General features: G+C 41.6%; 2 protein-coding genes across 5 annotated transcripts; one reads left to right on the top strand and one right to left on the bottom strand.

Moving 5' to 3' along the window:
* Nucleotides 1-5,339: 5,339 nt before the first annotated feature.
* LOC133376598 (TGF-beta receptor type-2-like) lies at nucleotides 5,340-57,197 on the top strand. 4 transcript variants are annotated; one of them, XM_061609022.1, is made up of 8 exons: nucleotides 5,340-5,483; nucleotides 38,477-38,627; nucleotides 39,283-39,485; nucleotides 48,756-49,567; nucleotides 51,659-51,800; nucleotides 53,747-53,874; nucleotides 55,004-55,064; nucleotides 56,572-56,683. In XM_061609022.1, the coding sequence occupies exons 1-8, from the start codon at nucleotides 5,432-5,434 to the stop codon at nucleotides 56,589-56,591; spliced, it is 1,569 nt and encodes a 522-aa protein (XP_061465006.1). In that variant the 5' UTR covers nucleotides 5,340-5,431; the 3' UTR covers nucleotides 56,592-56,683. The 4 variants fall into 4 exon arrangements, with proteins under 4 accessions (XP_061465006.1, XP_061465007.1, XP_061465009.1 ...); XM_061609023.1 differs by having other exon boundaries at nucleotides 56,532-56,644; XM_061609025.1 differs by lacking the exon at nucleotides 55,004-55,064 and having other exon boundaries at nucleotides 5,342-5,483; nucleotides 56,532-56,683.
* Nucleotides 57,198-61,262: 4,065 nt separating this feature from the next.
* OSBPL11 (oxysterol binding protein like 11) lies at nucleotides 61,263-131,573 on the bottom strand. Its single transcript, XM_061609019.1, has 13 exons — nucleotides 130,654-131,573; nucleotides 99,211-99,279; nucleotides 96,314-96,489; nucleotides 91,902-91,981; nucleotides 90,057-90,236; nucleotides 86,281-86,482; nucleotides 82,598-82,743; nucleotides 76,196-76,336; nucleotides 74,635-75,124; nucleotides 70,679-70,865; nucleotides 68,353-68,535; nucleotides 64,892-65,045; nucleotides 61,263-62,946 (listed from the first exon to the last, which is right to left on the bottom strand). Exons 1-13 carry the CDS (start codon nucleotides 130,833-130,835, stop codon nucleotides 62,869-62,871), a joined length of 2,268 nt encoding a protein of 755 aa, XP_061465003.1. The 5' UTR covers nucleotides 130,836-131,573; the 3' UTR covers nucleotides 61,263-62,868.
* Between the last annotated feature and the right edge of the window lie 2,488 nt (nucleotides 131,574-134,061).

The following is a 134,061-nucleotide window of genomic DNA, read 5'->3' as shown; positions in this document are numbered from 1 at the left end:
GCCGTAAACCGTGAGTGCAAAGAAACTCAGGAGAATATGAACACTGGGTGAAGTGAAATGAATCCTTATTGCTCAAAGCCATAGGCTACCACAATTCATCACATGTAAGAGAGGGGAAAATAATATTAAAATACAAGTCATATTTCAACAGTATACAGTAAAGGGACAACAGCACTAAATTTCAAATAAAATTTCCTCTCCCGAGCGAAAGATACACTGACCTACCCCATAACTAGTGGATAAGTATTACAGCCATAATGGCACTGGGGCACAACCCACTTGCCCCACAAGGTTTTTTTGGTAACTAGCTCTTAGTTTCCCCGCAGCTAGAGCAAATTTTGCCACCTGGGTAGTTATAAATGTATTGTTGCCTGCTAGCAGAATACATATCTGCTCCAGGAAAGAACACAGGGTGAAAACTGAGTATATAAATGCAGTGAGACACACCTGGGCAACATAAAATAAAAGTTTTATACAAGGATGTCTATGGCAAGAAAATTGGAGAAAAAATGATAAGGCTTTGCATTAAGCACATTGAGAAAACCAAAAATGAATCTCATTTAGAACTACCCTGTGTTTTCCTAACACTTTTGTTAAGAGTATCAAAGCAGCAAGAAATGAATACTTGCCCCGCTAGACAAATCTGGTCTCTCTTGCGGTGGGATGAGGAGCTGTTTACCACAGCAGTGAATAGAGAAGATTAAAGGTGGACAAAGTGCAGCAGCACAGGGAAAGGATCGTGCTCAGAGACCAGAAGCTTTTCTCCATCACAGAGCTTGATCCCTGCTTTTTCTCTGAATGCAAAACATTCTGGGTACAGTAGGGATGGGTGAGGATTTCAGTTCAGTTTGCATTTCAAGCAGAATTTATTAAATTCACAATTTATGAAACAGTGAGAACCGAAACACAGCCATACTTCAAAATTTACATTTATTAGGATTTTGGGATGTAGTTCGCCAACTAAACAACATTTACAAAAATGCATATTTTAGGGGCAAGTGTGCATAAAAATGAATACATGAATGAAAATAACATGCGAAAAGGCATGAAATGATGAGAAATGGCTTGCAAAAATGTGTACTTTTGTCAAAACTGCCTACAAAAATGTGCTTATTTGGAGAAATTTGCACTAAAATGGTGGAGAATGTTCATGAGGATTTTTTAAAAAAAATTAGTTGATCACTGCAAAAAGGTAGAGAACTGAATTTAACACTGGAAACTGAGAGAACCAAACCTGACAGATCTTTCCACCCCTAGGGTACAGTCACTGGTACCCCAGACCCTGTTTTTAGTGGTCCTGTTAGTAAGCTTATAAAACTTACTAGCCTGCAAAAACAAAAAACAAAAACACCTCACCTGCTTTTCCCTCCTAAGAAGAGCTCCTCTTGTGAGTTCAAAACAAGCTAGTAAATCTTATAGGCTAGGCTTGAAAATGCAGCAGACTGGTGGAGGAGGCAAGGAGGGCTGCCTGCAGCTTCCAACAGCCCACTTGATTTCTCTGTGTGTCTGGCACAGAAGTGCAGCAGACTTACAGAGGAGGCACAGATGGCTCCATTCCTCTATGGCCAGTCCATTGTATTTCCACTTCCTGTGGCTCGGACAGAAGCTCTTTGTCAACCCACAAGCTTGTCTTGAGGGAATTCCATATTCCCTGCATGGAATGCTTGTTCACCAATGTCAGCCATGTGAATAGTGCCTATCCATCTGGAACTAGGGGCACGAAATGTGGCCAGAGCCCTGACAGCTTCTTTTTTTTAGAAATAAACTTTTTTTAAATTTCCCATGTTTATTTCCCACCATTCCTCCAAGGAGGCCAGTTTAGTTGTCATGGGCATACCTGATTATATCCTCACAACAACCCTATGAGGTATGTTTGGATGAGAGTTGGTGCCTTGCACAAAAGCTGGCTATAAAAGGATTTGAACCTAGGTCTCTCCAATCAAAGTCCAACATTCTGCACACAGATTTTGGAAATAAGCACATTTCCCAACCATACCCTGTGTTATTGCTTTAATATCTATATAACTGGAGTGGCTTTTGTGTTAGCAAGAATGCAGAAATAAAGCACTGATCCCCATAGACCAGCCTTTCCCAACCTTTGGGTCCCTAGATGTTGCTGGATTACAACTCCCATTAGTCCAAGCCAGCATGGCCAATGGTCAGGAATTATGGGAACTGTAGTCTAGCTACATCTGAGGACCCAAAGGTTGGGAAAGGCTGCCATAGACAGTGCATTGCAGGGATATTCCTCCAGATGTTGCTGAACTACAACTCCCATCATCTCTGACCACTAAATGTGCTGGCTGGGTCTGATGGGAATTGAAGTCCAGCCAAATCTGGAAGGCACCACATTGGCTACCCCTGGTGTATTTGCACATGGTTGAATCAGCACCACCACCTGTGTTGTATTATATGGTGTAGCTGCTTCTCAGAACTGTGAACATGTATCCCTTCAATTTTGTTGACCTATATACAATCATCTTCCTGCCCCCCAGCCTCAGATTAGCACCATAGAATGAAATTGAAGATGGCCTTTAGGAAACGTTTTTGGTGGCTTGAGTTTGCCCCTAAGACAAGTGCTAGAACATAGTCTTACACTAAAATTATGAACATATCAGCACATATAAGCCCAATACCATTTGTCTCTGTTGCCTTCCAAATGTCTTGGTGCAAAGCTCATTGTGATTTGTCACTGCAACAGTGATGTAAACTCCACCGTATCAACGAAAGCTGAGCTATCCAGCCTTTGCTATTTTCTGTTTCCAGCTGTCTTTGTTTCTTTGGCCTTCTCCAGGATGGAGCTGGAGGCTCCCTATAATTCGGCTCAGTCAGGTTTTGTTGCATGCAAAAAGTTCATTTGAATCACTACCAGATTGTGTTTACCTCAGGATTTGTCCTTTTTTCCTTTCCTTTTTTTAAGTTTGACAAAACGCTGTTTCTGGCAAATTGACATGTTTCTATGCTTTGGCACAGTATTTTAAAGACAGGTAGCATATGATCCCATCTTGCTGCCACACATAACGACCTGATAATGGGCTTCTGCACCAGCTGTAGCTTCCAGGCCAGTTTCAAGGGCAGCCTCACATAGAGCTCATTGCAATGGCACAATTGGGAGCTTGCTGATTTATTTATAAAAATATTTATATACCACTACCAACTCATATACAATCTCAAGGTGATGTACAACAATATTTACAATAAAACACCATAAAACAATACAAACTAATCCTTAAAAACGAATGTCTTATCAAGAGAATTTAAACTACTGCATAGGCCTGTCAGCATAAAAGGATATTTAAGAGATATGTGAAAGTCAATAACAAGGATGCCTGTTGAATCTTTCCTGGAATAATATTTCACAGCATGGAACGTAAATGCCCGACTTCTAGTTGAATGTAAGAGGGAACAACTAGTAGCGCTCCTCTGGACGATCTCTGCAATCAAGCTGGGATATAAGGGCTCAGGTGGTCCTTGCGGTATCCTGGACTCACGTTCTTCAGGGCCTTGTATATTAACACAAGAGCCTTGAATCTGACCTGTTAGCATATGGGTAGCAAGTACAGATGATTTAGCCAAAGCGTTATGTGCTGTTGGCCATCTGGCTGCCCTGGGCTCCTTCTGGGAGGAAGGGCGGGATTTAAACTAATTAATTAAATAAATAAATATTCTCCCATGAGCAGTCTAGCCCCTGCATTCTGCACCAGCTGGAGCTTCCAGACCAGGCCCAAGGGCAGCCCCACATAGAGCACATTACAGTAATGCATTTTCCAATTACCAATGCATAGACAAAAGTGGCCAGATTATCCCTCTTCAGATATGGCCATAGCTAGCATACCACATGAAGCTGGTAAAAAGCACTCCTAACCACAGAGCTTCAAATTATATAGATGCATCCAGGAGTACCCCCAAGCTACAAACCTGCTTCTTTAGAGAGAGTGCAACCCCATTCAGAACAAGCAACTGGCCATGTTGCAGATACAGGAGCCATCTACCCACAGAGCCTCCGTCTTGCCAGTTTAGTGGCCCTCATCCAGTCCACCACTGCATTCAGGCGCTGGTTCAGGGCTTGCACAGCCACTCCTGATTCAGATGTTATGGAGAAATAAATGACACTGTACTTCAAAAATAAAATTAAAAAATCACTGCAATCAGGTTATCCAGATCCAGAAATGGCATAGCTGACAAACCAGTCAGAGCTTGGTACAAGTACTCCTCACCACTGAGGCCACCTGGGCCTGAAGTGATAAGCGTAGAATAAAGGAGCACCCCAAAACTGCACACCTGTTTCCTAATGGGGTGTGCTATCCCATCCAGAACAGGTTGTCTTCCTAGTTGCTGAACATGGGAACCACCTAATCACAGCATCTCCATCTTATTGGGATTCAGCCTTAGTTTACTGATCCTCTCATGCAGCCCATCACTGCTTGCAGACACTAGTCCAGCACTTGCACAGCTTCTCTCAATTCAGAGGGAATGGAGAGACAGAACTGGGTGTCCTCAGCATATTGGTAACACTGCAGTCCTTGCAGGACCCCACACCACAACTGCCCTGGAGCAGAGCAGAAGTCCTTCAATGGTAGTAGAAGCCCTGCAGGTAGGAGCAGAGCCACTACAAACACGGTACCTCCCACTCTCAACCCACAGAGCGGCTACAGGAGGAGACCATGTCCAGGGGAGCAAAAGATCCCCAGGAGCTCAAAGGAAAATCAACAAAGCAACACTCCCTGCATCTCAACCAGGGTGACCAAGGTTGTTTCAGCACCGTACCCAGGCCTGAAGCCAGAATGAAATGTTAAACATTGTGTGCTTTTATTTTATTTTTTAATCTTTTGACTATTTTTTTAATCCTTTCAAAAATATGATGAAGGTAATGACAACAGGCTTAAAGCAAAGAATGCACAGATGTTTTCCTGAATGTCAGATTTTGGTATTTGTCAAAGCTTAACATCAATTTATAGTACTTTCTAAAGAAAAGTGATAAGATGGGGAAATAGTCGCTACTGGACTCCTTCATTCTCTTTCCAAAAAAAGGATTTGTACATCTAATCTTAGCAGACCTGTTAACATTAGAGACAGAAATTAGGTGCTCTTCAAACAGTTATAGCCAGTACAGGGTTTTTCCTCTCTTTCTCTGTATTTCTTTTTAAGCGGCTTAGCTTTGCCATCATTCTATCATGTTGTGCTCTCAGTGCCAACTTTTCCCTCTCCATCCTCCCCCTCCCATATTTGTGTGTTGAGAGAGTCAAACTTAGCCTGCTCATAAACTGCAGTTCCTGGGCGGACCCCACACACACACAGCTGGATTTGAAACAGCTGGATCTGCCTCCCCTTCAATTTTAGACAGGAGCCCCACAAGCTCGGGACTGGCTGGCGGAGGATGAACCGATCAACACTCTGAAGTTGGGATTCAGTTGCTGGCAAGATCCAGAAAATGGGTTACTGGAGAAGACTCACTCTGATTCTGCTACTGCTGTTGTTGCTCTGTGAGTAAAGACAAAGTCTTCTGCTTCGGCTGTGCAAAGCAAGAGGCTGTTTATTTTCCTTCTCTCAGCTCCATTCTCCTATGCTTGTGACTAGAAAGATAAGAAATGTCTGATAATTTGGTATAAACGTTAGCTGCAATGCTTGCTTGAAAATCCAATCTGTGTTTCTTTCTAACAAACGGTAAATGTTTGCCCTCTGTAGCCAGTCTTCTTGAAGCTGCAAACAAACATTACAGTATTTGCTGTAACCAAATGTGGGTCAGTGTTAGATGAGGATGCATTAGTAGTTTTCACATTATATTGAAGCTTATTAAAATCATCTGGTAGTCATGGTTGAATAGTGTGATTGCAGCATGTTTAGGGGTACTGAGGTGGTTGCAGCAATACTCTTGTCACTCTTGCATAGACCCATGCACACAGATTTAAGTGCAGAACTAATTAAACATAAACTAATTAAGTATGGTGGGGAGGGAAAGAAGGATTTCTGCAACTTCATCTAGCTACTTGGCAAGGCAGTCCAACTATCACATAACCAAAGAATTCTTTGTTGCACACACTCTGTTTATGTTTCTAGTACGGTCTGTTAATATTGAAGATACAGCTTCCATGCTTGGGTTTGATAGTATGCCCCACCATGCTGTGAAGGCTCTTGTTTAAATCTTCATCCCCATTTTTTTAACAGGAAGATACATCTATATAGATGCTATATATATACACAATCAAAGATGCTATATATACACAAGTCAAAAGAAGTATATACACTTCTCTTATAGATGTGGTGCATACAGCGTGTCACATCTGCAAACATGTCTTTATATGGAATTTGTTTATTGTACAGCTACACAACATTTGCAGTAAAACTGCATTCTGTGTAATTGTACAAAGCCATAAGAATACCTCCCGACAGAGGATTTCTCAACTGTCCGTTACGGCAATTCAGTGTGCCTGAATCCTGGAGGATAAAGCTGTGTTCTACTTTTCCTGTCGGAGGCTGTGTGCCTCTGGATAGCAGTTGCTGGGGATCACAAGGTGGGGGAGAGTGCTGTTGCACTCAGGTCCTGCTTGTGGGCTTCCCACAGGCAGCTAGGAAGGCATTTGGTCCGGTCCAGCTGGGCTCTTTTTATGCTCTTGTGTTCACCTGCAAGCTATGCACGTAGAACTCTGCCAATCGCAGGCTTCTTTTAACATGCATTGGGGCCAGAGTAGTCGGGAGTCTGGCATTGAGGTAATTCTGGGTAGGGGACGTTACAGTGGTGGGAGGTTGATTAGCCATCACAAGGGAAGGGATATAACACATCTTCGTGCTTGCTTCCCTTCTGACCCCCCTCCCAACCCACGGGATACTGGCAGGCATCCAGGGAACTGCCTGGATTTTACTGTTCTGCTGATGAATGCAAGGTCAGTGGCTAATAAAACCACTTTAATCCAGGATTTAATCCTGGATGAGTGCACTAACATTGTGTGTATTATTGAAACCTAGCTAAATGACCAGGGCAGAGTGGGACTTTCCCAGCTCTGCCCCCAGGTTTTGTGGCATTCCAGCAGCCCAGATCCAGGGGACAAGGAGGTGGGGTTGCAATTGTCTGTAGGGAATCTATCTCCCCTGTCAGGTATCCTGTCCCTAACTCCTCTGGCTTTGAGTGTGTGTGCCTGGTGTTGGCTCAGGGTGACAGAGTTGGGACTCTGTTGGTGTACCATCCACGCTGCTGCCCAGCAGTCTCCCTCCCTGAGCTGGTGGAGCTGGTCTCGGCGTTGGTGTTGCAGTTTCCCAGGCTGATAGTCCTGGGTGATTTCAACATACATGCTGAGGTTAATCTCATAGGTCCAGCTCAGGACCTCTTGGCTGCCATGACAACCATGGGGCTGTCCTTAATATCTTCTGGATCAACTCATGTGGCAGGACACACGCTTGACCTTGTGTTCTGTTTGGGACAGGGAGCCGGTGATCTGAGGGTGGAGGGGTTCTTGGTGACTCCGTTGTCATGGTCAGATCATCGCCTGATTAGGTTTAGACTTTGTGCCCCTGATAACCCCCGCAGGAGTGATGGGCCGATTAAGATGGTCCACCCCCAGAGACTTATGGATCCTCATGGTTTCCTGAGCACTCTAGGGGATGTTCCCAGCATGGCTGGCTCTACTGCTGAAGCCCTGGTCAGCGAAGGCCAATAATACACCTTGGTTTACTCAAACCTTGGGCCAGATGAAATGGCAGGGACGACGGCTAGAACAATGATGGAGAAAAACTCAATCTGTCTTTGACCGAACACTGGTTAGAGCTCATTTTTGAGCCTACCATGTGGTGGTGATGGTGGCGAAAAAAGCTTACTTCTCTGCCACCGTTGTGTCTGCTCAGTGCTGTCCGGCGATGCTTTTTTGGGTGGTCTGGATCTTTTGGGACCTGGCCCAACAGCAGACTCTGAACCATCAGTTGCTCGCTGTGAAATGTTTGTGAGGCACTTTGCAGATAAAATTGCTCGCATTCGGATTGACCTGGACTCGTTAATTACAGTTGTGCCAGATGTCCCTGTTGCTCCCTCTGGTCATTTTTCCATGGATACTTTTCAGCTTGTAAAGCCTGAGGATGTGGACAGGATTCTTGGAGAATCGAGGGCCACTACTTGTTCCCTTCACCCTTGCCCATCCTGGTTAATCAAATCTGCCAGAGGGGGAGTGGCTGACTGGTTGGCATATTTAATTAACACCTCCCTAAGGGAAGGCTCTATGCCAACATTGTTGAAGGAGGCTGCAATTAGACTTTGGTTAAAAAAGCCTTCATTAGATCCTGCGGATCTTAATAACGTCCGGCCAGTCTCTAATCTCCCCTTTCTTGGCAAGGTGATCGAAAGGGTGGTGGTGGCTCAACTCCAAATTTTCCTGGATTAATCAGATTATCTAGACCCTTTTCAATCAGGCTTCAGGCCTGGTCATGGGACAGAGACTGCCCTGGTCACCCTGCTTGATGACCTATGTCGGGCATCGGACAGGGGAAGTGCATCCCTGTTGGTGCTGGTGGACCTCTCGGTGGCCTTTGATCATGGTATCCTTCTGAGCCATCTTGCTGGGATGGGTCTAGGAGGCACTGTTCTATAGTGACTCCTTTCCTACCTAATGGACAGGACCCAGAAAGTGGTGCTGGGAGACTACTGCTTGACCCCCTGGCCGTTGGCCTACGGGGTACTTCAGGGTTCCATTCTGTCTCCCATGCTCTTTAACATTTATATGAAACCACTGGGAGAAGTCATACGGAGATTTGGAGTGCAATGTTATCAATATGCTGATGACACTCAACTCTGTCTCTCCCTTCCATCTGATGGCAAGATGGGACTGCTCGTCCTAAACCGGTGCCTGGAGACTGTGAAGGGCTGGATGTGGGCGAACAAACTGAAACTTAATCCAAACAAGACGGAAGTGTTGCTGGCCAAGGGGAAAACTGCCTCAGGGATAGGGTTGCAACCTGTTCTGGATGGGGTTGCACTCCCCTTGAAAGAGCAGGTCCACAGTCTGGGAGTTCTTCTGGATCCTTCCCTGCTGCTAGAATATCAGGTGGCTGTGGTAGCCAGGGGTGCTTTTGGCCATCTCAAAATGGTCTACCAGCTGCGTTCGTTCCTGGAAGCAGCTGACTTGGCCACAGTGACACATGCATTGGTGACATCGAGGCTTGATTACTGTAACACACTCTATGTGGGGCTGCCTTTGAAAATGGTTCGGAAATTGCAGTTGGTTCAAAATGCAGCAGCCAGAATGTTAACTGGAGCACGGCGCAGGGAGCATATCACCCCTGTGCTTTATTGACTCCACTGGCTCCCAATTCAAAGTGCTGGTTTTGACCTTTAAAGCCCTAAATGGCCTTGGACCAGTGTACTTAAGGGACCACTTACATCCATATGTACCTAGCTGGATTTAAGATCATCTACCTCTGGTCTCCTCTGTGTGCCTGGAATGAAAGAAGTTAGACTGACAGGCATGCAGGAGAGAGCCTTTTCAATTGTGGCTCCCAGACTTTGGAATTCCCTGCCCCAAGAAGCCCACTTTGCTCCCTCCCTGATGGTCTTCTGGAAACTTGTAAAAACTATTTTGTTCCGGAGAGCCTTTGGTTGGGACTGATGGGTCAACCTGACACTGTTTTAAGTGTTTTATCTTTTATTTTTCTTTTAAGTTATTTTATTCTCACTTTCTTATATGTGTATGCACATATATTCATGTATGTATGTTTGTATGTGTATGCATAATGCATTTTATGCATTTTAATTTACTGTAATGTTTTGTGTTTTTATTGTGTATTTTATTATATATGTGTGCGATTGCCCTGAGTGCCCTATTGTAGGGTAGAAGGGTGGGATAGAAATATTTTTAATAAATAAATATGCTGCAGTTTCCCACTTGTATGAAGCTGTTAGATACAGAATCAGACCACCAATCCATCTGGTGCAATTGCAACCTTCACCAACCTGGCACCCTCCAGATGTCTTGTACGACAACTTTGGACCACAATGGTTGGCTGGGGCTGATGGAAGTTGTAGTACAAAACATATGGAGGGCTACAACTGACAGTGGCTCCACAAATTTATAAACAGAGGTCTTTCCCAGACTTATTAGGTGTGGTAACATTATCGCAGGACCCCAAAGTGGTCTAGGGCCCCACTCAGCAGAACAGTTGCCAAATGCAGCGGGGCTGGATGACTACATTAAGAAGTAATCTTTATATTCTTTAGATCACTGTTCTTCAACCTTGGGTCCCCAGATGTTGCTGGACTACAACTCCTTGGCCGTTAGCTAAGCTCGCTGGGGTTGATGGGAGTTGTAGTTCAACAACAACTGGGGACCCAAGGTTGAAGAATAGTGCTATGGATAATATGCATTATTATCTAAAGAAGGGACCCATATGGCCATTGCATCCAAAATCTTCCATTACCTAACTCAACGCTTCTTACTTTGAGACTGAATTTTCTGCATAACTGAACTACAGCTCTTCCCGGTTTGGGGGGGTGTGGTTCCTGCTTGCCCCAGCCAAATAGCATGCTAAAGGATAAGAACTGGAAGCAGCAAGAGTTTCCTTCATTCCTAATTCCTTTAAGGGAATGTCTGAACCAAAACATCCGCTGTTGCCAGTTTGGTACTAAACCAGAAGTGCAGGAAGTACTACGCAAAGCAAAGCAAAATACAATAGGAAAGATAACTATATTTCATGTTGTGTTGCGCAATACTCTGCCTGTGTGAACAACACCAACCTCTGAAAATTCCTCAGTTCCTCCAGTGTATTGTATGGAATAACTGCACAGATCCCATATAGTTAGTGAGGATTAGAGGCTGCAAATCAGGACATTTGAGCTCAGATTAACAGATTGGGCATGAACTAGCCAAAGCGAAGAACTTTGAAGTCTCATTAATTTCAGTAGAAGGCCCTCCTTAACATCCGGAATCAATGAATGTCTACACAGAAGTAAATTCAACTGAATTGAGTGGGTATATTATACATGAATACACATACACTCTAAATATACCTTGTATCAGTGGCTTAAAAAAACAATTAGTAATTTTTACAGCACTTCTAAAGTGTTTTATAATCATCTTACTCACACCCACAACAACCTGCCTAATAAGACACTGTGCTTTCCATTTCTGAGATGCGAGAACTAAAGCAGAGAACTAATCTGTTCATAGAGATTAGAATGCACATCTTTAAGATTTCAGTCCAGAATGCTAGCTACAGGCTAACAAGGTATAGATATGTCTGAAATTCCTTGGATTTAGGTAAACTGCTTGATTTCAGAAAGAAAGAAAATGTATCCATTAAGTGGGTAATAAGTTTGGCTTTCTTCAGGCTGGACATATGGAACAAGCAATCACAGTTAGATCAATGAAACTTTCAGAACTTTTAATTTCTGTCTTTAATTTGCAAATAGGCATCTTTCCAGGGTTGCTGGAAAATTCTGTAGAATATTCTGACCAGATGTACAGGAAGATCATTTTGGGGTTGCTTTCCATCCTCCAGCACACATTCAATTATTAGTAGTATTATTTCTCTTTCTTTCAAGATACTGTTTTCAAAGTGAGTGATCTAGTCCTTCCTAAAGAAATGGCAGGATTAGTTAGGGCTGAGTAAGATTAAAGGCATTTTCAGAGCAAGGGGTCTGAGTGGGCCAGGGACAGGCAAGAATGAAGCTCCATCACTTATGTCACAGCAGAGACTAGGATGTCATCTTCTGGGGTGCTATTTGCCAATATATTCCAAATAAGTAAGATTTTCTCAGAGAGAAACCCACCAAATAAACCAAGGTATATTTGTATGTATGGCTAAGAGCTAAACTACCATTTTGGTTGTTGAAAAATTCCAAGGTTCCTTTATTATGATAAATGAAAACGTAAGAAAATAGTGAACAAGGTTTTGAGTCCTTCAGATCTTTTCATCAGGCTGTATGTTAAAACAGAGGGGAAAGGGGCTTGAGAAAAAAGTTGGCTTGGTACTGAAGCCATAATGTCAGCATTTGTCAAAATTTAATTTTTTTTTAGTAGTCTTACAAGGGGCAAGCCTATGGAAGTTACAAGGTGTGCCTGCACTTCAGAACTTACCATTACACCACTGGGTTTGAGAGTGTTAGACATACTGGATCCAGTTTATTTAAGAACATAAGAAGAGCCCTGCTAGGTCAGGCCAGTGGCCCATCTGATTCAGCATCCTGTTCTCACAGTGGCCAACCCAATGCCTGTGGGAAACCCACAGGCAGAATCTGAGTCCAACAGCAATCTGCACACCTGTGATTCCCAGCAACTGGTATTCAGAAATATACTGCCTCTGACAGCAGAGGTATAACATAGTCATTGAGACTAGTGGCCATTGATACCTTTATCCTCCATGAATTTGCCTAACCCCTTTTAAAGGCATCCAAGTTGGTGTCCATCCTTGCTTCTTGTGGGAGTGAATTCCACAGTTGAACTATGCGCTGTGTGAAGAAGTACTTCTTTTTCCTCCTCTGAATCTTCCAACATTCAGCTTCATTGGATGGCCCTGAGTTTTAGCATTAGGAGAGAGGGAGAAAACTTTTCTCTATCCATTTTCTCCACACCATATATAATCTTATACACCTCTATCGTGTCCCCCCTTCCTGACCTTTTCTCTAAACTAAAATGCCTCAAATTTGACATGTGCAATCTGCATGGGGACTGTGCCAATCCCTGTACAGATTGCTACTGGTCAAAATGGACTTACAGGGTAAGGGTCAGGGAAAAAACCTCATAAACTGCTACAATTAAGGTCTCCACCAAATCTACTTCCATACCCTGTGCTAGTTGATATTTCTTGCCTGAGATACTTCCTAGTCCCACATCCTGTCTGCTGCTGCTGTTTGTCACTGGGGGAAGAAGCCAACAGCAAGTATCTGCATGTTTCCTGAGGCAAACGATGGCTGTTATTCCATTGGGAATCTACTGTACTGCTTTCCTTGATGATGAACCTAAAGTATCTCAGCGCCCTGGACATGGCCACACATCTTTGCCGCCCTGGGCTCCTACGGGGAGAAAGGGCGGGATATAAATCTAATAAATAAATAAATAAATAAATAAATAATAAAATTAATCCTCACTCTCTCCACTTGAGTTTTAAGTTCCTTTTTCTATCTTTCCTTTTCCCACTTACCATTATGTGTTTCAGTCTCTGGTTGCACAACAAATGTAAGTTGCTTCTGTTCACCATCCCACTTTTAGAGAAAGAAAAACTGTTGTGTTTCTTTTCAAGACTAGATAACAGTTTTGGTTGTTGTTGCTCCCACCATTTTAACAAGAGACACATGATAGATATGAGATCTTTGAACCATGCTTCTTGCAAAAAAAAAAAAGTAAGGCAACATTTGCTGACTGATAAGCAATTATATGTCTTAAGAATACACCACGTTAAAATCACATTTAGTGCTTTTCATACTTGCTTTCAAACCTCCCAGACGTTTATTACTATAGTTTACATACATCTTGCTTGTATTATGTTGGCAAATTATATAAGGAATGTCTAGCTGAATCAAAGCTCCAATCATTTTCCATAACACTACAATAGGAACCACCAAATGTGTGCCTACAATCATTTAACTTTAATGCATTGAAACTGGATGTAGTGTTTTCTGCCAGCGTTGCAGCATCTATCAAGTTTGGCTAAGTCAAATGCCCCAGTTGAGAATAAAAGAATTTCTTGACTTTTGCTAGTTGGATAAATATCCTATGAATATTTACTAAGGTTATGTAAACTTTAATTAATTGTTGCAATTAATAAATGAAAGCTTTATTTGTAGATTAATATTTGCATATCCTTCCTCCCAATTAATGGATAATTTTAACAACAAGCAAAAAAAGTTCAGGATTGTTGAAAGGTCCACAAATGGGCAAACATGACAGTCCCTTCCTTCCTGCAGAGTTTGATGAAAAAGAAAGTTAATGATGGCTTTTAATTCCAGTTTGTATTCAAAGTCAGTACATAGTTTGCCTTTCAGAGTGAGACTAGTATGACTTCCATCTAAGAGTAAGAACTGCCCTCAAGTCAATTTAACAATGATAAGCTGAAATAAATATCAATGTTTTTCAAACTTGGAATTGTTTTACAATATTACTGATGAGCTTGGAAGCTGCTATTTTTGGAGCCACTTTTGCTCTGGAGTATTACTCTAATGTTTCATATTCTTCATATCAAAAAGAAGACTATAGAGCTGTATCCCAGTGCCAGCAAAACAACAACATAACAAAAGAGCTGCTGATAACCAACATAACAAAGGGCTGGATAGTTTTAATATATATTTGTATTCCAGATGCCTTTTGAGGCTATATGAACTCTTGAACAAGCAGATTTTGTATTAACAATTCAGTGTGCGTCATGCCAATGTAATTCTGTAAGCCTCTGAATTTATAAAAATTCAGGTTGACGATTCCATTTGGAATTACAAAGATAATACAAAATTTGTTGGCTTATGACTCAAAATACATTGGATCTATAAATAAATATTGAGAATAACATCTATTTGACTTGGTTACCTACAGTTGCTGTTTCTTGTTTAGCTGACACCCATATTTTGACATTAGGATAACAATGTTTTAAACACAGTCTTTCCTTTTAGCAATGCTTAGAACATTTATTACTTATTAAATTCTAAGTTATCTTACTCTTAAGATAAGCTTCTCTTTTGCTCATGATTTTTTGGCTTGTATACAAAGTACCACTAAATCAGGGTCTCATCAGTGCAAGGATTTCCACTTGCACAAAGGGACTTCCCACCCATGTGCCCCCTATATTGTTGTTGTTGTTATCATCATCATTGTCATTTATTAGATTTGTTAGTTACTTGTTACCCGAAGGTCTCCAAGCAACTTACAACATTGTTAAAAACAACAATAAATATATCATGCCAATAAATATATCAACAATAAAACAACAACCACCTCCATGTATTTGTTCTAGGGGTTCCCCCAACCTTCTGGAGCAGATTTGGGGAGGGGTTGGGGCACGCAAAGGGGTAGGAGAGGGGGAAAATCCCATTGTGCAAGCAGAAATCCTTCCACTGACAGGATGCATTAGCAGGACACCACGCAAAGAGAGTAACGTCATTGACAATATGTTAATTACACAACATGTAATTAACTCATTAGCTACAAGTTAAACTCTTCAGGTTAATGATAAAACCCACAAACTTTAATTTAAAATTTTTTTTCGTTTAACTTGTTGCTGATTTTATTGTAATTTTATTGTAATATTGTATTTTAATCTTGTTTTGTTCACCGCCCAGAGAGCTATTCACTATGGGCGGTTTAAAAATGAAATAAATAAATAAATAAATAAATAAATAAAATTGACCTGGAAAATAAAATATACTGGTTTTGATTGGTTGATTCTGTCACATGAAGAAGATGTGGTGCACATTCCTATCAAACAAACCAAGGCAAATAAATGTTTCTGAGGTCAGTAATAACAGCTGAAAGATTGAAAATGTGGTTATTATTTTTTAAATGCCCATTTCCTTCTAGTTTAAATACTGCAAACTGTCACAGTTTAATTGCACTTTGCAGTGCCCTATTTCTTTGATTTAAAGATCTCCACATGGTTTCAACATAGTAAGATTTGTTATGCTATAACCTTTTGCATCCAAGTATGTTTTCTGACATAGCTCCTATAGGCACATAGATATGGAAACATTTTCATGTGGCTGTTTTACATACAATTATGTGTAGTCTGGGATAGCTGCATATTGCAGAATCCCTCTTTAAGCAAGTCACGTGGATGAGTCATCCAGACACTGCATTTTCTTGCCTGAACTGTGGTTGCTTGGTAGGCCACGTGAGTGCTGTCAGGTGTTTGGGTTCATTTTACATGTTAAATTAATCTTTTTGTTCCATAACTTTTTTGTTGTTTGCTGTTGGCAATACTCACTTGTTTTTTAGAAAGAAGACAATTAGAAGATTTTTGATAGCACGCGACTCTTTCTCTTGGGCTACAATTCTAAGGGGGAGGGAAAGGGAGGACTGAAGGCAGACAAACCACCACATCAAAATGCCCTGCTGGCCCCACACTGACAGGGCAGAAGTGAGGGCAGAAGAACACTTTGGCACTCTCCCATCCTTCTTGCACTAAAAACTATTTCCATCCCATCAGGAACAGCTCCTAGGCTGGCATAATTCTCTCCAGGTTGTAGGGTCATGTCAGGGGACTGAAAAGGATTAGATCCGATCCAAGCCTTCCACTGGCATAAGCCAACTCTGCACTAGCACACTCCCTTTCTGGAGCTACTGACATAGCAACATGGGAAGCTGCTTTACCCCAAGCCAGACCATTGGTCCATCTAGCTCAGTATTGTCTACGTGGGCTGGCAGTGGCTCTCTGGGGTTTCAAGACGGGTCTCTCCCAGCCCTACCTACCTACAACGTAATGCTATATCCCAAAGGTTTAAGGAGGTTTAGTTATGGCATAGTAGTGGTAGAAAGCACATGAAGACCAATGGAAAGAGACTATGGTTCAGCAGCAGAGCCCATGCAAAGCTTTGCATACAGAAGGTCCCAATTTCAGTTTCTGGCATCTCCAGCTACAAGGGATCAGGATTTTTGTTGGAAACTCAGGAAAGCCACTGCCAGTCAGAGTACACAGTGCCAGGCTAGATGTTCAAACAATCTGACTGGTTTAAGGCAGCTTCCTATGTTCTATGGTTCTACTTTGAAATTAGAAATTCACAGCCAAAAAATGAGTGATTGGTTTTAATTAATTAAGCAGTTTTGCCCTCAACTCCCACAGCTGACTGCTTCTTTGCCCTTGATGCCCCCTTAGGTTTGCAGCAAGTCATAGTGCAGCAATCCTGTCAGTTTTGATACTCTAGACCAGCTTTTCCCAACCTGGTTCCCTCAGGATGTTGGACTACAACTCCCATCATTCCTGACCACTAGCAATGCTGGCTGGGGGTGATGGCAGGTGGGAGATCAATAACCAGGCACCTGGTTGGCCACTGTGAGAACAGGATGCTGGACTAGATGGGCCACTGGCCTGATCCAGCAGGCTCTTCTTATGTTCTTAACATCTGCAGACTCAAGGTTAGGAAAAGCTGCTCTAGGCCTATTTATTCCCTCTCATCCCCCTGTCTCACTAATTCCTTCTTGCCTCATTTCTCTGAATCCTCTGCCCATTTCATTAAGACGCCCATACCTCTATCTACCAATCCCTTAGGATTTGTGTGGGTTTTAATCCCAGCCCACCTTTTAATATCCTTGCAAACCTGGACTCCAAGCATCCTAACTGCTCCCTTTCAGCAGTTAGAATTTTTATAAGCATTCTATGCTATGACACCGGTTCAACAAATTAATATCAATGTCTTTGCTGCCTACAAGCATAATACAATACAGATTCAATATAGATTGAAATCCTCACAAAGTCTGTGGGATTGGTCATCCGATTAGAGTTTTAAAGAAAATGATGAAAACTCTTTGTGCTGTTCACATTACAACTGTAAGTCATGGAAAAGGAGGGATATTAGCTAAGAGTTTGCAAACCCAACCACTGTAACATGTAAGGAGGGGCAAACAGAGGGCCAAGAAATATGAGCCCATTAATTAATTATAAAGCAACTTTGAAAAAATACAGTTCAGTTTTCCGAGAGATTAAAACAGTATCCGTTGGCAACTTTATCAGATGCAAGGAGATGTTTGCTGGTACTACTTGATTAAGAAAAAGGGGGACCTCAAGCTTTAAACCCCTGTTCTTGCTCCTCGTTATTTATAGCCCTTTGAAAGCCGCAGATTCATCAACACAATAAAATAACAAAAAATGCTGAAAAATGCTTAGCTTAGTGAACCACAGAAGTTTGTCACTGAGCTGTAGCAGTTTCTTCCCTCTGACATCTCTTTGTTGGCTCATCAAAGTCCTTCTGCCAGATGGTAAATAGAATGCCTGCCAGAAAATTTTCAAAAGCTCCCCAGGAAGTTCATCTAAATCACCAGTAAACCATTTGCACTTAAAACAGAGCACAAACCCCAGTTGCTCAAATGTGACACAGATAACATTTCTGCCATGTATATGGTTCCAAGGATAACACTAGATTTCTTTACAGTGCCCTTTCTAATTCCTTCCCATCCACTTAGATGGATCTACAACTCCTACAGGGAAAAGAAACCATAGACAACATGAGACTCAAGAACAACTGTACATGCCCTGGTCTCATCTCGCCTAGACTACTATAATGCACTCTACGTGGGGTTAACGGTCCGGAAGCTGCAACTGGTACAGAATGCGGCGGCTTGCCTGATTAAGGGTAGCTGCCAGCAAGACCACATCACTCCAGTGCTGAAGGAGTTGCACTGGTTACCAGTTGCTTTCCGGGCCCAATTCAAGGTGTTGGTTTTGACCTTTAAAACCCTGCACAGTTTTGGCCCAGTCTATCTGGAAGAGCACCCCCAGCATCATCAATGTTGCCGCCCAACAAGATCAGCCTCAAAAGACCTTCTCTCTGTCCCACCAGTTAAAACAGCTAGACTGGTGAGAACTAGGGAGAGGGCTTTTTCAATCATGGCACCCACTCTGTGGAATTCCCTCCCAAATGACATCCGCCATGCCCCCTCCATGATGAGCTTCCGCCAGATCTTGAAAACCTGGCTCTTCAGGCAGGCTTTTGGGGCGGGTTAGGTTTTAGTGTTATTGCTGGAATTTTAAGGTTTTAATGTGAATTATATGTTTTATGTTGTACGTCGCCCAGAGTGGCTGGTAAACCAGCCAGATGGGCGACTAACAAATTTAATAAATAAATAAACTGTCACATGAGATTCTTACAGTGCAATCCTATTGGTGTCTACTCGGAATTAGTCCCATTGAGTACACTTAGGACTGCAGACTTAGGATGCTAAATTTTGGGCCCAGTGTTAAATTATTTGCTTTTGATGCATTTGTGTGGAATTGCTGAATACAGAATCTTGACTGTAATCTGCCCTAACCCCTTTCCTGTCAAATAGGAGCTTTTTTGAGCCATAGTTCTACTTAGGAATATGATTCAAGTCAACAGGGAAAGTTGCACATTTCCCTCTGGATTAGTTATGCTACAGCAAGGATGAGGAACTGGTTGAACTACAACTCCATTCCAGACTTTTGGCCAAGCTGGCTGGGACTGGTGGGAGTTGGAGTCCAAGAACATCTGGAGAGCCACAGGTTCTCCATCCCTGTGCTACAAGGCTCACAATGTCCTAAATAAGCAGCAAACTCTTGAAGAGGGCTCCTACTTCAGACAACTTTAATCTCGTTCCATCTCTAAGAGGTGATAAGATGCAATAAGGAATATATATAGCTGGATGGTTGTGACTGCACAAGGAATAACAGAATTCAGATTGCTAAGATGCTTCTTTAAAAATCCAGAGAGTCTTAACTTTCATTTATTTATAGTCTTCATTGAAGAGAACCAAAAAAACCCCATGTTAATAATTATATTAAAGGGTCACATAACAACTATTAAATATATTAATAAATGACTCAAGTTGAATGATGACAAGACGTAGTCATCACCAGTCTCAAGAATCACAACCAAACATGGCTTTCACTCTAGTATTTCTTCTCCTGTGTCACTTTGATATCCTCCCATCAGAACAGTGGTGGGGAACTCATATTTTTCTAAATAGTCTACAATAGCACCTACATTCCAAAGACGGTCCTTTTCCATTACATGTTTACCATCTATGTAGCATTAGACCCAGTGGAGGCTGTCCATTGGGGCAATTGGGGCAGTGCTCCACCAACCTCAGTCTGTCCTCACCCAAACACCACCTGTCTGCATTCTTACTCACAACCAGTCTAGGGGGTGGCAGTGCCTATCAACCTCCTGCTCTTGAGTCTCAGTTTTGCCCTTGTAGAACTCAGCAACCTTGCTTTTAACCAAGCAAAATGAACAACATTACATTATTGTGCACAGCCACCATAAACAAGCTTTAAACCTTTAGATTGCAGTCCTGAGCGCATTTACTAGGAACAAAGCCTCATTGAATGCAGTGGGACTTCTGAGTAAGCATGCATAGGATTGCACTACCAACTGCTTTATCAGCTATCAAATTGTTTCAAGGAGAAATAAGGGCATGTATTCTTTCCTTCATGAAACCACTGTGGAAAGAGATTGTTACTATAAGGAAAATTAGTTTCAAAATTTACACATCAGTTCTGTCAGAGCCCAAAGCACTCTGGTACTCCAGCAAAGTCGGAGCTCTGATTTATATGCATTCAGTCTGATGCTGAATCCAGTTCTGATCTTCAAGACTTGTCTTGATCTTGAGTACTTTGCTCATGGATTAAACTTTGGGAAACTCACACCCAATAAAAACCTGCATATCCTTCTTGGACTATAGCACACATGCAGAAGAAACATCATCCAGATCTATAGAACCCAAATAATTCACCCTTTTTCTGATCATATACAGATTTTTCCTGAGACATCATTTTACACGATATCCTCCACCTGCAGTCTGAAATGGCACGGTCCATTGTACCAGCTCTATTGTATGACAGTCTCATTATGTTTCAGGTACAGATCCAGCTTGGGAAGTATAAACAGGTGACATGATCAGTGAAGGGAACTGGGTATGTAAGGACCAGGGATTTTAAGAGCCCAGCTGGCTTATTCTAATGAACCAGAGCCAAGGCTATTAACTGATCTGTTAATTCATATGCTGCATTGTTTTGATGCATTCGTCTCTAGTACAGAGAGAGGTCTAGTTCAGGTTCTGTAAAATCCTTCACATTGCTCATCCTCATTGAGGAAACAAGGCCCCACAACCCAGTCCAACCACATGAATAGCATGAGCATAGCATGTTAAACACAAAACAAAAAGGTTTCCATCATTTATTTATTTAACAAAATGTATATACCACTTGAATGCAAAGACTTCTAAGTGGTCTATAAAAATATTAAAATTATCAACAAAATGGTTATATACATGTGATTAAAACATGTTTAAAACAATTAGAACAGCTACTAACTAAAAAGATTAAAACAGATCAACATGTTTGTCTGGAAAGTTTTGCCTACACAAAAATGTTTTAAGCAGGTTCCAAAAGGAATACAGTGAAGGAGCCTACTTGATGTCAGTAGCGAATTATCACCAAAAGAGATGGCTGTCCATGTGGATGCACATTGTTTTCTCCATGCCAGTTTGATGACAGCGACAAGAAGCGTGTTGAATTTTACGTCTCCCAAATAGACCAAAATTATCTGAGTAAGAGAGCCTACATAATAGTTGCTATCAGACAGCAGCATCAAGTGGAACCTCATTCATTCATTGGCGATCACTCGTGGCCGAGTAAGATTGTCTTCCAAGATAAGGTCTTTAACAGTGGGTCCGTAAGTGACTGTGGAGGCCAATTCTGGATCCACACAGCCTCCCACAGTGAAGACATAGGTTTCCAGATGGAAGATGGTCACAATGAGGATTTGTTTGAACCTATACCAATATCAGACACTGTTTTGCTTGCATAGCTGTCTTTTTCCCAAGTCACATCTTCTGATGCTGTGGTGGCTCCCTTTATTCTGTTCTCTTCCCACTAAATTGGCAGTCACCTCTGCCTCTTCACCATTGCTTGCACCAAATAGAATACTGAAGTTTATTGGATTAGACACTGGTGCTTTCTGTTGCCAATGAATGCAATGCAGTGTGTATGTGGCCGGAATAACTGGGCTGTTTTCAAAGATAGGAAGATGCCTGATGTATTACGAGATGGCTGTGTGCTTCACCCCTACCCAATTATATTTATAATAACATGACTATGTAAATAGGAACACTTAAACATTGTGCAGAACAAGCTTTAATGTACTGGGCTGTATACCTAAGATCAGCTAATACAGATTAACGACCTGTGGAGACGCTAGCCACCATTTTGTAGTCAATGGGTAGCAAAAGTGGGGAAAAGGAATGGATTGTTCCCCCACCAATTTCAATTTATATTTATCTTTTAAATATGGATTCTATGTGCTGCTATTCAATGACATGAGTTCTGATTAAGGCACTTAAAGCTTCCTGTTGAGCGTCTGTGGTTATTTATGCTGAATCTGATTAGGTTTTGGAAAGAACTCCACCCTTTCTCCACAAGCTATAAATAAGGCTGTAATGAAATCCAATTAAGGCTGTTATTAATGTTCACTAATAGGCGAAACAAACAACCTTGCGGTTTAAGAATGTACCTATAGCTAATAGATATTTCTATCAAATTTAAAAAGCAGGGAAATGGGACAGCTACAGTGAATGCACCAGGGGTGCAGGAGACCTGACCTCCTCTCTGACATATTGTACTGCCCTACAAATTGGTCAAAATGCAAACACAGTTTGGGTTGGTCTTTCACAGTCCAATCCACTTCCTGTGTAGCTTGGAAGAATTTGGTAACATGTGCCTCTGAGCGTATGATGAATGGTGGCAACGCCTGCCATCTCCAATGATGAAGAATTACATTTTTGTATGTTTGTTGGTGTTCTTCTTACTTTGCATCTTTCCTGTGTTACTACTGTTTCTACAGAGAATCTAACCTAGAAAAATATATTTTTCTCATTATTCATCCAAGAAATCTGTGTCAAATTTACTTTTATTAATTTCAAAGCCTTTTTATTGGTCAGTGTCATATGATGGTATAGACAGCCTTTTGTATTTCAAACTGGAGGTTATGTTCTATTTCTATTTTGGGTGCATTAACAGTTGAATCAACTGTTCAATAAGGAAACTGGTCAATATAGGAATCAAATTTATTATATAATTGGTAGCAGAAGATGGAGAAGTTCCATATTTTCTGTGAAAACAAGACCAGGAGCAGACTGCGGTACAGATCATGCACTGGTCGTATCGAAAATCAGAGTAAAGCTAAAGAAGAGCAACAAAGCAATCATAATGCCAAAATACAATTTAAATAGCATCCCAGAAGAATATAAAGATCAAATAAGGAACAGGGTTGAGGCTTTAAACTTAGGTCACAGAGAACCAGAAGAACTATGGAGTGAAGTCAGAGACATTATCAGGGAAGAATGCAAAAAGACAATACCTCTTGTTAAAAAGAGAGAAAGATCTCAATGGATGACTGAAGAAACTCTTAAAATGGTGAAAGAGAGAAGGAAAGCAAAAGCAAAAGGCAATAGAAACACGGTCAGAACCCTAAATGCAACAGTACAGCGACTAGTACGTATAGTTATTGTATAGAAATAGAAGAGGACAACAAAAAGGGAAGAACAAGAGCCCTATTTCAAAAGATTAGAGAAATTAAAGGGAAATTTAAACCATGAGTAGGGATGTTGAATAATCAACAGGGGAACACACTGACTGACCGAGATGAAATAAAAGGAAGATGGAAGCAATACACTGAAGAACTCTATAAAAGAGATGCATGGATGACAGATTCATTCATGGAGGAACCATATGATGAAGAACCAGAAATTTTAGAATGTGAGGTGAAATCTGGTCTTAAAATACTTGGAAGAAAAAAATCACCAGGAACAGATGGCATACCAACAGAGTTGCTACAAGTTACTGAGACTGAATCTGTCCAAATTTTGACAAAAAATTGTCAACAAATATGGAAAACTAAACAATGGCCCACTGACTGGAAGCCGTCAATATACACCCCAATGCCAAAGAAAGGGCATCCCAAGGAATGCTGTAATTATTGAACTATTGCCTTAATATCCCATGCAAGTAAAGTAATGCTCAATATTCTACAACAAAGGCTCTTACCATATATGGAGTGAGAAATGCCAGATGTCCAAGATGGATTTAGAAAGGGAAGAGGCACCAAAGATCATATCGCAAACATACGTTGTATAATGGAACAGACCAAGGAATTTCAGAAGAAAATCACCCTGTGCTTTATTGATTACAGCAAAGCCTTTGATTGTGTAGATCATGAAAAACTATGGAATGCTTTAAAAGAAATGGGGGTGCCACAGCATCTGATTGTCCTGATGTGGAACCTATACTCTGGACAAGAGGCTACAGTAAGGACAGAAAATGGAGATATCAATTGGTTCCCAATCTGAAAGGGTATGAGACAGGGATGTATTTTATCAGCCTATTTGTTTAATCTATATGCAGAACATATCATACGGAAAGCGGGATTGGACCAAGATGAAGGAGGCGTGAAAAATGGAGGGAGAAATATCAATAATTTAGGATATGCAGACGATACCATACTAGTAGCTGAAACCAGTAATGATTTGAAACGAATGCTGATGAAAGTTAAAGAGGACAGCACAAAAGCAGGACTACAGCTGAACGTCAAAAAGAATAAAGTAATGACAACAGAAGAGTTATGTAACTTTAGAGTTGACAATGAGGCCACTGAACTTGTCAATGATTATCAATACCTCGGCACAGACATTAACCAAAATGGAGACAATAGTCAAGAAATCAGAAGAAGGCTAGGACTGGGGAGGGCAGCTATGACAGAACTAGAAAAAGTCCTCAAATGCAAAGATGTATCACTGAACACTAAAGTCAGGATCATTCAGACCATGGTATTCCTGATCTCTATGTATGGATGTGAAAGTTGGACAGTGAAAAAAGCGGATATGAGAAAAGTCAACTCATTTGAAATGTGGTGTTGGAGGAGAGCTTTGCGCATACCATGTACCGTGAAAAAGACAAATAATTGGGTTTTGGAACAAATTAAACCAGAACTGTCACTAAAAGCTAAAATGATGAAACTGAGGTTATCATACTTTGGACACATAATGAGAAGACATGATTCACTAGGAAAGACAATAATGCTGGGAAAAACAGAAGGAAGTAGAAAAAGTGGAAGACCAAACAAGAGATGGATTGATTCCATAAAGGAAGACCTGAGCTGACAAGATCTGAACAGGGTGGTTCATGACAGATGCTATTGGAGGTCACTGATTCATAGGGTCGCCATAAGTCGTAATCAACTTGAAGGCACATAACAACAACAACAGTTGAATCTCAAACTCCAGTTTGATGTAAAATCAGGCTGATTATAATATGTTACTACTTAAGCAATGAATCTAGCTGTTGGAAAAAATAAACTTGGCCTGCCCAAGATGCATGTTTTCAGCCTGCTATGCTTAAACTACTTCACTTAAAGAAAGGTGGGCATGGTCAATTAAAAACATAGAGTACACCTAGAATTTTGGTTGAATATATTTTACCTCCCACTGTTTTATCTTGTGCAAACTGAGACACTCCTCATGTCCATTGGAAACTATTCTGCAGAATAGTCAGTGCCATTATTTCACAATTGTTTTTGGAGTTGTTTTAGTGTTGCAAAGTGCTGCTGTACTTCACATATTCACAGAAACAGAACCAAAAGAAAATGATTTAATATAGGAAACATCACTAAAATTGCAAAGTAACGTATTTAAAGTGACTATCTGAACTATATCAACTGTCTTAATATTGTTGCTTCCTCCCTGCTAAACAAGATCAGCACAATACTTGTCTTGTTTCTGTTATTTGGGCTGATTGCAGGTGTTGCCACCTAGAGCTGCCCCTAGGCACCGGGAAGTGGGGCAGTTGCCCCTGGCCCCGTGCTTTGGGGGCCCTGCGCTTGGTGGCCGCAACAGCAAGCCACGGGGGGAGAGAGCCGCCTCCGCGAAGATCATAGTTGTCGCCGCAGCAGACTTCCTTCTGCTGCAGTGAAGAAACGGCTCACTGCAGCGTGCTCCTGACGGCCACAGTAGCAAGCTGCGAGGAGATATAGCCATGTGAAGAACAAAGCCTCAGTTGGTGGGCGAAGTAGTGGCTCAGAAAAGGAGGAAGTCGCCGCCGCTGTCCCCCCAGAGCAAAATGAATAGGGGGGAAATCCAAGGAGCAGAGGCAGCACAAACAGCCCCACAATCCCCAAAAATAAAGCAGGACAAAAAAGAACAGGAACAAGTGGGGGGGATTTAACAACTGCCCCAACCAGCCCAAAACTATCTCAAAAGAAAATTCAAAGGGAAAAAAGGAGGGGAAAACAACTCGAAGCAGAAGCAAAACCAAACCAACCCCCCAGTCACAACACACGCTCTCACAGCAACAGAAGTTAAACAGTAAACTGTAAGGAAAACGGAAAATGCAAGGTGAAGGAAGAAGGGGGGGGGGAACTGGACACAAAACCAAACAACCCCCCTGTTGACACACTCGCACACACAACTTTCACAAGTTAAACACTAAAACCTTCACAGTATGCACTGAGATAACAGCCTCGGACGAAGGCAAGAATGAATAAGAAATGGATATGGAACAGGTTGACTAGAGGCCTATTCTCTGAAGTGAAGGTAATCATATTTGTATTTAATAGGTTGTTAGTCTCACATGTAAATATTATAATTACATATATTCGTAAATAAAATCTCTCTCTCTCTCTCTCTCTCTCTCTCAATATATATATAGAGAGAGATAAAGAATGTGGGGGCCCCCAACTATGCTTTTGCCCTGGGCCCCACACATGCTAAGGGCGAGCCTGTTGCCACCACTCACCATAAGCTCAAAGGCACATGTTACCAAATTCTTCCAAGCTACACAGGAAGTGGATTGGACTGTGAAACACCAACCCAAAATGTGTTTGCATTTTTACAAATTTGTAGGGCAGTATCTCAGAGAGGAGGTAATTCACTATAGCTGCCAAATTTTCCTGTTTTTTAAAGTATGATACAAATATCTGTTGGCTACAGGTACATTCTTAAACTGCAAGGTTTTTTTAACCTGTTAGTGAATTTCTCTGCCTTTTAATCCAGGAGATAAGAAATGTGATCCTGTGCAAGTTTGACTGATCATTTGCATGCTTATTGAGTTCAGTGGGATTTACTCCATTACAGTCATGCTTGGGACAGGTGAAACTGACCACAGGGGGATGGGGAGGGGAGAGGAGGAAGAGCAGGGGTAGGGGAGGAAGGGGAGAGAGGAGGAGGGGGATTGGAGGTGGAGGGCAGGTTTGATTATTTGCATGTTTTTTGAGTTCAGTCAGGGGCGCCACTACGCAGGTGCAGGGAGTGCGGACCGCACCCGGGTGACACCGAGAGGGGGGTGACACCCAGAGCCGCCCCTAGCTCTCCTTTTGCTGGCGGTGCCCACTACCAAGGCCGGTTTTAAAGGGCAGCCAGGGCACTGGCCCGAAGGCCCCAGAGCTACAGGAGCCCCTGAGGGGCCCTCCACTCCCCTTCCACAATCCGCGCACCGCCCCGCACCCCTGCACGGCCCCCCTACCTGTCTACAGTAGTCTTTACCATTGCCCTTAAATAAGATGGCACCCGCAGTTTCCCTAAGGTACTGAAGCCACTGCCACCATCTTAGTTGATGGCAGAGATGTGCATGTACGCACGCGCACTCACATCCACCCACCCACCCACCGGGGGGCCAGGGCAAGCTGATGCCCAAAGGCCCCCGCATGCCTGGAGCCGGCCCTGGGTGACACCATGAGTTATCGCACCGGGTGACACCAACCCTAGTGACAGTGAGATTTACTCCTGTGAAATCATGCTTAGGATAGGTAAAACTAACCTGGGGAAAGGGCAGGAAGGGGAGGGAGAAGGGAGGGAGGGAGAGGGAGAGGAGGGGGAGAGATTGGGCAGTTGGGCACTGCACAGAGGGGAAGCCCCTTTCCTTTCCAAAAGGAAAACATTGAGAACAGTATCATTGTTTTTCAGCATTTCCCCCACCAGACCTTTATTCCACTTTAGACAGTCATGGCTTCCCCCAAAGTATCCTGGGAAGTGTAGTTAGTGAAGGATGCTGAGAGTTGCCTGGAGATGCCCTAATTCCCTTACAGAGCTACAATTCCCAGAAAACCAGCTCACTGCTAAACCACTGTGGTCAGTGGAGCTCTGTCAGCGGAATAGGAGTCTTCTCTCAGCATCCTTCACAAACTACACTTCCCAGGATTCTTTGAGGGAAGCCATGACTGTCTCAAGTGAAATCAAAGTCTGGTGTGGGTGCAGCCCTCTGATTAGTCAAGCAGCCCAGCAGCTGTGAGTCTGACTTTTAGAATACTGGCAATTTATTCTTACTGAGCGTTGACTTTAATGCTAAATTCCTTAAATTAATTAAAAACCAGCCAGGCATTTTTTAAACTTTTAAACTGCAGAAGAGGAAGGTCAGAGTATGGGGCAAGGTCAGTAATAGGATTACAGGTACTCTGTGAACATGGCTGATTTTTAATTAATTTCAATAGATTATGAGAACTCTGACAGAAAAAAAGTCCAAAAGGAGTCTGAGTTTTTCCTCTCTCTTTTAACACTTTGACTATTTATTCTCTCTGACTGTTTTGTGTATCACCATGAAAACGTAGAGTGTTGTTAAACAGGCATTTCTGAGTTCAGGACTATAAGTTTTGTAAGGTTTTGTTTTGAAATGAGCTTATGGGAAGCATCAGAATGGCATGGGGTATTTTATTTTCAATTTAACATTGCAGAATGAGAAAAATCCATGCTGGATATAGTATACATACTGCCACTCTCGTGGCTGTATAATGAACTGTTTCAGTTCAGTATCTATACCAGTAATTCCAAAACCATTTCCCAGGAGAGGTTAGTATACTGTGAGAGGATGGCCTGCAGGCCTCAAGAGAGAAATAGTTAAACATTTCTTCCTGTGAACCCAAAGTTTCCACCCAGAAAAGAGGCTGGAATAGTGCATTATGAGTTCCTGGCCAAGGAGTAGGTTCCTCCTAACATTATGTCTGTAATATTCTCCATATGAGGGCAGGACCAGTCCTACCTGACTGAAAATGGGCAGAGCCTGCCATTAGACAGAGTGAGGTCCCCTCCTTAGGTAGCATATTTTGGATGTAATGAAAGGGCAGCAAATTGTTAGTTATTTAATTTGTTCTTATATTTTTACTGGAGAGGCACTTGTGGGATTTGGAGGGAAGGTTTAGGTGCCAAAATAACCTGGCTGGCCTTGGATGCTAATATGCACCTTGATTTGGTGAAGGGAGCACCATCTACTGCAGCATAATGTCTTGTGCCAGCCCTGGAGAACAGTGTAGGTTTATTAATTTTTCTGAAAACAACTGCTGAAAGAAAATCGATTACTGCAGCCTTTCCCAACCTTTGGGTCCCCAGATGTTGCTGGACTATAGTTCACCTAATTCCTGTCCACTGGCCATGCTGGCTGGGGCTGATGGGAGTTGTAGTCAAGCAACACCCGGGGACATTAAGTTTGGGAAAGGCTGGACTAGTGAATGTGCCTTCATGAAGTATGATTTGTGTTTAGTTATCTGAATACTTTCAATGATATTCAAGGGATCTGAATAATTTAATATCAACAGGAGTGATGTTTTCTTACTGATACATTGAGAATACAAAATGGAATTAAGTGTCAAGTTTCTTCAGTGTCCGTTAGCTAATCTTTGAAGCACTGTGTAACTTCCTTCTTTAGCAATTTTAATCTGCAATCCTTTTTAATCATGATCACTTGAAAAAAGTTGGAGAACGTCCTAGATGGTTTCAGTGGAACTGACATTTTTATGCTTTCCTATGTAAAATAAATAACTCCCTGAAAATGGAAAACTACAACAGCAGGGAGAGGCTACAAACCTTCCCCCCGGTATGCTAGTTTGCTATTTGCAGAGAGTTCTTTACTTAGGGGAGGATTTGAAATATATATTCTTAGCCTACAGTAAAGAATAGTCTAGTCCCTCTCTTCCAGCTCATACTTGCAGGTGCAGTAGATTCAGTCTCATCTGACACTTTTGATCTTTCAAAAACAGGCCACAGTACAAGCTACTTGAAAGGTGTTCAGAAATACAGTTACATCATTGATGTTAAGAAGTGTTCCCCCATCTGACTAAAACAAATTCACTGTGATGAAAACCCTGGTAACAGCCTAAGAGATGTTAGGCTGATGAGAATACATTCCCTTGAGCTATGGACTCTCATAGACCTGTCGACTCCTTCAGCACTAGGATATAAGTTCTGTGCTTTGACTTCAAGTGGGAAGATTTTGCATTGCTGTTTCAGTTACTTTTAGTTTCTCAAACAGGAACATTAAGAAGAAATGTGCTGACTGGAAATTATTGGATACACATGGAAGAATCAACAACACTGGAGCTTAAGCCATCCCAGAAGCATATTTCTTAAAGGGAGATGCCTTGCCTATGTGTCATTAGACACAGCTGTCAGATAAATTGAAGACAGACCAATATGGAAGCAGGGACAACATGTGGCTTAGGAACACTCTACGGAAAATTTCGGCTTCATCAAATCTTGGTCTTACCCTTATCTCTTACTGCCAATTGTGTCTTAGTGCCAGGAGACACTGTCAAAATCCATATGATAATTATATGCAATTAGGTAATTTTAGACTCTGGACTTAAAGTCTTACAGCCCCGCCCCCTTTAGATGGCAATCTGTATTCACTTACTTCAAAATGTGGTAAGCCAGCTCTTCTGCCCCAAAGTCCTGCCCTGACTGCACCACTGTGTACAGAATACACCATGTTGTGAAAAGACCCGATAGTGTTAAACAATATATAAGAACATGAGAGCAGTCCCCTGGATCAGGCCTATGGTCCATCTTGGCCAGCATCCTGTTCTTACAGTGGCCAACCAGATGCCCATCGTAAGCCCACAAGCAGGACCTGAGTACAAGAGGACTCTCCCCTACTGCGGTTTCCAGCAACTGATATTTGGAAGCATACTGTCTCCAACTATGGAGGGACAGCATACCCATCATGGCTAGTAGCCATTGATAGGCATACCCTCCATGGTCTAATCCCCTTTTAAAGCCATCCAAGTTGGTGGCCATTAATACCTCCTGCGTGAACAAATTCTATAGTTTAATTATGTGCTCTGTGAAGAAATACTTTATTTTGTCAGTCCTGAATCTTCCAACATTCAGCTTCACTAGGTGTCCACGAGTTCTGGTATTATGAGAGAGGGAGAAAACATTTTCTGTATCCACTTTCTCCATGCCATGCATAATTTTCTACACTTTTGTCATGTCACCTCTTACTTGCCTTTTCTGTTAACAACCCCCCCAATGCTACAACCTTTCCTCATAGGAGAGTCACTCCATCCCCTTGATTTTTTATATAAATTCAGGGAGTAAGCAAATATTTCATCTGGCCACAACTGTACTTTGCCAGCAACCTACAAATAGAAATACAGCTACTATCTCCTCATGTGTAGAACTTACTCCACATTAACTTTTTTTCCCTATGGTTGCATTTCTGTGTATATCATTGTGTGCAGGAACTGGCAGCATGAACTGGCCCTTAGTATTTACATATGAATCTCTAGTGTCCATCATGGGAGCATTAAAAAAATGAAGCCAATGCATTGGCAAATAAGATATAAATCAGGGGATTCACTTTTCCCACTTAAGGGGCCCCATAGAAAAGTCCATTAATGGGAGATAACCCCAAATCAAACCAGGAACACATCCAAGTATTGAGTATTGTTATTATTATTATTATTTGATTTATATCCCGTCCTTCCTCCCAGCATTAAAACAAAACAACGTTAAAAACATTTTTTAAAAAGCTTTAAAAACATATTTTAAAAAGGGTTAAAAACATTACTAAAAAACATAGTAACAAGCAATTCTAACACAGACTGTGTGTGTAATTTTTAAAAATGAGACATATACAGCATAATGTTGGTTCTGAGCTGTATACTCTCTTCCACCCAAAAAATCATCACCAGCTGAGCCATCAAGATGAGTCCCAGATGTTTACTAGCTTTCCCATGTCATCATCTGCAATTTGCAACTGACTTTTAATTGCTTAACATCCTAATTAGTGAAAATATTTCCTTCTCTTTCAGTCTCTTTCCTTCCTTTTGTCTTTCACTTTCTCTCTCCTCTCCCTCACCACTCCTTTCTTTTTAAACGATGCTGGTACCATCTCAGCTCAGGATAAGATGCACTTGAGGGTCACAGCTGATGAAGTGAAAACTAAAGTGCTAGGGATTAGTTTTCAAGACAATTACAAATATCTCCCTCAGAAGTCTCCAAATCGCCAGGGCATCAGACAAAATAGTTATGTGGAAGGACACCATCAAGGACTTGCTGTTCTGTTTCCCTCTCTTTTGGATTGCATCCGGGGGCTTTAACAGATGATTCCCCAGTCCTGGCAAAGCATAGGGCAGCACTAGATTTGAAGAGATACCACCCTTCCTATAAAACCTAACACCAGAACTATTTTTATCATTTTGGCGCTGGTGGCAACAGAGAATGCTGAATCAATATTTATGGAAGATCTAGCCCAGGCACATGATGCAACAACCTTGCTGAAAATAAGCTAGTTTAGAACTTGTGTCTATGCGTGGATGGGAGACTCCCATGGAATGGTTCCTTGAGTTCTATAATGGGAATAAAAGTGGGGTATAAATGTAATAAAGAATTATTTAACATTCTTTAATTGCAACGGCAAATTAGGGTTGGAACTTTAACTTGAAGGTGGGAAATACTAATCAGCCTTCCCCAACCTGATGCTCTCGAGATGTTTTGCACTACAGGTCCCACCATCCCTGACCATTGGCCATGCTGCTGGGAGTTGTAGTCCGAAACATCTTGAGGTAACCATGTCGGGAAGGCTGGTATAAACCACTTATGAATCCAAATGTAACATTATCACTAAGTTACAAAAGTTTTCAGTGAGAGGTTCTTGCAAACTTGGTTTATCGTGTGATTCCACTATCTGTTTTGGAGGCAAGTTTTTGCATAGGAGACCAACTTCTTTAGTAAAAATCAGAGCAAGAAACTTGCTAAAACTATGATTAGAACTTTGTGTCCCTGGACTATTAGCTTGTAGTTTAACTGCCACATCACTCATCTTTATCCCTAATTAAACCCAGATGACTGCTTTCAATGTTAATACTCAGATAATTTAATAAAGCTGCACAGGCAGTAAAGTAACAATAAGCTTCTCCAAGAAGCTTTCCAGATGTTCCAGAGGCAAATGCAAAGCATCTAAATAAAAAGTTGGGAAAGCAAAACTTGGAACAAACTGTAAAATAATTAAATATGAGAATGAGCTCTCCAAGAATAAATTGAAGACATAAGAGTGGTGGTAGCCAACAATGATACTGCTAGTCAACATTATTGCAAACTCACACACACACAAATCTGAATTCAGCAATCAGAGGATTATTTCAAACACTGTCTCTTTTGTAATGCAAAATATTATTTTATGCATCAGGAAATGGAATGGGAGATTCATTGCTGGTTGCCAGAAGCAGAGGAGTTCTCAGAACAATAACAGGTCAAATCTGAATATTCTTTGGAAGAACAGCATGATAATCAGAACCAGAGATTTGGGCCTGGTTTTTAGCTTCTGAAAGAGCACCCACTGACTCTCTCCTATTGAATTCATTATTGACTCTTACTGGTATATGAAAGTGTTCTGCCTTATTCCAATTATTCTCAAACTGTTGAGCCTTGCTGTTGAGCCTATAAGCTTCTAGTAGGAAGTGCTAGGAACCTTGATAGTAGCAGGATTTCACTTTTGGACGATAAGTTATCACATCCAAAAGTGTACTTGGAGGTTGCTTTATACAATTATGAGATATCACCCTCTCCCTACCATATAGGGATATAAAGGATATATATAGGGATATATAGGCTTCCCCCAGGCACCTGGTTGGCCACTGTGAGAACAGGATGCTGGACTAGATGGGCCACTGGCCTGATCCAGCAGGCTCTTCTTATGTTCTTATGTTCTTAAATCAAATAATAAATAAATATAGGTCTTATTGTGTGCCTCTATCAACTCAAAAACGTCAGTGGAAGTAACTGACCAGCTCCTACATTATTGCCTGGTCACTATACACCCCTTGCTCCAACCACAACTTCAACCCAACTGGGCTCACAGTTGTACTTTACCAACATCACTGTATGAAGCATTTTCCTAAAGTCTCAGCACTGGACCACATTCATCCTCCTCTTTTAAATCATTAGCAAATGCCCTAATTCACACCCCAAAGCTACTGTTTTTATTCATCAAGCTCCTTCAGCTAGGTTTCTGTAGGTATCCTATCTCCATACATTTCTTATTAATGCTTCAAAATGTCCTGAAAGTTAGCTCAGGTGAAGCAGATAAATACACTGGCTCCTTGCCCTATTATATATTACTTTACTATTCCCATTTGATCCTTATTAACAGGAACCTGTTTTAAAGTTTTTTAATTGTGTTTTAAATTGTTTTTAAAAGATGTGTTTTTAAATTTGTATATTTGTTTTAATGTTTTTAGTTACTGTAAACTGCCCAGAGAGCTTCAGCTATGGGGCGGTATATAAATACAATAAATAAATAAATAAATAAACCTGTAAAATTCTCATTGCTTGTATCTTACTATTTTCCTACCTCTAGATCCTCTTTTACCTTTAGAACATTCTACTTTTAGGTTTAATTGGCTATCTTGAGGGACAGATGCTTTGTTTTTCAACTGTCCTCTTTGCCAAGGATAGTATGTCTCTTTGTTGATCTTTTGTTGGGACCATAGCAAGAAAGGAGGCTTCATATTAACAACCCCCCTCCAGCAACTATTAGCACCTGGGGGAAAAGCCAGTGGGAGCTCCCCCTGTCCCCAGGGACTAACAACAGCTGGGTTGAAGGAATACATTTTTCATTGGGAAGGTGGTGGAGGAGAAAAGGATTAAACATCCCTAAATACTGCAATCCAAACAATTATCAAGCCCGCTTGCATCTGCTATTAATTAAAAAACAGCACTCTGGATATATGGTTTGTAATATGTATGGTGTTGCATCTAGTTTTGCTTTTAGATTGTAATGCACCCCCTGAATCTCTCTGTCACTGCATTGTGGGAAGGCTTCTCTTCGTTTTCCCCCAAGAGTTCACCCAACAACACAAATGCATTTTCCCACCCACATTTGGTTTGGTTTGATCCAAGTCATTGTACTTCATAAGAGACCAATTAATAACAGCAAATATAAATAGCCCAACATAGATGGACAATAACAGGGGAGGTGCCAGCAACACCAGCCTTGAAAAGTCAGTCCATGGAAGGTAGCCTTCCACCAAATCTTACTAAGCCATCAATGCACACAAACCTCTGTTGGTCGTTTCTGGCGTCCTGAAAGAGAAAGAGAAGAAAGGAAAAGTACCAGTTCTCTTCTAGTTCATAATGGCTTTCCTGCCTGGTCATTTGGAAGTGGTTTGACTCACCTAAGGCAACCAGAGGAATTATCTTTTGTGTGGAGGTCACCTGATATAAAAATATTTATAAAAATAAATAAATACATATATTTTGAGGGCCTGCATATACATATATAATACATGGACTTTTTTTGTGCCACCATGATTATCTCTGTCTCCATACTTCTGGCTTTAATTTATTATTATCATTTCAAAAATAATTTTTAAAAATATGAGCTACTTGAGACCTTAAAGTCACTCCTTAATTTAAGAGTCATCCAAAAAAGTTTCCCCATTATCACCTCAATCTCTGAGAAAGTTTACATAAAAAACAGAGGATCTTAGCCCATGTCCATCCCATATTCTGTCTTGATCCTTGAGGCAATCATGTTGCCTTAATTTGTTATTCTGCTGTTTTTGATCTCCTCCAGCTCTGGGCTATGCCAGATAGAAGTTTGGTCAACACAAATGTTTGTGTGAGAGAAGGCCTATCTATCTATCTATCTATCTATCTATCTATCTATCTATCTATCTATCTATCTATCTATCTATCTATCTATCTATCTATCTATCTATCTATCTATCTATCTATCTATCTATCTATCTTTGCCTACCTTTTACCCAAAGGTCCCAAGGCGAGTCATAACAGTTTTAAAATACATCATTAAAAACAGCTAAAACAACAATCACATCACACAAAAAATAGGGTGGGTCCTAAAAATATCTCTCTCAGGTGTCAAAAGCCAGGGTAAAGAGGTGCATCTTCAACATTCGCCAAAAACTGTACAGTGAAGTTGCCAGCTGCCCCTTGGTGGGGAGAGAGTAACACAACTTAGGGGCTACTACAAAGAATACCCTCTCCTGGGCTGCCACCCGCCAAGCTTCTGAAGGTGGCAAAACTACTAAAAGGGATCTGCTGATCTCAACACCCAAGAGGGTCTGTAGGGAAGGATGCGGTCCTTCAGATATTTGGGACTTGTCATTTAGGGCTTTAAATGCTAATGGGAGCACCTTGAATTGAGCCCGGAAACAAACTGGCAACCAATGCAGGTGCTTTAAAACAGGGGTTATACAAGTTCTAAAGGAAACCCCAGCCAGTAATCTGGTTGCTGCATTTTGAATCAGTTGAAGTTTCTGAGTCGTCTTCAAGGGCGGCCCCATGTAGAGTGCATTGCAATAATCTAATATGGAAGTTACCAGTGAATGGAGTAATGTGGCTAAATCATCACTACCCAAAAGGAGCCAAAGCTGGTGAACCATTCAGAGCTGGAAAAAGGTAGTCCTGAGGCCACCTGAGTCTCCAGTGACAATGTTGTATCCAGGAATACCTCCAAGCTACTCCTTCCAAGGAAAAGCAATCCCCATCCTAGACAGGCTGCCTCCCCACCTCCCAGACATGAGGACTCTGGACATATAACACCTCTGTCTTTCCAGGATTAAGCCTCAGTTTATTGGCCCACATCCAGCCTATCACTGCTTCCAACACCAGTTCAACACCTCAGCTGCCTCTCCTGGTTCAGATGGAATAGAGCTGGGTGTCATCTGCATATTGATGGCACCAAATCTCCTTATGACAGCTCCCAGTGGCTTCATATAGATCAGCCTTTCCCAACCTTTGGGTCCTCAACGTTGTTGAACTACAACTCCCATCAGCCCCAGCCAGCATGACCAATGGCCAGGAATGATGGGAATTGTAGTCCAGCAACATCTGGGGACCCAAAGGTTAGAAAAAGCTGATATAGATGTTAAATAGCTTGGGTGTCCCTGCATAACACCACAGGACAGTTCCCATGGTGCTGTACAATAGCCTTCCATAATTACTTTTTGGAAGCAGCTCTGGAGGTATGAGCGGAACCACTGAAGCACACTGCCCCCATCCCTACCTCCCTGAGACACTCCAGAAGGATACTATGGTCAACAGTATCAAAAGCTGCTGGAATAGATTCAAGTAATCAGTTTCCTCTAAGCATGCTTGAAGCTGGACTGCTACCTTCTTCTCAAGCACCTTGACCCAAAAGGGGATAGTTGCCACTGGGCGATAGTTGTTCCAACACTTCTGGGTCCAGGGAGGTCCTCTTAAGGAGGGAATCTACCACCATCTCCTTCAAATCAGATGGCTCCTTCTCCTCCTCCTCCTCCAGTGAAGCATTAATCACTTCCTGGTCCCACCCAGTCAATCCCTTACGGCTAGCTCTAAGAAGCCAAGATGGGCAAGGATCAAGGGGGCAGGAAGGCAGCCACACTTCTTCAAGCAGTTTATCCACATCCTCAGTCCGCAATAATCAAAACTGATCCAATACAGATGGAACAGACAGACAGTGCTCTGAACTCCTCTGTTGGACTTGCTTTAATTGTGGCATTCACCTCTGACCAGATCTGAGTGATTTTGTCCCTAAAGTGCCTTGCAAAGTTGTTGCTACAGCAAGCCTCCAATGGTGTCAGAGTGACGTCTTTGCTTGATCCTATTCCTGCTCATGTTAAAAGGCAATCTGAAGAGCAATAAGCACATGAAATGGCCCAGAGCAGTCCTTAGGCCACAGCATCATATATACAATATTGTTATTCTTGGTCCATGTATCTTAGAAGAAAAATGCTCCAAGGGTGTAGAACTTACCAGGTTCAGTTTCCTTTGAAAGGAGGTCAGTGGAGGCTTATGGTGTTTTGTAATTTCTGAGTTCATTTACAAATATACAGGCTGAACATAGGTGAAGAGATAGCTGAAATGCTACAAAAGGCAGCCTAAGTCCACATCAGATCTCCAGAGAGAGACTGCCAACCCCAAATGCTGTTGGCTTACAGAGCCCCAGAACACACCTCTCTGTCTGTCTCACTTAGCTCTCAGTCTCTGACTCAAACTACATTTCCTATTATCTTTACACACACAACATCTAGATTACATCACCAAGGGGAAGGAGGTCTGCTTTCGCCCCATTCATAAAGATTGTCTAACAATTACTTTCCATCAAAACACATCACCTGAATATTCTGGACTATTAACAGTCCCTCTGTCAAGTCCAAAACTGGCAGGTATTGCCTTAAGACAACCCACAATGATAGTCCTGTTTTCAAAAAAAATTTAGCAATACCCATTACAATATATTGCCCTTCCAGTACTCAGAGAATGTAATATTCCTGCAACAGAAGTGCAGCCTTGAGGGAAGATGTTGATTGTGTGCTATAAATATGTGGGCTATTTATTAAAGCAAGAGTATTCAGAAGCACCCAGAAAGCTTATTACTGCACATGTTGATGAGCATACCTTTGCATGTTACCATGACAGTACCGGCATATGTAAAGGAAAAACACAGAATGAATGAAATGAATGCCCTTTCAATAAGGCCTACAAGGAAACTGAGTATTTTCAGTGTGTGCCACCGCCAAAAGAGCCCTCTTATGTGATTCCATTCAAAGAAGCTCTTTTGTTTGATTTCTTTTTACTCACAGCATGCAATGGCCAAGCAGGACGGAATGTGAAGAGTAATGTCTGCAAGTGGTGTGATAATACCTACCCAGTCTGTGAAGATCATGTGTGTTACAGCAACTGTGACTTGAGCTCCTATTGTGAAAAGCCAGAGGAAATCTGTGTGTCTATATGGTAAGCTGTGGGGATGGACCAAAACTCTTGAATGACATCATCATCATCTTATTACCCACCCTTCACCTCAAGGTCCCAGGGCCAATTACAACAATTTAAAATACAACCTTAAAACAGTTTAAAACAACTTATAATCACAAAAAAGGGTGTCAGAGGCCAGGGTAAAGAGGAGCATCTAAAATGGTCAATAAGCCATTCTGTTGCCCATTATTCCGCTAATGGGCAATAAAAGAAACCAACAATGAAATCCAATGCACCAATAATATGGGTATAAGGAAACATATATGTTATACTTAGTAAGGGTCAATAAACAACAATAATAAAGACTGATAATAAATCAGTCTTAAATACAGATGACCAAAACTGGACACAGTGACTGTGTGCACACCATACATTTAAAGCACATGACTTCCCCCAAAGAATCCTGGAATCTGTAGTTTACCTCACAGAGCTACAGTTCCTAGCACCTTTAACAAGCAACAGGTCCCAGGATTCTTTGGGGGAAATGTATGGTGTGCACGCAGTCACTGTGTCCAGTTTTGGTCATCTGTGTTCAAGACTGATTTATTATCTGTTTACAGACAAATACATAAATGTTGCCTTACAGGATTCTGCCTTTACAATTATTTTTTAAAAAATCAACTGTGCATTTCAGGAAGCAAGACAACGAGAGCATTCGAGTGAGCACTCTCTGTCACAACCCACAGCTCCCTGTGGAAAATGTCATGGTTCCCAAGTATAACACATCCCATTGTATTATGGTCCGTCAGCATAATGAGGATGGCATATTTTACATCTGTGGCTGTGTGAATGAACAGGAATGCAATGACAAACTTATATTTGAAAATCATACTAATGGTAAGTATTCTTCCTGGTTGGCGGCATGCATATGAATGATTTAAAAGTTTTCAGCCTTCAGTCCATCAAGATGCATCAAACATACATGTACCCTGCTAGAAGAACTTATACTCTCCTATACACACACACACACCCATCTGTTTGGGTGAATAGTGAACGTGGATATCTAGTAATATGTTTCACAGGTAAATATGATTGGCTTTTAATATTGCTCCCTCCCTTTACCTATTTATTTCACAAAGATCTTCAAGTTCTCCTAAGAAAGACCCAGGTTTAATTTCTAGTGTCTCCAGTGAAAAGGATATATACACAGCTGTTCTAGAGGGACAATTTAGCACCATGCAACAATTGCTGTTCTGCTTTAAGTTGGAAGTGGAACAGAACTCTGCTTCCATGCTTCTAACTCTCTATAGACAAGAGCAGTCCTCCTTTAACCACCTCCAACTGTTGGAGGTGGTGATTTTATTGGGACCTCTCTCTGTCAGTGTGTAATACTTCCTCCCCCATGCATTCCCAAACATTATTCCCCTCACTGCAATGGAGGGGGGAATGATATAAAGGCAATGTTGTTTGGGAAAGGAAGGGTTAAAGTTATAGTTGATTCCTAGAGAGGTGGGGTAGTTCATAGAGAAGGAAATGGCTAGAGCACAACCAAGGAAATAGCTAGACTGAGCAATCTAATCAGCCAGAATAGTAGCATTTACACCTGGGGAAATTGTGCAGCTATTCCACTGAATTTTGTAAAGTCAGACTTTCTGAGCTCTGGAAGTGAAAAATAAAGGAAACCGAACAGGCAAAACATGAGAGGAGGATGTTGTGTTCATAATGTTATGCAGATTGCCAATAAAAAGTGAGTGAACAAAGTAACTATTCTACAGTGAAGGTCCAGTGCAGAAGTAGCCTAAGTTGCAAGGGAGAGAAAGATCTCTGCCTGAGACCTTTTTGAGAGCTGACCGTTAAAGTAAACCAGTGTAGCCAATATGGTACCCTCTATACATTATTAGACTCCAATTCCCATCAGCCCCAGCCAGCACAGCTGATGGCCAGGGAAGATGGGAGTTCTAGCCCAACAATGTTTGGAAAGTACCACATTGGCTACCCATGGTGGATTGATGGTTTGACTCTAAATACATATGTTCAAATAAATATTATTTGTAATTTGTTCATCCTCCTTAGACCTGCGAGCGAAGCCATAGCTTTCAGTGTTGACCTTATCAGATATTAGTTTTCAAGGAATGGGATCTGTTTCCTGTTATACTGTCTAAAAACAGAGATGGCACAACCACAACTCCCCACCTCCCAAACATTCCACTTAAAGTTTGTCTGTCAGGCAAATCCATAAAAACAATAAAACACCAGGATGGGTCATATGTGGGAAGACAAAAAATGCAGCAGTGAGTTGTCTCTTCCCAACCCTCATTGAGGGTCTGCTCAGTTTAGACCAAACTACGTTAAAGTTTGAAGTGGATTTTGAGCTTCAGTAGTGAAAGTGAAACTCAAGCCTACCGAATCTGATCTCCTGTGTAATATCAACATCATCTGCTTTAAAAATAAAATTGCCCCATTAGTCACGTTGTCAGCTTCAGAATCTATAACTGCTGAATTATAAGTGATGCTTCAGAAAATTCTACCGGCATGATTGAAATACTATTTTAATGCAAATATCTTTGATGTCATATTACAGATAAAATCAAGGTTAGAATTGTTGCATCTTAATTGCACAGAAGAACAAGGCAAACATCAACCAAAACAGCAAACCACATTTGGGAGCAAGAGAGCTAAAAATTCCAGTTGAACATGGAGAAACTTGGCATTCTATAGCTGCTGTCACTGCAAATAGTTGTTCCAGTTCACCTTGGCCTGGTTTGCACATAATGCTAAGCCAAATCACAGCTAAGCGTGAAGCATTCAAGTACCCATAATAATAATAATAATAAAATCACAGCCACTTCACTCCTCCCTCAGGCCTCCTGCTGCCAAGCTTCTTGGAGCTAAGCAATAGTTGACTTAACTTTATGTCCAAACTGTGCTCGGGGTTTGTCTGGGGCAGAAACCACAAGGCTGTGTTTGGACATAGCGTTAAGCCAAACAATAGCTTAGCTTACAGCAGCAAGGCAGCAGAAGAACCAGAGGTAGAGTGAAGCAGATGCAATTTATACTGTGAACACTCACATATTGGCATGTTCACACTTAGCCATGGTTTGGCTTAACACGATGTGCACACACGGCCAGGGACTGTTTTCTTAACAGGGACTATGTGAACATTCAACTTCCTGGGTAAAGCCATTGTCCATCTGGCCCAGTATTTTCTTTTCAACAGAGACCAAGTAATATTTTTTAAAAAAAGAACTGTCTGACAGATAAAGAGTACTAAGAGCATGCACCAGTCCATCTTGACCACTCCCGGCTTTTGTAAGTATTGTGTGAGGACAGTCCTCAACTTCAGTTATCAGTAAGTTACACTGCTGGTCATTATCACATTTCATGCCAGCCAAGAATCAAAGGTCAAATGGACAGTGGAGAAACTGCAACAAAAATAAATGCTGATAGATATGGTGTGTATGAAGTGTTGCTTCAGGCTCTCTAGATTTAGTAGTACTCAAAGTCACTCACATTCTCTCTGCTTCCCTGGAACATTTAAAGCAGCAGTACAATCATCTTTGGTATTCGGGAAGTAACCCATCATAATAAACATGTGCCAGTTCCCCTCCTACACTCTTTTGAGAGCAGACCATGATCATGGGAAGGTGAACAAGGCTGAATTATATTGACAATATACATAGTAAGATAATATATTCCTAGATTCAAAAGATATCCATTGTGAAATATTTAGATGCCCACACATTTCTTGTGCCATCTGACCTTGATTTTTTGCAGAACCAATTTATTTCTGATAGAGACAGCAGTGGGAGGCACAGAGAAATATGAGGCGATGGTTTTCCTTTTCTTTACATTTCAGCATTTGTTTTCATAGAAAACAAATGCCTGACTGACAATGCTTCAGGCTCACTTAATGATCATTGCTACAAGCTGATGACTTTGCAACCCAGGGGGCAGCATACTTAAGCAGCTGATGGGAGTTATGTACACAGTCATTACTTAAGGGCTCACACATAAGAGAAGTCCTGGAAAATCCTCTGAAAACATTCTGCTTTCAGTTGGATTTCACAGCCTTCTGCGATGCAGTCATACCCATCAGGTAAACCCATTAGAGAAGCAGGAGATAGCCAGGCCTCGCGCTTTCCAAAACAAACTTAAATTATATCATTTGAGGTTGATCCTGTGGTTTGAACTCAGTGCCTATTTTAGAAACATTCACAGCTTAGCAAAAGTTAGCTGTGGCAGATTTTTTATTTTTATTTTTTGCGAACTGCCAAGTAAAACAACCGTGTGCTTCGAGTTTCTTTTTCTAGTATCTGAATTGTAGACTGCACCCACTGAGGTCATACAGCAAAGTCTTTTGCTTAGGGGATGGTTCTTGAACTTCTCTCCTTCAGTATTATACTTGGCCAAGAATCCTCTCAACATTCTTATTTAAATTTCAAGAGTAGCAGTGGGGAACGACACCTATCTCTTTGCAGTGGAAAGGGAGATCATATCTTGCCTGCATTGAAAACAACTCCACTGGCTTCCAGTAAGATTCCAAGTTCAACTGAAAAGGCCAGTATTAACCCTTAAAGCCACACAGTTTAGCACCTATTGCCTGACAGGTCACCATCTCCCATATCAATCTGTCCATCATTGTCTGAGGCCTTCCTCAAGTTGCTCCTGCCATTTGAAGTGTAGCGGGTGGTGACCGGAAATAGAGCCTTTTAAACAGTGGCTCCTCAGTTTTGAGATCCCTTCTCCCCTAAGCAGGCCCACATTGCACCCTCATTACTCTCATCCGGCAGCCAGGCAAAAACATTTGTTTTCCTGACTTCGAAGAACTATTAGCTCTCTTTTTTTTATTTAGAGCACTTTAAATTTTTACTGTTTATTTGAATGAACCGTTGCCATTTTAGTTCAATGTGTTAGTTTGTAAGCTTCATTAGTTTTTTGTTTTTAAAAGTTGTACTTTTATTTCTTACTACTACGTTACCTGTCCTAGGAACATACATTTATGTTGAAGGTGTGTGATATAAATTATGTAAATAAACAAACTTCATAGGAACATAGGAAGTAGCCTTATACTGAGCCAGACCATTGGTCCATCTAAGCTCAGTGTTGTCTACACTGACTGGCAGCAGCTCTCCAGGATTTCAGGCAGGGAGTCTGCCATCCCTGCCTAGACATACCAGGCAGTGAACCTGGGATCTTCTGCATGCAAAACAGATTCCTCTACCACTGAGCTGCAGCCCTTTAAAAGGATAGACTCAGGGGCATTGCTAAGTATTTAAAGGACTCAGGGCACAAATATGTACATATGTACCAAAGCATAGGTAGAAGATGGATACTTTTTCTTTTGTATTTGGTTCCACCTCAAGCCTCCATCCAGGAAAACCTGGGACCCCAGTTTGGACATATGTATAATAATCTTGGTATATGGTTAAATAACAGTATTTATTCATATTAACTATCAATAGCAGCATTAACAAGAGAGTGGTAAGATAGACCAAACTCACAAAATTATCTCCGCATTCAGAACTATTCACCTCCTCCCAAGGTCTAGATGTACCTATGGAAGTCTTAGGGCCTTACTCATGGTTAATGCAAGGTTGCAGTCAGTAGAGTGGGGTCCATTGTGTGTTTCATGGAGATGCAAAAATATTGCAACTTACACTCAGCAGTTAATTTAGTTGCATCGGAAATATTCCAGTTAATGGTGGGAGGAGATTAACATTACAACCAGCAGATGGTAGCAAAGAGGCTCCTATAGCTCCTTTAGTCTCGGCAGCATCAGCCAATCAGAGGTGCAAAAAATCATAGTTGTTAGTGTGGTTCAGTGTGGTATAGTGGTTAAGGTGTTGGACTGTGACCTGGGAGACCAGGATTCGAATCCCCACACAGCCATGAAGCGCAGCAAAGCTTGAGATGGTTTTTCCTTTTCGCATTATAATTGGATTGGGTTGATACAGATTTAAAGGGGAATATTGCGTTATAGCTTCTGCTTGCCTGCAACATCATGTGAACCATGCATATTACAAAGGGATGCAAGTAGCACCACACACACACTAAATCGCCATGTGGATGAGCCTTTGGAGCTTGGACCCTCTGGGCCACTCTAACAGCACACTCGGACGGAGCACTTTTCTTTCCTTAGAATAATCCAATAATGAATAACAGGCCTAGAGCAAAGGAGTTACCAGCATTTTCCATCCTTGTTCTCTTGGGTTTCCATGTGTTTGATGTAGGAGCTGAGTTTTTGTAAAGATTGCTAATTTTAGTCAGCAAAAAGATTTGGTTCAGTCATCTTTAGTGCATATGAAGGTGCTTTATAATGAATCAGACTGTTGATCTGATGTCGGTATAGTAGCATATCTCAAAGGCCTCAGGCACATACTTTACTGATGAGCTTTGGCTCCTTCCCGGATCAGATTTCCTGACAAGGTCTGAATACAGACAACCAACTTACCAAACAGTAAAAGTTGAGGAAGTTTGCCTGTTTCTTTTTTTTTTTTTTTTCAATAATTTTTATTCAGATTTTCATAAAACATACAAGACAAAATCATAAAACATTCAAAGACAAAAAACAAAATCAAAAATAGTTAAACAAAAAGAAAAAAAGAAAAAAAAAAACAAAAATAAAAAATAAAGAGTAAAATATTGACTTCCCATTTGTCAAAGATCAAATCAGTTATAAGTCTATAATATATAACAATCCTGTCTCTTAAGTCATATTATAAAATCACTTTCCTCCAGTAGTTATCTTACTTAATCATCAAATCTCATAAACATTACTTTATTCTTTCCACAAAAAGTCAAAGAGAGGTTTCAATTCTTTAAGAAATATATCTATCAATTTTTTTTTCCAGATAAGCATATCGATTAATCCATCTCATTACTAATTATGATAATCTTATTGTCATAACCATAGTCAAAATAAACATTTCAATTAATCCATCACATCAGAATCTGTTAGGTTCAATAATTTCAGTAGCCATTGTTCTATTATCTCTATTAGTTCCATTTTCCATCTTCCATCTTCAGTAGTCTTGTTAAGTCCAGTAATTTCAATATCCAATCTTCCATTATCAGTATTCCATAATAATCTTGCTGTCAAAGCCATAGTCATATAGTAAGAGTCTGATGGGGATTACCTCTATCCCAAATATTTTCTTGCCATCCATTCTGAATAGGTTGCTGAAATACTGCTGTAAAATCATATCTCTGTTCTTTTTTTCAAAATACACTGGGTCATCTCTTAAAAGTTTTTCCATTGTCACATGGCTGCAGTTAATTCCATAGATTTTCTCTATATTGGACTCCATCACATCATTCCAGTCCAGAAGATTATCCATGCCATTGATAACTTTATCTCTAGAATCTTCATTCATTTCTTCAGAGATAACATTGAGTTCCAAACAATAGATTTTATTTCTAAAGTCCATAGACTCCAAATCTTGTTCCTGTTCCACGTTGGTTCCAATCTCCGGGATCTCCTCTCTCACAGGGACCCCTATTCCAGTCTCCAGGGTCACCTCTCTCACAGGGACCCCTGTTCCAATCTCTGGGGTCTCCTCTCTCACAGGGACCCCTTCCAGGGTCACCTCTCTCACAGGGACCCTTATATCTTTAATCTCCTGCTTCATTTTACTCAATTCAATTTTCATTATCTCAATCTCATCCATTATTTTCTGAAACATAGTTATTTCCAGATTTTCAGCCACTTTCTTAATTGCCATTTTAAAAGAAAAATATAGGAAAACCACTTCTTATTTCAGCAACAATTGGGTTAATACTCCAAACTTGGTGACATCACAGTATAAACAGAGCAGACAGCCTTATCTCTCCAATAGTTAAGTAAACAAAATGCAGTTCCCAGGATCGAAACAATTAATGGCAATCGTCAAGAAACAGATTCGTCAAAATAAAATAGACCAAAAAGAGAGTAGTCTCAAAACAGTATAATATTTTTCAAAATAAAAATCTGGAATAGAAATCCCTCTTCTGTGTGTATCTTTAGAATGCAAATCCAGGACAGCTTTTTGCAACAAAAACAGAGATAAGCTATTAATTAGTGCGTAGCAGAGAGAAGTTACGGCTCCCCAGTGAGATGTCAAAAACTGATCAATCTGGCAAATCTCTTTTAAACAGCAACAATTTAAGTCAAGTAAAAGAAAAATATAGAAAGAAGGGTGCTTGCCTGTTAGTGCGTTCTCTCTTAGAAGATAAGGTGAACGTTCGCTTTATCAGATAGAGCTTGCTGTTAAAAATCCGTCCCACCTTCGTCGGCTGGACCTCGTCCCATAAATTAATGAGATCTGGTCGTCCCAACAAAAATAAGTTTGCCTGTTTCTTAAAAGATTGCTAAAGTGCAGCAATAGATATGACTGTGGCGGTCTAGGTAGTATTCTCTGGGTGCTGCTGCTCTACCTTATGTTACTGATTTGCTATGGAGTGAAGACCTATTCCTCCATGCATTCCTGCAGTGTTTTGTTATTACTTCCTGCCTCCTTTAGGGAACTAGAGCATATTGAAAGGATTTAGAGTGACCAAAACAAAATTGTAGCAGCAAAGACAGAGGTTTATGTTCTTTCTAACTCAGGACTAATTTTACGTGAAAAAAATGTTTTTGAGGGAATCTGTAAACATGTAAAAGCGCAACACATTTCCATGCAAAGCAATGGAGTGCAATGCTTCTGCATGTAGTGGAGTACTGGATTTGGGCTGGGAGGGGGTTTGAGAGGGCAGTGTTACTAGATTGACCTTTACTACTGTGACCTAAGGAGCCGTTTGCATGGGAAATATTTACCTGGAAATCTAGTCTCAGCCCCATCTCTAACATGCAATATTAGTGCAGCTGAGCAAGTTTGGAAGCAAGGCAAGGAAAACTTGGCAGACTATTCTGCCCCTTCTTTTTTGACCTTCCAAGCTCCCAACTAAACTAACTCGATCAATAACAACAATAACAGAAGATATACAGGTAGAAAGCCAGCAGAGATTTGGGGGCTAACCATTATATTCTGTACAGAATATCACCTACACGACTATCTTGGACAGAAGTCATGGGGTTTTTTTGGTGCAATGAATGCCTGGCCCTCAGGGAAGAAGCTCTTTCCCTTGAGGAGGTGGCTGACCTGGAGAGGTTGGTAGCAGTGCCCCATTCCCAGGGTGGCAGTTTTCCTGATGCTATGGAGAAAAAGGGGTTTTGGGGAAGAACACTCTGGGGAAGAGGGAAATGATCCCTTAGAAGATCTCTTGTTGTTAAACTGACTATCAGAAATACTTCAGGTAACTGAAAATACAAGTCTTTCAACACATAAACAACACTTAAAATGGAAACCTAAAATCATAACCATAAAAACTGAAAACAGTGGAGAAAAACCAGGGAACATAAGCTGTTTCTTAAAGACTATTCAAGTTATGAAACTCCATAGCTCAGGGAAATATATTCCCCACTCAGTGCTAGCTGCCACAGAATTCTAATGCAGACGACTGGTTAATGTGAAAAAGCCTTACTGCTTGATAAGGCCCCAAACCTTAGAGTCAGAGTGGCATAGTGGTTAGAGTGCTGGATGAGGATCTGGGAGACCACGGTTAAAATCCCCATCCAGCCATGAAGCTTACTGGGCGACCTTGGGCAAGGCACTGTGTCTCAGCTTAACCTACCTCACAGGATTGTTGTGAAAACAAAATGGAGAGAGAAAGAACCATACACGCCACCTTGAACTCCTTGGAGGAAAGGTGGGATGTTGATGTAATACTAAATAAATAATAAGTAAACCATTACCACATATTGGAATGCATGACCAAAAATAAACAAATCACACTATATATTAAGGAAAACATACAACCTAGCAAAGCCATGGTGCAAAGCTTGGAAAGTGGGTCAGCCGACTTGGACGCTGGATACAGAAGGTACATCTAGCTTAGTATTGCCTGCACTGATTGGCAGCTGCTCCCCAGGGTTTCAGGCAGGGTTTTTTCCCAGCCTTACCTGGAGACATCAGGGACTGAACTTGGGACCTTCTGCATGCAAGGTTGATGGTCTACCACTAGGCTATGGTCCTTCCTCACATGTTATTAGTATTGTGCATTCATCATTAAGAACAGGCGTTCTTGTTAACTAATCAGCAGATGCAGGAATGTTCTTGCTGCACATTATTTTTTGCTCTCCTTTCACCATAGGATATTCTATGTTACAAAGCAAAGAAATAATTCCTGTGGCAGCCATCAGCCTGTTGCCCCCACTGCTAGTTGCCATCATGGTAACAGCGACATTCTACCTCTGTCGAACCCATAGACAGAGCAGGAGATCCAAGGAATGGCCTCAGAAACAAACCCAGCGCCACACACTGCCTGAACCAAGCAGAGCCACTAGTTATGATGAGATGCTGTCTGTCAAGATAGACCACCACTCCACCATGAGCACAGCCTGCGCCAACAACATCAACCATAACACTGAACTGTTGCCTATTGAACTAGATGAGAGAGTCGGGAAAGGGCAGTTTGCTGAAGTCTGGAGAGCAAAACTTAAGCATGTCTCTTCGGGCCAATATGAGACGGTGGCAGTGAAGATTTTCCCTTGTGAGGAATATGCTTCCTGGAAAAATGAAAGCCAGATCTTCAACGATGCCAATCTTAAGCACGGCGGCATCCTTCAGTTCCTCACAGCAGAGCAGAGACACTCTGGGCTCCAGAAAGAATACTGGCTCATTACAGCCTACTACAGTCAGGGAAACCTCAAGGATTATTTGGCCAGGAATGTTCTGAGCTGGAGGGACTTGCAAAAGATGGCTGGTTCTCTAGTGAGTGGTGTGGCTCACTTGCACAGCGACTACAGTGCCTGTGGCAGTCCAAAGATCCCTATCGCCCACCGGGATATCAAGAGCACAAACATCTTGATTAAGAATGAACAGGAATGTGTGCTGTGCGATTTTGGAATTGCTCTGAGGCTGGATCCATCCTTAACTGTGGAAGATCTTGCTAATAGCGGGCAGGTGAGTGCTGTAGAACAGAACCAGCAGAGCAATCCATTCTGCTTGATGGAAAGTAGAAAGGCCTTTGCCCCCTTCGTATGTCGTCCATGGAAAGAGGGCTCTGTGCACAGAAAGAGCAACACTATGTCACTGGCACAACCCTAAACATGTGGCTGCCCAGTTCCACCCGGCTCCCAGCCACCATGTGTTGAACATGAACATTTGCACAAGGGAAGCCTAACCATATAGGTTTCCTTACAATTTAGAACCCTGCATGACTGGAATTCCACATGACATGGAGACCTGCTACATCTGTAGAGCTCGATACTCACAGCTTGCCCTGTGCAGATATCCATGTTCAACATGTGGATTTTAGGGGTTAGGAACCATGTGACATCTGCAGTGGTGCCAGAGGTGCTGTCTACTGCCTCTTTTATGGATGGAGGCCCCTTTGACATGAATTACATGTGAAGGAGAATTCTTTGGAATGTCAGATCTAATCCTCAATAGCTGATAGCATGCAGGATGAAAAAGCTCTGAGAAGACAACACCACTACCTTATTTATTTCTGTATTCAATTAATTTTTACTCCATCTTTCTTCATATAGCATATAAGGAGGCTTATACGCTATATTCTCCCTCCACTGTCATAGCCAGTAAGCCTCTGAATACCTGTTGCTGGAAGTCACAAGTAGGAAGAACACTGTTGCACTCAGTCTTGCTTGCAGGCTTCCCACAGGCATCCAGTTGGCCACTGGGAGAACAGGATGCTGGACTAGATGGGCCTTTGGCCTGATCCAGCAGGTATCTTCTTATTTTCTTATATAGTATATTTTAAATCTCGACAGCCAAAATTTAAGGCCTTCTTTTTCCCCATCCATTCACTGCAAGTGTTTGGCATATTCCATTTGCAAATATGCAACCATTATTGAAGAGATCCCTGTGCTTGTTGGTACAATAGTAGCTCAGGATCACCTTTGTTGCTGAATGTGTTTCTCAATGACATACAGGCTGTAAGCACACTAATCGCCTACAGCAAAGCGTTTCCATTAACCACACCTGGAAGAGGAACGGGTTGATCTGCTGATCAGTTGTGAAATCACTTTGAAGCAGAAAAAAAGGCACTCCAGCTGATCTCACCAGGTTTTGCAGTAAAAAGGCGTGGGGCTTGACTAGTGTTGTGTGCCCCCATTCTCAGACGAGAGAGGTGGAGATGCCTCTTGAACCGGCAGAACAGTTACTGTGTTTCTACCCATAGATATCGTGCTCAGGTGCTAGAAGGGATATGTAGCCATGTCTCTCTTATCTTTGACATTTATTTATTAATCAAAAACTGGAGCTACTTAACTTTTGCTTCCCCAGCCCTTTTTTGCATTCAAGATGACCTCCCCTCCTGCAAAACTCACATTTCCCCTCATGGTTGAAAAATAGCAGGAAGAGGAATGATCTGAGCAGAAAACTACCCATTGGTGCGTTAAAGCAGCACTTTCCTCCATTCAGAGTCACAGCCACCCAAGGCACCTTCTGGTTAAAACTAGGTAAAGGTGTCCCTGCACTTGTAGTGCGAGTCGTTGCCGACTCTTAGGGTGACGTCTTGCAACGTTTTACTAGGCAGACCGTATATATGGGGTGGGATTGCCAGGTCCTTCCCCGGCCTTTCTTTACCCCCCAGCATATGCCGGGTACTCATTTTACCGACCACGGATGGATGGAAGGCTAAGTGGACCTCGACCCCTTTTACCGGAGATTCGACTTCCTCCTTCCATTGGAATCGAACTCCGGCTGTGAGCAGAGCTTCGGCTGCGTTACCACAAATGGAAAAAGAAGGAAAGAAGCACTTAGTTGTGGCTCACATCCCAAAATTAACATTAAGTTGATTGAAGAGTGGTAATTGTAAAGAAATCCGAATTGTCACAATCAAACTCTCTGTTTCAAGTGTATGCTAAAAACATTCTTGGCTACCATATACTTGGACAAAATCCTGGAGAGAAAGGGATGGAACAGCTCTTTAAATATAAAATGTCCAATCTGCATAAGATTTTATCATGCACTGCAGTCTCTTTTTAACCTGGAAGTAACAAAGCTTCTAATGTCTACTCAATTTATGGTCAGGTGGGTACTGCCAGATATATGGCTCCTGAAGTTTTGGAATCCAGAGTGAATCTTGAAGATCTGGAGTCTTTCAAACAAATGGATGTTTATTCCATGGCTCTGGTTTTATGGGAGATAGCTTCCAGGTGCAACGCTATAGGAGGTAAGAATATATCAGTAGTATCTATTGCCTTTCAAGTCCTGCTTTACAGGTCCACTGCGTGAAGCAAACCAGACTGTTCCAACAACAAGCTACCAGTCATGCAGGGTTCTAAATTGCCAGCTAATCTGTAACCCTCCGATGTTGCAGAACTAAAACTCCCATAATCCTAGATCATCGGCCATATGGGTCAGGGCTGATGGGAGCTACAATTCAGCAACATCTGAAGGACCACAGATTAGCCATTATTGGAAGAATACATTTCCCAGATAGAAGGAGCACTTCTGCAAAAATGGCTTTTGGGTAGTAAGGCTGGGAAAGGCCCTGACTCAAGGACTCAAAAGGCCATCCTGCCCATAGCCAAGGAACATAGGAAGTTGCTTTATACTGAGTTAGACCATTGGCCGATCTAGCTCAATATTATTTACACTGAGTGGTAGTGGCTGTTCAGGATTTCAGACAGGGTTCTCTTCCAGCCCTACTGGGAGATGCCGGAAATTGAACCTGGGACCTTCTGCATGCAAAGCAGATGCTCTCCAACTGAGCTATGGCCTTTTCCCAGTAATCCTGAGATAGACAGATAAATGGTCTGTTTCACTATGATGGAGCTTCATACGACTCCCAGAGAGATTGTACTGCCTTTCTGCTAGGAACTAACTGAATCATTTCATTATATTAAAATAGGCATTGCTAAGAGGCTGCTTCTTAACTTGGGACAACGCTAAAGCACAAGAAAAGACCAAGCTGCTTTGGGGAAGCATTTGGAATGCCAGTGGGCACTAAAGGAGCTGGCATTTCATCAGCAATTTTAACAAAAAATCCATTAACAGGGATAATTTCTTGCTTAAACATTTTTATATTCTTCACACAGTCAGGCTTTGAAATTGCCAGCCTGCCTCACTATTCTGAAGTGTTTTTGGTTGATGCCTATTCTTAACTCTCATTAGATATGATCCCAGATATTAATATGTGGAGTAGCCTACAAGAGCAATGCATGCAAAATCTATGCAGGATGGCTGTGGGGTGTTGTGTGCTGCAGATGCTACACAGCACTAGTGTAATACAGACCTTAGTTACTACAAATGAGTAACCCAGAATCAACAAATGTAAAAATTAGCAGCCTCTACGGTGTCCCACATGGCTCATCATCAAGGGAAGGGATTAAGTACCAGGAAAGTCTCTCTCATTTGCACACATACCTCCACATCTACATAGCAAACTCGGTTTGGGTGCATGCACTACTACATTAAACAGCTTACAGGTTTTAAAACAAACTGTCTAGGCAACAACCAACCAATATTGCACTGCCAATATTTAATGAAGCAAACTTTTCTGAAACACACTAAAACCTTGACAAACTCATCTTAAAATATGTAGCCTGAATCAAAAGATGCCCACTGTTCACAAACTGTCTGCCAAGCAATTATCACTGAACAACCCTTCACCAGGGAGAGCTGTAGTTCAAAGCAAAGTATCTTAAATTAATGCATGGCAACCAACCTTCTTCACAAGACACTGTGAACATGCAGCATTCCTTTGAGAGAAAGCAAAGATCTCTTGGAAACTGATCTGATGGAAAAGCTTGGGCAGTGATTTTGAGACTGGAAATTGCTCAGAATCTGAGCCACCTGGTTGACGTCAGAGGCTGCATTCAAAAGGAAGGGCAGCTACTAATACATCTGGTTCCAACTTGGCTGCTGAAAGGTGTGTGGACTGTCCATCACACCTTTGTGATACTACAGCTTTGGTCCATAGCTGTTTATTTGTTGTCTTTTCCCCGCACTCCTTGCCAGCCTTATTTCATAGCTAATCTTCACTACAGGTAATTTTATTATCTGTTTCCTATGATTGTGCTAGGTGACACCACAGTACCACCCCAAAAGACACACAGTAAATATGCATCTAGATTGCTCGCATATCTGACCTACATCAACATTACTTTCTTGTAGAGGTCAAGAATTATGAACTACCATTTGGATCAAAAGTCCGGGAGCAACCCTGCATGGAGATTATGAGAGACATTGTCCTGCATGGTCGAGGGCGTCCAGAGATTCCAAGTAACTGGCTGGTCCATCAGGTAAGTACAAAAAAAAATGGAAAACTGTATCCTTAATCAGAACCAGGCAAACATTAAACTGACAATGGAAATATGAATGAATATTTTTTTTACAGTTTTATCTAACGCTCAGGAACACACATACACTTACTCTACTATTCAATTTTTTAATAGGATTAAGGATTGAATAGTGGTTTTGTGTGTTTATGTATGGTAGAGCTCCTGCTCTCTTCACTAACCCTCAACAATCCACCCATATTCACTCTCTAGAGCAGCCTTTCCCAAACAGTGTGCCTCCAGATGATGTTGGACCACAACTCCCATGTTTCATGACCATTGGCAATGCTGGCCGAGGCTGATAGGAGTTGTGGTCCAACATCTGGAGTCACACAGGTTGGGAAAGGCTGCTCTAGAGCTTCTCCTTCTCACTCTGGGCAACCCATGCACCCCCTTTGCTTTCTTTTCAGTCGCCAAAGGAGAGGAGTGAGGAGTGGGGGTGGGGCAGGGAAGAGACTTCTGGTTCCACTTTTGCTTGCCTCTCTTTCTTCCTCTACCATCCCCCCCCCCTTTCAAAATGGGTGACATTAGGGCTTGGGTAATGAGTGGACAGATCAAATCTCCCCCGTGTGGGGAGGATGAGTGAGAGGGAGCTACTTTGCAACTGAGCCCTGGGGAAGACGTGGTCAGGGAGAGGTGCACAGAGGTTGGAGGAGGGACTCTGGAGCCTTTCCAAAAGCACTGCATTTGTGTCTTTTTCCCTCTGGGAGGGAAGTTCCCGCCCCCTCCCAATATCATCGTAGAAAGTGAGCAAAAGTTAAGCCCTGTTATCTCCCTGTGCCGTGGTGAACCACATGTGGTCAGAGCTGCTGCAGGCCAAACATCCCAAAGTAGCTGCCACCAGTGTAGTAGTTGGCATCATCAGCCTGGAGAAAATTTTGGAAGGCTCATGGTGATTCTGGAACTTGTGGGATAGATTGAGGGTGGAGGTGGTTGCTGAAAGCAACAACCTGGTCATTTTACACAATCTCACTCAGCTGGATCCTGGCCTGTCCCCACTGGAGGTTAAAACAAAACCAGTTGCTGAGGAGCCCCGTGTCCTCTGAGGTGGTGGTGGTTTGATTGTACAGCCTCTCTCTTCTCTGATTACTAGACCAATTGGATATGTTTACTCAGAAGTAAGCCTTTCCTGGCTCAATGGAGCATACACCCAAGTAAGTATCCAGAAGATAATAATAGCAGGCTCCCAATGCCCCCTGCTCCATCTCAGGCAACTGTTTCTCCCCCTCTGTTTTGCCTCCTTCCCCTAATTGTCATCATGCTGTAGGTCATAAGTCTAGCACCATCTGTCGGCAGCCAAGCAACCTACAGCATAACAACTGAGTATTGTGGATATACAATGAATTCTTAAAACTGTCTGGACATTAGCTTCTGCACAGCGGGAGACATGCCCAAGCTTCTTTGCAAAATTTTCAAATTACACATTTGCCACTTGGGGAGGGGGTTCATCAACGTCATTCCACAGCACTCTCAGAATTCAAAATGTGCCCACTGGTCCAGAAATGGTGGCGAGCCCTGTTCTAGGAGGTACCTGATGTCAGACAAACCCATCACAGGAATGATACATCATGGTTGATAGGAAAAACGAAAGGGCGAACTATGGAGAATCCAAGGACTACTTGAAAATAAAACAGAAGCAGGAAAAGTGCACTTTTTGAAAACAGGAGTTCTTTAGGACTCCAGGGATGCCTGTTGATTGGCGTCCAAACAACTCACTGAAATCACAGGTCTGTCTTCACTCATTGGCTAAAAACACTGAAAGGTGGGAGCAACCAGACCGGCTCATTTCACAGAAAAAGCTTAGAAAGGTACCTGCACATTTTGCTTTACAACTTTCTAGGAGGGCTAGAGACTTATTTATTTTTAAGTGAAAGCTCAGAGTCCAGGGCCTCTTCTTGGGGTTCCATTGAAGGACTTAAGAGGTGTCATGGACTCCCACAGACACCTGGTTGGTGACACTCTCTGCTTCCTAAGCATATGTATCTTTGTTTTTGCCATTTGAGAAGTAGGAAAAAACAACAGTTGAAAACAGAAATCATATTTTGTAATAAACAGAAGTAAGTATATTTGAATAAGAACAGCCTCATACAATGACAGCCCTCTCACGAATACTGCTCTCCTCCTGTCAGCCATTGCCCTGGGAGAAGGGTTATTTTTCTTCTTTCTCCTTCCATTTCATTTACAGCCATGCTGTGCTCCATGTAAATACCACCCAAGCCAATACCGGTTATATTGGGCTGGTGAAGCACCACCAGCTTCACTCATCTGATTGGCTTCCGTGTTGGCTGCACAGGAAGTATCTTCACAAATCACCAATATATGACTTTCAGTTTTTCCAGTAAATCATCAATATATTTATGTGGACAATAGTGTGAATCGCAGTTCATTTTTTTGGAGCTACATGGAATATGATGCCCCTTAATGAGGGAAAAGGAAATCTCACACAAGGCCGAAAATCATGTTACTGAGCCAATAACGTATGTTGAATATTCTTCATATTACTTTGCAATTCCCTGTAAAGTGGACAATAACTGCAGTGAGACAGAATTAAGGAATGCCAGGAAGCATCATAACCCTACAACTTCCTTATTTTGATGCCCAGTGTGTTTCTTTCCCCCTAGATTCAGATTGCTGACTTCCCGTGTTCCTTGTTGATTTCAGGGAATGCATTTCCTGTGTGACACTATCACAGAATGCTGGGACCATGACCCTGAAGCTAGACTCACAGCACACTGTGTGGCAGAGAGGTTTAATCTGATGGCACAGACAGATTGCAATGACATCCTCAACAACAACAGCAGCCACAACAGCAGCCTTGACAATGAGGCAAGCAAAACGGGTTGCCCGACAGATGAGAATCAAGAAAGTGTCAGGAATATCCAATGACTGGAGAAGAAAATAAAAGCATCCCTGGGCAGACCACTCAGAAAAAAATATACCCTCCCATTTTGTTCATGAATGAATAAAACTTATTTATAAGACCTTTTTATTTACTAGGCAAAAGGCAGAGCCACTACATTAATGTTATGTTCAGCACATGATATACTTATATTAAATATATAACACAAAAACCATTTATTTTTATTTTTAAAGATTCACAATCAACACACATTTAAAATTTCCCTCCCTTCAGTGTCCATTCTTTATGAGGGGGCAAGGGAACACCGTCTGACCTTAGCCTGTTATTAGATCGCACAAATCACTGGAACAATTCAGTTTTAATCAGATAAGCACTCCACTTGCTCTCACTTGTTTTTTTAAAAATAAAATTTACAATTTACTTACAATGTTTTGAAAAATTGTTATATCTTTCCAAGTATTAAAGAAACCATAATTAATACCATGTTGGCTAAGGTCTGACAGCTCTTCCTCCAAACTTCCCTATCCAATTTCCACTATTTTCATCTCAGCTAAAGCCCATGTTTTGTCTAACCAGAGAAAGTAATTTATTTATTCTTTAAGCAGTTTTTTCTACATATCTAGATCATCTGTTGGACTCCCAAGGAATGCAATGTGGGCTTCTGAAAAGGAACTAGGACTTTTCAGCACCCCGCCCTTTCCACTGAATTATCTTATGCTTCCTGAAAAGCTACTTGTGAATGTCATGACACTCTTTGGAGCAGCATCTGAGACAGTACCAGGTGTTGGCATCCAGATCAGTTAGATTTATGCACAGGCATGGGGGCTCTGTGGAACCTGAGCTAAGAATGCATTCCTAGACATATCTGGGAACTTAAGTCATACTGAAACCGATATGACTTACTTGAAGTATATATGTTGAAGATCACAGTGAAAGACATGGGCTCTTATTATATAGCCACGACAGTGGCTGTATACTATAGCCAGCGTGGATTTTTCACATTCCGCAATGTTAAATTGAAAATACCCCCCAAGCCATTCTGATGCTTCCCATAAGCTCATTTCAAAACAAAACCATACAAATCTTATAGTCCTGAACTCAGAAACGCTTGCTTAACAACACTCTCAATTTCCATGGCAATACATAAAACAGTCAGAGAGAATCAAGAGTTCAAAGTCTAAAAAGAGGAGGGGGGGAAACCCAGACCCCTTTTGGACTTTTTTCTCTCAGAGTTCTCATAATCTGTTGAAATTCATTAAACATCAGCCATGTTCACAGAGTACCTGTAATCCTAATACTGACGTTGCCCCATACTCTGACCTTCATCTGCTGCAGTTTAAAAGTTAAAAAAATGCCTGGCTGATTTTTAATTAATTTAAGAAATTTTGGCTGGCAGTCTATGATAACGCAGGCATGCTCAGTAAGAACCAGCTGTCAGTGTTCTAAAAGCCAGACTCACAGCTGCTTGGCTTGCCTAATCAGGGGGCCACACCCACATCAGACTTTGATTTCACATGAGACAGTCATGGCTTCCCTCAGAGAATCCTGGGAAGTGTCGTTTGTGAAGGGTGTTGAGAGGAGACTCCTGTTCCACTGAGAGTGCTTCAGTTTAACAGTTAGCCACTCTGATTGAAGGTCTGTGAGGCGTCTCCTAGCAACTCACATCACCCTTCACTAACTACACTTCACAGGATTCTTTGAGAGAAGTCATGACTGTCCAAAGTGAAATAAAGGCCTGGTGTGGATGTGGCCAGGAGAGCTTTGGTTTAAATTTGGGTGGAAGGCTACATGTGCCTGCTGTAGAATAAAAAGGTGGGGGAAACGCTGAAAAACAATGATACTGTTCACAATGTTTTTCCTTTTGGAAAGGGGCTTCCGTTCTGCCCAGTGCCCACCCACCCAATCTCCTCCCCTCCCTGCCCCTCCCCCAGGTCAGTGTTGGACTATGACCTGGGAGACCAGGGTTCGAATCCCCACACAGCCATGAAGCTCCCTGGGTGACCTTGGGCCAGTCACTACCTCTCAGCCTCAGAGGAAGGCAATGGTAAAACCACCTCTGAATACAGTTTACCATGAAAACCCTATTCATAGGGTCAACATAAGTCGGGACTGACTTGAAGGCAGTCCATTTCCATTTTCAAACATGATATGCACAGAAATAAATCCCATTGAACTCAAAAAGTATGCGAACGATCAAACCCATCCTCCCTTCTCCTCCGTCCTATCCCCTCCCTCTTGCCCATTCCCTTGCCCCTCCTTCCCCATCCCCATCCCCTTCCAATACCCTCCTTCCCCTCCTCCCCTTCCTCCCTCCCATGGTCAGTTTTACCTATCTTAAGCATGATTGCATGGAAGTAAATACAATTGAACTCTATAAGCATGCAAATGATCAAACCTGCCCTCCCCTCCCCCTTCCTTTGCCCCCCTCCAATACGCTCCTTCCTCCTCCCCTTCCTCCCCCATGGTCAGTTTTTCCTATGTTAAGCATGATTGCATAGGAGTAAATCCCATTGAAAATAAGCATGCAAATGATCAGACCTGCTTTTCCCCTCCTTCCCCTCTCCTCTCCCTTCCCCTCTCCTCCCCTCTTCCTTCTTCCTCCTCCCTTGCCCACTCCAGCCCTCCCCCCTCCCCCCTGGTCAGTTTTACCTATCCTAAGCATGATTACAGGGGAGTAAATCGTACTGAACTCAATAAGCATGCAAATGATCAATCCATTCTCAGCAAACTTGCACAGGATCCCATTTCTTACTTCCCGGATTAAAAAGCAGGGAAATTCACTAATAGGCAAAAACCTTGCGGTTTAAGAACATAGCTATAAGCCCACAGATATTTCTGTCAAGCTTTAAAAAGCAGGGAAATTAGGCAGCTAGAGTGAATGCACCAGGGGAGCAGGAGACCTGACCTCCTCTCTGAGATATTGTACTGCCTTACAAATTGGTCAAAATGCAAACACAATTTGGGTTGGTCTTCCACAGTCCAATCCACTGTAACATGTGCCTCTGAGCATATTGTGAGTGGTGGCAACACCTGCAATCAGCCCAAATAATAGAAAGACGACATGTACTGTGCTGATCTTGTTTTAGCAGGGAGGAAGCAACATTATTAAGACAGTTGATATAGTTCAGATGGTCACTTTAAATATGTCTGATTTACTTCGCAATTTTAGTGAAGTTTCCCATAGGAAATCATTTTCTTTTGTTTCTATTTCTGTGAATATGTGAAGTATAGCAACACTTTGCAAAATTTACACTAAAAAAACTCCAAACAAAATTGTGAAATAATGGCACTGACTTCTGCAGAATAGTCTCCAGTGGACATGAGGAGTGTCTCAATTTGCACAAGATAAAATAGTGGAAGGTGAAATATATTCTAGCAAAATGCTAGGTGTGCTCTATGTTTTTAATTGACCGTGCCCACCTTGCCTTAAATAAAGTGGTTTAAACACAACAGGCTCAAAACATGCATCCTTTTTTCCCCAACAGCTAGAGTCATTGCTGAAGTAGCAACATATTGTAATCCGTCTGATTTTACATCAAACTACAATTTCAGATTCAACTAGTAATGCACCCAAAATAGAAATAGAACATAACCTCCAATTTGAAACACAAAAGGTTGTCTTCACCATCATATATTGACCAATAAAAAGGCTTTGAAATTAATAAAAATAAATTTGACACAGATTTCTAGGATGAATACCGAGGGAAATAAAATTTTCTAGTTTAGATTCTCTGTAGAAACATTAGTAACACAGGAAAGAAGCAAAGTAAGAAGAACACTAACAAACATACAAAAATATAATTCTCTATCTTTGGAGATGGCAGGTGTTGCCACCACTCACCATAAGCTCAGAGGCACGTTACCAAATTCTTCCAAGCTACACAGCAAGTGGATTGGACTGTGAAAGACCAACCCAAATGGTGTTTGCATTTTGACCAATTTGTAGGGCAGTACAATATCTCAGAGAGGTCAGGTCTCCTGCTCCCCTGGTGCATTCACTATAGCTGCCTAATTTCCCTATTTTTTAAAGTTTGATAGAAATATCTGTGGGCTATAGCTACCCTTTTAAACTGCAAGGTTTTTTGCCTATTAGTGAATAGAAATATGGCATTCTATAGCAGCAGTTACTGACTCATTTCTATTTCCCTCATCTGGCAAACCTCATTGAAAGTCAGATTATTTTGAATGGGCTGCTCTCCACCAATACTGTACAAGTTCATGGAAGTAGATAGCTCACTTACAATGCCATAGTACCCCTTCATCTTACTAGCAAAGCTGTGCAAGCTATCTATGAAGAAAAAACTGACTAAGCATTTTTGCATTCTACATGGGAGTGTGTGTGAAAGTGGGTAGGGAGGAGGGAAAGAGATCAGAGATTGTCAGGATTCTTAAAAACCACTAGATCCAGTTGCAAAACCAGATTCCACAATTTGAGGCATATACAGTCAACATTGAGTACCTCATTGCTATGAACACAGACAAAAACAAACAGTTTCTTTTGGTAGCTTTATTTCCTTTCTTCCTCATTTCTCACACATGGAATTGTACACTAGTTGCATTAAGATTTCAGTGCATTTCACAGCAAAAAAAAAAGTACAAGAGAATCTCAACATGTGTGCATAAAACCTCACAATCCTCTCGACACAGTTTTCAGAAAAATGTGTATGGTTATGTAACCACTCTTGGGTGCGTTCGGATAACCTTTTCCCTCAATATGGAAGAAAAAACTAAACAAACGTGACCAGCTCACACACAGTTCGTAAGTTTTCATGATGGTAGGGAGAGGCCCCACTATTGACACAAACCAGATGATAACAGATAATGGTATATACACTGATTGAAAGACTACATCAGAAGAAACAGAGTAAGGCACCACTCTTAGAAAGATTAAGGTAGATTGTAGTAACAAGAACGAAAGCCATAAATCAGTACTATTTTTAATTGCCAGCAATTCTTAGACTTCAATAAAATATTGGTATCATAAAAAATGAGGAACATTTTCACCTGAACATGGTGGTTTCCTGATATCGGACTGCAATTGGTTATGTATGCAGTTCCATAGCAAAAAACAAGCCTTTTCAGGTATTATAGCAAAACGAAAGTGACAGTCTTTGTAGTTAATGGGCTCACAAAGATGTTTGACTTTGAACTTACATAGAAGACAAATGAAATTACTTGCCTGGACAACCTATAACACTGACTTTGTCTCAGAGATGATCCATGGGGAAAGGAGAGTGAGGGCAATGAGCTGAAGGGAAAAATTTAAAAGGTCACATCAGTCAGGTCTGAACTTCAGTCTTGACATCTTCATGGTATTTACAGCAGTTTGCTAGGAAATGAAGCTGGGGGGGATCTGTAGCTGAGAATTGTTCTGAATTTTACACTTCTGTCCCCATCCTTCCTCTCTACAACTCTTCTACATATAGGAGATATAATTCTAATCTACTTTAGGAGGTTTTTTTTTTAAAAAAAGGTGTGGTTTACATGAATCCCTCATTCTTCCATAGTCATGCACACATTGCCTTTGAAGAATAATAAAAAAAGAAGTGTCAAGTCCTGATCCAGACAGTTCATAACACTGATTCCAAGGTCAACTTATAAAAGAACTCCTTCTTCAAGGTTTTCAGTGAATAATTCAGAGCTGCAAAAGGCGTTTATATGGGCACTGAGTAGTTCAGAAATGAGTGGAAACTGAAACACAGATTGGGAAAAACTGTTCAGATATTACTCCAGAAGTAAATCCACTTGGACAGAACAGCATAGCAGCTCTGAATGCTACTGTTTCTAGATTTTTTTAAAAAAAATCTTAGGCAGCTTTTACAATAGGGTGTGCTTAGAAAGAATACAATGCACAGTTCAGTTAAAATCTTCAGCGCCATATAAAATGTTCTTTGAAAGGGGGAAAAGACATACCTGGCAAACTTCTCTCTATATTTTGATTTTCTGCAACTTTAAAGTGCCCGAGTAGTTTACTCCTTTATGCTTACATAATTTTGTGCAATGGTATAAAAATCCCAAAGGACTCTTAGTGAGATACAGCATTTTGGAAGTTCTAGGGATTAGAACAAAAGAGAAGAGTAATTTTGAAGAAATGCCATCTAGTTTGTCTCTGTTGGTTGATTTTGTATGGCAAGCATTCTTTTCCAAAGAGGGTTATAATAAACCCAGCCATCTCCCTGCAATTCAAATAGAAAACAAATTACTCAGTTGAAGAATAATTTTTCATGTAAATTCAATGGCTAGTGCTATCCAGAGACTGAACGTAACCAAAGGATATGAAACAACTGCATGATTGTTCTCACTATCTATAGCTTAAATAAACCATAGCTGCCTGAATTTGGATGTCATTGGGAAAATGATGAATTTAAAACTGAATGCTGAAGGTCTCCTTCTTACTGGTGCAAAAGAGCAGAGGCGAAGGGGGCTACGCAAGTCTGAGGCTCATCATGGCTTTCACAGAAGGAACCACAGCTTTCTGATATATCTGGGAACATAGGAAGGTATCTTATACCATGTCAGACTATTGGTCCATCTAGCTCAGCTTCATGGCTGTGTGGCGATTCAAACCCTGGTTTCCCAGGTTGTAGTCTGACACTCTAACCACTATGCCACACTGGCTCTTGGCTCAGTATTGCTCAAAATGACTGGCAGTGGCTCTCCAGGATTTCAGATAAGAATATTCTCAGTTCTACCTGGAGATGCCAAAGACTGAACTGGGGATGTTCTGCATGCAAATCAAGCCCTCTGACACTGAACTATGGCTGAACTGAGCCAATATGTAATCTACCTCTTACAGACTTACCTTGCTCACCGTAACACAGAAGAAAGCCTACATTTGGTGTCGGTTTTGGACCTTCTCTCTCATTCATTTATTTATTATTTGATTTATATCCTGCCCTTCCTCCCAGCCAGAGCCCAGTACTCTCTTGGTACTAGAGTTTGTATTCCATAGTGTCTAATAGTGCAAGTCAGGAGAGCCTTAGCTCAAATCTCAATCACAAACTCCATGACTAGCTTTAGGCAAGCCACAGTCTCTCAGGCTTGCTCCCACCACACCCTGCCTTCAGCAATATGGGGATAATAACACTTACTGGACAAAATTGTTCCCAAGTAAATCAATATAAAGCCAAAGCTTCATATTGGGGAAGGGTCATGGCTCGGGGGTAGAGCATCTGCTCTGCATGCAGATGGCCCCTGGTTCAATCCCCGGCATCTCCAGGTAGGGCTGGGAGAGGCTCCTGCCTGAAACCCTGGAGAGCTGCTGCCAGCAAGTGTAAACAATACTGACCTGGATAGACCAATGGCAGCTTCCTATATCTCTAAAGCTACATTTTCAAGTCATTCCAGAGGAAAGCTAATCTGGTAGCTTGTGAAATTAGCTTAAGCATATAGGGAAAGAATGAGTGAAGAGTATTAATATTTATTCTAACTATTCTATGGAGTACAGCATTAATCATTATTCTATAAAGTACAGAAAAAGTTGTTCCAACAGAAGGTAAGAACATAAGAACATAAGAAGAGCCTGCTGGATCAGGCCAGTGGCCCATCTAGTCCAGCATCCTGTTCTCACAGTGGCCAACCAGGTGCCTGGGGGAAGCTCGCAAGCAGGACCCAAGTGCAAGAACACTCTCCCCTCCTGAGGCTTCCTGGCAACTGGTTTTCAGAAGCATGCTGCCTCTGACTAGGGTGGCAGAGCACAGCCATCACGGCTAGTAGCCACTGATAGCCCTGTCCTCCATGAATTTGTCTAATCTTCTTTTAAAGCTGTCCAAGCTGGTGGCCATTACTGCATCTTGTGGGAGCAAATTCCATAGTTTCACTATGCGCTGAGTAAAGTACTTCCTTTTGTCTGTCCTGAATCTTCCACCATTTATCTTCAACCATTTTTTGTCTATATATAGACGGTACAAAATAATTCAAAGTAGTAAAATGAGGAATATTTTTATTTGTACAGAGGTTACTTCTGGAAGACAATCCCCTCACCCTGATATTTTGCTGTGGGACTCAAGACATTTGTAGAGTGCTAAGTAAGCCTGTTCTGGGGCAAGTATACAGCAACAGCCCCTATAATGGGCTAAAGTTCTAGCATTTTAAATATTCAACTTATGTTTCGTTACTTACATCTTTGACAAAGTATTTAGTGTGCCACGGTGTGCCTGTCTCAGCCCGGAGTCGTTCTTCATTCCTCTGCCGTTCCTCAAGTGATTTCTTATGTTCTGTAGCCTTATCAATGTCCCCTTCCCTCAGGGACTCTGTCACATGTTGCCACAACTTCCTGAATTAAAAAGGTGTAACTGATTTTAAGCTCTCTCAGCAGGTCAGTTCAATGAAAATACTCATGGCTACTTCACAGCTATAAACTTGTAAAAAGGGGAATAAAAGGCAATAAGGATGTGCCACCACATCCCAGAAGTGCTTTCCCTCCAGACAAATTACGAAGAGCTTTCAATGCAATTTAGAGTGCAGCTGTTTACCCAACGAAAGACAAAAGACGTATGGCAGGGATGGGGAAGCTTCAGCCCTCCAGCTCCCGTCATTTCCTGGCCAGTGGCAGTGCCTGCTGGGGCTCATGGGAGTTGATGTTTGACAATATCTGGAGGGCCACAGGTTCCCCCGCCCTAATGTATGGGATCTCAACCCAATTCCTAAATGCCCAAGTTTCCAATGTGAATTTGTTGCAGTATAAAGGCTGGGTAATCCTAGAGTCAGCAAATGGATACACACCTGGAAATGATTTCTCTATTATTACTGTTGTACCCAAGGTACGCAATAGATCAAAGAGTGGAGGTGAAGCCAAAAGTCAGATAAATGTGGGCTGGGCCATGTATATTCTGCAACCAAGATAATTAAACATTCTCCACTATGTTAATGCAAATTGCCTCTCAGAAACAGTGTAATTGTATTACCTATATAAATTATGAAAATCAAGCAAGTGACACACATTTGCGTATTACTTTATTTGGCTGTCATTAAGCATGGGACGTAGAAGACCCATGTACAGAACTGCAGTCCTCCCCCTCCCCAGGCACAGGAAAGACTTTTCAACTTTTTTTCTGGCACCTGTGAATTTTTACCAGGCACTGCTTACTTGCTTTCAAAAATCCCTTTGAAGTTCTAAAGTTTAGGAACTGCCTTAAAAAAAAAACACTACCAAATTTTAAACCCAGAGTATGATATAACGACACATTATGAAACCACCTTGCTAAAGCTGAGACATCTAAGGTCTGGTCTGTGCCTGGAAGGGAGAACTGCATATACACCATTTTAAGTTTCATGATGGAAGAAGAGTACGATGTAAACATACTACAAATAAGTCAATTCCTCTAGATGCAGAAATGTGTCCAGTACCAAGTTCTGTACTTGCAAACTGTGATCCTGGAATTCACACATCCTTGAATGTAGAATTGGAATGTTAACTCATCTATTGGCCCTCTAAATAATTAAGGAAGACTCTCCTCCCTCAATACCTTTAATTAGCTCATATTTTGAGTGCTGAAATGAGTATGGTGAAGTTCACTAAGGTGAATTCAAGGCAAGAAATATAGTAAAATACACCCAGGTAGTTTAAAAATAAAAATAAAACTGTGCAACATCACAGTTTAAAGCAAACCCATCTAGGAACCCATTTCTCTATCTCAGATTCCTCCAGTGAAGGGGAAAAACTTAAATGCTAGATAGATAGGAAGAACAGAAAGAAAAAGATCCTTTTTGCCATATCCAGCTTGAATTCATTCAATTCACTAACCAGATTCCTCCTTAATCAAGCTTTGCAAAATAGGTTCAAACACCACATAGCATTAACCCTGGTTAGGTTAACACAGAAGTCACCATGACCAGTTACAGCAGGAACAGCCAACATGGTGTCCTCCAGATGTTGCTGGATTCCAATTCCTATCATGTCATTGGCTAGGGTTGATGGAAGTTGGGATCCAACACCTGGACAGCACCATGCTGGCTACCCGAGTTATAGCCATCAGGGGAAGTGAGAGGGAATTTGTGCACAGAAGCAGCAGAGGCACAGCGGAGAGAGAATCCTTCAGCACACTCATTCTCTCTTGCCCATGTTGCTAAAAAAGGAACCGTGTGGCTGTTAAAAAAACCCAGTGGAATCTTAGGCTGCATAATTCTGCAATGATCAGGCCACATATGGAGCCCTGTGTCCTTCCTTGTCGCTTGAGGCTCAAGTAGCCTCGGTGGCACGGAATGCGTTTTACCATCTTCGTTTAGTAGCCCAACTACGCTCTTATCTGGACAGTGATGATCTCGCTTCAGTTGTTCATGCTCTGGTAACTTCTAGATTGGATTACTGTAATGCGCTCTACGTAGGGCTGCCCTTGAAGACAGTCCGGAAACTTCAGCTAGTGCAAAACGCGGCAGCCAGGCTGTTGACAAGGACCAATCGGTCCGCGCATATAACACCTGTCCTGGCCCGTTTGCACTGGCTACCTATTTGTTTCCGAGCCAGATTCAAGGTGCTGGTGTTGACCTATAAAGCCTTACACGGTGTGGGACCGCAATATCTTGTGGAACGCCTCTCCCGCTATGAACCTACCCATCCGCTTTGTTCAGAATCTAAGGCCCTCCTCCAGGTACCAACCCATCTAGATGCCCGGAGGACTGTTACTAGATCTAGGGCCTTTTCTGTAGTGGCCCCCGAATTGTGGAACAGCCTACCTGAAGAGATCCGCCTGGCGCCTACAGTACTTTCCTTTAGGCGCCAGGTTAAGACCTGGCTATGCTCCCAGGCATTTTAATGTTTTGATCTTTATGTTTAATGTTTTAGCTTAAATTTTGCTGATACTTGTTATTGATTTTATTGTAACGTTGTATTTTAACTCTGTTTGTACACCGCCCAGAGAGCTATTAGCTATGGGCGGTTTATAAATGAAATAAATAAATAAATAAATAATTTTAAGAAGGCCACTGAGAAACTGGAGTGTGCCCACAAGCAGAATGGTGGGGGTATGGAACCTTATCATATGAGCAAAGCCTAGAGAAGATTAAAGGAAGGCATGATAGCTGTCTTTAAACATCTAAAGGGCTGTCACCCACAGAAGATAGTGCAGACTGCTCTGGAGAGCAGGACTAGAACCAATGGGTAGAAATTTCAGGGCATCAGATTTTACCTAAATATTAGGACAAGCTTCCTAATGGTAAGAGCTGACTGCTTGTGGAATAGTTTGTCTTGGGAGATTATGGGCTCCCATTTGCCAGATGACTGTCCATCAGGGATGCTGTAGTTGCATCCTGCTTTGCAGATCCTTCAATGGACAGGAGATTGGGGTGGATTACCGCCAAATCCTTATGATTCTTTGTATTCAGGGATTAGGGCTGTGTCTGCATTGCGTCTTTATCCCCACCACTGTCCTCAGCAGTCTGTGGCAGAACTATTTCATTTTTGTCATGGTTAACAAGTCTTCTAATTCATTCTTTAAAAGACCCTCTTATGCCAATTTCTTCCTGCCATAGGTTTTTGTTACACATTAAAAACACACTCTGGCATCAACAAACAAAAATGAATTGTAGGCCTTTAAGTGTATCCATAAGTGGTCATTATGGAAACACAAAATAGTTTCTCTTACCTGGACTCAAATGGCCCTTGTTTCTCAATGGGTCGAACTTGTTTTCTTATGACAGGCAGTTTTGTCAAGTCCATGCATTTTGTCTCTCCATTGTTGTAGGTGAATTCAAGGATACTATTCCATTCACCTTGCACTCTACAGACCACAGTGTTCGTAGCATTCTGCTTCACCTCACCAGTAATGCTAAAAAAAACCAAAATAGCACTTAGACAGGAAAATGTGAGAGTAGATAGATTAGTCCACTCTCTGCATTCACATAGGGTCACAATTCTCGCTGTGTTATTCAGGGGGATACATGCAGTTTCTAGTACAGCAAGATTTGGATGCTTGTGACCGTATTTGCAAGTGTGTTTTAAAAAAACTACATTTCTAATGTTTTAGTGTGCTGCTAGTTCAAAACTGTTTTCAAAAGAGATAGTCAAGACGAAGAGTAACTTAGGAGCTCTTAAGAACTCTTATAGCCATATTACTTTTTAAAAAATCATTGTTTTCTATTATTGGTAGATCAACAAGATTTTATTTATTTATTATTTTATTTATACCCCGCCCTTCCTTCCAGCAGGACCCCAGGGCGGCATGCCATGCCATGGAGGGTTCATAAAGAGAAACACTCTTAAGTATGTGACCTGCTGATTAATATTAAAAGCACAGCAAACAAAAAGGTTTAACTGGAACTGGTTGTATGCCAAATCTAGCATACCAATAAAGCAGCATTTTGCCTACCATTCAATGCTAGAAGAGTTTCCGGTTCTCTCCTTTTATGATTTCTAAGAAAGGAATGCATGAGACTGGATAGATGTTCCTCTACATCAAGGGTTGTTAACCTGTGGCCCTCCAGATGTTGTTGGACTCCAGCTCCCATCCGCCCCAGCCAGCATGGCCAATGATCAGGCATAAAGGGAGCTGCAGCCCAGTAACATCTTGAAAGCCCACTGGTTAGCCACTGCCACCCCACACGGTCATTAGAGAGAAGTATTGCAAACTTTGAATTATGCAAAAGTATGCAATTTTTCTGACATCCTTTTAGAAAACCCAATACTGACAACCTGGTGTTATCTACATGTTTTGGACTACCACTCCCACGAGCCCCAGCCAGCACCTAAATATATAATGAGGTCTATATATTATGCTCCATTTTAGGAAAAACTCCCTGAAACCATATGTTATACTAAGGCATTTTAACTTATGCAAGTGAGAATTGTACTATGGAAGCCAACTTCTACCTCAGTATTTCAGTTGTTGACAATGCAATCTCACTCAATAAAGAGCAGATATTTAATAGTGTCCCTGAAAAATCTATAGTAGCATTATTGTCATTACAATATTAACCAGCAGCAGAGTCACTATGTCAATATTTCCTTTCTTTCTTATTCTTAAAGCCACATAAAAACTCTGATAAGCGCTAATCCAAAATCTCACTGGAAATTCAAACTACAACTGTATCCATATGGTCCCGAATAGCAAAAGCAAGTGATTTTATGTTTATTTATTTGAAATATTTATAGGCCACCTTTCAAGACCAAATACCTTCTCAAAACAGCTAGCATAGAAGCATAAAATAAGGGAGGACAATTTGCTTATTTACCACTGCTTCCCTGCCAGCGACAGGGATCAATAAACCTTTTGCAAATCTTTAACTGGCCATGTCAAGGTGGTTTTAGATTCTGAAAAATTGCAAAAGTGTGTGCCTAATTAAGCGAACTGCTGCAGCAATGTCACAGTAGAAGTGGGGAGACCCAGGTCCTAACCTCCATTCAGCCATGAGGCCTACTGAGTAACCTTTGGACCATTCATTTTCTCTCAGCGTAATCGATCTCAGAGGGTTGTTATGAGGATAAAAAAGGAGTCAGGAGACAATTATGTTTCCCTGAACTCCTTGGAGGAAAGATGGAACAAAAATGTAAAACTACAATCCCCCACGCTGTACAGTATTACTCTGATAATGTGATGTTCTGAGAGGAAAGTTACACAGTGCCATTTGCGCTCCTCTGTAAATGGAATTTGCTGTTGACTAGAAGCCAAAGATTCTTTTCATATTACCAAAGTGTTTTTTTAAAAACCTTGAAAGTGACATTCCAACCAGAATCAGAAGCATTTTACAAAATGTTTCCTTCCTTCTTTTGGCGTATCATTTCCAGGTTTTCAAGAGAAACAAAGATGTGAAGTGACTTGCTTTGATTAGTGCCAGCAGCAGCACACACTACACAGACTTCTGTTTTTTGCATTCAGCATGGGTAAGGAAAAAGACAGAATCCCCATTAAAAAGTTGTTTGCAATTAATTTTGCACTATGCTGCACAAAAGGCCTGCAAACTATAAATACTTACCGGTGAAGCTTGCCACCATAGAATGGTTTGGTATGAAAAGTAATACTTGCAGAATATCCAGTTTTAGCACAATTAACATTGACTTTTCCTCCCAGTTCTACCCAAGGAACAGTCAGAATTGACCGAGCATATGCACAAGGCAGTGTAAATGTGTATTCCTCTCCATGTTCCAAGAGACTTAAAATACCTATGAGACAGAGAGATTCATATCAACTCCACAAAAACAGAAACAAATAATTCACATTCCCCATGCTTATATTAGGGGATGCAGAGAGCCAGGAAATTTTTGATTAAGACCAACCTTATCTTTTAATATCATCAAGGTGGTGACATTAGTCAAATCCTTTCAAGGTGCTACCATCCCATTCCCAAGAAGCAATATGTATTTCTGTTACGATAATTACCACCATTAATTGTTAAAAGAGAAAACGTTTCCTAAGTTTTCCCTGTGAGAGACAAAATTAATTTGCTTCACTTCCACCTGATTGTTTTACACAAGAGGCCAAATTAGTTTAGCGTAATGAAACCTATGACACTCCCCCCACCACAATTTCTCTTTTCTGAACTCACTGGTATCTATGTCTCATTGGACAGCTAATGTGTCACTGCCAAGGCACAACCCAGATCAATGCAATCATATGGTTGCTTATTACAAAAATATTCAGTGCAGGATCAATAACATCACCTCTCATAGGCAATTATGCTGAAACAAGAGTTTCAGAAAGAGGGCTTTGGGTGCCTGAAATTCTGTGATAAAGATTTGAAATTAACTTAAATGTACAATACAAAAGAAACAGAGAAGACTGGATGCAATGCATACTAGGACCAGGCATAAGTATCATATAGATACAGAGCCACCCTCTGGAGACTAAAACCACAACACTTTATTAATTTCAAGTGTTACAAGTTTACTTAATCTTGTCAATAAGCTTGGCTGTTCTCGAGACAGATGGTGTCCCCTGTAAGCGTTGAAAAGACTGTTGCCTTCTTCCATGACTGAGAGACCAGAGAGAGGCTACCCTTGGAAGGAATATCTAATCTTGCAGCCGGTTGCATCAGCTCCTGACTGGATTGGGGGCATAAAAGCTTGGCTGCTCTTGGATGGTGGGGATGGCACTAAAGGGTAGCATCGCTTGGGGAGTCCTGACAGTAAGGGCACTAACCCCCTTCTATTTGATTTCAACCAGGAAGCAGCTGGTTGGTAGGGAGGGCATATCTGTGTGTCCTGCAGAGAATGAGATGACAGGAAAAAGTTGTCAGATAACCTCAGGAGGAGAGCCTGTAATTGGCAGAAGGCTGGCCTTCTTTGGGTGTGAGGCAGAGTGGGAGTGCATGCTCTTTTTTGTGGCAAGGACTGGATGGGTATTGTGTGCTCTTGGTAAAACTATTCATAACCTGTCAGATACCTTCTGGGATAATGGATAGGTTGTAGTAGATTTTTGTTATTAGGCTGTTGTTGTTCACATAATGTGTTTGAGAAGAGCTGTTTGGAGAGGGAGGAGCATGGGTGATGCTGCCTCAGTCTCAGCCGTCATGGCTAGGGGGGACATGGCCATGGGGAAGTGATGTCATAATGGAATGTGAGGGAGAGGCCATTCATGCCTTGTTTCTTGCTCCCATCTCTCCCATGGCTGGGTTCCTTACTGCTCAACTGCTGCACCCACTGGCCTGTGTGTGGTGCTAACACTAGATAGGATTGATTGATTGATTGATTGATTTATGAGATTTGTTAGATGCCCATCTGGCAGAGGTTAATCTGCCACTCTGGGCGACTTACAACCAAGTACATTCCATATAGACAATCAAAATTCTAAAAATTAGAGATTAAAAATTAAAAGCTTTAACTATAAATTTCTACAAAACACTGTCTATGATTGGATATTAGTAATGGTGAGAAATGTCTGAAAGAGAAAGGGAAATAGAACAAAATCACATCACCATCTTTTCACAAATCAGTTACAAACACAGAATACAAAAGGATAATAAATTAAAGGGTACATAATAAGACCTCAATCATTCCTGATTTGATCATGGAAGAGGGTTCCAATCTAAATGTGTATGAGACCTGGGTGGGTGAGCAGGCAGGAGTTCAACTGTCCCAACTATGCCTGCCCAGATAATTGGTGCAGCATCAGCACAGGCTGCAGGGATGGGTAGGGGTATGGCTGTGGTTCACAGGACTTCCATAATCAGAAAACCCCTCTGCCTTGGAGCTGGCTATGAGGGCCTGCATTTGGTCTTTGGCCAGGGAGACAGTAAACTAGAGTTGCTGCGGGTGTACCCATCCACCCTGTTGCCAGCAGTTTCTCTGACCAAGTTGGCAGAGGCAGTCTTGGGGGAACTCAGAGCCCTGGGTGATTTCAGCACCTATGCTGAGGCTGCCCAAAACTGTAAACAGACCAATTCACATTCAATTTAGCCTTTGCTCCAGTTGGAGGACTTGGTGATGTGGAAATAAGGAGTGGCTATCACCCCATTGTCATGATCTGTTGAAGCAGACTTATGGTTCAGATCCTTCACTCCAGGGGTGATTGACTGATTTAACTGATCCACCTCCAGAGACTAATGGAATCCAATGGATTCCTGAATGCCCTGGATTTCTTTAGGCATCTGGATAGGGGAGATGCCACTTTTTAAGCACTATGGAACAGTGACATGCCTGTCTCTAGACACGGTCACCCCCACACACAATGTCTGCTGCAACATCATGGGATCACTTTCAGCTGTTTGCAACAATGTGGCCAATCACATGTTCCCTTGGCCTTTGCCCCTCTTGGCCTATTAAGGGTAGCTGAGGTAGTATGACTGAATGGCTGACCCAGAAGCTACAGCTGATGCAAAATGCAGGAGCTCAACTGTTCACTGAGGCAGAATATCACCATCGTATTATGCCACTGCTGAAAGTATTACGCTGGCTGCCAATTAACTACTGAGCTATGTTCAAGGTGCTGGTACCAGAGTACAAAGCCCTACACAGCTTGGGACCAGGATACCTAAAAGACTATCTCAACCTTATATACCTAACTGATCATTGTGCTCTGCAAAAGAAGGCATCCTCCAGATACCACCCCATTAGGAGGTCCATCCCACACAATGCCGGAATCAGGGCTCTTGTTGCATATCAGACAGGCGCTGTCTCCATTGTCTTTTCAGCACCTGTTGAAGACTCTCCTTTTTCATCAAGTCTTCCAAGTGGAGATTTTTGTCTCAATAGGTATTTGTATTGAATCTGATGGTTTTATTTGTTTCTACAGTATGGTGAAATCACTTTGAGAGGCTTCATAGGAAGCAATTCATAAATTAAATAAATCATCATCATCTCTGTAATCCCGAAGGCAAAAAGCCCGCTCTTCTCTAAAATAAAACGTTATACTATCAGGATGTATGAAGAAAATACTTTTTTAGACAGCTGCAACTGCCATGAATATTCTGCTTATTCTTTCACAACCCACAGCAGCCTTTATTATACCAAAGTCAGAGATAGAGGTGATGTCTGAAAAGGAAGTGGAGAAAGGTGTTTGCATACACTCAAGGCATGCATAAAGCATGGGCTCTCCCTCCTTGAGGACATATTCTTACCCCCCATATCAAAGCAAGCCTTTGCAAAAACATACATTTATCAAGCCTTCTAATTAACTCAGAGGTAGACAAAATATGGATTGCATGGGTTGTCCAATTTTTTTTTTATTTAGCTCAGTAGTTCAGGACACTCTCCAGAACCTGTTTCTATTATTCATAATATTATTATTATTATTACTACTCTAAAAAGCTAAGATTTTAGACAGACAAAGACTCATGCTTTATCTCCAAGGTGGCTAATAGTATTCAACAGGCTTGTCCCATCCCTGGGATTAAAATGAATGGTTTTACATTGACTTCCAAATAGATATGACTTGCATCTTTAATTAATTTATAAGAAAAATATAAAGTGGCTAATTGCAGCTTTCCCCACTTACCTTCCCCGATCATAGTCACACCTATTGACATTCCCAGAAATTTACTTTTCGTCCAGACATGAGCATTAACACACATCTTCCTTTCTACACATTCAGCATAAAACCCTGAGACTGGAGGATGATGGGACACTTGTTCCGCTACAAATCTGACCGTGTAACAGTCCGACTCTGCTTGGTCCTGTGACTCTTCTGAGACAGTCACTTGTTCAGACAGGGAATGGGATGAAGAGTTACTACTTGTGTCAGATGGTACTCGGCTCTTCCACGAGCAGTGAAACGTTTCCCCAATGATCGGATTGTATGGTTTTTTCACAATTGCCCCTTTACGACCTTCATGAAAGGAAGTGAGGTAATATTCAACAAAGCGAATCATCCTCTCCTCAGGGCTAGTGCCATTTGAAATTGCAATGAAGAGATCTGGATGGGACATGAAGTCGGCATACATTTCCAGCAAAGAGCGTTTCTCCAAAATAAAAGTGGGAAGTACTACCTTAAAAGAAAAAGACATTAAGTACATGGAGCAATGATGGGACAAGTGTATAATGCTTTTCTAACCAAAAGGGCACAGCCTTAACTAGCGCCAAGAGGAGAAAGACTTTTTATAAAAGGCCGTCATGGTTAGATGACAGTTCTACATTTGCTTCTTTTAATTTTTTATAGAACATTCTCCTTCATAATACTTGCGCTCACAGAGAAGATAACAAGATAATGGGTTGGAACCCTAATGGAAGCTTGGAAAGCTGCTATAGAGCTAGCTAGCTCTGAAGCCCCCTAAATAGGTCATGGTTGTGCAAAGTGAAACACACAGATGTTGTCTGCTAGGCATATGTGTGTTGTGGTTCATAAATTAATTGAAACAATTAGTTAAAATGGCATACAAATCCAATTTAATGCTTCTGTTTATATAAAGAACAGAAATACGTCAGAGTACATGTACAAAGAAACCATGCAAATCTCTCTCTCACATGACCTTAGGTGTTCCAACAGCGTTCACTAAATGGGGGGGATGGGAAGGAATACACTAACTCCACTCTCTCCTCCCCCCCAAATTCCTGTCACCCTCATGAGTTGGAGGGTGACTGAAGCTAGCAGCCTTTTATACTCATGGAGGCTCACCATGTGTTTTAGAGGGTCTACATGATATAAAATAATCTAAAATGTGCAGGGAGCCGCCACAAGCACAGGAGGGTTCCCACTTCAATTCATGGAGGTTGACAGGAATAATAACCTGGAGGTGAAGTTAGCATGCTTGCACCACTCTCCCCTTTTGCATATTTAGTGAATCAAGTATCAGAACACCTGAAGAGGACTTTATTCTCTCTAGCATACACACACAAAATATGAGCAGATTCCTTAATTCTTAAATAAAAGTTTCTGAGAGTAATTCAAGCAGCTCATATCAGCCCAATTAGCAGGCATGTATCTAAGATCAGGCTAGAGAATCTGTTTTTTTGCATCATTATTAGTGTGACGGTTAAAATCCAGATGTGCCTGAGTCAGCCTTCAGCAACAGAAGCACTTCCCTCTCAATTTCAAAATGATTAATGTTTTAGTCACTTACTCTTGTTAAATCCATGCCAAGTTTGAGCTGAGACAGGAGATGCAAGATAACACTACGCTGTTCTTCCACAGCTCCAAGGTCATCCTCTTTATGATCACATGTATCCTCTACCTCCTCATCTGTGTTTATTTCCTCTGGTTCCTAGTGCAAATTCCAAAAACCAATGACACTTCAGATAATTTAGCATCCTAAAGTGCCTTGGCTTTATAACCCAGTTCCTCTTCCTCCCAAGCATGACAGTTCAGTTATCCTCCCAAACCACACACGATCAGTCATTTCTCAAGCAATGTAATTTGCTGAAGTGAGACCAAACAAGTTACTTAACAGTTAAGGCTGTAAGCTTTAACTGACTGTGCAGTCCTAAGAATGTCTATTCAGAAAGCATGTATAGGACTGCAGCTTAAATTTTAATTCAATCCAGCATCCCAACTAATTTGTCGGGCTTAGACTGAAGGGTATGCCACTATTGAGCCTACAAAGGTACACTTGCTCCTTTCTCCCTTTGGAAGTGTTATAAAAAACAAAATTTTAAAAGATGACATTTCTTTTTATTTTGTGTAAAAAAATAGTCCATATGTACCGCTTCACTTCTAGCAATAAGAGACACAAGCAAATAAAGCTGACAGTCCTGAGTTTAAATCAATGTCAAAGTATCTCTTCAACTTCTGCACTACTGGTAGGATTTCAATACGTTCCATTTTTGTGACTCTAGGATGTTATTGAAATAGGAAATATTTTAAATTCTTGATTTCCACACTGGTAAAAAATTAAAAGACGGTCTTCCCTTTAGCAATGAATAGTAGCCTTTGCTTATTGAAAATAAATCAGAACACTAAAATACTATATTTAGTATCTAGTATCTAACAATCTCGAACAGTCACTCAAGGTTTTGATAAAACCTGTTTTAAAACAGCTTCACCGGAGGTCAGTTTTTTTCTGGGCCCAATGCAAGGTGTTCACATTAGCATTTAAAGCCCAAATATCTGAAAGATCACTTCCTTCCCTACACACTCTCTTGGGTGCTCAGATCAGCAGAGGGGGCTCTTTTGGTAGCTCTGCCACCCACGGAAGCTCAGGGGGAAAGTGGCTCAGCAGAGGGCATTCTCTGTGACAGCCTCTAAATTGCGGAACTCACTCCCCATCAGTATACAATTTTCAGACAATGCTGAAGATGTACCTCTTTACCCTGGCCTCTGACATCTGAGATACATATTTTAGGACCCACCCTATGATGTGCTTCTACCAGAGCTTGGATTGGGCTGATGGGAGTTGTAGTTCAAAAAAAGTAACTTTTCCAAGCTCTGGCTTCTACATTGTTTTAAACTTTTTAATTATTATTTTAGAATGGTTGTGACCTGCCCTGGTACCTTTGGGTAAAGGACAGGTAATAAATTTAAATTCTAATACTAATAAGGTTTATTTGATCTATTAATTAAAAGCTGGATGATTAATCAACTGTAGTTTAACATTAGTTGATAGACTGGCTTAATATATAAATATAATCATATGTTATATGTCCAAGCTGGATTTAGAAAAGGAAGAGGTACCATGGATCATATCACAAACATACTTTGCTTAATGGAACGGACCAAGGAATTTCAGAAGGAAATCACCCTGTGCTTTATAGTTTACAGCAAAGCCTTTGATTGTGTAGATCATGAAAAACTATGGAATGCTTTGAAAGAAATGGGGGTGCCACAGCATCTGATTGTCCTGATGCACAACCTATAGTCTGGACAAGAGGCTATTGTAAGGACAGAATATGGAGAAACCAATTGGTTCCCAATCGGAAAGGGTGTGAGACAGGGGTGTATTTTATCACCCTATTTGTTTAATCCGTATGCAGATCATACGGAAAGCGGGATTGGACCAAGGTGAAGGAGGTGTGAAAATTGGAGGGAGAAATTACAATAATTTAAGATACGCAGACGATACCATACTACTAGTAGAAACCAGTAATGATTTGAAACAAATGCTGTTGAAAGTTAAAGAGGAAAGCACAAAAGTAGGACTACAGCTGAACGTCAAGAAGACTAAAATAATGAGAACAGAAGATTATGTAATTTTAAAGTTGACAATGAAGACACTGAACGTCAAGGATTATCAATACTTTGGCACAGTCATTAACCAAAATGGAGACAATAGTCAAGAAATCAGAAGAAGGCTAAGACTGGGGAGGGCAGCTATGAGAGAACTAGAAAAGTTCCTCAAATGCAAAGATGTATCATTGAACACTAAAGTGAGGATCATTCAGACCATGGTATTCCTGATCTCTATCTATGGATGTGAAAGTTGGACAGTGAAAAAGGCGGATAAGAGAAAAATCAACTCATTTGAAATGTGGTGTTGGAGGAGAGCTTTGCAGATACCATGGACCACGAAAAAGACAAATAATTGGGTGTCAGAACAAATTAAATCAGAATTATCATTAGAAGCTAAAATGATGAAACTGAGGTTATCATACTTTGGACACATAATGTGAAGCCATGATTCACTAGAAAAGACAATAATGCTGGGAAAAACAGAAGGGAGCAGAAAAAGAGGAAGACCAAACAGGAGATGGATTGATTCCATCAAGGAAGCCACAGACCTGAACTTACAAGATCTGAACAGGGTGGTTCATGACAGATGCTATTGGAGGTCGCTGATTCATAGGGTCGCCATAAGTTGTGATTGACTTGAAGGCACATAACAACCACCACCATAGATTGCCTGTAATGGACCAGTATTCATATATTTACAGTACTTGTTGTAGATCACCAATTTTCTGAAGTGAGTGAGGCAAAATCACAGGGCGGGAAATCTAAACTCACTTTAATAAAAATGAAGCATAAACTATAATACAAGTAGCAGCATATGCTCTGTTTAAGAGGCTCAATTTTTCCTATGTAGAATGATGGCTTCAAATATTACAGATGGATGAACGGCTCAGAAGTAGGATTCAGAATTCTGTTTGCATCTGTGATTTTGCTCGTCTTTAGTAGTACATGTCTTTACAAAAGAAATCACTCTCAGCTTCTGAACAGGCTTCATGCATCTAGTTCCAACAATGCAGCAGAGCAGAAACTAGCACAACTCTGGTATTAATGAACATCTTGTAGAGTTATTTGGCATTACAGTTAAAGTGCCAAAAGAAGCACTCCTTATTGAGGAGTCATTTGCTAACAGACCTGGCCTGACGATAAAGTTTACCAGCTCACAGAAAAAGAAAAGAAAAAAGAGTGACCTACGTGTATCACAGGATACCTGAGCAGCAAGGTTACTCTCCCTGAAGTAACTGCCAACTACAAAACTGCTATAGGCCAAGCATAGCAAGGGAGTTTAATAAGATGACCTGGCTTGACAGAGCTCCAATGGCAGACAGGGAATGATATATTCAGTATAATTGGAAGAGGCAGGCTAAAAACAAAGACAGATAAACCAAGCCAAGTATTTATTTTAAACTGACTTCAATACTGTATTTTAAATTGCTGCCATCCACCTGGGACCCTGTGGTTAAGGATGGGTTATAAAACAAATAATTAGCAACAACAAATGTCACAAAGAGGAGTCCTATGTCACCAAGACTTGGCCACTATGTTACCTTCTAAAATGAACAATCTTACAGTGTTATTTTGAATGAAGCAGCAGCACAGGGTCAAGACTAAGGATGTTCAAGCAGTCAAGCCACCAAGTTTCCCTCCATGACCCACAAAACTTTGTCTGAGATATTAATATAGACTGGTTGTGGAGTAGAATAGGTGCTAATGCTTATTGTTAACATGTCCTGTTTGAAGTACCCTTTCAAAACTATATGCCGGACAGACATTCTGCTTTGATAGGTCCTGGGAAACATAAAAGAACTTTTCTATTTCTGTTCCCTGCTTTCTTTACAGGTTCCAAGCAGTACTTGATGCCCAGATTCTAACTCTATTTCTGGGTACAACATTTCTCAACTGGCAGGCCAGGGACTACCAGTGGGTCTCAGTCCACTTTCAGGTGAGCCTCACCGACACAGCCCACACAGTGCCCCTGGCTTTTTGGTTGGCCTGATGACAGCATCAGCAACACCCCATCTGCTGAGGAAAGATGACTGGGGGAGGAGCAGAGAGGGAAGTCTCCCTCCTCTGAAAGGAAAGGGTCAGAGGAAGTGTTGAAGGAAACAAAGACAAAAATTAATCACCATCACCTGGAAACAGAAAGAAAGGAGATGAAAGCTATTACAGGAGAAAGAACTGAACATAAAAGGAGCAGGAAGGATTTGGGTGGATAAGGAACAAGTTAAGTATGATAGAAGAAAGAGCAGGAGATGTGTAAAATACTTTGATGGGATGGCGGTGGCGGCAGCAAGGAATATAAAATAAAAACCCTTGTCCACTCAGAGCCTCTGGATCAGCAAATTATGCCTAACATGGGGAGGCTGAGTTACGATACCTCCAGAACCAGTGTGTGCCTTGTGGAACTCCTTACCATAAGCAAAATGCTGTGGCAAAAAATTAAGAAATTTCCAAAGTGGGATTAGATAGTAGAGAATTGCCAGCTGATTATGCCAAACTCCACCTCTACCTTCTACTATTTTTTGACTGGCTCTGCCCCTGCACAATGTGCCTAAGTACCATTTTCAGCCCTCTCAAGTGGGCCCTGGGGAAAGAAAGTTTGAGAACCCCTGGGCTACATGATGTAATGTTCCTGTAACACAGACTAACTAGACACCTGGTTGGTTTTGTTTAGCACTTTCTCCTGTAGCATGTGGCTTTGGCTTACCTTCTTGTGACTTATTTGGCCAGCAAGTACTGTTTCATGGCACACCTGCTCCCCTCACACCATACTGCAGTCTGATGGGTAGTGGTAGTCCATGGGGAAGCCGCTGAGTGGCAAATTGTCCTTTTCTCTAGCAGACTCTTTAGTATCTACAACTGAACTGCTAACCTAGGCATTTGAAGCCAGCAATGTCAGAAAGGGAGCTGTGAGAACAGCCACGTTCATACTGCTGCTGTTATTATGGAAACTCAAGAGCTCTGAAACACGGGTTGCTCATTCCAGCAACCAGCACACTAAGAAAAAGGGGATACATGAATGAAATGGGTTATGAAACTGACTCTTTATGACTGACGAGGCAGATGTGGGATTAGATTTCATTTTAAGTTGTCTAGTTGCATCTTACTAAAACAGGTGTTTATTTATTTATTTACTTGTATTTTGATTCCTTCCCATCCTTGAAGCTCCCTATTTATGGCACAGTATATTCTGTATTCTATCCTGCAACATATGCTCATCAGTTAGGAATGCTTGAGTGTGTGGAGATTTCTGCCTCAGTGAACAATGGGTTGGGCATCAGGTCTCGTGAAGAACAATTCAGTAGCTCTTCCAGGTGCCTATAAAGCTGTCCAAATGCTGTGAGCAACAGGGTGCGTAGTAGGGATTTGTCATCTCCTAGAGCAAAGCATGGCAGTAACCAGGGAGAAGCAAAGAAAAGCTGTAAACAGCAATAATCAGAACAGAAATGGCAAGCGGCAGAGGGGAGCCTCTCTTTCCTTGCAGTAGCACCCTGGAAAGACAACAGCTGCTGAGTTTTCAACAAGTTCACCAACACTCCTAACCCCCTGTGATTCCACTTACATAACTCAAGTTTCTTGTTTGAACAGCCTGATTCAAGAGGAAGCTACAATGAAATGCCAGGCTTTAGCTTCCAATTCCTTTAAAAAGGTTAAGGAATGCACACTCTTTATATTAAGCTTAAATCAATTTGACTGTCATGATATTTCTCCATTTTTAATAAGAGAAGTAAAAAAAATGATAGCATCCATTCTTACAATTTTTATTCATGAGGTTGCTTTTGAAAGTCATTGCTATGACAAAAATTGTCATGTTAAAAAGAACTGCCCCTATTATTGAAAAACTTTCATAATACCCTTTCAACTGAAAATATTTTTAATATGAAATGTGTAGTTCTACTGTGAGATCTCCCAACTTATCACCCCTTTTAAGCACTAAGTTTTAAGAATGATTTCTATAAATGAAGTGCAACAAGTTCCTAGTAAAAACATTCAATTTCCTTATTTTATCTTGACTGATTTTGACACCTATACCTGAAACATTCCTCATTGTTTAATCTAAATATTGCTTTGTAACCATATTTCATTGTGGGATAATTATAATTTATACTCAGTTATTACATTCATTAATGCTTGCTCTTCCATGTTTCCTCCTTCACTTGATAATGTAAGAAGGAAATATGCTGCGAGATAGGAAGAGAGATCTACATTGATACTGTGTTACCTTTTTTTGTATAAGACTCAAATAAAAAAACAGAAACTCTGGTTTTTCTCAATAATGCCCAAATTGTTGCTTACTATAGGCCATTCCTTAAGTATAGAGGAGGGGGGGAAAACACACACAACTGAGGCTTCTGTGTTACCTTACCCTGATTAGCTGACTGGAACTTGAAATTGACTGCTCCTCTTTGATCGATGATGGCTTGTTTTGATCTGGGGAAAAATTCTGATCTGCTCCATTTTTGAAGTGGTTTGGTAGAGAGATCTTGGGTTCCAACCAACTGATAGTTGTCCCTGAAGCAAAAGAGAGTTTGCGTTGGAACTTGCTCATATTCTAGAAACGTAGTTTTGTTTTAAAAGGCTATTGTCATTAAACAGCTTTACCCCCTCCCCCTAAAAACTCTAAAAAGCAACTAAACTTGCTCAGCAGCAACAAAAAACAAAGGTGGGTGCCAGAGAACACCACCTCCTCTGATCATTAGAATGAGACCTGTGATTGGGCAATGATGACACATGCAGAACTTGCTCTGGAGGAGGAGATGGTGTTATGAAAGGTGTAATCAGACACCAGATAAAGAACCCAATAAGACTGGATTGTTACGTAATCCCTTTGGACAGGTTGGGGCATCAACATTCTAGCAATACCACTAAGGAAAAACAATTGCAAACTGCAATTTACTTCTAGGAAGTAAAGCTAAAACTAAGAAGACATGTTTTGCCAATGGTTTTTTTTTGGGGGGGGGAGGAATACTTGTTTTTGCATAGCTGAAGAAGCAGTGTGCTCTGTTGAATAAATAATAGTTGCTTGAAAATAAAAGCTGCAGCATTTGGAAAACTGTCACCCATTCATTTAATGATTCTGGTGTCTTGAATTACCCCCCAACTAGTCTATCGGAATGGATACAATTCCTCATCAATAATGAAAATGTTCCATTCTGTTCTCAAAGGCTAGTGTGTGTAGACTCTAATAATGCCCTATTAAAAGAAACTCATACACAAACTTGAATAAAAGAACAGTCAAGCTGGACATAAACATTACTGATAACTTGGCATCTTCTTTCTACTACGGTGCTGAACTGAATTAAGCTATTACACTATACAAGAATCCTGGGTAAGTTCAGGAACAGCAGTTATTTAGGCTGACTGAACCTTCCTCCTCAGATATGGTCTGAAGGCACAGAAGGCCACTTGCTGATGCTAAGCAGGTTTGGGTCCACTCAGTTCTTGGATGCAGACTACTCGGGAATTCCATCTACATCATTTTGAGTTCCATGATGGAAGAAAAGAAATATATACATATATGAAAAATCAACCGTCTGCATTTTAGTGAAGTGGGAATATAAGAACTCCAAAGTACTGAAGGCATTTAAATATTTTTTCTCTTCTATATATAAATTATCTGGCATTACATTTCATTACCTAAGGATTACTGCTCAGTAAGAACCAAGCACTGGTTTAAATTCTTCTACTTGCACAAAAAGCAAACAAAAGTAAGAACTACTTAATATACAGAGCTCAAACATGCATTCAAGGGCATACAGTAAATACAAATTAAGTGAAACAGTGGCCAGCACACACATCATGGCAAACCATGGTAAATGGTTCAATAGTTAATGGTTTACCATGAACACGGCATTACATTACATCTAAACCAGGGATTATGATTTGTTTTGCTCCAACAAACCATGATAGGTAATTACATCAGTAATTAATTACCGATCGTACTTTGCTGGAAGTGTAACAAACCATTGCCTCTGGTTTGGATGCAATGCTAAATGAGGGATCATAGTTTTCTCCTACCAAAGCAGGAAAGAATGAAGAAGTCGCAATTTGCTCGTGAATGGTAAGCTATGGTTTATGCCTTACCATGACATGCAATAGTGGTCCATATCAGTAAAACATTTACATGAAAATGAGCAACCATGGAGAACAGGAGAAGTTTCCTGTGCTGATATTGAGCATCTATATTTTTTGAAAAGCCTAGTACTTGTGAGCGATGGGAAGAGTCCCTCTTCACTTATGACAAAAAGCAGATTTTCATCATTTTCAAGTTATGTTATATATGAACTATTTGAGGTTTTCTCCACAGAAAGAAGCAGAATGCATGGGGCAGAGCTTACAACTACCAACTTCAGTTGTAAATAAGGTTCTTTAAAAGGCTGCTTCATAATTTAGAGATAGTTATGTCTGAAGATTCTGCTTCATGTTAAAGCACCACCTTCAGACATAACCCTACTACTTTTTGGTTGCAAGCCCCATCCACACAGTGAGATGCAGTTCCACTGCACTGTTGCATAGGCAAAGTCAGAATTAGAGTGCTGTATTGCAGCCACAAATGAGGCCTTCACTAGCCCCCTTAAAGCATGAATCCAGAAGCACCCTGCTATTTATCATTGATTGGTTTTTCTCACCGAATATTGATTGCTACAATCTAGTTTTGAAACAGGAATTGCATGGCCTATGCCATATTGCCTGGTACAAAGTCCCCACCACCCATGTGAATAAAAGGTAAGTATGGAGATTAGAATTCCACCCATATGAAGCCAAATCAAGACTCAGAAAAATTTTCACTGATTAAAACTCTCACACTTCTGTGAGTTGAAACTGAGCCACAAACACTTCTGTTGTCAATTTATGCAGTACATCTAATTCCGGAACCCTCACACAAGTGTACCAGAATAAGAAAATGTCACCCAGAAAGCCATACAATTCATAAGACAAGTAATGAAATTATCTGGCTCATCTGTGCTTAGCCCCCAAATTCCAATTTAGCAAACCGACCTCAAGAAGTAACACAATTTTACATAAAGTTGCTTAACAATTGTGAAACCTGCTCTCCAGGAATATGTGGAGTCACAAATCACTGCTATTCAAAACATGCTCCTTACAAAAAGCGCTCTTCATCTCTTACTGGAGTCTTTGAGCAAAATTACCTCAAATCATTATTTCAAATTTCTGTTTCAGTTGTTAGGATCCTAATAAAAGTATTTCCCCAGCCATTCAGAATGCTTTGTATTTATTATTTTGTTATTTGTATTCACTAGTTGCCTCATATTATAGACTATCTACATGACAAAGAATAAGTTAAATAAAAATATTAAAGTATAACGATACAAATTAACACTAAAGATCAAACGAGCACAAAAGAATAAAAGGATGCTAAAAACAACAAATTTATGGTAATTTCTCACGTAATCTCACATTCTTTGGAATAATAGAATAACAGGAAAGGGCTATAGCTCAGTGGTAGTGCATCTGCTTTGCATGCAGAAGGCCTGAGACTGAATCCCCAGCATTTCCAGTAAGGCTGGGTATGTTCCCTGTCTGAAATCCTAGAGCGCCGCTATTAGGCAGTGTAGACAATACTGAGCTTGATGAATCAATGGTCTGACTCAGTTTCCTATGTTCTTATAAATGTTTGAGTATCGTATAGTTTAGGAAAACATCAACAACCACAAAATAGGAAGCAAAGGAAAAAAGGGGTAAAGGATCAACTCAGCAAAACTTACTTCTGAGTAGACAAGTGGAGGATTCTGCTGTGTTAATTTTTAGCTAAAGATTTAGGAAGAGTAAGTATTTAAGATAAATATCAATACTGTAGTCTCTGGAAGCCCTACAAATGAAGAACCATACCAAACTAAAGGCTTAACCAGCCTAAACCAAATATACTCTTAAATGCAGTGTACTCTTCATAAGGAAACCTAGTTTTATGAAGGACAGTACAACCAAGATCTTTAACGGTTGCTGAGTTCCATAAAGGAAAATCAGATTCATAGCTTTGATTCCCTCCTTCCCTTTATTACAAGAAGAAAAAGAATAAACATAACTCACCAGTAGGTAAGGATCCCTTTTGTTGTGATGCATGCTGTAGCTGAAGAATGTGGAAACAATCATTTAAGCAATTCATTGTTGCCATGGAGGTTGCCTTGAGCATCAACAGGTCTTGGTCCAAGGAAGAAAGATGGCCAGAAGAAGGAAGACATTCTATGTTTCTTATCAAGTCTCTCTGCTGTCCCTCAGCTTGAGACATCATCTAACAGACAAGCAAGACCCAAAAGAGGTTTTTGCCATCTGAAATTTCAGCTGAACGCTCATTTGCCTAAAACTCCTTGTTATTCAAATTCAGTGTGCTAACATAACCTTGTGAAAATAGTGCTTGTCGTTTATCCAGATGTTTGAACTCTACAAACATCAAAATATATAGAATGATAAAGAAAACTTTATTACATACTACAGCATAACTTGGTGGAGTATTGCGATTTCAGTAAGGTAGATTTTTGTTTTAACTGGTTCACCAGAACCCTTCACATCACCTTGTTCTATGGGAATTCCCAGTGCAGGCACTTGCAAGCTACGAAGTAACAATATAGAACTGATCATTTGAGTCTATCCAAAGGAAAACAAAACAGAGTATTGTTCAGTGTGGGATGCCAAGTTCAGAAAGGTGCCAATCCATACCTTTGGAATAGTAATCATTTAATCAAGCTCCTCACCTTCAATTTTCCTATGCCACAATATTTATTTACAGACTTTTTAAAAAATACTATGGCTGCACTTAGCATTGCATGGAATCGAGATTTCTGGCAAAGACATCTGGGGACATGTACAAGACTCTGCAACTTGTTTTCTATGCTTCATATTTACAAACAAAACTTTACAGCAAGTGGCAAGAATCAGCAAAAGACACCAAAACCCCAAAACAGCTCCACTGAGCAGCACCCATGTTCATGAGATAGGAGGACATTATACCACATTTGCTATTTTAATACCCAATGTACAGAAACCGGCTGGATTAGCAGTTGTATCTAACTTTCAGTGCAATGGGATAGGGTCCTTCACCACACCTAAGGGCAAGTGGCTAGTTATGGGGGCACAGGACAGGCTGCACGGCATACATAGTCTGCCCTCCAGCAAAAAGGTGGTCAGGAGGCTCAGAAAACAGCTGGGGATTGTGTCCATTGCCTGCTAGCTCTCTGCCTAATTATAGGGCTTGCCCTGCATTGGAGATATGGCTTGAGGCCTCAGATGGTTCTTTAGTCAAATTATCTTGGGAAATAACCTAAATTAACTTAAAAAAGGGTTTTGTTTTGATTTTTGCTAACCTACTCTTAAAAACCAACAACAACAGACTGCATAAACAATTTGAATATGCAATCACAAAAAAGCACTTTTAAAAGCACCATATGAAGATGCCAATCCATTCCTTCAGAACAATAGCAATTTAAAGGCTCACATCCCACCCTTTTCATATGGTGGCCACATTTATTAGTATCGTGTTTGTATTGCCGATTGTAAAAAAAACCAAAGAGGCAGTTGTGGGATTTTTGCCTCACATGCCAAAATCGCATAATTAAACTTGGTTGGGGGGTGGGGCAGGAAGAGAGGAAATCATTTACTGCAAATGTCTTGGGCTGAACCTGCATGGAAGCAACATTTGTGTTAATAACATAGTACACATAAATTACTACCCTATATTAAAGAGTAGAGGTTTTTTCTCTCTAATCAATCAGGTTTTTAGCTTCCATCTCAAAACTCTGGTACCAGGAAATATGGCAAACTGCTTTAATGGAAAACTACTTAAAGAGTGTTTGGTATAAATTTACTGAATATATTTCATCATCACAGAATCCATGCAACCCACCTTCAACTCACGGGAGCTTATGGAGAACTGTACTTGGACAGAAAGTTATACTTGGACAAAGCTTAAACCAGATTCCGATAAGCTTGATATGATGGTAACTCTCCATGACATTTGTTTCTCTTGCTCTTGTTATGTTTGTGTATGTTTATGACAAAACCAATAAAATTTGTTTTTTAAAAAATCAAGTTTTTTGCTTTTGGAGATCATGCAGATGGGTGAGAGCTAATCACAACATCACCCTTCCCTCTCGTCTTAACTACAGTTAAGAGATATATCAGTTCTGGCATTAACCACAGTCAAAGCTTAACCACAATTCTTAACTATCTTGAAGCTCAAACCTTTGAACTTGAACATCACTGTCAAGTTCTACTGCCCTGTTGTTTTTAAACTGGGGAAGGCCAGAAATGCAGCATGACTGCCAACCAAGCACCAAGTCAGAAGTTAAGATACATTGGTGGAGCTTCGGCCATGGGGTGGTATATAAGTTTAATAAATAAATAGCTCTGCTCTTGATTTCTTCAAACTTCAGGCATCCCCTTTTGAATCCAACTAGGTGTATCCTGACTTTCAGGTGCTCAGCAAGTATGAGGAGATATCTGCTGGGAGGAAGGGCAGGATATAAATCAAATAATAAATAAATAAAAATAAATAAAGTAAATACAATCACCCCTAGAAAATCAAGGGTAAAAGACACTAGTTGCCGATAGATCTAAAAACCAGTGTTTTCTACTTTGCTTCATTATAGCGACTCAGTGCCTCACTGGGTGGCACTGGACATCTTGTTCATGATCACTTGACAGAGTACTGAGAGCACAACTGGGTCATTCTACTTTTTGGCTATCTAATCTATTATGCATGGCAATCTTAATAGCCAGCAATGACAGCTGATTACACAGATAGTTCACTGTGTAGCTTATTCATATGAATATAAGGGAGACTATGAGGGAGACTAATAGAATTCTATCACTGTCCAGTGCTGCAGTGCAGCACTGCAACATCACAGGAGTGATGATGAACTGGCTATGAATTTGGGTTTCCTGATCAGAGATATAGTTTCCTAGTTTAAATGATCATGGCCCAGGTATATGGGGTTGCCTTCTAAAACAGATCCAATCTCAAATTCAGAGGCTGAGGTAGTCCCTTCTGGTAGGTCAACATAACATCTGTAACCCTTCACTGCCCTCACTTTCATGTACTTGACGGACTCTCTTCCCACCATGGTTTTATTTATGTATTAAATGTATACCCTACCTTTCCATGTAAAATGCCCAAAGAGGACAATAATAAAATAAGAACTAGTTGCTTTTTCTATTATCACCCAACAGAAAAGGAGGTATATAGATAGAAATGGAAATAGTGGTTTATCAGTTACTAGTACAACACTAGTGATTTTCTACCCATGATTAAGGCAGTGAAGCAGAGAATGATGAGGGAACATGTTTAGCCCAATGCTCACTGCCAATCTCATCCTGAGGAGATTAAGGAAACAGTAATTTCTGAATAAGTCATCAGTGCTGTAATGTGTAAATTACTATGAGAGTTACTAGCAGGCAACTAATACCCAAGACACTGTGCTGTCCTCAACATTTGTGTCTACAGAACAGAAAAGTAACATCACTGGCGCACACATGTTCTACTTTCAAGCTGCAATCCTTACATGCAAATAGGAGAGAATCTCCAAACTAGAGAGCTCAGAGACAATATTGTTATAGTTGTGGTCACAGGAAGTACTCTGTTCCAGGTCACAAGTGTGGCAGGGTGTTTTCTGAACCATATCAGTGTAGAATAAGATACAGAAGCATATAACTACAAATGGATGTTAAAGAGCGGTGGATGTGGACAGCTATAACTATGGATTTTCCCAGAAATTACAATATAGAATTTCAGATGATACAGGGGATATTTGCTTCCAAAAGCAAAGTATTCTTTCAAAGAAACTGGTAACAGAAGTTTTGATTATACTAACCTCTCGTACATCAATTAAGTGATCTGGCTGCAGAATGGGAATTCTCCTCCCAGTTGGCAGCTTGTGATGCCCAACATTAAAAAAGGAAGCTGCATTTTGGCTGGGCCTTCTATGCACACCAGGGGAGCCACTTCCTTGAGATGCAAGAGAGAAGCTGCGAGATTTCAGAGGAGGATTGTTCTGGTGAACAAACATATATATTAGAAAATACTTGAAAACTAATCCTTAAGTCTCCGCCTTTCTAATTTAGACACATACTAAGTACTTAGATATGCACTGAAGAATTTAGCAAACACTGAGGACTAGCTAAATCATCAACACATATTCAGGCCTTGACCACCATGAAATATACTTCAGATCTTGATCAAATGTTAAATATTCTCCAGAATGCAGGACTGGCATCCATTAGGGCTGCTTTCCCATCTCTCACTGTATATATATATAAAAAAAGAACACACTCTTCTCTATAGTGTTGACTTTTCCTATAGTAAACACAGCCTAGCTTCCGAACAGCTCCACAGAAAGAAGTGTACACTCAAGATAGTTTCCAAAGACGGAGTCTAAAAAACTACCAAAGAACATACAAAGCCTCAGTATTTTTTCCAATTATATTGTTCAAGTATCAGTGCCAGGCCATAAACTGCATTTTCTTCAGATGGCTTGCTAATGATAATGCTTAAAGCCACCTTCCATTTGTTTGCAAGCAGCTCAGGGCCAACACAGAACATGCTGGGCTACAGTTTACAACTATGAAATCTTGTCTACTAGCCAAGCTACAAAGATATGGCTCAAGAGGCACATGCACTCTGGATTTATATTTATTTTACTGTACTTCACATTTAATAAAAACTATACCCAGGAGAGTGGGAGGAAGATCATATGAATTAAAATACTGCAGGAGGGACTTGCAGGGCCACACAGGCTAATCCCACCCCCTGCCTTCAATGCACCCATTGGTCATGCATTCAGTGGCTATGTGAAGGAGCCCCATCTATGTCCTGACATACACATACACAGCTCCTCTGTGTGAAGGGCAATCCTGATTGGCTCAAGATTCCCCCTCATGTGAAGGAGCTGTACGTGTATGTGTCAGTGTGTGCACATGGCCCCTTCAGACAACTGTCAAATGTGTGGCTGCTAACACATGCAGCTCCCTCATGTATGCTTTTAACCTGTAATAATGGTAATCTGAACTTTTCTAGTATTAACCACCATGACCCACAAACATGTTTTAAAAAGTCTATACAAGCTGCATTCACTATAAATCTAATTTATCTTTCCCTCAAAGCTACAAAGCTAAACAGATTCATGATTTAATCCCATACATGTTTACTCAAAGGTCCACCTCACTCCTTTCAACAGAGCTTACTCCCAGGTAAAAAGGTTGATGTTTCAATCTTAAGGAGTGCACTGACAAAAAAATTAATGAAATAGTCTTAAAATTTCACAACCAGTAAAGAGAGAGGTCCATAGAAAAAGTAAAACCTAGTTGGAAAGTTACAGCATTTCCTTCTCTGGATGTTTTATAAGTGTTTAGCTAACAATCTGTCGGATTATTTAGGTTTTACTGAACAATGCCATAAGAAGTTACTGAGAAGTTACTTCGGCGGTACATCTGACGAGATCCCAACTACTCAATTATTATAACAAATCAAACCCCACATTTGCAGCACTATATTTAAAATAAAACTTTATTAAAACCAAATTCATCTTAGCACTGCTCTCATCCTTCTATGGTAGGCTCATGCTTCTTCAGTAATAGTAATTATAACCCTTTAAGCTATATAACTGACAGGCTTTTAAAATAATTGCTGCGTAACTTAAAGTACATGTTACAGACAGTACCTTTCCGATTGCTTCAGTATGGTGCTGGGTACATATTTGAAGCCTACTGACCCAATGCTGTCTTTCTTTGGCATCAGTAGCTAGATAAAAAAATATAAGGAGGCGGAGAAGAAAGCTCAGAGGTAGGCAAGGCAAAAATGCAAGTATTTATTTCAAGTTAAGTTCTGTTTAGGAAGCTTCATTTCCAGCAAAGCAGAAAAAGATCTGCAAAATGTGGGATACACATAATCTCTCTCTTTTGACTCCTGGGTCTTGTCTGAGGCATATCATAACTCTACACTCCACTGCAATGACTGCATGATCTATGGAGCACTGTCCATGATATGCTTTTAGCTGGTACTAGAGGCCACAATGAAAAGAGAGGAAAATGCTGAAAATATTTTCTAAAGCAAACAAGGACAAATTGTTGAAGTAAAACAGCACCTTCTGCACTCTGATGAAGCCATATTGAAAAGGGGGTTTAAAAATTGGTGTTGTAATATACACATGCACACTTTTAAAAGATAAATCATTTTGAATATGTTCTTTTGCATCCATGCACTTAACATTTTTTAAGAACAGGCCTAGGTAGAAAATCTTTACACATCTCCATGGTATTTTAAAATAGTCCGGGCTGTACCTCGCAATGAAAAAGCAATAGAAAGAAACTGAGATTGCTATGCTAAATGTGCAAATATTGCTTTTTAAGTGGCTCCAATAATGAAGAATGTGGGTAAATATGGGTGGGAGAGTGAATTTATTAATATTGACAAGGAAAACTTTTCTGATGCCAGTGAAGGTGGTGTGGGGCAACAGCTGTAATGAAGCAGATAATGGGACATTTGTCCAAACACAAGTAAAAGCTCTAACAGGAAGGAAATATACTCTTTAATAAGATACTAACATTTACCTAAGGAAAGCAGGAAGTGGTGCACCCTTCAAGATCAATGGGCGACAGGACTAAAAATGAGATGAATATTACACTAGCTCTTCGCACTTCCAGAGACAGATTGCGACTAAGAGAGCTGGTGTAGGCATATTTTGGATACTGATCTTAGATTACACCTGGATTCCACCAGCAGTTCTCCTATACCCAAGCTGCACCTACTTGTTTTGTTGTCTCCTCCCTAAAAGGAGAGTGAGCACACCTGCTGAAAATAAGCCCAGACACTAAATTCATACAAACAAAGCTGGAAAAGTAGGAAGCCAGGTGTGGTTGAACTATGAAGAGCCAGTTCTTCTCAGCATACATTTCCTGAGACTCTACACAGTAAGTATGTAGATACCAGCACTACTACCAAATCTCAGAGAATGGAACATTTTAAAAAACAACCATACAGGCAAAATGTATTTGCATGCAGATTAGAAGGCTGGATGATTACACATACCTTACTCAGAAAAAGCTGACACACTTTTTGGCCTCTTCTGTTAAGCTAGATGGTCCTCTACATATACAACAGGTAGGCATTCAACCCACCCACATCTTTTCACAATCCACTGATTGGTCTGGGAGAAATATGGGAATTCCAGGGTCTCTCATAAGCACAATTGTAAGATTTTCTTAGTGCAGCAAGTATTTATTGTTAGTCAGAATAAGCATTCCAATTCCAATTCTGTTTATGAAAGAAATTACCCTGAGTATTTATTAAGCTAAACATTCAAAAGTGTTCTGAGAACAAGAAGTCTTTAATGGGAGCATGATAAGAATTTTTCCATGAAGACATTCCAGAAGGACTGTAGTCCGGATTTCCACAGGAAGCTGCATTTTTGTTCAATGAAAGGCAGCATTTGTCCTAGCATCTGTGTAAAAAGTCCTAATCACCCCTAAGCCACCACGTTTTTCTACTGTGCCTTTTGGTAAAAATTTACAGTGCATTGATAGGTCAAGAAATGTAATCAGACTAAAGGTACCACTCTTCCAAACTACGCATACAGAAAAATATACAATAATTATACCAAATAACACATTATAAATACCTATAATATATTAATATTTTACCATATGGAGAAACTATTCATCTACATTTATTTTATATTTATTCTTCATAAAATCAGATGATTCCACATTTTAAATTTTTTGTCGTTTACCATGTCACTTTTTTTAAAAAAGGTACTGTATATGTCCAGCACTTTAATTTGAAGAAGTTTCTTGTCCCAGTTTAGACAGTAATTTTTCAATATGTACAAGGAAGCAAGCAGAAACTGACACAAAGTCAACTGATCAAAGATGAGTAGATCTATTTTTGGAGAGTTAGTTCCCCAACACCACCTCTCACTAGTCCCACCTGCTGAACTCCCTCCTTGGCCTCCTGTCTCCTGTGCAGAAATCAGTAGATTAATTTCATCATTACGAACAGGAAAAGCCCCCGGTGAGGACATGGTTCCTCCAGACTTATACCAAATGGACCCTGTATGGTGGAGCCCCATCTTGGCAGCGCTGTTTACAAAAATTAATGACACGGGGAGCATTCCCCAGGGTTGGCGAATAAGCATAGTCGTGCCGATACTAAAAAAAGGCGATCCTTCAATTCCTACCAACTATAGGCCAATTAGCCTATTAGATGTGGCTGCCAAGATATATGGACGCTATTTAGTACACAAACTCCATGATTGGGAAAAGGATCAATCTATAACAGCCGACGTACAGGCTGGATTTAGAGAGGGGAAAAGCACGTTGGACCAAGTGTTTATCCTAAAACATTTCATCAAGAAAGTTAAAACGAAGTCAATCCAATCATTATATCTGGCCTTTATTGACTTTGCGGCTGCTTTTGACTCCATCAACAGAACTTTACTGTGGAAGAAACTGGAAAAAGCAGGTATTGACAAAAGATTACTGTGGCTACTACAAATACTGCACCATGATACTTATGTAAGAATTCGATTAGGCCTCAATGGACTTCTTTCCCACAAAATTCCAGCGAAAAGAGGAGTGAAACAAGGATGTATTCTGGCTCCATTTTTATTTAATTTTTTTATTAATGATATTGTTGAAGTAATGGCCTCCCCTTCCTTTTTTCCCCCCTCGATCAAGGGGAAAAAAGTCCCGTCCCTTCTTTACGCTGATGATTTAGTCCTGCTGTCATTGAATAAAGTCGGCCTAAGACGTATGTTACTATGTCTCCAGGAATACAGTGACAATCAATGTCTCCAAATTAATTATTCCAAATCAAAAATTATGGTTTGTGGGAAGAGCAGTAGATCCCTATCCTCCTGGTCCCTAATAGGCCAGCGTATTGAACAAGTAAAATCTTTTAAGTATTTGGGTATCCATATTAATAATTGGTCCCTCCATCTGGAGCATATTAAGTTACAAGCAAATAGGGCTTTAGACCAGATGAAGAAATTTTTTTACTCTTGGGGTGGCCAATTAGTAAGACCCCTGATTAAGCTGTATGTTGCAAAAATCCTCCCTTCAATTATATATGGAGCAGAAATCTGGGGGCTTTCCTCCCGTTCCTCTCTTGAGTCTTTACAAAACTCCCTTCTTAGGCAAATTTTAGGACTACCTAAAGGAACTCCTTCTGCCCACCTTAGAGCAGAACTAAATCTTCCCTCCATGGCAGCTAGGATGGATCTTGCGTTTATACGCTATTGGAAGAAGCTATTATTAGCCCACCCCGAAGCTCTACCAAAGCTGTGTTGGGAAGACCAACTAGAGAAGGGGGGTTGGGCCACTAAATTTCATGACTTAGCATCTATTTACGATCTATCTGACAATTTGCTTAAGAGTCTTAGCCCTATTGAATTGCGTAATAGAATATATAACTACGACGCACAACAAGATAGAGCGACTATAGCTACGTCGCCTTTTTCTACTTGGTACCCTCTTATTAAAGTCAATCATGCATGGCCTTCATATCTAGACATTTTGACATCTGCTCCCTTACGAAGAGCATACACTGAACTAAGGTTTCAGATCATGCCTTCAATGATCTTACAGGGTAGATACTGTGGCATTCCTTATGTTGACCGCCTGTGTATCAAGGGCTGTAAGGCCCTTGAAGATTTAGTACATTATATGCTCCACTGTCCTTTATATCATGCCCCAAGAGCAAGATTTATAATTCCCCTTTTATTAAAAAGCAATATGACAACTGAGACTCAGACAGTAGTCACATTACTATCAACTCCCCAGGTCCACATAATAATATCAGTGGCAAACTTTGCTCTTGCCGCAAAGAAGCTTAGAGCTAATTTTGTCAAGAAATGTCCCAATAATTAGTTGTTGGGTTTAATATTACTTGTTCAGATTTAATTTGTATTGTTAATTCATTATGTATGTACTCTGTATTTTATGTATTATATTTTGTAACAGCCTATGGCTATATACAATTTAATAAATCAATCAATGCAAGATGAGTAGAGGAAAGACAAGGCGTCCCCCTACTGGCAAAACAACTCACTGCAGCCCAAGAACTACCAAGTCCTACCTCTCAGCTTATATTGTTCTCCGCTAGCAGCATTCACTGTAAAAGTATGAGAATCTTCATCACTAGGAGATATCACAGCTCCAGCCAGCTGTAATGTACCTCTGGGTTTCTGGTTTCTGGACTGTTCATTCACAAAATACTCCAAGAGACCAGCTTCATTGTTTAAGACAAAAAACCTGTAGTTGAGAAGAAAATGCAATTTCAAGAATCACCAAGCTTTTGCAAACATCTAACCCCCCCCCCCAAATAACATTTGTTAAGTAGGTTGAAGATAAAATCTTTTCGTTGTCTTCAGTGGTTTGCATTAAGTTCCAACAACAATCAGTAAACCAATTGTGGGTCTGCATTTCAGTGTCAAAACTAACCAACACACATAAGAGTAAGGAAAGGCAAAAGATTAAACAAATCAATCTTAAATGAAGACCACATTTAGATACTTTGGGAATACCAAAAAGTGGTCCGTGGCCAATAATGAAACCTATTTCATTGTACAACATTTAATTATCATTGGAATATCCATCCCTATCTGTCATTAAGACCAGTCAATCAGCCAGCCAGCCCACAGTTTCACGAATTTGTTCCCGTCAATTCAGTGTCTCAACTCACCCTCAGGCAATATGATGTCCCTGGGTCCACAGCCATGGTAAGTTAACAGGCTGAGGCACAGGACAGTAGAGTCTACAGTCCCCAAATAGGTAAGGAAGATTTTGTGTCACAAAGGAACTCTGCACAGGTTCAGCAGCACTTTGTCCTTAGGCCCTTTTTAAAAATACTTTTCTCCCCTTGGAATGGAATTCTTCACATTCTCAGAGGCATTCAGGACTAGATGTCAGAATGACTGTAAACAAAAAGTTGGCAAACCTACACAAGACCCACTGATATAGAGCAACTGCAGAACCAGTTGCATCTTCCCCACTTGTTAGGCAATGTATGGCTATGGCATCCTCCTGGATCAACTCTGTGAAATGGGTATTAGAGGCACTGCAGTGCCTCTAAAACCCACCTACAGGGTCAAGTCCAGAGAGCTGCATTATGATCCCCTCTCTATGTCCAGTCTTTACATTTAGCCGGAGAGGAACTACTAAAGGTGCCACATGAGCCCACCCTGGGCTCCTACTGGGAGGAAGGGTGGGATATAAATCTAATAAATAAATAAATGATGTTCACCTTGCTTCTACAAGATAGAGGACATTTATCGTGCCTGTGCTTAGGCTGTGGAACTCCTTGCCCACTACTATCAAGCAAGCAAAACTACTACTTTGTTTCAGATTCCTGCTAAAGACTCGTCTGTTTTCACAGGCCCTTTGTGCATGTAGCTCAACCGTTTGTTATTGTGTATCTGTATCCAGAAGTTGGCTAAGTATTCTATAAATAAATAAAAATAGCAACAACTTTAGGGTGGGGCAATTTAGATTAGCGAAACAGCATGCAGGGACAGAAGAAAAGTAGTCAAACACTTCTCCCCAGCACTGATACTCAGATGAAATTCAGAGTCCCATGCATGTTTTTTAAAAATAATTTAAAAAATACTGGGAGATCCAATCCCAAGTTTCCCATGTCATATGCAGTTCAGTCTTGAGGGTATATATGTTTCTGTTACTTTGCTTATAAATTATGTACTGCCATGAAAATGTACAACATTTTAAAAATCTGTCAAACTGTCCTAGACTTCAGGGTTTGGCAAATGGGAGAGTTAAAAAGTGAACTAACTTGTGGTACTATGATGACTCACACACAACACCAAATATACAGTAATGAATGGTAAAGAAATACCATCACTTCCATTATTAAAAGATGAAATTGTGCTACTGCTACTTCATCAACAGTGGTGCTGCTGAAACCAGGGCAGTTATCACTTCATTTAGAAGCACTGGTTTATAGGACAATAAAAATGCAATAGTTTCATATGGGCTTAATTTAATCACTGCCAATAATACATAATTGCCAATAGTGAAATGTGTATTTGGGAAACCTCAGTGCAGCAAAAATAGTTTAGTTGTTCACACACTGAGATTTCAAACCGTTCAGGCAACAAAGATGGGAGAACCCAATTATTACATCAAATATTTAGGAAGAAAAGGTGAAATGCTGTTTCCTTAGCTCAATTTATAGAATGCAAAACTACTAAAGCATTTAGAGAGAAAGTGAAAATGAAGTGGTCCACCTGAAGTTTGTTTGCTTTTCAACTCTCTCACTTACCCAGCCCTGAATATAGGATAATTTAACAGCGTTTTAAAATATCCTGAAGGGATTAACTTGAGGCAAAACATGGGGTATGCTTCAGAGATTCTTTAAAAAGAAGAGAGAAGGCATCCCCAAGTCTGTATCAAACGTAAACAACACTGAGCTTTGGGGACAGGGGCCAACACTGCAGGATAGGTGGAGAAGCAAAACTGGGCAGCCTCCAAGCCTCTTTAGATCTGTGAAAAACAAAACATTCTACACATACTCCAAGAAGTGTATCAGAATATCAACAGTAACCTTCAACAGGAATAAATATTCTATCTTGTAAGTACTATGCTTTTAAAAATGTATAACATTACATTTGAAATCAAAGGATGTCTCATATCTGCACTTTACTTCCAATATTAACAGTGCTCTGTTTGGGTTTTTAAAATGTGTTTCGTAACTGAGTTTTCCTCAGCAATACACAAAACCTGCAAGTCAAAAGAGAAAATATGCAGCTCAGGAAATCAAAGCCTGTCACAAAAATAAGAGAGTACTGATGCAACACTTCTGCTTTTATCTGTAGTTTGCTTATCCTTTTCTATAACTGAACAAAAACAATTCAGCCTTCAACTACTTCCAGCATTTCAAAACAAGTATCTGCCAGCTGATTAACATTACTTCATTAAGTTTGATAATGATATAGTGAAATTTTAAGAAGTTGTACTTACCGATACTGCCAGCCTGTGACAAGATTTGTATATTTCATTAAATAGCCTGAAATATTTTCCATGTGGTCACTGTGACAAATAGAAGAAAATCCATCAGCTAAAGAGAAATAATGACAATTAAAACATTTCACATAGAAGTTCTGCAATTTCATATTTGCGGCCTAAATCTTCCAGTAACTATTTTTAGAAGCCGACTTTATAACTCAGCGTAAATGTCAAATGACTCTTAAACAGAGACTGCTGCAAGTGCTCTCTCTTTCTCTCTGTTTGTCTTTGCAGTGTTGATTGAGAATAGTGACACTTTAAATACACGTACTAGACTACAGATTAAGGAGAGTCATTTCCAGCATTACTGACGCAGAAACCACTTTTTAATCTGCAATAAAATTACTGGACACCTCTTGACTCATTTATAAAGCTTCAATATGAAGTTTAAATTACTCAACACACTTAAGGTTTCTAATTTTCTCCAAGTATTACTTTTGGGCTCTTGGAAACTTTTCAGTATGAAAATGGCTCTTAACTAAGGTGAAAAAGAATAGATTTAACAGAATGGAGTTAAGTAAATCAATCACTGGACACTAATAATTAAGGAAAAGGTTGTTTTTATTTCCAAATAACACACTGTTCTTGGAACTTCTAAGTACACATTATAAATTATGACCCTCATTGGAAAATGGAATATTTGGCTCAACCACAACAATAAAAAGCTCCAAACTGTTGGCATTGTTCAATGAAACATGTGAACAAGCCTTCTGAACACAGGTACAAACGGTCTTTACACATGTACAAGTGTTTGTATGAAAGAGTGCACACTTGTTAATTTATACAGCTCAACTACTGTGTACACAAGCACACAGACAGTGCATTCATTGAATGTTACATGAGAATAACTATAAAAGTGTACGCTCAACTATTTGTGTGCACGGGTACACCGAGTACCCTTGTTGAATGTAAACACCCTCATATCTCAACTTCATAAGATAACAATCCACTAATTAAGTGCAAATGGTAGGGCTGTTCCCTCACCTCCCTCCCTCATTCACACAGACATCCACCTTGAATTGAGGACCAATCCCCAAACAGTAACCTCTGAGGCTGCCCAATCAAGGAGGATCAGTTCCAGCTCTCAGCTCCTAACTCCAGTCAGATCCCATGCCACCAACTTAGTTGATGCAACTTTGAAGTATTATTTTCACCCCTGGTTAAAGCACGTTAAATGGCCAAAAGGGAAAATCTACCATCCAAGGAATTCTTTGCTGCACTGGGAAGCTGTCCAAGTCAAGCAATTCTTCTCTATGGTCACTTAGAGAAAAGCACTCCTCCATGTTTAAACATCAGGAGTAAATGTTTTAAAACCTTTAAAAACTCTGAAAGGCTATTTAAAACCCAGTGAACATATCCTGTAAAGCTAATGGCACATATTCTACTAGGCACTGCCTTATCAAGCAAGTCAGTATTGTTGGATGTCTACCTATTCATGTGAAAAAAATAGAACCTGTCCCAGATGCAATGCTTAAAAGGTAAAGGTGTCCCCGCATTTGTAGTGCGAGTCATTGCCGACTCTTAGGGTGACGTCTTGCGACGTTCACTAGGCAGATCATATATATGGGGTGGGATTGCCAGTTCTGTCCCCAGCCTTTCTTTACCCCCCAGCATATGCCGGGTACTCATTTTACCGACCATGGATGGATGGGAGGCTGAGTGGACCTCGACCCCTTTTACCGGAGATTCGACTTCCTCTTTTCATTGGAATCGAACTCTGGCTGTGAGCAGAGCTTCGGCTGCATTACAGCCGCTTACCACTCTGTGCCACTAAAGCTTTTACTAAATATAATGACCTATCTTTCATTAAGAAGCCAACATCAAAGTGCCTTCTTTCAGAACTGAAAAAAAACAGAGAAATCAGAAACATTATTCACTTTAAGGGTGAGACAGAGCAAGTCACCTCACAGTGGAGCAAACTACCAATATTTCTTAAGTACTGGATGACCCAATACCTAATACCTTTCCCAAACAGAATCAACACAGAACTACCTTGTCACAATTTGTAAAGGCACATCTGAATCAATGCACAATGCAATTGTGCAACGCAATGCAATGCAAGAGCCAGTGTGGGAAGTGATTAGAGTGTCGGACTAGAACCTGGGAGGCTAGAGTTCAAATCCCCACTCAGCCATGAAACTCACTGGGTGACCTTGGGCCAGTCACTGCCTCTTAGCCTAACCCCCCTCACAGGGTTGTTGTGGGGATTAAATGGGGAAAGGGAGAACCATGTATGCCACCTTGAGCTCCTTAGAGTAAAGGTGGGATATAAATGCAATAAACAAGCAAACAACAACAACAATTCAGAGTTCAGGCCACTTTCAGTTCCCTCCACCTCCACAACACCCCTTTTCCGTGTAACAGGGCTATTTAACTGGCAAGTGTAACCCTAGATGCCACATTCTGTTTGGTGGTAATGCTACAAACAGCAAATGCCCAAGAGGACTACTCAAGTCAAAGAACACACGAGCAAAGATTACACTGTAAAGATGAATGCATTTGTGAATCAATAGCTGCCTGAGCCTAGTAAACAGGCACATTTGTCATAAATCCAGGAGCAGGTGACAAAGTCTTAAAATATGACTCATAAAATGTTTGTTGCAGAGTGGAAGAACTAGGAAGGAGAGAGAGATGGTTCCTTGTGACACAATAATCCTGGGATGGGAAATCAAAATTTCCTCATATTACTTTTGATGTGAACACTGTAAAACATTATCTGAAAGGCATGATTTAAAGTTTGTGTTCGTAAAAATTGCTGGGCTTCAAACTCACAAGCTCTGGCTCACAGGTGTACTTTTCTCAGAGGCACCTTCATGCCAATATCAGAACTGGAAAATTGTAGTATTGTTACCAAACTAGTTGCTGTGTTCATTTAATCACATACCAAAAATAAGACATTTTTGTTCAAGGTGGCTTTCTCTGAGGTGTGACCCAGTCATTTATTGAATATTAATCGCTCACCTGTAGAAATGATTTGTTGTTAGAACCTATAATTTACCTCATTTTTATCTTGTACATCACTTCGATGGCTTCAGGTTGTGAAAGGGTTTATAAATATGTAAAATAATAGTAAGTGAAGATCTCTCATAGGTTGCTAAGGTTCACTTATAATTTAGCTCAAAATGAAGATGCTGTGTGAATGGTTTCAGCTATGGGCTATGTGTGTACAATCACTGATTTTGCTCTTCGCTGAATGTTGTGGACTTCCAAGATTTGTCAGAATTAAAATATGGACATAGCTTGGCCACAGCAGCACAAGCCTTGGTAACTTCTACAGTGGACTACTGCAAAGCACTCTACATGGGTCTACCCTTGAGGGTGGTTTGGAACCTGCAGCTAGTGCAGAATGCTGCAGGCTGAGTTTTGGCCAGAACAGTTCCACATCAGCTTATTACCCTGGTGCTGAAAGTTCTGCATGGTTGCCAGCACTGGCGTACATAGCGTATTTGACGCCTGGAGCGGATCATTTTTTAACACCCCCCTCCTCTATACAACAAAATTATTTTCTTGGTACGCCACTGGCAGCAGCCTCAGCCACATTTTAGCAGGACACAAACTGAAACCCTAGCCGTTGCGATCGATCAAAGAGGAGTAAGCGGGGCTGAAAACACGAGATGGGCTTGCTTTGCTGCTGCGCGGCTAGCCCTGATTGTGCGTCTTTTGCAGACCTGGAAAGTGTGCGGGAAAGGGGGAGGGGAGGAGATGGAACCAAGGAGGGGAGGAGATGGAACTCAAAGGCAGAACGCGAGAGCCAACAATGGCACCCTGATTCTCCCCAGCCCCCTCTGTCCCTTCTTCCTTCCTTCCTCTCTCTCTACTGTTGCGCTTTGCTGTATTTATATTTTGCCTTTCAGGAAGTGGGATCGGGCAGCGAACTCTCTCTAAGCCCCGCACTGTGGCCTGTGTGCATATTTAATTGACATGCACACCCCAGCGCACTCCCAAGATACAGTCAGATTTAAGGTGGTCGGGTGGAGATTGCTGGTGCTCTCTCCCCTTGACCCAGATAAATCTCCTAGACGTGCAGAAAATCAGGCCACTGTGGGAAAAGAATGGGGAGAGGGGGAAGGGAGAAACGGAGGGGGGCAGAGTTTAGGAAATCCCCCCATCTCCTCGTGGAGACTCCAGCTGAGCTCCTATAGAACCGAAGGTGGGGCTTAAATATATAAATAGCGAGTGAAGTGCTGGGAGAAGAGGCAGCAGGGGTGTGGGGGTGGGATGGGGAGACTGTTGACCTATATTTGGAAGGAAACCCATTTTCAGTGACTGGATGCCAGGCTACATTGCAGGTAGCTTGAAGGAACTCTGGAACTAGGAGGCTGGTGAGTGGGGTGTTGGTTGGACACATCCCCCGATGAACAAATAGCAATCCTTAGCTACTGTTCCAGATAATTAGAATAATTATTAACCTAGTAAAAGGTTGATGGTTAATGGGGAATAGTCCCAGGCCCCTATTTTTAGCCCAGATCCAATACTGAGGAAATATGAGGCAGTTTAAAAAATCCATCTATCCATCCACCGTCCATACATCTGATATTCTCCGTTTCTCCCAAGCAGAAGTGATGCAATGCGGGTTAAATTAATTGTCCCTCCCCCTGTGGAGGGAATATACAGCCCTGGTGGTGAGCAGCACCCTTAAAGGAAAATCAGTATCTTAACACTGTGTTTGGCACAGTTGCAAAAGATGGTTTTGCAGCACGATGATCCGCAGAATGCAACAATAACAGTGATAACACTATTATTGCTGTTATTGCTACTGGACTTCAAGCTAGCCTCTTGGAAATGCTGGATTCCAACTGGTGATCTGCTGCCTCTGGCTGCCTGGTGGGGAGGAGACGGCCGTGGCACGCTGACCTTCACGCAGAGGCACTGGACTTGTCTGTGGATCCTGGTGGCCCTGAGATCCAGCGAGGCTTCCTCAGGCGCAGCAGCAGTGAAGTTCTCCCCACTGGCTCTACCAGGAAGGATGGAGAAGCGGATTGTAGAGGCGGCGGCAGCGGCAGGTGCCTTGCGCTGTACACTCTGGAGAGAGAGTCTCTGCATGTGCCAGCCAGGTAGAGGGGAAAGCGGGCCTGCTGGAAGGATGGCCCAGATGCCCGGAGCAAGGAAAGGGTCTGGCTTTGCATAGCGGAGGAGGGCAGAGTTGCCTTGCACCCCTTCAGCTGGCCTGGCTGCCTGAGGAAAGCAGGAAATGCCCCCAAATCAAAGTGTCCCCGAAGAGCACACAAAGCCAGTCAGGTGGTTTGGGCCCCTGAGAAACCCCACAAATTGCCTCTCTTCCCCCCCCTTTGCTGCCCTTCCACGACACCCCACATCAGCTGCAAGAGGTGACCACCCCACCCTGCCAAAGGGTATAGCCTCCTGCTTTACTGACCCTGCCTCTGGGCTGTGCGCCCTGCCCGGGAGATTCTCGGAAAGCCACGCCCCTTGAAGCGGCCCCTAAACTGAGCCTCAAAAGATTCCAGATGCAAAGATTCAATTGAATCCAGTGCACCCACTTATTGCCTGCACCCGGGGCAGACCGCTCCCACCGCCCTGCCCTTGGTTCGCCACTGGTTGTCAGTATATTATTGAGGTGCAGCCAAGGTATTACTGTACTTGAAGGACCCCCTTTTCCCTTATACACTGGCCAGATTACTGAAATCATCTGGCAAAGCCTTCCTGACTGCCCCACAGTTATCTCATAGTTGTTCAGTTTCTATGCAAACTAAGGCTTTTAGAGTAGTGGCACTAGTTATTTGGAACAATGTTTTTCATGACAACAGATAGGCACCTACAATTCTGATATTCTGTCACCTGCTGTATATGTTTTTGCTTCATCAGATATTTTTAGAGAATTAATTTGTGTAAGTCATTTGTACCGTATTTTCTGATCTTATAATTTTATGATGTTTTCGCGATTTTATGGAAGTCATCACCAGGAATTTTAAGCATTCTAAGCTCTCATTTTAAAAGGCAAGTAAGGAGAAAAATCACCTTGCTTGAAACCCACAATACAAATGAAACGGCTGAGACTATCATTCCATGCTACTCTTCAAGAGCACTCCTTAGTTAAAGGCTCACTATCTGGAGAAAAGAAAGCCACTCCCCCCCCCCCGCCCTGCAACTACAGGAGAAACATTTAACTGAAGCACCACTTAGGAGTTAATACACCGCTGCCTTACTGAAGTGTTGGGAAACAATTTCTGCTCAGGTTTAATAGCGAATCTTACCCTGTCAACACAAACTCTAAGGGTGAATCTACACATTACCTTGACAAATGTGTCCCCCCCCCCAAAAAAAACCCATCTGCTGAGATAATGGAGGGATGGAGGGATACTTAATTCTTCCTGCATTCACCAACACCTCCAGCCCCTTTCCCCCTAACCTGCCCCTGTAAACTAAAACCAGCAAGAGAGACACACAAAGCAGGCCGTAACCATACTGAAGAAGACTTTACCAATCTAAAACAGAGGTTTTCAGAAACAGTCATAAGAAACATCTGCCATAAGAAATATCAGTCACAAGAAAAACTGACCTTTAAGTATCCCAATTGTAACACAAAAACAAGATAGATTGCTTACTTCAGGCCCAAGAGAAGTGGACTGAAATGTAAGAGAAGTAAAGGAGCATGGCACATGGGCCCAAATTATGTTTTAATACCTCTGGAAGAGAGGTCCTAGAAAATCATACTGTTAGTGGGGGGGGGACTAGCTGTTTTGGTGCACTGATACCCCTGAATTGGGAGAGATGAGGATGTGAGCTAACTGCCATTGATCCTAAGAGAGGCACAGTCAGGGGTGGGAGAAGAAGAGATCAGGGAGGCTTTCATGCCTCCCCTGGCAACTGTCCATATCCCACATTTTAAAACTCATTGATCTAATGCAATGAACCTTACAAAACAGCTTTGGCCTAAAACAGCACAACTTATTTATATCACAGGCAAGAAATGCAGTATTAGATCCTCTGCAAAACCCTGTTATGATAGAGAACAGAGCCCACAACCCCATGATTTTGCAATGACTGCAGATGTGTGACAGTTCCTATTGCTAAACTCTGCTGCCTAGCCTGCATCAAAAACCAAAGCACACAAAATAGCTTTCTCTCAGAATTTAAAATGCTTGAAAGGAGGGCATACACTGCCTCATCAATGCTGGAAAATCTAGAACAAGCAAAGAGTCTACAACCAATTTGCAGTACTGAAACAAATCACTCGCATGTCTGTCTAACATGAACTGTTCAGTAAGTAATTCTCCTTTTGGTCTCAGAAACCTACCTTTGGAGGTTCTTTGAAGAAAAAGCATGGGAAAGCAGAACAAGCCAGCAAATAAAGGTTAAAATTAATTTCTTCTCTGCTACAAAAATGGTAAACCTTAGCACTCAAGCCCGGTTTCTAGCACCATACATGAACGCAAAACAGTATTAACTCAGTGTCTGTAGATGAGAAGCATGCATCAACATTCTTATAACCAAGTTAAGAGTCTCATTTGCATCCGTTTGCTTTGGCACAACGTTCAACACCCCTAACTGACTTAGATATCAAAGCATATTTTAAATTTTGAACTGAGTAGCGTGGAGTGTTGAGATAACAGAGAACTGCTTGAAATGCCTCTCTGAAGCAGCAGTTTTAAAACTTGGTCTGAACTCAGCTACAGAATGTATTTTTCCATACAGAACTCACTCCTGAAATATATGGAACAAGCTATTAACACCCTCCTGTATTGGTCTCCAGCTCATGGGAAAGAAACCTCTCAGCCCCTTCTGCCAGATCTTGGAACTCCAAGGGCCAGTTCCCATAGCATGTATGGCAAATGAAGATTTATCACCATGTGTGCAGGCATTGAGAAGAAACACCCATTCTTCTGACCGGATGGTGGATGTCCAGCCTGTCCTGGATGGGGTTGCACTCCCCCTGAAGGAGCAGGTTCGTAGCTTGGGGGTTCTCCTAGAACCATCTCTGTTACTTGAGGCTCAGGTAGCCTTGGTGGCACGGAGTGCCTTCTACCAACTTTGGTTGGTGGCCCAGCTACACCCCTATCTGGACAGGGATAACCTGGTTTCAGTTGTCCATGCTTTAGTAACCTCCAAGTTAGATTACTGCAATGCGCTCTACATGGGGCTGCCTTTGAAGATGTTTAGGAAACTGCAGGTTGTGCAGAATGCAGCGGCCAGATTGGTAACAGGGACCAAACGGTTCGAACATATAATACCGATTCTGGCCCGCTTGCATTGGCTGCCTGTATGTTTCCAAGCTTGATTCAAGGTGCTGGTTTTAACCTATAAAGCCTTACAAGGCTTAAGACCACAATACCTGATGGAACGCCTCTCCCGATACGAACCCACCCATACACTATGCTCAACATCCAAGGTCCTCCTCCGGGTGCCTACCTGGAGGCAAGCTGGGAGTCTGGCAACAAGGGAGAGGGCCTTCTCACTGGTGGCCCCCAAATTATGGAATGATGTTCTTTATGAGGTGCGCCTGGCACCAACACTGTTATCTTTTTGGCGCCAAGTCAAGACTTTCCTCTTCTCCCAGGCATTTTAGCATGTGTTTTTAAACTGCTTTTTAAAAATGTGTTTTTAAATTTGTATGTTTGTTTTTAATGTTTTTAACTGTTGTAAACTGCCCAGAGAGCTTCAGCTACGGGGCTGTATACAAATGCAATAAATAAATAAATAAATTTCAGCTTTCTACTGCACATATTTCATTTTTATGTGTATACAAGACATTTAGGCTGCAATCTTATGAATACTTACTTGGGAGCAAGGCCTGCTGAACTTGGTGGAACTTAGTTCTGAGTCAATATAATATAGGATTGCAATTTTAATGTGTGAAACAGCTCTTTTTCTATTTTTGCTTAAATCACGTGACCATATTTTTCAAATGTTGAAAATCTGAAGCCTGTACTAAGGAAACAAGTTTCACATTCAGAAGAAAAAACTCAAAGGACCACCTGAGCCCTTATATTCCAGCTCAGCCACTGAGATCATCTAGAGAAGTACTGCTAGTAGTTGCCCCCTGTATTACAGAGGCCCAACTAGCCTTCACTAGCAGCCCCATGTTGTGGAACACCCTTCCAACAGAGATTCGATAGGCACCTTCACGTTTGATTTTCACATGTGTCTTGAAGGCTTTTGTATATAGATATATCTATGTAACTGTTTAATTTTTTTGATCAGCCAGTCATTTTAATTATCATTTTTAATGTTTTCATGGGGTTTTATATTTTATCGTATATGTTATTGTACACTGCCAGGTTTTATGGTATGAATTGGTGATCTATAAATACTTTTATAAATAAATAAATGTAACCCATGCAGAGACTCTGGCTGAAGCTTTATACATCAAAAAGAATGTTAGCTACTGATAAAGCTAAACTGCCATTCATTATAATAATGATAATGAATTATAATACTTCTCCAAGAGGCCTGCTCTTAGCCCCTCAGTTCCTACAAATTCTTTTTCAAGAGACACAATACCCTCGCCTTCTCATGGAGACTAGAACTTTGTATTGTCAAACAATATTCTCCAAGCATATGGGATGCCTGAAATGAAAGACAACAATCCCCTATGGAGCCATTCTGATGAAAGTCTAAGCATTTAAGACATGGGCCTCTTGCTTTCTACACAGATTATCCAGTATAAGGAAAGGTCGCCCTTCAAGAGATAGTATTAGATTCATGCAGCAAGCAGTAGGACTGTGCACTGGATTCGGCTGAGTCCCAAGCTGAATTTTGATGTTTTGGGGGCGCAGCCGAGTCAGCTTTTGGCAGCCACAGATTGCTATAGGTCAGATTCCATGACACAGGTAGACCCAGGGCTGCCAGTGGACAGGACAAAAGGCAAGAAAAAGATGCAGCCTTGGCCCTCCTTCCTGCCCAATGAGCTGAGGCAGTGATCTTCCTCCTTGCAGAAAAGCCATTTGCAAAACAGCATTGTGTAGGATAAATCTGCCCCTCTCTTAGTCCGGAGTGGGGGAAGGAAGGAGATGTAACATCTCCTTCTCCCACCTCCTCCCCGCTATATGTTTAAGGAGGGTGATTTTTCCTGATAAAACATGAGTCCTGGCTACCTAACTTATTTGGGAGTGGCTCCAAGCTGGGGCAGGGGGTCCCCGGGTCAACCCAGGGTGTGTCAGCCTGATCCCCCCCCTCCAGATTGGAGCCACAGGACGGATAAGCGGTCTGTGCACAGCCCTAGTGATCAGTGTCTCAGTCTCAGGATCTGAACATGATGCTTAGATGGGTACAGCCTACTCACTTGTTTCTTTAGCCCTTGCCCTTTAAAGCTATTAACTGCAAGGAGAAAGAGACCAGCTGTGCCCAGGAGGTGATCAATGCCTCTTTGAGAGAAGGTGTGGTTGTGGTCACCTTGAAAGATGAGGTCATGAAGGCACTCTAAAAGAAACCCTCCCTGAATCCCAATGATTATAACAATTATCAGCCAGTCACTAATATCCCCCTCTTGGGAAATATACTCAAGCAGGTGGTGGCTGTTCAACTTCATCTGCTCTTGGACAAGACTGATTCTGAACCCATTTCAGCCTAGTTTCATGGCTGGTTTTGGCACAGACACTGCCTTGGTCACCCTGATACCCAGAAGAATGGCAGGGGAAGTGCAATCCTGTTGATTCTCCTGGACCTCTCAGCACCTTCCAGAGCTATAGACCATTATATCCATTGGAAGTTGGAAGCAATTCATTATGGTGATTCTGCTCCTACCTGGAGGACCAATTACAGAAAGTGGTCCCATAGGACTACTGTCTGGCCCATGACAACTATGTGGTAGGATCTCACAGGTTCTATGTTTTTCTTCATGCTTTTTAACATTTATATGGAATCACTGGGAGGTGCCACCTGGGGATTTGGAAGAAAGTGCCTTCCGTATGCTAATGGAATGCAACCCTCTTCTGCATTGGATTCAGGTGAGGCAGTCAAGGTGCTGAACCCAGTGTTTAGAATCAGTGCCTGGATGAAAGCCAATAAACAGAATTTCAATCCCAGCTAAATGGACTTTCTATGGGTAAGTGGTTCATCTGTTTAGAGAGATGGCATTCAACCTGTTCTGGATGGGTTTGCATGCCCACTAAAGGATCAAGTTCATCGTCTGGGGACAATAGAACCAGCTTTGCTCAGCTCAGAACCTTGATGCAGATCTGTCCTACTCACAAACCTCTCTACAAAGTCTAGCACTCTGTCTACTTAAAAAATTTTTTTTCCTGCTGCCCAAATTGGTGGGGTGTTGCAGAGCCAGATCATGTCAATAGGCTGGGCTTTCACCACCTCACTATATATCATTAAAATAAATGTTAAAATTGATATGGCGATAACCTGTATGAAAAAATAGAATTTTCCTCATCTTAGAAATGGGTCCAGCTCTAGTCTACTCTCGTCTCAGTCCTGTGCATCCCTCTAGTCACTCAGCTTCTGGGAGCCATATATGAAGGGGGGGAAGTCTGCATCCATTATGTGGTATAGTGGCTCATCAGGGGCTCCACACAAGTTGTCTGCTTGACCTAGTCAGATGGGCTGTTTAGCATGTTCTTCAGGTGTGCTGGGGCGTTCTAAGGGGTCCTAAGCCTCTTCCTCAAACAGCCTGCACTTCTTTGTGTGGTTTTTACTTGGTTGAAAGTTGAAGAAGAAATGGGGAAGAGTCTGGGAACAGCCACCTGCAGGCAATGTGTAATTGAACCCCGGTCTCCTCCCGATCAGCTGACATCACAAATGACATCAGCTGATTGACAGGTGGGCATAGTACAAGGTTGGCTTTAATCACAATTCTGAAGACAAAACTTCCAAAACTAAGAAGCTGAATCACCCACATGCTACTGGCTAGGCAGTTTGGTCAATATATTACATTTATATCTTGCCTTTCTTCCCTCATTGAACCCAATGGGCTCAGCCTGCCTCAGTAGTCACTACTGAGCTCAAGGCTGCAATCTGAAACACACTTACTTTTAAAGTATAAATGTGTAGGATCTGGCTCTAAGTGTGACTAATTTTCACTTAGCCTCAGCCTCTTGCTTTTGGGAAGCAGGACTTCCATGTACGTTGCTGAGACCATACTGGAAGAGAGGGCACCAGGGATTACTCATCTCTGGAACAGATGTTTGGAGCCACTAGGTAAGCATGTCAGTACCATGCAGTTTCCCCAGTGTAGGCAAGCCCAAAAAAAGAACAAACAGCATTGAGCAATCTCTTCTGCTAACTCACGGCCAGATATCAATGTGACAGATCCTGTCTATCAGTTCAGATTTTCAAACCCCAAAAAGTCATCCCAGCAACTCCCAACAACAGCATTAAATCTGTCAGAGGGATCTCATATGCAGGTGTGCATTGTTTATTATTTACACAGCAGTGTACCTGCACATTGTGCTTTACAGATTGTTCTCATTATTTTGCGAGGTCAGCAGATTTATTCCTGTTTAAATGCAGCCTTGATAGATAAACATATACTCACATTGTTGACTACACAATCTAATTTATTACTAAAGTTGATATCCTGCTAACCCAAAAAAAGTTATCACAAGTTTAGTACAATGGATCAAGCAACTCTGTAAGCTTGGAATGATAGAAGTATGTAAATATTCAAGAGACATGAAAGGAAGAGAGGTCATTGCTTTGGAAGGGCAAAGCTGAAGCAACACAGACATAAATATAGGAGTTAAATGAAAGAGAGAGAAAAGGAATTTTAAAGAATGTAAAAGCACACATGCTAGCATGGGAAGGGGTTGGAAAAATTCACATGAAAAACCTCAACTCAATATATCAAAGTACTATATTGGAGTAAGGCTTATTAAAATGACTATTGCCTTACTCTTCTTCTGTATCTAAGATCCAGATCAAAATTATTTTAGAAAAGTTAGCCTCCAATTTTAAAATACAAATATTGATTATAGATGTGCTGTTTTAAAGCAACTCAAAGGAAACCTGATTTAGGGCACCCAAAAATCATTACAGAAGCATTTCAATCAATAAATCCACAGGATGGAAACATAACAAAAAGGAGTGTGGGAGTATCCTGTTGATTGGCAGCTTACTTTCTGATGTCACAATCCACCCCATTACCCAACTATGAGCTGTTTTCAGAGACACAGGACCAAAAAAAAATCAGAAAAGCTGAAAAGAAGACAGGTAGCAGAGGAGAAACAACCATGCCTGGCTCAACATAGAATCATCAGGTAAGGAATCTTAAATGAGAAAGAAGAAAGAATAGGGAACCTTAAATATTTACATAAATTGTGGCAAAAGCCAGAGCTCACTTGGTCAAATTCCTAAAGCAATCATCTTAAGAAACACCATAATAAAAATTTAGGTCATGATAATAGGTTCAAGCCTCATTTTGAAGCTTCCAGCCATCCCAGCTGAAAATGAAAAACTGGTGCAAAGGTCAGAGTACACAAGATATGATTCTGTCCCCATCAGATGAACTAACATGCCACAGGCTCTGTGCCTTAACCACACCAGCCTAAACTTATCAAACAATTCAAATACACTTTGGTATCATCTTAATTATGTAGAACATGAGATGTCTAAAACTGAACTTATAGAACCAGTCAGAAATCAAATGCCATTCAAAGAGAAAACCCAGAGGAGTTTCTCAAAATAAAAATCAGAATGCAACACGGTACATGAGGGAATCAGTACAAAACCAAATAGTACAGAGGAAAGAGTAGACTGGAATTTTTAAAAGCACCAGAGGATACTAGCCAGCCATCAACAAATTATGCATACAAACCACCTTACTCATCATTACACCAGGAGCTCTCAGTTTAATGGAAGCTCTGGCAAAACCTCAAAAGCCCAATCTCCATTAGACCAATTATTACTACCTATAGAATTCTAACGCACCGTCCAATACCCTAATATGAAAAAATGCAGGGTTAAAGACTTGGGAAGATTTGACAGTGGTTTTAAGGTAACCAACATCCCAATTTTCATTTCCATTATTTGTAACCTTAAAAAGTACACATTACAACCTGCCTACGAAGGGCTAAACTTCATATATGACTTTATCCACTGTAAGTATGGTTCACATACCCTTTCTGGCCCCACAGTTATTTCCAAGCAAGTGGAACCTGGGAATATTAAAAGGGTAAGGTGATACACCATGGGGCAAACAATCCCATTTTTAGATTTACCCTGACTAGTGGGATCTGATCTGGCTGTATACTCTATTGGGAAAGAGATATGTGGGTTAGGATAGACAACTCAATGAAAACATCAACCATGGGGCAGTGAAAGAAGCAACTTTCATCGAGGGATTATTAGGAAACAGAATGAAAATATAGCACCCAGTATCATAATGCCCCAATATAAATCTATGGCACAGTCAGATTTGGAATACTACATACTAGTGTGGTCACCCCATCTCAAAAAACAGATAACATAGGGCTGAAAAAGGACAACCAAAATGGCTTTGCTATGAGGAAAAACTAAAGTGTTTTGGAATGTTTAGTTTAGGGGGGAAAGACAAGCCAGGGCAAAGAAGAAAATTTAAGGAATTTATCAAATGATTAATGAAATAGAGAAAATGGAGAGATATATAAATGTTTCTCCATCATTCATAACACCAGAACTCATGAGCACTCAATGTAATTGATGGGCAGTAGATTCAGGACAGATAGATGCAAGTACATCTTCATATATTGTGTATAAACCTTTGGAATTCACTCTCTCAAGATGCAGTGATGGCCACTAGTTTAGATGAATTCATGAACAATAGACTTAACAACAGTTATTGTCTATACCTCAATCGAACCTCCAGGTTGAGAGACAGTGTACCTCTGAATACCAGTTGCTAGGGGACATCAATGCAGGGGTCTATTACCTCATGGCCTTTCGAGAAGCCACATCCTTGACATTTGATAGATACCGAACATTTAGAATGTCTCCATATCCTCATACAATCAATTTTACTTGTCAAACTACCTGCATACTCCTTACAACCTAGCGATTTCATGCCCTCAGATAAAAAAGTTGGCATATACTGTATCCTACTTTTTTCTCCCCAAACAACCAGTTGCTCAAAACAATGGCAGAAGACCACAACTGGTGGCCCTAGGCCAAGATAAAGATGTGCCATTCTCTCCCCACCCCCAAAAGAGATTTCACAAACCTTCTCTAGCAAGCAAGCCACATACAATCCCAGTGTATGGGTTATGCTAACATAAAAACATCTATGGTTCTATCCAGATTTGTCTTTGCACAAACAGAAATATTCCTTTCATTCGTTGAAGGGACTCTGACCCTTAAAATTCTGGAGCAGCTTCTTGGGGCTACAAGGAGGAGGAGGGATAGGCAAAAGTCAACTCCCCTCCCCCAGCAAAGTCTGGCTCCAAACCCTTATATATAAAATAAAATGCTCAGTTATATTCCTCAGTAGTCATGGTTACAACCACTCTTATTTGCACATTAAACATTCAGTTAGCACAATTATAAATGGATACTTTCACCAGTCATACTGGGAAAAGCAGAAGCACTCTGCTTTGACAAACATTTCTTAACTATATGAACCACAGGCTCAGGACAGGTTCTAACCTGAAATGCAGTGAAGTGACAGAATGGAGAGAGAATGATAGTATCAGTGGTTATATGGCATTGCTGCTAAGATTCAATATCAGGACCGAATAGTTTTTTCTTTAATCAGGGAGTTTTATAGCCAATTTTAAAACCAGCCAGTGGACAATATTTTAGGAACCCTTTATACATGTCTTGTCCTTCTTCCCTTTGTCATTCCTCAGTGACACACAGAACTGTTAACACATTATACATGGGGCTGCCAGTTCAGAAACTTCAACTGTTTTAGAATATAGCTGACAATCTGTTGACTGGTATATGTCATTTATTTTCTGGGTAAACTGCCTTGTGACCACTTTTGCTGAAGGTAGGTATAGAAATCTCTTAATAAATGAATTCTGAACATATAATAGTTCTAAAAGATCTTCACTGGCTTCCAAGTGTGTTTCTGAGTTCAGTCCGAGTTGCTGGTTTTAACCTTTAAAGCCCTAAATAGTTTGGGACTAGGGTACTTACAGGACTATTTTCTTCCATCTGAACTGCCTGAAATTATAAAGGCACAATAAAAGTGTCTACACAGTTAAATCAGATAGGTCAACCAGCCGTTCACTATTAGCAAACTGGAATGTTCTAAATGTTATGGACTGCCTTTAAGTCAATTCTGAATTATGGTGACCCTATGAATAGGGTTTTCATGGTAAGTGGTATTCAGCGGTGGTTTACCATTGCCTTCCTCTGAGGCTGAGAGGCAGTGACTGCCCCAAGGTCACCCAGTGAGCTTCATGGCTGTGTGGGGATTCGAACCCTGGTCTCCCAGGTCGTAGTCCAACACTCTAACCACTACGCCACACTGGCTTATGTTAATAATGTTAATAAAATCCAAAATATTTATCCAAGCTGCTGAAATTTAGCATGGGCTATCTACATATTGAGTGCCATATAACCAAGTTTCAGACAAATCCATTAAAAAGATGGTGAGATATAGACATTTCCCTTCTTAAGAAATGCTGTTAACCTTTTTTTTGCTCCCTCATAGACACCTGTTTTTTCCTGGCCACTTTAAAGGCATCCAAAATTCAAGAAAATTGTGGAGGCCTTACCCTACCTTCTTTTTGTGAAAATCCATTTGTCTTTATGAAGATATTAGTTCTAAAATTCTCCATTTAAGTCAATCAGTTGAAGGTCAATCATGTTGTAACAGTCAGTTCCTGATTTGATTCTTCTGGATGGAGCCTTTTCTTTAAACAAAGGTGGCCATCACCAGATTGAGGGGGAAGCTGGTAGCTGGCAAGTAGATAGCATGGATTTAATTGCTAGACTATGGCAGGGCAATTTTCTAGTTACAAGTAGGGCTGTGGAGTCGGAGTCGTGGAGTTGGAGTCAGAAGCAATTTTGGGTGGAGTCGGAATTGGAGTTTGTAGAAATGTACCAACTCCGGCTTCAAAATAAAAACTTTCATAGGAATTTAGGAAAGTTTTCTTGTTCAGAAATTTTAATCAAATAAATATATTTTATGTTCTATCAATCTAGCTTGATGATTCACGTGGTGGTGATGAAATGCCTTGTGCTACCATTTTACTACAGTAAATTTGTTATTACTAGTTAATATACATTTGCCATTTATGAAGGAGTCGGAGTCGGACAGTAGAAAAATAGAGGAGTTGGAGTTGAAGGTTTGGTGTACCGACTCCATAGCCCTGGTTACAACAGTCTTTTTTTCTTGTCTACTGGAGCGGAAGTAAGAGCTGCCCATAAAGAAAGAGAGAGAGAAATCTAGGATGTTACCATAGCTGTGACTGGGCCACCAGCATGTTCAAACTCAAACAAAAGGTTAGCCGAATCCTTTTTCTAACTTTTTGGTTTTTAAGCATTTAGAAGTACATGTCTGAATGCTGTTCACACAGAGGAGGGCCAGGATCTCTTCTCAATCGTCCCAGAATGCAGGACATGGAGTTCAAGTTAAAGGAAGCCAGCTTTCGACTGAGCATCAGGAAAAACTTCTTAACTGTTAGAGTGGTATGACAATGTAACCATTTACCCAGGGAGATAGTGGGCTCTCCAACACTGGGAGCATTCATGAGGCAGCTTGATAGCATATACTTTAATTTGAATTCTGCATTGAGCTGGGGGTTGGACTCGATGGCCTATAGGCCCCTTCCAACTCTACTAGTTTAGGATTCTATGAATGCATATCACTGGAGCACAAAACTCCTGCACGCAACTGAGCACTGGATTTGGACTGGGAGGGGAGAACTGAACTAGACTAATTTTTGCTGCAACCTGAGGGATCTTTTGTATACCAGCCTCAGCAGCACCCCTGACCTGTACTGTTAGCATCAGACTACATTGTAGAAGCAGCTTTCTTTCTCAGCCACAGTCCCCTTCCAAACCTACAATATGGGGACAACAGACTGCATTTGCATTGGAAGGTTTTAAAAAAAATCTTACAGAGCTTCAAGCAATTACATTTTTCATATTAAATAAGACTTGAGTAGGAAAGGGCGGGAACTATTTCCTCTCTTTACTGCTACCTTTTGTTTGAGAATGGACAGGCTGGTGCCAAATTACAGCGACGCTAAAATCCTGAGTTTCTCCATTGATTTCTATGGGTTGCTCTCACTTCAGTCCTAGGGGAACATTTATTTTAATATGAAAGTTGAAACCTCCTATATAAACTAAAGGATTCTTTATCACAGCTCTGCAGCAGGTTGTGGAATTACTATGTTTGTTGCGACTATGTGTAATATTTATTTGTTTGTTTATTTATTTATAAGATTTATATCCTGCCCTTCCTTCCAGTAGGAGCTCAGGGTGGAAGTGGGAGTTATGTAAGCAGCTTGGGTGGGGTGGGGGTGAGAGGAAAAACGTTCATAGGTTTGCAAAGGAGTGGGGGGACTGGGCACAGAATGACTGGGCACATGCCACTCAAAGGAATCTTGATAGCTAAAGAAAGAAGCTGAACCTTGTCTACATCCAGCCCTTTATATATTAATAACTTATTCAAGCCAAGTCGCTATGTAGGAAATAATGGATGAAATACTTTTTTACTGCTGTGGTTAACATCTTCTGAACATACAAATGTGTTGTGAATTTTTAACTATGTTTATCAGCATTGTTTGTGATACAAGTTATACTTGGAGATGGATTTTGTCCAAAGCCAGCCAGAGAGTTTCATGGCTCTCAACATGGATTTTGAATCTTCCACATCCAATTTTAGACCATTGTTTGGCATACTGGTTATACTATTATAGAGCTACAGTAAAGTTAAAATTTCCCACCTTATCCCTCACCACCACCACTGTAATTCAGTTATCTAGGAAATTCTAGAATTAACACCCTTTCAGGTGAATAGTAAAGCAGTTACAAATTCACTCAGATGCCAAAAATCATGGAAACTGTAAGGTATCTGGTCTTAACTTCCGTACTATGTAAGCAGGTAATATCTTCTACAATCTCATATATTGGGCTTGCTTACCACTTAGCCGCCATGTACCCACCCTTTGGTCTTTCAGCCCCAATCCTCTTCCTCTACAGGTGGAGGAAACACATAACACTATGGAGACAGTGGCCACCTAGTTACAAGTGGATTTAGGATTTAAAAGGATACATTAAACATTGAAACAGAAATGACCCAAGATTCAGGGTTCTCCTAGCCTAGAGAGGAAGAGGATTGGGACTGAAAGTCCTAGGTAAAGTACGGATGCTAAGCTGCAAGCAAGCAATGTGTGTGATAGAGCATTTTTACTGTTTCCATGATGTTTAACTTAAACCTCATTCTTTAACTTAAAATTTCTATGGGGTTTTGTGCATGAGTAAATTTGTAAGTGCTTTAACTCTCCTGACCTAACCCATTGGGCAGTATTCAACAAATAGTTTCAGCACATGTATTACCGCTAGTGCAACAGAACTTTCCATTCCCCATGTGCGCCCCATGCCATCCCCAAATCAGTTGTGAAGGATGGGGGGGGGAAGAGAAGAGATTTAGGGGCACACGAGAGAGAAGAGAGGGGACGTTCTGTTTCACAAAGGCAAAATCTTTGCACTAATGGAATGTTCGCCTTAGCACTACATTGAATACAATCCATTGGGTGATATCCAGTGCTAATCCTACCAGTTGAATAGACCTATTGAAGGGCATAGACGTAACTAGCTTAGGTTCATTAATTTCAATGAGCCTACCCTTAGCTAAAAACAACCCAAGACGTTTTATTCTAGAATTTAAGATCTACATCAGAGGCCATCCTCAATGAGGCCTGGCAGGTGGTGGCTGGAGAGAAAGCCTTGTCACTACTGGCCCTTTCCTGACAGGCCAAGGAGGCATCAATACTTTTAACCAGTCTTCCAAATTATAGCAGTGTTGGTGTCTCCTTGGCCTGTTAGGAAAGGGTCACCACTGAAAAGACCCTCTCCCAGCCACTAGCTCTCTGTTCTCCAAGGTTTTCAAAAAAATTTCTGGTTCTTGCATACTGTTGCTATTATTAATTTTATACCAATTTCACTTGTCTGTTTTTAATCTTTAAAATTTGTACTTATTTACAGTACTATTCATTTCCTTCTGGCTTTTAGGGTTTTTAAAACACTCTGTAATTAAAATATCAACATAAAATAGGATAGAAATCAATCATAGATGGTAATTCTATTTTCTCCCCATGTACTCCAAAGCCTGCAGAAGCTTTAATACCTTAAAAGAGTCTCTATCCTTTTTTTTCTGGCTGTCAATGGGTTTCAGCTAAGACAGGCATTTGTGGGCATGCAAGCTAGTAACTTTTGTAGACCTGTTTGAAAGGCTGACATAGAACCCATCACATCACCCACAAATCCAAAGTAGCCATAATTCAGTAAGGGCTTTACAATGGATATATTCCAGAAGCACATATAGCAATTATGTTTATCACACACCTCCAAGGTTAACTCCAACATTTCAACAGCAAGAATTTCAGTCCAGCCAACTTTGAAAAGGAAAAACAACTGAGAGCTCTTTGTCTGTAGCGTTTTAGATTTTATTAGAAATAAAGTTTTGAATACATACTTCTGGTGCCTTACATACTTTCAGACTGCAATAGCACAGGGATTTTGAACCTCCTAAATGGGACACATGAACATAAGCAGAGTTAGACTACTGGGTCCATCTAGCTCAGCGCTGTTATCACATGGGGCAGGAAACTGTGACCCTCCAGATGTTGCTGAACTACAACCCCCATCATCTCTGATCACTAGCCTTGCTGGCTGGGGCTGATGGGAGTGGAGTCAGACAACATCTGGAGCACAACAAATTCCCCATCAGTGGGCTTACATTGACTGGCAGTGGCTACCTTAGGTCTTTTCCTTACCTATCTGAACACTGCAGGAATTAAACCTGGGTCTTCTGCATGGAAAGCATATGCCAAAGGTGGGGAACCTCAGGTGGCCCTCCATGCCCCTTTATCCAGACTTGGAACTCCTGCAGACCATGTCCTCACATGGCCCTGCTCTACACCTTCCTTAAGTGCATTTGCCTGGCTGGAATTTGTCCTTCAACTCTGATAATGTCTCCCACTCATCTTGATGGAGAGTTGGGTGGCTATGTAGAAACTTCTGATTTTTGCATGACTGGAATGCAACCTACTGAACAAAGGTAAGACTCACAGCCATTGCTCCACCAGTTTTTGCCTCTGCCCACCACTGACCTGTGGCCTCCTGAAAGGGATTGTGGATCTCAAACTGAAAACAGTTTCCCCATCCTAGCATATGCCCTACAACTGAGCTATAGCCACGCCCCCAAAGCCTCTGGCTCCTACTCCTTTAGCATTTTTGTCCCATAACATTTCTCTAAAGCAGTGGTTCCCAACCTGGGGGCCATGAAGTAATCCAGAGGGGGCCGTGAACAGTAAAGAAATGAATTATTATTCTTTTTTAAAAAGTCTTCACTACTGCAATGATGTCTGCTTCCCACTGTCACTGCAGATGACACGTCCCCCTTGCTCCAAACAAGAGGGGAGGACTTTGCTGAAGCTCCAGAGCATTTTTCAGGCACGCCAAGGGCAGGCATCTGCCTATATCACACATGGCAGATGCCAAAAAATGCTGAGAGAGGTGCTACCAGGCAAAAAGAGGGGATTACTTTCCCAGTTCCCATCTCCTTGCATTGCCGCTGCTGACCACTCCCTTACTGAGAATGAGAGGAGAGGGCATTCTGTGAAGCAAAAAGAAGTAAGGCTGCAACGAAAGGCTGCTTTTCCCCTTCCTTCCTGGCAGCCAGCCTGCCTTTCTTGATTCGTGCCTCGCTGCCACCTCCTTTTAAATATTATTCTTATTTGCAAGTCCGCCCAGATCTCGCGGTCGGCCCAGACAGAGCCAACGACCAGTAAGGAAGCTCGGGACTTGCTCACCCCCCATCTCTGAGGCTAAGTGTGTGTGCCAGTGCCTTTCTTCCACCTACATTTCACACCCCCTCGCCTCTCTCTCCAATATGCTGCAGCAGTTGAAGGTGTTCCCCCTCCCACGTGCCCAAATGCATGCACACCTGCAGATGCTTGCAGGAGGGGCCAGGTGTGTTTGTGTGTGTGCGTGTGCTGATCTGTCTTCTGCTCCACGCTCATTCCCCAACTGCATGCTAACCAAGTTATCTGTTCTGATGATCATCCCAAGGCCTGAAAGCACTAACCCCCCTGCTCAACCTATCCACCCTTTTATCTTCACAATCTAGCATCCCCACCACTACCATATTGCTGCTTCTTGAGGATGATGATGATTTTTAAAAAGCTCAGCAGGTTGGCTGAGGCTGGAGTCCACATATCGCAGCTGAAATGTATTTATTTAATTATAATTATTGCATTTATATCCCCCTTTCCTCCAAGTTGCTCAAAGTGGTGCACATGGTTCCCTCTCTTCCATTTTATCCTTACACCAGCCCTGTAAGACGGGCCAGGCTGAGAGACTGTGTCTGGCCCAAGGCCACCCAGTGGGCTTCATGGCTAGGTGGAGATTTGAAGCTGGATCTTAGCCCAACACTGTAACCCACTGGTGTTGGAAAACAGGACTGTACATCTTCAGACTGTCGGGGGGAGGGGATCCCAATTTGATTGGACCTTTGCATTAAGAAAAGAAAGTAACACCTCCCTGTCTGCAGGGAGCTTTTTATGGAAAGGGATATTTGGAGATGTGATTTTGTCACGCACCATTTTTTCAGTTAACAGAGACTAAAATTACAATTAGTCGGGGGTGTCACAAAATGTTTTGAGCTTACAAAGGGGTCCCATACTCATAAAGGTTGGGAACCACTGCTCTAAAGAGAACACGATGAGCATTTTAAGTTGCAAGACTTAATGTGTTATACTTTGCTTTTCAGTTACAAGTTACACCATTTCCCTTAAGAACCGCAGTTGCTCAGAGATCTCTTTGTCAGGTCAGTACAGCTAGCTTCAACATATGATCAGGTAAGTCTTCTCTGTTTGTCAGGATAAGCCACATAGCTACAGTATCACTGGGGAGAGAAAAGCTAGAAATCTACATTACAATAGCCCTATTCATGCAAATCTGAAAACAGTACATGTTAGTGGGGAAAGTGAAGACAATTGTAATAGTTCAACCCCTATCACCCTCCACGAGTTTTTGGGCTGAAGCAGGGAGCCTCCTGTTGTCTTCTAAATGTCCATTGATGGGAATCATAAACTGGAAGAGTGATGTGATACTCCAGACAGGTGCCCTGCAACTCAAAGAGGGTGACAGGGATAACAATGGATTGGAGCTAGTGGCTCACCTCCAATTTCCCCACTCATATGTTGTGTATATAAATTTAAATAACACCTGTATAGCTCCAATCCCAAATTCCTATAGTCCATTCTTTAAAATAAATGTATAGACCTTATCAGTACAGAGAAAAAAGCTTAGAAATACAGAGGCTGTGGGCTGTGCACAAACAATGGCTTTTTAGCGATGGTACTGCAGAGCCGTCATTGCCTGCAGTACATTCACAGTTTTCTCCCTCCACCCGTGATATCAGGTCAACATAATTTGACAGGTTTCTGTAGCATTTCAAGTGGATACTTGGGTAAAGCTGTAAGAAGCTCTCACCAATGTGGCCACTTTTTAGTATAAATGTAGATACCCATGACAAACATCACTTTTCCTCATCCCACCATACCTGGAGAAATTTTGGAACCATTTTAATTTATATTCTAAAATCTAATTTCTTGTTTAAGTAACAAAAGGATAAGTAAATTACATTAGCATACATTTCGTTCAGGGATGGGGAGCTTCAGGACTAGGAGCCAAAGGCAGCCTTCCAGGCCTCTCTAATTGGCTCTTGGAATTCTCCCCAGGCTGCATACCCTCCTGCACCACGCCCCTCACCAGCCCCACTTCACACCCTCCTTGAGTGCTTTTGTAAGGCTGAAAAATGTCCTTAAACTCTCATAATGCTTCCAGCTTGCCTGTTTATTTATTTATTGAATTTATTAGTCGCCCATCTGGCTGGTTATCCAGCCACTCTGGGTGACGTACAAAATAGATATACAAATACATTAGACATTAAAAATCTGAAAACAATGATAATAAAATCAAGCCCACCACAAAAGCCTGCCTGAAGAGCCAGGTCTTCAAGGCCCGGCGGAAGCTCATCATAGAAGGGGCATGGTGGAGATCATTTGGGAGGGAGTTCCACAGGGTGGGGGCCACAATTGAAAAAGCACTCTCCCTAGTCCTCACTATTCTGGCTGTTTTGGCTGATGGGATGGAGAGAAGGTCTTTTGAGGCTGATCTTGTTGGGCGTCGCCGATGATGCTGGAGGCGCTCCTTCAGATAGACTGGGCCGAAACAGTGTAGGGATTTAAAGGTCAAAACCAACACCTTGAATTGGGCCCAGCAAGCAACTGGTAACCAGTGCAACTCTTTTAGCACTGGAGTGATATGATCTCGCTGGCGGCTGCCTTTAATCATGCGCGCTGCCACGTTCTGTACCAGTTGCAGCTTCCAGACCGTTTTCAAGGGTAGCCCCACAAAGAGCGCATTACAGTAGTTTAGGCGAGAGGAGACCAGGGGATGTACCACCAATGGGAGCAGATTATTGGGAAGGTAGGGGTGTAGCCTCCGTATCAGATGGAGTTGATACAGCACTGCCCGGCTCACAGCCGAAACCTGAGTTTCCATGAACAGTTGGGAGTCAAGAATGACCTCTAGACTGCGGACCTGGTCTCTCAGGGGCAATTGTACCCCACTGAGCACCAGGTCCAAATCTCCTAACCTTCCCTTGTCTCCCAAGAACAGTACCTCGGTTTTGTCAGGGTTCAGCTTATTCCTTCCCATCCAGCCACTCACTGACTTCAGGCACTTGGACAGGGTTTCTACAGCCAACCTCAGTGAAGATTTGAATGAGAGAGCTGTGTGTCATCCGTATAATGGTGACACTGCAGCCCAAATCTCCTGATGATAGCCCCCAGCAGCTTTATATAGATGTTAAATAGCATCGGGGAGAGGATGGAGCCCTGTGGCACCCCACAAGTGAGAGGCCAATGGTCTGAAACCTCATCCCCCAATGCTACTCTTTGGTGCCTACCAGAGAGGAAGGAATGGAACCACTGCAGTACAGTGCCCCCTATGCCTAACCTCTCCAGGCGGTCCAGAAGAATACAGTGGTCAATGATATCAAAAGCTGCTGAGAGATTCAGGAGGACGAGGAAGGTGCATTCACCCCTATCCAACGCTCTCTAATTATCATCCACCAAGGCAACCAAGGCTGTTTCAGTCCCATGTCCAGGCCTGACGCCCGACTGAAATGGATCCAGATAATCCGCTTCCTCCAAATACGCTTGCAACTGCTTTGCCACCACCCGCTCAACCGCCTGGACAGAGAAGCGTGTGTGTGAACTAGCCCTACTACACAAAGATAAAATTCATACATTGCTCTGCCCGCTTTTGCCTCTGGCCCTTCCCTCTACCACCACATGGCCCCCAGAAGGTTGCCCAGCGGGGAATGTGGGCCTCAGGCTGAAAACGTTCCTCACCCCGATGTAGTTAGTTTTTAAATGTGGCTGTGGTTATAAATGCAGGACAGGTGGTGTCTGCTCCTAAATGAAGAGCAGCCCTCACTCCTGCCCTTTGCTGTCATGTGACACCAAGGTACAATTTTAAAAAGCTAGATCACCACCACAACAGAGCATGAAATATTAATGGCAGCTAATGTCAAATATGTAGCTGGACTAATCTGGGATTATATGATGAGTTGCATACAAACAAAATAAATAGTCAATTAACCCCAGCCCAAATTAAATGAGTACCACACCTCTCTCATCCCTTCAACTATTCTAGCACATGACAAAAAGAATCCCAGAGGTTACGAAGAAACCAAAGTGCTGCAGTCAAGAAGGTAATCCAAGTAAGGAAGTTTGACTAGTTTAGTACGACCTTAGGTTTTTGAGGCTTTAGGCTGCAAACCAATACACACCCGGGAGTAAATCCCATTGAACCCAATGGAGCTTACTTCTGAGTAGACATGTATGTGATTGCAGTCTTAGACCTGCAGTGTATGGTCATTTCTAAGAAACGTTACCTGTTTTGTAGTCTATTTGCATGGATTGTTTCTTATTTTGCAAGTGATTTTCCCTTTGTCATTGTAGAGTTAAATTAAACGCCCTCAGCTTTCCTCTCTGGGATGCTCAAAGTCAAAACTGGACAATGAAAGAAAATTTCTGACTAACATTTGTCCAAAAGGGCAGCATTTAGATTCAGAGTTGGTGTAAATCTTAAAAGTTATATTTCAAAGAAGGTGAACATCCAAAACGGTATAAACTAACAAAATTGGAACAAGAGTTCGGTGTAACTCTGAGGTGGGGCTCAAAATAACAGAGTTGTAGCTAGCAGATGAGACCAAGACTGAATCCAAGAGCAGCTGGCCCTAAACCAGGCTGATTGTATATAGTTAATGATTTACCATGAACAGATGCTCCTCCCCCAGCATGCAAGGAAGCAACAAAACACAATCCCCTCCAAAGTGGGCAATCATAGCTTTGTTTGCTCAAACAAACCGTGATTAGTAAGTCTCAGACTCATGCATCTTCCTCTTCCACTCTTCTCTTCCAGTGTGACAAGGATAAGACTGGAAGCATTTGCTTCCATTTTAAACTGGAACTGGAAGTTGATCACTTTGTCCCAACTGTACAAACTGTGGTTAGTTTAAACCAGGGGTGGATAAGCTTTGGTCCTCCAGCTGTTGTAGGAGTAAAACTCCCATCGTCCTTGATTATTGGCCATGCTGACTGGGGCTGTGGGGAATGAGAATCTAACAAAACTGGAGAGTCAAATATTAGCTACCTCTTGTTTAAACAATAGCTTGTCCAAGCAAGTCAAGATCAAACACTGGTGTCTGATCCTGACTTGTTTGAACAAACCATGGTGAAAACCACAGTCCCTGGTTTGGACCAAACGACAAACTGCAGCTAGTTTAAAATAAAAGTGGATGCTTTCAATTTCCCCCTCATAGCTTCATATTCAATTGATTGTTGTTTAGCATTCTCTGTGAACCAAGTTAATGACAAGTACTAAGCCACCAATTTCAATTTGTCATGTACAAAATTATCTATCACGTTCAAGCACAATTTTAGTAGCTCCAAGAATAACATTCTGGCAATGTAAATTAAACTGGAGAAAGTACGATGTAACATTAGAAATAATAATTTAAAGTGGCATGCTGTAGATAGAGTCATTTGGTGTATAACAATGCCCTGAATCTTTTTTTTTTAAAAAAACCCTACATGTACTTTCCCACCACTGCTTTAAAAGGAAACACAATGACAAGATATTTAAGGAACAGTACAACAGGTGAAAGACAATTACTGAATTCAGTGGGATTTGTTTCCTACTAATCATGTGTTTGATTGCAGCCTTTGAGGTATAAACTCCTAGGATTCAGAAATCAATCCTGAGATTTCTGAAGTGATGGGACGTATGTACAGGATTAGGAAACTTTCTTTCTACTAAGTCAGACCACTGGTCCATCTTGCTCAGCATTGTTCACACTGAGTGGCAGGGGTTCTCCAGGGTTTCAGTCCTAGTTGGAGATGGAACCTGGGACCCTTTCCATGCAAAGCAGATGCTCTACCACTGAGCCCTTCCCCACTGATAAGTCAGACAGACCTACAACCCAATTAAAGCAATTTCAGCCATTTAGTGTTATCTATTTCTAAGGGAGAAAAGCCTAAGTAAATTATAGAAATTAGCTGGTTATAAATATTAAAAATCATCTGAATGTGAAGCAGTGAAAGGATGATATGTATTGATTTTGTGTTTTATTACATTAAGGAACAGGACATATTATAAAGACACAAGAGTGGCTGTATACTATAGCCAGCATGGATTTTTCACATTCCACAATGTTAAATTGAAAATACCCAGATGCTTCCCATAAGCATTTTAAAACAAAACCTTACAAAACTTATAGTCCTGAACTCAGAAACACCTGCTTAACAACCCTCATGGGTTGTTCATGGCAATACACAAAACAGTCAGAGAGAATTGAGAGTTCAAAGTATAAAAAGAGTGGGAAAATCCCAGACCCCTTTTGGACTTTTTTCTGTCAGTGTTCTCATGATTTGTTGAACTTAATTAAAAATCAGCCATGTTCACAGAGTACCTGTAATCCGATTACTGACCTTGCCCCATACTCTGACCTGCATCTTCTACAGGTTAAAAGTTTAAAAAATGCCTAACTGATTTTTAATTATTTAAGAAATTTAACATTAAAGTAAATGATAAGCCCAGGCATGCTCAGTAAGAACCAACTGTCAGTGTTCTAAAACCCAGATTCACAACTACTTGGCTTGGCTAAACATGGGGCCACACTCACTCCATTTATTTCACTTTAGACAGTCATGGCTTCCCCCAAAGAATCCTGGGAAGTGTAGTTTTGTGAAGGGTGCTGAGAGGAGACTTCTATTCTTCTGACAGAGCTCCTGCAGCCAGAGTGGTTTAACACTCAGCCATTCTGATTGAAGCTCTGTGAGGGGAACAGGGCCTCTCCTAGCAAATCTCAGCACCCTCCACTAACTACACTTCCCAGGCTTCTTTGGGGGGAACCATGACGTCTAAAGTGGAATAAAGGTCTGGTGTGGATGTGGCCAGGGACAGCTTTGGTTTAAATTTGGGTGGGAGACAACATGTGCCTGCTGTAGAATACAAAAGTGGGGGAAACGCTGAAAAACAATGATACTGTTCACAGTGTTTTCCTTTTGGAAAGGAGAAGGACTTCCCCTCTGCCAAGTGCCCATCCACCCAATCTCCTCTCCTCCCCCTCCCCCAGGTCAGTTTCACCTATCCTAGGCATGATTATACAGGAATAAATCCCACTGAACTCAAAAAGCATGCAAATGATCAAAACTGCCCTCCCCTCTTCCTCCCTCCCATCACATCCCTTTTGCCCCTCCCTCCCCCTTCCTTTGCCCCTCCCTCCCCTCCCCACCCCCTTCCAATCCCCTCCTTCCCCCTCTCCCCCTCCCCCTACCTCATGGTCAGTTTTGCCTATCCTAACCATGATTGCATAGGAGTAAATCCCATTGAACTCAATAAGCATGCAAATGATCAGACCTGCCTTTCCCCTCCTTCCCCTCTCCTCTCCCTTCCTCCTCCCCTCATCCCCTTTCCTCCTCCCCTGCCCACTCCAGCCCAGCTAAACATGATTGCACAGGAGTAAATCCCACTGAACTCAGTAAGCATGCAAATGATCAAACCTGCCCTCCTCCCCCCTCTCCCTCATGCCTGCTCCTCTCCCCTCCTCCCCTCTCTATTCCTCCCCTACCTCTGCCCTTTCTCCTCTCCCCTCCCCATCCATGCACATCCCTGCACATGTTACCAAATTATTCCAAGCTACAAAGGAAGTGGATTGGACTTTGAAAATCCAAATTGTGTTTGCATTTTGACAAATTTGTAAGATAGTACAATATCAGAGCGGGGGTCAGGTCTCCTGCTCCCCTGATGCATTCACTATAGCTGCCCAATTTCCCTGCTTTTTAAAGTTTGCTAGAAATATCTGTTGGACATAGGTATGTTCTTAAACCACAAGGTTTTTTGCCTATTAGTGAATAGTAATATATGGAATAAAATATATAAAATAGCTGTTGTGCACAGCTGTCAGAGTCATTTAGCATATTATGTTGAGGCAAATTCAGGTTTGCCACCATGCATATACTTAACAGGTAAGTGCAAACCATGGTACATGTTGACAAAACGTTTTTTGCATTCACGCTACAGCAATATTGTACTATAAATATATGCTAAATTTAGGCACAACAGAGGTATGGGGTGCACACTATAGTATGGCGTAACTGCTGGTGTAACTGCAATCACTATTACTCTCAGAGAAAACTAGATATTCCAGTAGCACCTCACCTATGGTATTCAAAATATAAAGTATCTTTCTTCAGTAACAGAATAGCATGAAGTCCAAACACTGCAGGGCCTAAACATCAATACAGGCTAAAGGAGATACTGGCTATTTCACATTCTACACAAGGGCAAACCTTATTTACCCATCAAGTATAGCTGCAACCCATCATGGCTCCCTGATGAGAAAGCTTGTATAATACAAGTGATTACCATATATTTTGGAAAGTTGTTTGTTTCCTATGCATTTGGACCCTTTTTAAGATATCATCACAAAATTTTGCATGAATCCTGAGATCAAGAAGGAGGTTTCTGTCTATGTTTGGATTCAGCTGGACACCATTTTTATTCAAGATGGTGGACTGAACTTTTCAAAATTTCACTGATTTTAACCACTGATTTCAAAACTACAGTGATTTTTTTGTTTGTTTCTTAGAACTGCCAAGCAACACCTGGTATGAGGTTGCTAGTCTTTTATATTTTTAAGTGTGCACCCAAATATGTAACATGTTCTGCAGCTCTTGCAAGAAGAACATGAAGAGACAACTCCTCAGGGCCAGCCCCAGGCATGCTGGGGCCCTTGGTTACCAGCCTGCCCTGGGCCCTGTGCTTCCCTTCTGCGATCCGCGGAACTTAAGCATCTGTGGACCGCAAGACAGGAGCTTCCGCACCGCCTGCCATCCCCCCGCTATCCCCCCGCTTCACCTACCTTTCCGTTGTTTTTTGCGGCGCGTGCAGGTTTGCCATCAATCAAGATGGCAGCCGAGGTTTCCCTAAGGGGCTGAAGCCTCTGCCGCCATCTTTGTTGATGGCAGCAATGCGCGCGTGTAGCACGTATGCGTGCCATCAGCCAAGATGGCGGCAGAGGCTTCAGCCCCTTAAGGAAACCTCGGCCGCCATCTTGATTGATGGCAAATCTGCGCGCCGCAAAAAACAACGGAAAGGCAGGTAAAGCGGGGGGATAGCGGGGGGATGGCGGTCTACGGATGCTTCCACTGATCGCAGAAAGAGAGCAGAGGGCCCCCTGTAGCTCCAGGGGCCCTCGGGCCAGTGCCCCACCTGGCCGCCCTTTAGAACCAGCCCTGCTGAACTCCTACGTGTTCACTTGCCACATACATAGCATTAAATACCTTAAAGCATATCAGTGCATTGATAAACACATGGCAGAATGCAGTTCCACAGCATGAGTCTGCTAAATATTCCAACATATTTAGAAATTTGCATCCCCCCTTCACATTTACTGTGTTATCACTGCAAACACTAATGTACATGCAACAAGAGCCGCATCAGCATAAAGTGAAAATCAATCATAATAGGTCCATTTTCACTCTTACACCAAGCCGTTCCAACCTTACATATCCCTGTTCACATTCTGAAGGCGCAGACAGAAAAGCAGGCAGAACATGTCTGATCATTTCTACTTTAGGGGGATTTGTTTCCTCACCATTCGTGGACCACTTAATGCCACTATTTTAAAACACACACAGGGTGACATAGCTTTGGAAGTACACACCTCTTAGGTAAAAGGAAACTGTTTTGAATAATTCTTACCTATACTGCCAGCTTTTGGTAGCGCTTCCTCCTCTGTTACTGCTGATCCCACCACTGCTGATGCTGCTCTTGCTCGTGCAATTCTGGGCTGGGATCAAGATCTCCAGCTTCCCTTCACTCTCAGATACTTTCATTGCTGTTGAGACTACAGGAGCTGCTGACACAGGCTCCCCACTTTGCATGGCAGAGTCTATCACGGCACCCCCACCCACAAGGGTGGAAGAGCACAAGTTAACAGCAACAGTAGAGTCACAAGGATGTGGGGAAAACGGTTTTTTAATCGGTCACTAACCCCAGAAAACTAGGATCACTCTGAAGTGGAACTGTTGTGAAAGGGGCATGAAGGGCCAGGTGGAGCAAAAATATATTAGAAACTTTGGAGGACGAGGTAAAAAAAGTAGTTTACATTGGAGGTTAAACAGCGGAGAAAGGGAACGGAGATTTCCCTTGATACAAACGAAAAAGCTCTTAACGAGGAAGTGAGATTTGAGCAAGGAGATCATTCACACCCCAGGCTCAACCCCAGCGAATGAATCAGAAGGACAACAGCTGTGTTTGGAAAGTGGGGTTCGGGCACTCCCCATCCAAGTAGGCGTGCGTAAACCGAGGGAGCGGACGTGCAAGAATATCCCAACCTCAATGACCCACTTAGAGATGTAAAGATTTAGGCAGGGGGAAACTAGGGAGACTTCTCCGAGAGAAATCTCAGAGGGGGATGCTAAAGACGAAAGGAGAATGAGAGGGGGAGCCTCTAGATTGCTTCTCCTCCCACCTTACCCTTCCTTGCTTCCTTCCCTCTACCCAGAGGGTGCCTGGGGCTGGCCTCACCATGAAACACCAACACCCTTCCTCAACCCAGCAGCCTTGCTTACGCCTCTCCTGTTGGGTCTGGAGCGCAAGGAGAGACAGCCCTGGTCGACCAGGCTCCGTTTTCCAGAGCCAGCAACAGCTCCCAGCCCGCATGAACCGAGACCAACAGCAGTGACGGAGCCGCCTCCACCCCTTCCGGGTCAGGCTTAACCCCTCCCTGCCGCCTTCGCCCCTGTTTCTCCACCTTTCTCTGCCACAGAAAGTGAGGTGCTGGCGGCGCCATCTTTATTAAGGGAAAGGGTACCTTGACATGAAAGAAAGTAGTAGGGAAAGAAATAAAATGTTGACCTATAATAATAATTTAAAAAACCTACCTATCCCAAACATAAAAAAGACATTTAAAACAGTTGTCTTCTATGTCTGTGGAAGAAAACTACGAGCAAGGGTGCTGTGTACACCAACACGCCCTTCCCACTCTTGCCAGCCCCTGGAATGTGTGGTGATTTTTTTAAAAAATTTTTAGAGCTATTGTCCCGAATTTTCACTTGTGCACGTCAGAGTTCAGATTATTTTCTGTCTGTGCCACATTATTGCGACTTTCCGGCTGTTGCAGAAAAACGAACAAAGGGTTACATCCATTCTAGTCCTATTCAGAGCAGACGCGTTAAAATTAAGGGCCATAACGTGGGTCCATTCCTCTCAATACTGGATACAACCCAATAAGCAGTGGAGGCTGACATTTCGAAGGCTAGCCGATTTATTTTCACTAAACTCTCCTGAACCAGAACCCACTTCAATGTTTTTTAAAAAGAAGTTTAGCTTCAATTTGTTTTATTCTGTTCAATTAAAAAAAATTGCAATTTTAAAGACAAGTGTAAAGAGCCAGTGGATATTTTCTGGAGCATTCGAGGAATGGAAGTTGCCGTTGAAAACATCCTGAGGGCATCAGGGTGTTTATACTCTTATGTTGCCCTAGTATTTTGGTGACCTAACGCTACCCTCTAGGACAAAGCCACGCATCTTGCTGCCCGTGGTACCACCTATGCAGCTAAAACCCAGTGAACTGCCACAGCTGGGGAAGCATTTGTCATCCATCTACCAGTTATTGGGCATGATTTCTCATCACAATGCCTGCTATCCTTAATGAAATAGCTTGTTCCTTACAAAAACTAAACCAATTTAGACTGTAATGTTAAACATATTTACTAGAGAGTAAGCCCCTTTAAATACAATGGAGGTTACATCTAAGTAAAATGTACACAGTTGTGCTGTTAATCCATGGCTCATCCAGACCATACCTTGCAAATTAAATAGAAGTACAGATGATGACCTTGCAAGAGTTGGGAACCTATGGCCATCCATACATTGTTGGATGTCAACTCCCAACAGCACCAGCCAGTATGATCAATGGTCAGGGATGCAGGGAGTAGGAATCTAACAACATCTTGTACCTTGTATTAGGCCAGTGGGATAGATTGGGGGTTCTGTTGATGTACTATCCACCCTACTGCCCCAAAGTCTCCTTACCTGAGCTGACAGATGTGGTCTTGGGTTTGGACCTAACAGCACCATATCCAAGACCACATCTGTCAGCTCAGGTGAGGACCCCAAGACAGTTAGTCTTGGGAGATATCGACATTCATGCCAAGTCCACTTTGTTTGGGGCAGCTCAGGACTTAATGGCCTCCATGACAACCATGGGGCTGTCCTAACATGTAATGGGGCCAACACATGTAACAGGACACACTCTGGATTTGGTTTTTTTATTCGGACAGACAGAGGGTGATCTGAAAGTGGAGGATATAAAAACAGTCCCTGTGTCATGGTCAAATCATCTGCTGGTGAACTTTAGATTTACAGTGGCTTTTTCCCTATGCAGGGGTGGGGGACCTATTAATATGGTCCGTCCCCAGAGACGGATGGATCCTACTCGTTTTCAGAGGGCTTTGGGGAGTCTTCCAGTTGGCATGGCCGGCTCTTCTGATGAAACCCTGGTTGATCTGTAGAATGCACAGATGACCCAGGCGATTGACATGATTGCACATGAGTGTCCTCTCCCAACTGGCAGAGCTCAGAAAGCTCCATGGTATGCCCTGGAGCTAAGAGCAATGGCATAAGAAGGGAGCCGGCTTGAGTGCAGGTGGAGAAAAACTCCTAACAAATGTAACCAAACACTGGTACGTGCTCATGTTCGAGCCTAGTCAGTGGCAGTGAACACAGCGAAGAAAACTTACTTCTCTACCTCCACTGCACTCTCACTTGCTGTCCAGCCAACCTGTTTAGAGTGGCTAAGGGCTTATTACATACTGGCTCTGGGGAAATGTTAGATCCATCTAAAGCCCACTGTGACATGCTTGCTAAGCATTTTGTGGATAAAATTGCTCCCATCCACTGGGATTTGGGCTCCATTGTTGATGCTGACGATCCGGGTGAGGTGTCTGGAGTGCTTTCTTGTCCGATGGTGTTGGATGAGTTTCAGTTGCTGCAGCCTAAGGAGTGGACAAGGTGCTTGGTCAGGTCTGTGCAACCACTTGTGTCTTGGACCCTTGCCCTTCATGGCTGATAGAATCTGCCAGGGAGAGGTCAGCTTGGTGGGAC

The sequence above is a fragment of the Rhineura floridana genome, chromosome 2, assembly GCF_030035675.1.
Source record: "Rhineura floridana isolate rRhiFlo1 chromosome 2, rRhiFlo1.hap2, whole genome shotgun sequence".
Classification (NCBI taxonomy): domain Eukaryota; kingdom Metazoa; phylum Chordata; class Lepidosauria; order Squamata; family Rhineuridae; genus Rhineura; species Rhineura floridana.
The sequence above is the reverse complement of the archived record's forward strand: the minus strand, read 5'-3'. Positions and strand labels throughout refer to the sequence as shown.

Bases quoted from the DNA above. Each gene is read 5' to 3' on its own strand.
- OSBPL11 (XM_061609019.1), bottom strand. From the start codon at position 130,835: ATGCAAAGTGGGGAGCCTGTGTCAGCAGCTCCTGTAGTCTCAACAGCA. The intron at 70,866-74,634 runs GTAAGTGGGGAA...TCTGTCTCATAG, and splicing joins TGTGACTATGATCGGGGAAG to GTATTTTAAGTCTCTTGGAA. The intron at 62,947-64,891 runs GTAAGTAACGAA...TTTGAATTGCAG, and splicing joins CTAAATACTTTGTCAAAGAT to GGAGATGGCTGGGTTTATTA.
- LOC133376598 (XM_061609021.1), top strand. From the start codon at position 5,432: ATGGGTTACTGGAGAAGACTCACTCTGATTCTGCTACTGCTGTTGTTG. The intron at 39,486-48,755 runs GTAAGTATTCTT...CTTTCACCATAG, and splicing joins ATTTGAAAATCATACTAATG to GATATTCTATGTTACAAAGC. The intron at 49,568-51,658 runs GTGAGTGCTGTA...ATTTATGGTCAG, and splicing joins ATCTTGCTAATAGCGGGCAG to GTGGGTACTGCCAGATATAT.